This window comes from Orcinus orca, chromosome 8, assembly GCF_937001465.1.
Source record: "Orcinus orca chromosome 8, mOrcOrc1.1, whole genome shotgun sequence".
NCBI lineage: Eukaryota > Metazoa > Chordata > Mammalia > Artiodactyla > Delphinidae > Orcinus > Orcinus orca.
This window is the reverse complement of record NC_064566.1, coordinates 11,147,872-11,265,785: the sequence shown is the minus strand read 5'-3', so window position 1 is coordinate 11,265,785 and position 117,914 is coordinate 11,147,872. Positions and strand designations below refer to the sequence as shown.

The window sequence follows — 117,914 nt, the reverse complement described above, 5'->3', positions numbered from 1 at the left end:
TCCATCACAGCTCTCAGTTTGGTCCTTCAGGGTCCAGGTCTCAGGATTCCCATCAGGTCCCAGCAGACAGAAGTTGGGGAGGGTCTGGGTACTGTGCTTCATAAATCTTAGGCTCCTCTCATTCCCACAAAAATGCCAAAATTCATTCACCAAGGCAGCGAGTAACATCCAGGGATGAAAGTTTAAACATCTCTTATATAAATTCTCTTATATAAATTCACATATAAGAGATATCATATAATATTTGTCTTTGTCTGACTTACTTCACTTAGTATGATAATCTCTAGGTCCATCCGTGTTGCTGCAAATGGCATTATTTCATTCTTTTTTATGGCTGAGTAATATTCCATTGAATACATGTATAATACAGTGGGATGTATATGTGTGTGTGTGTGTGTGTGTGTGTGTGTGTGTGTGTGTGTGTATATATATATATATATATATATATATATCACATCTTCTTTATCCATTCATCTGTTCAGGGACATTTAGGTTGCTTCCATGTCTTGGCTGTTATAAATAGTGCAGAAATTATGTGTGTCATTTCTGGGTAGAAAGCCCTAAGAATCAATGCACAATATATCATCCTTTTGATTTTCCCTTCTGCCATGGTGGGCAGCTACATTTGAAATGGTTCCAGAATGGGGATACATGGGATAGAGCCTCCATCTGAATTGCAAAAGTGATCAAGAGTAAGAGAGAAATCATCTTTGTCTGTTTTTTTTTAAAATATATATTTATTTGGCTGTGCCGGGTCTTAGTTGCAGGATGCAGGATTTTTTAGTTGCGGCATGTGAACTCTTAGCTGCGGCATGCATGTGAAATCTAGTTCCCTGACCAAGGATCGAACCTGGGCCCCTGCATTGGGAGCGTGGAGTCTTAACCACTGGACCATCAGGGAAATCCCTCATCTTTGTCTTTTTAAGGCACTGAGATTTTGGAGTTGTCCCTGCAATATAATTCAGACTATCTTGATTAATATACCTTCCATAGTAACTTTCCACAGCCTCTCATTAACCATTAGCTTTAGCATAGTCTGACATCCTTGATATGACTTACAAGACTTTATATAATTTTTTCCTTCCTTAGCTAGTCAGCCTCATGTCTCACCATGTCCTTCTTCCTACCTGTGCTCCAGGTTATCCTGTACTTTCTGTTCAGTGCATATGTTAAGCTCTGTTTTACTTCAGGCCTAGAACACTGCTTGCTATTACCTTTGCTCAGAGCATTCTCTCCCCCATCTTTCTCTGCTTGGCTTGCTTCCACTCATCCTTCAAGTCTTTCCTAACACCACTTAGACTTAGGGACCAAAGTGGTATACAGCTCTCCTCCCTGTAATGCAGCTGCATTATTGTGACACAGCCTTTGCCTGTCTTGTTCAGTACTGTTTCCCCAGCATCTGAGCACATAGTAAGTGCTCAATAAATACTGCTTGAATGGATGAATAAGTGAAAAATATGATTCCTTCTTTTGGAATACTCTTCATCCCCTTTTGATCTGGTCAACTCTTAAATGTCCCCTCTTTTCTCAGCTTAGATACCATCTCCTTCAGAATCTTTGCTTTCATCATCTGAAAAATAATGCCTGTGAAATTTTAAAGTATCAAAGCTCTTCCAGGAATATAACACCCAATAAATATTGGGACTGCATGTCCCCTAGGAAATTTTTCATTTTTTTAAAGTACAAATCCGTAGGAAACCAGAAGGTACTTTACAGAAATGTTCTATTTTCCTAACCAGATTGGACAGTCACCTAAACTGTAAAGAAATGGCCGCATATGTTCATTAACCAACTCATGAGTCCTTGGGTTTGGAAGTGCTGGGAGGTGAATTCTTTAAATATAGCAGAGAGGAAGACAGTTCCTGCAGTAGCTCAGCATTCACAAAAATAAGATGGTCTGCATGCTTGCCCTTAACTGATTTGGTGAAGGCAACATTTTTTATAACCTCATCCAAGTTGGATTGTAAACCTACAGGAGAAGGAAAGAGAAGCAAGATTCTCAGGATAAGCCACTGTGTTGAAAGAGCAGTGAACTTTGGATCCCCAAAGGCTGACTTAAAGTCTTAATTCTTTAAGTCTTAGTTCACCCAGTAGCTGTGTGATATTGGAGGAGCTGCCTCACTTCCCTGATTCTCAGTTTCCACATATGTACAGTAGGGATGGACAATATCACCTCACCTGTCTACCTCACATGGATTTTGTGAGGATCAGATATTTTGAAAACTAATAGCAGCATGAGAGTCTCTGCTGCCAGCTCCCTTACTTTTCACTCTCACCCCGTCTCCCCACCTTGCTCCCTCAGGAATCTTGGGCACAAGTCTAAAAGAAATCATAAATCAGATAAATAGATAAATGGGTATAGATACAGGTATAATTTTACCTGAAAACTTCACATTCCTTGGAATGTCCTTCTCATCTACTATAAATTTGTGAATTCTAGCATTCTTTAATAATCTACCTCACTGGGACTTCAAGATTGATACCTTCATTGATTTCTGTTTATTTTGAATGCTGACATGTAACTATATTAAATATTAAAATGTTTAATATATTAATATTAATATATTAATTTAATGATTAATCTAATTATTGGATTATATATAATATATACAAGTTAAATATATATTAATTATTAAATTAATATATAATTATTAACTTATAATATATGTAAATATATTAAACACTCCAATTAAAAGGCAATCCCTACTTCTCTTGCAGGTGGCAGCTTAAAATAACTTTCCCAGGAAAGGATGTGCTGATCTCCAGCTGCTGGAGGAGATTAGGAGCCACTTGTACGTTCTCCTAGCTGCCTGTATGTATACTCCCATGCTCTTGTTACAATTATATAGTTATTTGTATAGTTATTTCCTTTTTCTTTTTATACTGAGATATAGTTGATGTACAATATTATATAAGCTACTGGTGTATAACATAGTGATTCACAGTTTTTAAAGGTTATATGCCATTTAGAGTAGTTATAATACATTGGCTATATTCCCTGCATTGTACAATATATGCTTGTAGCTTATTTTATACATAATAGTTTGTACCTCTTAATTCCTTTCCCCTGTTTTGCCCCTCTGCACTTCCTTTCCCCAGTGGTAGGTAACCACTAGTTTGTTCTCCATATCTGTGAGCCTGTTTCCTTTCTGTTATGTCCACTAGCTCCTTCTCGTTACCTGTGAGCCTGTTGCCTTTCTGTTATGTCCACTAGCTCCTTCTTGTTACCTGTGAGCCTGTTTCCTTTCTGTTATGTCCACTAGCTCCTTCTCGTTACCTGTGAGCCTGTTGCCTTTCTGTTATGCCCACTAGCTCCTTCTCGTTACCTGTGAGCCTGTTGCCTTTCTGTTATGTCCACTAGCTCCTTCTCGTTGCCTGTGAGCCTGTTGCCTTTCTGTTATGCCCACTAGCTCCTTCTCGTTGCCTGTGAGCCTGTTGCCTTTCTGTTATGCCCACTAGCTCCTTCTCGTTACCTGTGAGCCTGTTGCCTTTCTGTTATGCCCACTAGCTCCTTCTCGTTGCCTGTGAGCCTGTTGCCTTTCTGTTATGCCCACTAGCTCCTTCTCGTTGCCTGTGAGCCTGTTGCCTTTCTGTTATGCCCACTAGCTCCTTCTCGTTGCCTGTGAGCCTGTTGCCTTTCTGTTATGCCCACTAGCTCCTTCTCGTTGCCTGTGAGCCTGTTGCCTTTCTGTTATGCCCACTAGCTCCTTCTCGTTGCCTGTGAGCCTGTTGCCTTTCTGTTATGCCCACTAGCTCCTTCTCGTTGCCTGTGAGCCTGTTGCCTTTCTGTTATGCCCACTAGCTCCTTCTCGTTGCCTGTGAGCCTGTTGCCTTTCTGTTATGCCCACTAGCTCCTTCTCGTTGCCTGTGAGCCTGTTGCCTTTCTGTTATGCCCACTAGCTCCTTCTCGTTGCCTGTGAGCCTGTTGCCTTTCTGTTATGCCCACTAGCTCCTTCTCGTTGCCTGTGAGCCTGTTGCCTTTCTGTTATGCCCACTACTTTGCTGTATTTGTAGATCCCACGTATAAGTGAGATCCCACAGCATCTGCCTCTCTCTGTCTGTCTTATTTCACTTAGCATAATGCCCTCCAAGTCTGTCCATTGCAAACGGCAATATTTCATTCTTTCTTATGGCTGAGTAGTGTTTTATTGTATATACATCCCACATTTTCTTTATTCATGCATCTGTTGATGGACAAGTGTTGTTACTTCCTTATTATCCCTGTCCCCTTCTTTTCTTTTTAATTAATTAATTTATTTATTTATTTTTGGCTGCGTTGGGCCTTTGTTGCTGCACGCGGGCTTTCTCTAGTTGCGGTGAGCGGGGGCTACTCTTCGATGCGGTGCACGGGCTTCTCTTGTTGTGGAGCATGGGCTCTAGGCGCGTGGGCTCAGTAGTTGTGGCGCACAGGCTTAGATGCTCCGCGGCATGTCGGATCTTCCTGGATCAGGGCTCGAACCCGTGCCCCCTGCATTGGCAGGCGGCTTCTTAACCACCACCACCAGGGAAGCCCCTCCCTGTCCCCTCTGACTAGAGGACTCTGGAGGGTACAGCCTATCTGTGTCTTATCTCCGCCTACCTCCTTAGTGCTTGGCACAGAACCTGGCTATTAGTAGGCATTGAATGAGGAGCAAATGAGAACCAATGGTTCTGAAGTCTCCACCAGTGACCCCCTTAGTCCACAGAATACTGACTGTAGCTGATGTCCATATGTATGTTGTTTGGAAAATTCCGGGATATGATTTGTCACACTATTCAAATAAATACCATGTCAGCATATCCTCCCTAATGTCTGAGAGAATAATCAAAGCTAACTTTGGACGTAAGTTTGCACGCTTGTTTGATTTGAGGAGATAACCTGTAAAAATCACCTCTGCCATGAAATCTTATCTGGGAAAGACTGGAGTGTTTCAGGGTCAGATAAATGTGAGTCAGGCCAACCTCAGCTCTACTATTTGCTAGTCTTTGCTCATCCTTCCCAGGCCTCAGCCCCCCTATTCATAATCTTTGAATATTGGTGTCTCCTTCCAGGAATATTATGAGGTTAAGGTGAAAGGGCATGCATGAGTCATGGGATGCTGGCCCCCATAGACTGTATCACAATAGAGATTGAGCTTCATACTCGCCCATAGAAGCTCCCATCTTTACCTTCATGGACTCAGGGGTTTTTTTCCCCTCAGGGATTTCTCCAATGTTCTCAGCATCTGGATACCATCTAAGGCAAGCATTTTGGCTGAAACATTAATCTAGAGAAAGGACCAAGAAACATTAAGGAAATGAGAAGAGCTGGGAGAAGGGAGACTCAAAATCATCCCGTGTAATGGTCCAGGGCTCCAGCAACATCACTGAGTTCTCTGGGACCATTAAGATGGTCTCCAAATTGATAAGGAGGATTCCACTGGTGAAGTTTTCCACTTCTGTTGGTAATTGCACTACCCTTATTTCCACTAACTACTCATGCATTTGAAAAGATAGAATCTTCTTTTTACCGTGTTCCCCTTCATAGTCCCCAAATAAGCTATTCCGAGGGAATGTGACTGTTTTGGGGAGGAATTTGTAACTTTGCACATGCTTAGCAGATTGGGCAACATAAGGATCCTGAGATCCTTGAGAGAGAAGCATAAAGAGAGGAGGAGGAGATGAGGGACTAAGCATAAATTTGCACGTTTCTGAATTATGACTGCAACACCATGAGTCTGACCTATGCAAAGATTCACAGCATCACAGCCTCTGTAGAGATTGCATCCGCACCTCCCCCGCTCCACTTCTCCTGAAAATCTCAGGTTACCACACATGAAGACTCCCTTTTCTTTTGGCCAAGTATGATTTGGGTAAACTGCATAAGGCCTATGCGTCCAGCTTTCCAGCCTTTGTAGTTATTTTCCAGGTAAAAGGCATTTCGTTGGTGTACATTTAGCCTGCAGAATCTGGTGAGCTGAGTCTTGTTTAACACTGATGCAGAATAAATAAATGATGCTTTACTGCCAAGACCTGATTTTTGCAACCTGTTCTCTTGGAAAAATGTGCATTGAAAATTGAACCACAAACTCAGTAGGTCTGGGTTAGGGCTAATTGCTCCAGGTAGGAAATGCAGTCATTATGCTGTCACTGTAGTTGACCTGGCATGTCATTAGTGTGAGAATATGTTAAGGGGAACTCAAAATTGGAGTTGGGAAGCCATGAAGGGAGGGCTTTCATGCACATGCTACTCATTACAGCTTGCATAGTTCAGCAGGAAGAAGGAAGATTTCCTCTTACCCAGCAACGCAGGCTCCCCTGGTCTGCAACCAATGAGATCCTCCGCCACTTCGAACTCTCATTGTCCTCCAATGAATTTTTGTTTAGAACAACCCCTCCCAACTTTCTCCTTTCCTCTATAAAAGAATGCTCTCCTCTTTTATTCTCTGGACTTGTCTATGTTTTTTGTTTGTTTGTTTTTGCGGTACGCGGGCCTCTCACTGCTGCGGCCTCTCCCGTTGCGGAGCACAGGCTCTGGACGCGCAGGCTCATCGGCCACGGCTCACGGGCCCAGCCGCTCCGCAGCATGTGGGATCCTCCTGGACCGGGGCACGAACCCGTGTCCCCTGCATCACAGGTGGACTCTCAACCACTGTGCCACCAGGAAAGCCCCTGGACTTGTCTATGTTTTAACCATAGTTTGCTTGTCCTGAAATGCAATTCCTCTGCTATTCCCAAATAAACTTTTTGTTTTGTTTTGTTTTTGCTTACCTAAAATTGCCCTTTGCTCTGTTTTAGGCTGATATTTCCAAAAGAAGAGCAACTGAAAGGGCAAACTGACCTTGTCTAGTGAGCAAATAATAAAACAGTAATGCATAATGTATTGCAAAAATGTCATGACCAGGAGAAAACCTGACAGGGCCAGAAAACTAAAAAAAAAAAAAAAAAAGGCAGGTAAATTTAGAAGACTTCAACTGGACTCACGTCAGATTTTCCTCCAGGGCAGGAGTGGAGGAAATTCACATTCCTCCTGGTGACAAGCAGCTGATGTAAATAGTGATGCGGGTATGGCGGGCTGGCTTTCACTCAATGGCATTCGGGAGAGTATGTGACACACTCAAGGGGACAGCAACGTATTGAGCTCTGATTGTTGCCTTGTGGGCAGAAGGTCTCGTTTGGCCAGATCTGAGATTTCAAGAGAACTGTGAATGTGATTATCAAAATGAGCTTTTTTTTTTTTTTTTAATGTTAGCATCTGAACCAATTATTTCTTTTTTTTTTTATTTTTTATTTTTTATTTTTTTGCGGTACGCGGGCCTCTCACTGCTGTGGCCTCTCCCGTTGCGGAGCACAGGCTCCGGACGCGCAAGCTCAGCGGCCATGGCTCACGGGCCTAGCCGCTCCGTGGCATGTGGGATCTTCCCGGACTGGGGCACGAACCTGTGTCCCCTGCATCGGCAGGCGGACTCTCAACCACTGCGCCACCAGGGAAGCCCCCAATTATTTCTTGAATCGCCATATGTGCCTCAATCAGCAGACGTATCAGAGAGCTTTAGAGGATGAGCCTCCCTCCTCTCCACCACCCCGTCACTTGTTGCTAAGCACCTTCTCTTTGCACGTTTCTGCTGAGTGTGCTAGGTTACGGGTGGTGTGGGGCTGCAGGAAAGGAAGGAAGACCCACAGGGACGGGACACAGCTTGCTGACCTCAAGCAGCTCATGGCATAGTAGTGACATAAGATAAGGGCAACAACTTTAATAAAAGTGTAACAGGTGTAGAATAATATTCAGCCATAAAAAGAATGAAATTTTGCCATTTACAACAACATGGATGGACCTGGAGTGTATTATGCTTCGTGAAGTAAGTCAGATAGAGAAAGACAAATACTGTATGATATCACTTATATGTGGAACCAGAAAAATAAAGCAAAGGAACTGATATTACAAAACGGAAGCAGACTCCCAGATATAGAGAACAGACTGGTGGTTACCAGTGGGGAGAGGGAAAGCGGGAAGGGGCAAAAGAGAGGTAGGGGATGAAGAGGTACAAACTACTGTGTATAAAATAAATAAGCTGTGAGGATATACTGTACAGCCAAGGGAATGTAGCTCTTCTTTTGTAACAACTTTAAATGGAGTATAATCTGTAAAAAGTTGGGATCACTATGTTGTACACCTGAAACTAATACAATATTGTAGATCAACTGTACTGCAATAATTTTTTTTTCATTTGAAATAAATGTGAACATTAAAAAAAGTGTAACTGATGGAAAAATTTCCCTCTTAAACTACAATCGCTATCTAAAGAGGAGAAATTTTTAGGAGAAATTGCAATGTCTCTGCAAATCCTTTTTTTTTTTAAGCTGTGTATCCTAATAGCTGCTAGAAAGGCAAAATGATGGGACTTAACTTGAGTTAGTGACACACAAGAGCCAACTTCGTCTGCACAATAGAGAGAGAAGGACTTGGAGTTCTACTAGGTGATCCAGAAGGGTTAAAGTGTGGAAGAGAGATGAGATGGGAAAGAGGAATGCCGATGGGTGAAATGTACAGGTACTCAGGTTGTTAAAAACTTAGATAAGGAGGCTTCCCTGGTGGCGCAGTGGTTGAGAATCTGCCTGCTAATGCAGGGGACACGGGTTCGAGCCCTGGTCTGGGAGGATCCCACATGCCGCGGAGCAACTAGACCCGTGAGCCACAACTACTGAGCCTGCGCGTCTGGAGCCTGTGCTCCGCAACAAGAGAGGCCGCGATAGCGAGAGGCCCGCACACCACGGTAAAGAGTGGCCCCCGCTTGCCACAACTAAAGAAAGCCCTCGCACAGAAACGAAGACCCAACACAGCAAAAATAAATAAATTAATTTACTAAACTCCTACCGCCAACAACTTCTTAAAAAAAAAATTTTAGATAAGGGATGGCTCTTGGTCAACCACTTGATGTTTGCTTTGCTACCTCAAATATCAGGAAGTCTGCTATACACCAAAAGCTCTTGTGTCATTCTTAATTTTTAATGTATGAAAATCAAGCAAAGGGACTGAGTTCCCAAGAAGTGGTGCAGGACAGGGAGACTATGGTAGGGTAGTGAGAAAATGTATCATCTGGACTAATTCAGGGAAGCAGGAAGCAGAGCCAGAAGAGAAATGGGAATTTACATCCAATGGCTTTTCAGGCTCTACCGCTCCTAGAGATGGATAAGCAGGTTTGGACACAGGACATTTATCTCTCTGTGATTTTGTTTCTACAGGAAAATAATGATCAAGAAAATGAAAATAATACTGGTCAACATTTATTACGTAAAAATTATGCTCAAGGCCTATTCCAGGTGCTTTACGTGGATTATTTAATTTAATCTGAAAAATAACCATATGAGGGAGGGATTATTTTTTATTTTATTTATTTATTTATTTATTTATTTATTTATTTATTTATTTATTTATTTGCGTTACGCGGGCCTCTCACTATTGTGGTCTCTCCCCTTGCGGAGCACAGGCTCCGGACACGCAGGCTCAGCGGCCATGGCTCACGGGCCCAGCCGCTCCGCGGCATGTGGGATCTTCGCGGACCGGGGCACGAACCCGTGTACCCTGCATCGGCAGGCGGACTCTCAACCACTGCGCCACCAGGGAAGCCCGGGAGGGATTATTATGATCCCCATTTTACATAGTTGGAAGCTGAGCAACAGTTAGGTAGATGAGTTGCCCAAAATCACACAAGAATTTAGAGGCAGAAACAGATAATAAATTCTCAGTTCGTATAATTTGATTTACTTGTCCATGTCTGACTCTCTCAGATGTTTGGAGTGCTTAGACTTCTGAGAATTTCTGTCTTTCCCTCCTGAGTCCCTGGCCCCTCAGTGTTGCCAGTGAGACTTTCTAGTTATTGGAACAGATATTTCTTGTCCCATTTCTCCTTTTTCTTCCTTTTTTCCCTTTCTGTCTTTCTTCCTCTCTTCCTCCCTCCCCCCATCTCCCTTCCCTTCCTTCTTTCTTTCTTTCTCTCTCTTTCTTTCTTTCTTTCTTTCCTTTCTTTCTTTCTTTCTCTTTCTTTCTTTGTTTTTCCTTTTCCCTCTTTCTTTCTTCCTTCCTCCCTCCCTCCCCCTCCCTTCCTCTCTCCCTCTCTCTCTCCCTTTTTTACTTTCTTTCTTTCAACAATCCCTCGCACATCATGTTTATAATTGCTTCTTCCTTTTAAAAAACAAGTTCATTTTCATTTTACGTTTCACTCATTCCCTTACCCACAACTTTAAGTCTGAAACATAAAATGTTCAGACTCCAGGGCCCACCCTGTGAAATCCTCATCAGGAAGAGCTAAGATCCAGTCACTCCTAATGTTTTTCAAATCATGGACACAGAAAATTTATATTTGTTCTGCACAGTGGCGTGAAAAGTCTACCTATAGCCCAATCAAGGCATCATTTGAGAAGCTCTGACTTTAAATACCATGAGAAGCACCTCACTGTCATTCTCCTTTTTAGACTTTGTCTACCTTGCTTCCTTCTCCTTGCCACTGAAATCAATTGCCTTGAAGCAAGTTCTGTTAATTCCATCCTCTGCTTAACATTCGTCAATCCTCTGCATACTAAATTTCAAACATCTGAAGAGAGGGTTTAAAGGGCCTGTCTTACCCATCCAATGTTATCTCTAACTTCTCCTGCCGCTTCAGCTCCATTCTTCCACTGAAATCAGCCAGTCACTGTCCCTTCTGCCTGCCCCACACTTAAGTTCCTGATTCTGTGCTCCTGCTACTATCCTGTCTGGCCCTCTCTTCACACATCTCAGCACGTCTGCAAGACCTACTTGCCTATGAGGCCACTTATGCCGTGAGAGCTCCCTGAAATTTCCTCTCATCCCATGTGGAATTAGATACATATTATTATTATTAAGACAAGATAAAGTAGCTACAGACACTGAATTCTATTTTGGGCATTGTTTTGTGGAATTGCAGGAGGAGGATAATGGTAATTGGGATTGCCAAGGGGTCCCACTGAAAAATCCCCAATAAATGGCCAATTTGATATTGACAAAGAACTTACTGTTTTCAAGGGTTATAACTCAGAGGTCTCTTATGAGGCCTGAGAATTGTAAACGAATCATGTTTTTCATGAGCAAATTATTTTGAGGTGATGATTTAGATTGTTAACTGGAAAAAATTGAATATTCAGGTATAATTGATTATAAGGAAATTTTCCCTTTGATATCAAAACTGCTGGTGTTGGCTTTGCTGTTTGAAATGCCCACTGGTGAAGAAAAATCAGACTGTTAAAGCACTTGATTTAGTTGTTAGAGAGGTTATTTAAACTATGTAAATGTAGTTGATTCCTATAGCTGCCTTCAAATATTTATTGAAGGCCTATTGTGTACCTAAGTACTGGAAGTTATGACACTATTTTAGTAGCTCTCGTGGTCATAGTGTAACCGAGCAGGACCCTATGGGGCCTTCCCCCATATCCTCTGCTTTAGCTCCTCTCTGAAGTACCTAGATAACAGTATTTGATGCACATTTCCTGAGTTGTTTTACAGGTGTGAAAACCCCCCTCCAAATGGAAGATGTTAACTACGCGATGACCATGAACACCTAGGTCCAGGCCTCCTGGAGCCTAAAGACCGATAATGTTAACCCCTGTGACACCATCCTGTTCCCTCACTATCAGCCAGTCAGGGAACTGTGCACAAGCTCATCACACACCCTGTGACCACACCCTGCCCACTGCGCCTGGCTTTTTTTTTTTCTTTCTTTCTTTTTTGGCTACACCAGGCAGCTTGTGGGATCTTAGTTCCCTGATCAGGGATTGAACCCAGGCCCTCAACACTGAAAGTGCAGAATTCTAACCACTGGACCACCAGGGAGATCCCCCCTCACCTGGCTTTTAAAAATGCTTTGCCGAAACTTTTCGGGGAGCTCAGGGTTTTGGTTTGGTTGTTTTTGTGGTACGCGGGCCTCTCACTGTGTGGCCTCTCCCGTTGCGGAGCACAGGCTCCGGACGCGCAGGCTCAGCGGCCATGGCTCACGGGCCCAGCCGCTCCGCGGCATGTGGGATCTTCCCGGACCGGGGCATGAATCCGTGTCCCCTGCATCGGCAGGCGGACTCTCAACCACTGCGCCACCAGGGAAGCCCACAACCCAACATTTTTTCAACACATATATTGAACAGAGATAAAAAGAAAAAAAAAAAGAGTGGCCGATCTTGTTTGAATTTTTATTCAAACATATCAACAATAAAGACATGCTTGTAGGGAAATTGAATGCTGTCTAGATGTTCTACAACAGAAAGAAATTGTTAATTATTTTATCTATGTTAATTGCACTGAGTATATTTTTTAAAGTCATCTTTTAGAGATACATAATGAAATATTTCCAGGTAAAATATTAGGATATATGGAATTTGTTTAGAAATAATCCAGTAGTTGATGGTGTGTGTTGGGTGTGTAGGGGGTATACTACCTCATTTTCTTTTTTTAATTTTTTTTGAATTTTATTATTTTTTTTATACAGCAGGTTCTTATTAGTATCTATTTTACACATATTAGTGTATATATGTCAATCCCAATCTCCCAATTCATCCCCCCTACCCTTGCTTTCCCCCCTTCGTGTCCATACATTTGTTCTCTACGTCTGTGTCTCTATTTCTGGCTTGCAAACAGGTTCATCTGTACAATTTTTCTAGATTCTACATATATGCATTACAATATGATATTTGTTTTTCTCTTTCTGACTTACTTCACTCTGTATAACAGACTCTAGGTCCATCCACATCTCTACAAATGACCCAATTTCATTCCTTTTTATGGCTGAATAATATTCCACTGTATATATGTACCACATCTTTATCCATTCCTCTGTTGATGGACATTTAGGTTGCTTCCATGACCTGCCTATTGTAAATAGTGCTGCAGTGAACATTGGGGTGCATGTGTCTTTTTGAATTATGGTTTTTTCTGGGTATGTGCCCAGTAGTGGGATTGCTGGGTCATATGGTAATTCTATTTTTAGTTTTTTAAGGAACCTCCATACTGTTTTCCATAGTGGCTGCATCAGTTTACATTCCCACCAGCAGTGCAAAGAGGGTTCCCTTTTCTCCACACCCTCTCCAGCATTTGTTGTTTATGAATTTTCTGATGATGCCCATTCTACCAGTGTGAGGTGATACCTCATTGTTGTTTTGATTTTCATTTATCTCATAATTAGTGATGTTGAGCATCTTTTCATGGGCGTGTTGGCCATCTGTATCTCTTCTTTGGAGAAATATCTGTTTATGTCTTCTGCCCATTTTTTGATTGCATTGTTTACTTTTTTGATATTGAGCTCCATGAGCTGCTTGTATATTTTGGAGATTAATCATTTGTCCATTGATTCATTTGCAAATATTTTCTCCAATTCTGAGGGTTGTCTTTTTATCTTGTTTATAGTTTCCTTTGCTGTGCAAAAGCTTTTAAGTTTCATTAGGTCCCATTTGTTTATTTTTGTTTTTATTTCTGTTACTCTAGGAGGTGGGTCAAAAAAGATCTTGCTATGATTTATGTCATAGAGTGTTCTTCCTATGTTTTCCTCTAAGAGTTTTAGAGTATCCAGTCTTATGTTTAGATCTTTAAGCCATTTTGAGTTTATTTTTGTGTATGTGTTAGGGAGTGTTCTAATTTCATTCTTTTACTTGTAGTTGTCCAGTTTTCCCACCACCACTTATTGAAGAGACTGTCTTTTCTCCATTGTATATCCTTGCCTCCTTTGTCATAGATTAGTTGACAATAGGTGTGTGGGTATATCTCTGGGCTTTCTATCTTGTTCCATTGATTTATGTTTCTGTTTTTGTGCCAGTACCATATTCTCTTGATTACTGTAGCTTTGTAGTATAGTCTGAAGTCAGGGAGTTTGATTCCTCTAGCTCCGTTTTTTCCCCTCAAGTTTGCTTTGGCTATTCGGGGTCTTTTGTGACTCCATACAAATTTTAAGCTATTTTGTTCTAGTTCTGTAAAAAATGCCATTGGTAATTTGATAGGGATTGCATTGAATCTGTAGATTGCTTTGGGTAGTATAGGCATTTTCACAATATTGATTCTTCCAATCCAAGAACATGGTATATATCTCCATCTGTTTGTGTCATCTTTGACTCCTTTCATCAGTGTCTTATAGTTTTCTGAGTACAGGTCTTTTACCTCCTTAAGTATGTTTATTCCTAGGCATTTTATTCTTTTTGTTGCAATGGTGAATGGGATTGTTTCCTTAATTTCTCTTTCTGATCTTTCATCGTTAGTGTATAGGAATGCAAGAGATTTCTGTGCATTAATTTTGTATCCTGCAACTTTACCACATTCATTGATTAGCTCTAGTAGCTCTCTGGTGGAATCTTTAGGATTATCTATGTATAGTATCATGTCATTGGCAAACGGTGACAGTTTTACTTCTTCTTTTCCAATTTGTATTCCTTTTATTTCTTTTTCTTCTCTGATTGCCATGGCTAGGACTTCCAAAACTATGTTGAATAATAGTGGGGAGAGTGGACATCCTTGTTCCTGATCTTAGAGGAAATGCTTTCAGTTTTTCACCACTGAGAATGATGTTTGCTGTGGGTTTGTCATATATTGCCTTTATTATGTTGAGGTAGCTTCCGTCTATGCTCACTTTCTGGAGAGTCTTTTTTTTTTTTATCATAAATGGGTGTTGAATTTTGTCAAAAGCTTTTTCTGCATCTGTTGAGATGATCATATGGTTTTTTATTCTTCAGTTTGTTAATATAGAGTATCACATTGATTGATTTGCATATATTGAAGAATCCTTGCATCCCTGGGATAAATTCTGCTTGATCATGGTGTATGATCCTTTTAATGTGTTCTTGGATTTTGTTTGCTAGTAATTTGCTGAGGATTTTTGCTTCCATATTCATCAGTGATATTGGTCTGTAATTTTCTTTTTTGTAGTATCTTTGTCTGGTTTTGGTATCAGGGTGATGGTGGCCTCATAGAATGAGTTTGGGAGTGTTCCTTCTTCTGCAATTTTTTGGAAGAGTTTGAGAAGGATGGGTGTTAGCTCTTCTCTAAATGTTTGATAGAATTCACCTGTGAAGCCATCTGGTCCTGGACTTTTGTTTGTTGAAGATTTTTCATCACAGTTTCAATTTCATTACTTGTGATTAGTCTGTTCATATTTTCTATTTCTTCCTGGTTTAGTCTTGGAAGATTATAACTTTCTAAGAATTTGTCCATTTCTTGCAGGTTGTCCATTTTATTGGCATGGAGTTGCTTGTAGTAGTCTCTTAGGATGCTTTGTATTTCTGTGGTGTCCATTGTAACTTCTCCTTTTTCATTTCTAATTATATTGATTTGAATCCACTCCCTCTTTTTCTTGATGAGTCTGGCTAAAGGTTTGTCAATTTTGTTTATCTTCTCAAGGAACCAGCTTTTAGTTTTATTCATCTTTGCTATTGTTTTCTTTGTTTCTATATCATTTATTTCTGCTCTGATCTTTATGATTTCTTTCCTTCTGCTAACTTTGGGTTTTGTTTGTTCTTCTTTCTCTAGTTCCTTTAGGTGTAAGGTTAGATTGTTTATTTGTGATTTTTCTTGTTTCTTGAAGTAGGATTGTATTGCTATAAAACTCCCCTCTTAGAACTGCTTTTGCTGCATCCCATAGGTTTTGGGTCACAGTGTTTTTCTTGTCTTTTGTCTCTAGATACGTTTTGATTTCCTCTTTGATTTCTTCAGTGAACTCTTGGTTATTTAGTAACATATTGTTTAGCCTCCATGCTTTTGGGTTTTTTACGGTTTTTTTTCTCTGTAATTGATTTCTAATCTCATAGCATTGTGGTTGGAAAAGATGCTTTATATGATTTCAATTTTCTTAAATTTACTGAGGCTTGATTTGTGACCCAAGATGTGATCTATCCTGGAGAATGTTCCATGTGCACTTGAGAAGAAAATGTAATCTGCTCTTTTCTGATGGAATGTCTTATAAATACCAATTGAATCTATCTGGTCTAATGTGTCATTTAAAGCTTGTGTTTCCTTATTCATTGTCTGTCTGATGTGTCCATCGGTGTAAGTGAAGTATTAAAGTCCCCCACTATTATTGTATTACTGTCGTTTTGCTCTTTTATAGCTGGTAGCATTTGCCTTATGTATTGAGGTGCTCCTATGTTGGGTGCATATATATTTATAATTGTTATATCTTCTTCTTGATTGACCTCTTGATCATTATGTAGTGTCCTTCCTTGTCTCTTGTAACATTCTTCATTATAAAATCTATTTTATCTTATATGAGTATAGCTACTCCAGCTTTCTTTTGATTTCCATTTACATGGAATATCTTTTTCCATCCCCTCACTTTCAGTCTGTATGGGTCCCTAGGTCTGAAGTGGGTCTCTTGTAGACAGCATATATATGGGTCTTGTGTTTGTATCCATTCAGTGAGCCTGTATCTTTTGCTTAGAACATTTAGTCCATTCATGTTTAAGGTAATTATCGATATGTATGTTCCTGTTACCATTTTCTTAATTGTTTTGGGTTTGTTTTTGTATGTCCTTTTCTTCTCTTGTGTTTCCCACTTAGAGAAGTTCCCTTAGCATTTGTTGTAGAGCTGGTTTGGTGGTGCTGAATTCTCTTAGCTTTTGCTTGTCTGTAAAACTTTTGATTTCTCCATCAAATCTGAATGAGATCCTTGCCGGGTAGTGTAATCTTGGCTGTAGGTTCTTCCCTTTCATCACCTGAAATATATCGTGCCACTCCCTCCTTGCTTGTAGAGTTTCTGCTGAGAAATCAACTGTTAACCTTATGGGAGTTCCCTTGTATGTTATTTGTTGTTTTTCCCTTGTTGTTTTTAATAATTTTTCTTTGTCTTTAATTTTTGCCAATTTGATTACTATTTGTCTCAGCGTGTTTCTCCTTGGGTTTAATCCACCTGAGACTCTCTGCATTTCTTGGACTTGGGTGGCTATTTCCTTTCCCATGTTAGGGAAGTTTTCAACTCTAATCTCTTCAAATATTTTCTCAGGTCCTTTCTCTCTCTATTCTCCTTCTGGGACCCCTATAATGCAAATGTTGTTGCATTTAATGTTGTCCCAGAGGTTTCTTCGGGTGTCTTCATTTCTTTTCATTCTTTTTTCTTTATTCTGTTCCACGGTAGTGAATTCCACCATTCTGTCTTCCAGGTCACTTATCCATTTTTCTGCCTCAGTTATTCTGCTATTGATTCCTTCTAGTGTAGTTTTCATTTCAGTTATTGTATTGTTCATCTCTGTTTGTTTGTTCTTTAATTCTTCTAGATCTTTGTTAAACATTTCTTGCATCTTCTCGATCTTTGCCTCCATTCTTTTTCCAAGGCCTTGAATCATCTTCACTATCATTATTCTGAATTCTTTTTCTGGGAGGTTGCCTATCTCCACTTAATTTGGTTGTTTTCTGGGGTTTTGTCTTGTTCCTTCATCAGGTACATAGTCCTCTGCCTTTTCACTTTGTCTATCTTTCTGTGAATGTGGTTTTCATTCCACAGGCTGCAGTATTGTAGCTCTTGCTTCTGCTGTCTCCCCTCTGGTGGATGAGGCTCTCTTTAGTCTTCTTTAATCTGAAAGAGTTGTTTCGATTTTTTTCATTCCTGACGTTGGTATTTTTTGGAAAATACATGTATAGGCCAGTGTTTTTCAGAATATCCCCAATTTGGGTTTGAGTGGTTGTTTCCTCGTTAATTGATTAAGTTTATGCAAGATATACTACATGAATGAGACTGTGTTTTCCTCAGTATATCACATGAAGATACATGGTGTTGGTGGTAATTTTGATTGCTTGGATGAAGGTGTCCATCTAGATAGAATGTGTTTTCTAGCTCAAAGAGGGATGACAGTAGAATGACCTTGATGGACATTGCCTCAAGCTGATAAAACCATGTGAAATATGCAAAATTCTGTTCATTTTAAACATCCTTAGTAGTTGTATGGTCCTAAGAATATGAAAGAATGAAAGATTTTATTAGCTACAAAGCTCTGTTATATTTGCATTTCTTAAGAATCCATCAAATTCAAGGGGCTGTATATTTAAATTGAGAAATATATTTATGTATCTGAAATATTTAAAACCCAGTCAGTTGATCAGTCTAGATGGAGATGAAGAATTATATGAGTAGACAGAAGAACTGGATAACTCCATTCCTGGGGTGTAAGTTTAGTGACCACTCTCTTCTTGAAGTTATGATATTACTGATGTAATGTCTATATATCATAGTTATTGTGTCCCATTATGGTGACAAACACAATCCTGCCATTCTCCTGTCTGGCTGGTAGTCAAAGTTTCAATAACCCAAGGTGGTAAGATCTTCCTTAATAAGTATGCATCTTTCCACTCTTATAAGAATTAGAATTAATATACAGATGTTTAGTAGAATCAGATGCATAGTACTAATATTTTTAGCTAAGAAGGAAGCTCTGCATATTTAATATTTTATATACTTGTTACTTGTGAGAGAATTGGACCTATTAGAGTGATTGCCTTTTAAGTTTAACTAGAAATGTGCATCTTGGTAATTGATTTAGAGTTATGATTTTAAGTTAGACTATTACTAAATTCATGTAAACATTTGAAAAATCTAAGATAACCTTAGATTCACTAAATTTATTGTATTCATAAATTTTGAATATTAGATTTATGAGAATTATGCTATTTAGGATGGTTCTATTTGTTGCCAGACGATTGAAGTCTTTAAAAAGAAAACGGAATTTATAAAGACAGTTTAGGATGTTTTAAAGTATCTAATATATAAATAACTTTAGAAATGGATCTACATGTAACTTACAGGCTACTAAAAAGGAATTGTTAAAAATTGGAGCCATAACTGACTAGTAAACAGAATAATAAAATTCATGGAGTGAATTTAAAAGAGTAGATGAGAACCCCTTTGTTTTCATCATCTGGTGGCAGCTTTAGCCTAGAGGGGAAAGTAAACATGACCTGAAGGACTCAAAGAACTCTTTGGAACTGCAAAACAAATACCGTCAGGATTTGTGGTTTGGGCTGGCAGAGCTAACAGACTAATGTCTACCACAGCAGGCTTTTCCTTCTCTCCCCTCTCATGTACCTGTGAACCCTTTCAAATGTGTGTTATTAGCACTCCTCTCAGATAATTTCATTTGAAGTAAGCTAACTGATAAATGCAAAATCAACCTTTCTCTCCCCAGCTGCACATCAAGAGGTAGTAATCAATCCCCCTATAGCCTGAGGAGCATGACATTTATCCTCTCTCTTTCTCTGTCTGGTATGATGAGGTCTTTTTTCTCTATTGAGTGTCATGAGGTCTCCTCTCCCTACTCCAGGGTCACAAAGCCCCTCTTCCTTTGTGGATGTCAGGGCCATCCTGGGGGTGGTGCTTTAGCTGATACTCAAGTATAAAGGGCACAGCTGTTACTTTGATGTGTTAAGGAATTGGGCTGTGGTGGTCCCAAGTCTCAAACTGGTGTCATTCTCTTTCTTTCTTTTCTCCTTCAAGTAGGTGCTCTTCCTCTGACAGTGTTGGGACAGTCTTCCCAGGGAGACTCAGAGATGAATTCTCTGGTGGCCTCACCAGTGAGTCTCCCAGAAGGCTCTTAGTCACACCACAGAGGGAGCAAGGATCTCAAAGTAATGTGCTGCTGCTTGGTCTCCTCCCTCCACAGAGCCTCCCCTACCCCTGTCCCTGATAATCGATACTCCCTGTTCTGGATCTGAGTGCCCCCACTTCCTCCTTTCCCTATACTCATTTCCCTTCATGGACCACATAGATTAAGCTTCCACAACCACACAAGGAATCTCTTTATTACATGCAGACTGGAGGAGGGGGATTAAGGAAGCTCAGCTTTTAGAAATCCCAGCTAAAGAATATCACTTACCATCTGGTTCTACAAGGATCCAGTCATTAGCCACTGCAGTTGCTGACCTTCAACACACCCCCTGAAAATAATTCAGGGCAGAGGTCAGTAATGAGACACTTGTGCTCTGGCAAAACTGGCAGAACAGGTCTTCAGATAGTTAGATATTTTCAAGAGAAACTTTTATGAACCCCAATTCTTACGTCTTCCCATATTTAGAAAAGCACTAAAATGATTCATGGAGGTATCTGTTCCTTGTGACTAACAGTGACTTACCAAGAAGTGTGCTTATCCCACTACCGGGCATATACCCTGAGAAAACCATAATTCAAAAAGATACATGCACCCCAATGTTCATTGCAGCACTATTTACAATAGCCAGGACATGGAAGCAACCTAAATGTCCATCAAGGATGAATGGATAAAGAATATGTGGCACATATATACAATGGAATATTACTCAGCCATAAAAAGGAACAAAACTGAATTATTTGTAGTGAGGTGAATGGACCTAGAGTGTGTCATACAGAGTCAAGTAAGTCATGAGAAGAAAAATAAATACCGTATGCTAACACGTATATATGGAATTTAAAAAAGCAGTACTGATGAACCTAGTGGCAGGGCAGAAATAAACAAGCAGATGTAGAGAATGGACTTGAGGGCATGGTGGGGAAGGGGAAGCTGGGGATGAAGTGAGACAGTAGCATTGACATATATACACTACCAAATATAAAATGGATGGTTAATGGGAAGCTGCTGCATAGCACAAGATCAACTCAATGCTTTGTGATGACCTAGAGGGATGGATAGGGAGGGTGAGAGGGAAGCTCAAGAGGGAGGGGATAAGGGGATATATGTATACATATAGCCGATTCACTTTGTTGTATAGCAGAAACTAACACAACATTGTAAAGCATTTATACTCCAATAAAGATCTGAAAAAAAGAAAAAAAAAAGTCTGTTTGATTGCACATCCCCCTTCTCCAAAATTACATATATGCTGACCTCCCCCCTTACCTCTTTTTTTTAAACTTTTTATTTTATGTTGGAATACAGTTGATTAACAATGTTGTGTTATTTTCAGTTGTCAACACAGTGATTCAGTTATACATATACATGTATCTATTCTTTTTCAAATTCTTTTCCCAATTAGGTTGTTACATAATATTGAGCAGAGTTCCCTGTGCTATACAGTATGTCCTGGTTGGTTATACATTTTATTTTATTTTATTTTTTATAAGTATTATCAAATTTCCTTCTTATTCTTTTTTAATACATCTTTATTGGAGTATAATTGCTTCACAATATTGTGTTAGTTTCTGTTGCACAACAAAGCGAATCAACCATATGCATACACATGTCCCCGTGTCCCCTCCCTCTTCAGCCTCCCTCCCACCCTCCGTATCCCACCCCTCTAGGTCATTGCAAAGCACCGAGCTGATCTCCCTGTGCTATGCTGCTGCTTCCCACCAGCCAACTATTTTACATTCAGTAGTGTATATACGTCGATGCTACTCTCACTTCACCCCAGCTTTGCCCTCCCACCCCATGTCATCAAGACCATTCTCTATGTCTACCTCTTTATTCCTGCCCTGCAACTAGGTTCATCAATACCATTTTTTTTTTAGATTCCATAAATATGCGTTATCATATGGTATTTGTTTTTCTCTTTCTGACTTACTTCACTCTGTATGACAGACTCTAGGTCCATCCACCTCACTACAAATGACTCAATTTCATTTCTTTTTATGGCTGAGTAATATTCCATTGTATATATGTGCCACATCTTCTTTATCCATTCATCTGTCAATGGACATTTAGGTTGGTTCCATGTCCTAGCTATTGGAAAAGGTGCTGCAATGAACATTGGGGTGCATGTCTCTTTTTGAATTATGGTTTTCTCAGGGTATATGCCCAGTAATGGGATTGTTGGGTCATATGGTAGTTCTATTTTTAGTTTTTTAAGGAACCTTCATACTGTTTTCCATAGTGCTTGTACCAATTTACATTCCCACCAACAGTGTAGGAGGGTTCCCTTTTCACCACACCCTTTCCAGTAATTATTGTTTCTAGTTTTTTATAATGGCCATTCTGATTGGCATGTGGTGATACCTCATTGTTGTTTTAATTTGCATTTCTCTAATAATTAGTGATGTTGAACATCTTTTCATGTGCCTCTTGGCCATCTGTATGTCTTCCGTGGTGAAATGTCTATTTAGGTCTTCTGCCCATTTTTTAACTGGATTGTTCGTTTTTCTGATATTGAGCTCCATGAGTTGTTTGTATACTTTGGAGATTAATCCTTTGTTGTTTCATTTGCAAATATTTTCTCCCATTCTGAGGGTTGTCTTTTTGTCTTGTTTATGGTTTCCTTTGCTGTGCAAAAGCTTTTAAGTTTAATTAAGTTCCACTTGTTTATTTTTGTTTTTATTTCTGTTACTCTAGGATGTGAGTCAAAAAAGCTCTTGCTGTGGTTTATGTCAAAGAGTGTTTGTTTTTCCTATGTTTTCCTCTAAAAGTTTTATAGTGTCTGGTCTTAAATTTAAGTCTTTAATCCATTCTGAGTTTATTTTTGTGTATGATGTTAGGGAGTGTTCTAATTTCATTCTTTTACATGTAGCTGTCCAGTTTTCCCAGCACCACTTATTGAAGAGGCTGTTTTTTCTCCATTGTATGTTCTTGCCTCCTTTGTCATAAATTAGGTGCCCATATGTGCGTGGGTTTATCTCTGGGCATTCTATCCTGTACCATTGGCCTGTATTTCTGTTTTTGTGCCAGTACCATATTGTCTTGATTACTGTAGCTTTGTGGTATAGTCTGAAGTCAGGGAGCCTGATTTCTCCAACTCCGTTTTTCTTTCTCAAGATTGCTTTGGCTATTCGGGGTCTTTTGTGTTTCCATACGAATTATAAGATTTTTTGTTCTAATTCGAATACCATTGGTAGTTTGATAGGGATTGCACTGAGTCTGTAGATTGCTTTGGGCAGTATAGTCATTTTCACAATATTGATTCTTCCAATCCAACAACATTGTATATTTCTCCATCTGTTTATGTCATCTTTGATTTCTTTCATCAGTGTTTTATCGTTTTCTGAGTACAAGTCTTTCGCCTCCTTAAGCAGGTTTATTCCTAGATATTTTATCCTTTTTCTTGCAATGGTAAATGGGAGTGATTTCTTAATTTCTCTTTCTGATTTTTCGTTGTTGGTGTGTAGGAATGCCAGATATTTCTGTGCATTAATTTTGTATCCTGCAACCTTACCAAATTCATTGATTAGTTCTAGTAGTGTTCTGGTGGCATCTTTAGGATTTTCTATGTATAGTATCATGTCACTGACAAATAGTGCCAGTTTTACTTCTTCATTTCCAATTTTTATTACTTTTATTGCTTTTTCTTCTCTGATTGCCATGGCTAGGACTGATTATCCATTTTAAATATAGCAGTGTGTACATGTCAATCCCAAGCTCCCTAAACATCCCCTCTCCCACTCTTCCCCTCCCCCACCCCACCCCAGTAACCATAAATTCCTTCTCTAAATCTGTGAGTCTGTTTCTATTTTGTAAATAAGTTCATTTGTACCATTCTTTTCCCCCTTACCTCTTTGGAGGAGTTCCTCAGAGCTATCTGAGAAACTGTTTCCCAGGCTAGTCCTCAGTAAGCCCCCAGTAAATCTGAAACTCCCAGCTCTCACCTTGTGCAATTTCAGAGGACAGAAACAACGTTAGTATCTCTTTCCTGAAGTAGGAGTTGCAAAAGAAGATATTAATGCCCGTCAGTCTTTTTGTTTTAATTATCTCTGCTGCATTATACACACACACACACCATCTATATCTATAGATATAGAAATGTGTGGTATGTGTGTATAGTATATTTCATGTGATTATAATACAAGGCTTAAGAAGTGACCTGGGAAAGGAGGATATTCAAAGAGCTACTCAGAAGACATGTGACTCTATAGTCAATTAAAAACAACACATAGAAAGCCAGAGGGGAAAAGTCCTAGAACCCACAAATTATTACAATCCTTCTGGCAAATTGGAAAGGGTCAGTGAGCTAGTAGTTCCAGGAAGAACAATGCAGAAAAGTATGCAACTAAATATAAAGCATGACTAGGATGCTGGAAGTGTAGGAGCTGTACCAGCCAGACAGCTGGGGTGCCTGGCCTGTTTCCTACTGAGGAAACTAAGGGAATCCTGGGAGGTATTTGAGCACAGAGACTGAGGCTATCCTGTTCACTACCCATCACTGCTTCCTCAGAGCTCAGGACCCTTCATTACCATTGATTACATTTTATTCCCTCTCTCCTCTCTCCATCACCCATCAGCTCCTCCAGCCACGTGCTCCGTCCATTCAACACTGTCTTGTGTTCAGGTCTGCTTCACAGAGGCACAAAGTTCCACTGGTTCCAGTCACTGGACACAGAGATATTCTGCAGCTTGAAGTTCAGTTTTTGCATGATGTGATTGGCCCTATCTACATGGGAATACATGGGGAAGCCAAGTTTGTCTAGAGCCTGAACCTGGACATAGATGAGGTAGGTGATGAGGCCCTGGGCCCGGTACTCAGGTATGGTGCCTGCCATCCGCAGCTCTCCTGTCTGGTCCATTAGGGCCCAGGATACAGGGGTCCCCTCAGGCCCCAGCAGGCAGAAGGTGGGGAAGGTCCGGATACAGCGCTCGATGAACCGCTGGCTCCTCTCATTGCCACCAAAATGCCAGAATTTATTCACCAAGGCAGCGTGGGTAGGATCCAGGGATGAGAGTTTCAACACCTTTTGATGGCTATTGGGAACAAGCGGAAAGAATAGCTCATAATATTGAAACTGTATACAAGCCTGTTTATCCCTGTCCTTTGAAATAAAAACCTTTTGCTTTAGTCTCCCAGGCCTCCCTTGAGTGTCAAAAGGCTAACAGAGTTAATGATTAGAAAATGTGAAGAGCTAGAAACAGAAGAGCTGTTGGGCTGAGAAACTGGTAACAATTTAGACTATAAATCTGCCACATGGCAGAATCACTGAACTCACAGTTCTCTGCAAGATATTGATAAGGGCCTGACACACATTTCTAAGTTGTTTTTATAGGAAGCAGATCCCCACCAGATGAAAACTGCTCACCTCAAGAACATAGACCCTAGACTGGTTGAAACCAGGAGGTTGATGATGCTTGAAACTTCACCTTGATGCCAACCAGTCCAAGAATTGTGCACAAGCTGACCACAACCCTGCAGCAACCTCCCTCACACTGACTTTAAAACCCCTTCCCTGAAAGCCATTGGGGAGTTCGAGTCCTTTGAGCATGAGCTGCCCACTCTCCTTGCTTGGTGCCCTGCAATAAATGCTGTACTTTCCTTCACCACAACCTGGTGTCAGTAGATTGGCTTCACTGCAAGTGGACCCAAGTTTGGCTCGGTAACAATATCACATGTACTGTGGAGTATTTTATTTGTCCCCTGCCCCAATTGTTCTGAGAGGGGAATAGGAGCATATTTAAGCATAAGTGCTCTGTAGCCAGGCTGTCTGGATTCATAATCTGACTCCTTGGGTGATTTGGGGCTGATTACTTCATTTCCCACTTCCTCTATTTCTTCATCTAATAAATAAGGATGATAATCACACCTCCTTTCTAGAATCATTGTGAGGCTTAAATGAGTCAATGGATGTAGGGGCTTAGAACAAGCACCTGGCAGATAATAAATCCTCTACAGAAATTAGCTACAATTGTTTCATTTGGCCTCCGCTGCAACTTTCCAACCTAGATAGGGCGGGTGTTCTTATCCTTATTTTACACAGAAGGAAAACGTTGCAGAGATATAAACAAGTGCCCCAAAGCACATGCTAGCAAGCAGTGAAGCCAGAGCTTAAAATGTTGATGTCCGAAGGTCCTTGGCTACCATGTTGAACAAATGGGGAGGCTGAAGTCCAGAAAGGGGCAGTGACATGAAGTGCAGGCAGCCCCCAAGGCACAGAACGCTGAATCTGATGGCATCTGCAGGCTGTAAAGGGGCTTTGGGGGGTGTCCTGGAAAGAGCCCACGAGGTGAAACTAGGAGATCTAGACTCAAGCCCACTATGCCCTTAACCATCCATGGGACCTGAACAAGCTATTTCATCATCTGAGTCTGTTTTCTGTCAGGAAAATGGGGATAATATCTCCCATCCTGTTTATCCTACAGTGCAGACAAGGGGATCCAGAGAGGTTCTTTGATACAAAGTGAATAAAACTCTCCCAGCAGTACAGACGGAAGGCCATGGGACTGGGCATCTTTAGCTCAAATCTCCACCGTCAGTGTTCAGTTCTATTCAGTGTTAGACTGGACATCAATGGGGGAAAATATATTATTTGTTGAAATTCTCTTTATTGGAAAAATTTGTTTGTCAAGTGAATTTACTGAACACATTTATTAAATACCTACTATATACCAGGCACTGTTTTAGCTGTGGAAGATCTATCAGTGAACAAGACAGGGAAGGTACCTGCTCTCTCTCGTGGGTTTGCAACGTTGTTGGGGAGAGTTCAAACATCCAGTAAGTAAGATCGTTAACTAAATTACCTAATTTCAAATAATCATAAGTGCTACAAAGAAAATAAAAGTGGGTCATGTGTGGAAAATAACTGGGAAGTGATTTTAGGTGGAGTGGTCTAGCCTGGACTCTCTGGAAGGTGACATTTGAGCAGTTCTGAACAGCAAAAGAAGTCATGTGTGTCAGGATTGGGTAGGGTGGGGGCAGAGGGAAAAGCTGACTCAAAAGGCCTGAGCTTACAAACAACCCAATCAAAAAATGGGCAGAAGACCTAAATAGACATTTCTCCGAAGAAGACATACAGATGGCCAAGAGGCACATGAAAAGCTGCTCAACATCACTAAATATTAGAGAAATGCAAATCAAAACTACAATGAGGTATCACCTCACACCAGTTAGAATGGCATCATCAGAAAATCTACAAACAACAAATGCTGGAGAGGGTGTGGAGAAACGGGAACCCTCTTGCACTGTTGGTGGGAATGTAAATTGATGCAGCCACTATGGAAAACAGTATGGAGCTTCCTTAAAAAACTAAAAATAAAATTATCATATGACCCAGCAATCCCACTACTGGGCATATACCCAGAGAAAACCATAATTCAAAAAGACACATGCACCCCAATGTTCATTGCAGCACTATTTACAATAGCCAGGTTATGGAAGCAACCTAAATGCCCATCAACAGATGAATGGATAAAGAAGATGTGGTACATATATACAATAGAATATTAATCAGCCATAAAAAGGAACGAAAATGGGTCATTTGTAGAGATGTGGATGGACCTAGAGTCTGTCATATAGAGTGAAGTAAGTCAGAAAGAGAAAAACAAATATCGTATATTAATGCATATATGTGGAATCTAGAAAAATTGTACAGATGAACCTGTTTGCAAGGCAGAAATAGAGACACAGATGTACAGAACAAACATATGGACAGCAGTGGGGGAAAGGGGGATGCGGGGTGGGATGAAGTGGGAGATTGGGATTGACATATATACACTAATACATATAAGATAGATAACTAATAAGAACCTGCTGTATAAAAAATAAAATAAAATACAATTAAAAAAAAAAAAAGCCTGAGCTTACAATGATCGATGGCAGGAGGAAGACCAGTGTTGTTGGGGGCAGTAAGCAAGAGAGGAGATGAGGTCTAAAAAGTAGATGGGTGTTGGCTCTTATAGGGTCACGTTGGAGTTCCGAATTATTTCCAAGTGAGATGGGAAGTACTCGAGTCTTTTAAGCAGGGGAAGAACATGGTCTAATGTGCATTTTTTTAAAAAAAAGATTACTCTGGCTGCTTGGCAGAAAATGGATGGTTAGGAGACCAAAGCAAAAGCTGGAAGAGAAGGTAAGAGGTATAGTGGGTTGAATGGTGTGTCCACTCGAAAGGTGTGCCCACCTGGAACCGGAAAATGTGACCTTATTCAGAAAAAGCATCCTTGCAGGTGTAAGTACATTGAGGATCCCAACATGAAGTCATCCTGGATTATCTAGTGGGCCTTTAATCCAATCAAAAGTGTCCTTATAATAGATAGAAGAAAAGACACAGACACACACAGAGAAGCCCATGTGAAGGCAAATTCAGAAATGAGAGAGATGAAGCTGAGACAGGCTGGGACCTGGAACCCTTTGCTGCAGTGCTACAAGGCTTGCACCTGGACAAACTTCTCCTCGGGCAACAAAATACAAAGAAACTAAAAATAACTGTGTGCATGTGCACTTGGGGCAAATTATGGACAAAGGGACAAAAAGACCCAAAACGCCCAATTCCCACTTCTGAAGAGCCAGGAGCAAAAAACAGGGTGTCGGGAGCAAAAGCTGGGTACTGCGCATGCCCCCTGCACACAACACCACCAAAGGGGTGGGCAAAACACCTAAGCCACCCCTCTGGCCCGACCCCTGGACACACCCCTACCCTCACCCCATATAAGGAGCCAGCTCGACCCCCTGCTTCAGCCAGGGAACCTGTGGTTTGTTCTCTCTCCCCACTGCTGCAGCAGGGGCCCCAATCAAGCCTTACCTGAACTTCTTGTCTGGCCTCTAATCAGTTTCTATGGATTGGGGAAGGCCAAGAACCCTGGTTGATATCAAAGCCACAAGGCAAGGAATGCCTAGAGCCACCAGAACCTGGAAGAGGCAAGGAAGGATTCCCTCCTAGAGGCTTTGAAGGGAACAGAGGCTCGCCAACCCATGGACTTGGCACTTCTGGCCTCCAGAACTGTGAGAATAAATTTCTGCTGTTTAAAGGCGCTCCAGTTTGTTGTGCTTTTCTGCGACTGTCCTAGAATGTGCTGGCTAATTCAGTGGTGACAGATATGAGGCTTCTTCCTTTTTCGTTTTGTTTTGTTTTTCTTTTTTGCTGCACCGCGCAGCCTGCGGGCGGGATCTTAATTAGTTCCCAGACCAGAGGGATTGAACCTCTGCCCTTGGCAGGCAGTGAAAGTGCAAAGTCCTAACCACTGGACCACCAGGGAATTCCCCAGAGCAACTTCTTTCAGACTTACATGGAGTTGTATTTATCACCGTTGGGTGATACGTTTTTTGCATCCAGCAAGGAAGTAGCCAATTTCTTTGTTGTCTCAGAGACCATATAGAGAAAGCACTGTGTTCGCTTCACCTTGCCCAATTTAATAGCCGCAAGATTGTTTATCACATCATCCAGGCTGGACTGTGAACCTAGATGGAGGAAATGAATTATATGAGATATCACTGTTCCTTTAAGTGTCAGGAAAAAGCTGTCCAACGGCTGCAAAGTTTGCAGGTTTCGAATTATTAAAACTCGTGTCCCATCGTGAAAAGACTTCTATGGGATAATGGCAAATCACTCTCATATTTTAAAATAATTCAAAACTGGGATAATACTACAATTCCTGAATACATCACAGTACAGTTATGACCATCAAAGAAGATGAGGTATAAAGATAATAACCAAAATTGATTGAAAAATTCTATGCACTCAGTGTAGTAGATTGCTGCTACAGTGGTCTGAGTTTGTTCCTCTTTACTATCTTGATTTTTTTCTTCTTAACTGACTATGGGCTTGACTATGAAACTTGCTTTGGCCAATAGAAAAATAGCAAATATGAATCAGTAAAAAGCTTGAAAAGTGACTATGCATGATGGAGGTTTGCCTTTTCTCTCTGCTCTTGAGAACCTGTGACTTCTATACACTGCCCAAGCCACTTGATCAACACAGCCAGTAGCCAGCACAGACAAAGCCAGCATTAACAGCCAAACTTGAGATTATGGCTGACTTAGTCCTACCAGCTCACTGAAAACCCCCAGCTGACTGCAGCTACGTGGGTGAATCTAGGAGAGACCAGCAGAAGAATCACCCAGCTGAGTCTAGTCCAAATTGCTGACCCACAAAATCGTGAGCTAATAAATGACTGTGGTTTGCAGTCACTCTCTGGGGATGGTTTGAAAACCTAACTGATAAAATCAGCCATGATGCTGAGCACTTCTCATTCAAGATCTTATTCAATCTTTAAATGGCTTATGTTTTGGGTACTATTCTAATCCTCATTTTTTTTTTTTTTCAGTACACGGGCCTCTCACTGTTGTGGCCTCTCCCGTTGCGGAGCACAGGCTCCGGACGCGCAGGCTCAGCGGCCATGGCTCACAGGCCCAGCCGCTCCACGGCATGTGGGATCTTCCCGGACTGGGGCACGAACCAGTGTCCCCTGCATCGGCAGGCGGACTTTCAACCACTGCGCCACCAGGGAAGCCCTAATCCTTATTTTTATATATAAGGAAACTGATCCACAGAGAGTTTGTTCCTTGCCTTAGATCACATAACTACTAACAGGCCCAACAAGGTCACAATTTTAGGTAGTCTGACTCCAGAGAATACTTTTTTTTTTTTTTCTGGCCGCACAATAGCTTGGGAGATCTTTGTTGTGGAATCTTAGTTCCCCGACCAGGGATCGAACCTGGGCCAGGCCTCTGGCAGTGAGAGCACAGAGTCCTAACCACTGGACCGCCAGGGAATTCCCAAATACATTCTTAACTACTAAATTCCTCCTTCGTAAATAAGACAATGATAAAACGGAGATGAGACAGAAGGAAAGCTCTGCTCCCATATTCAATCTCCCTAATAGATCCTGGAATAAACCACGAATCCTTAGCTATTAAGAAATTATGTTATTCATGATTTCCTATGTAAACCCCATGTACTGCAGTCTTCAAGTTCTAATTCACTATTGTTGGAGGAGCTCATCAAGAAGACGTGCTACCTGTTGACTCATGAGCTGGACCCAGGCAATTGGAGGTTCCCCACTCCCTCCCCTCCTTGGAAGGTGCTTCCCACTTGCCTTCCCAGCTCCCAGAAGCTGCTCCAAGGACACAGCCTTGAGATTGAAATGTGGTGTTGAGATATCTGGATTGGGTACATGACTGAACCCAGTTAAGGCCACTATATAAATGTTTAAGATTTTGGCAGGTGGCTGAGGTGATATACTCATCCTGCAGTCTCCTGCAGGAAACAAGCCTGGAAGTTCCCCTGCTTATTAAACTTGCCACCTACCAATCGGAAGTGGTTTGCCCCTTTCTTAGGCCTCTCCTTGCCATACATGTACATGGGGGCTGGTTTCAGATTTCACCTGGGAAGCTCCCAAATAAGTTTGTGAACTAACAACTATGGAGGTAGTGGTGGCAGCTGAGAGAAAGAATGGACAGCAGGCTGAGTGTCTAGGACTTGGAGTAAAGATATAGAGGATGTAGGGCTGTAATTCGAAATGAAAAGTGACACTACAGATACAGACATGGGAGATCTCAGTAGCCAGCACACATCCCAGTTCCCTTACTTTGAATCTGCAAATGTTGCTTCCAGTTGATGACTTCTGGCAAACCAAGTAATTCCTGACATTTCTTAGGGTCCTTGGAGTAGACTTGGTAAGTATTGGTGTAGTGATCAAGGTCATCTGTCATCTCCTGTTTGGGTTGGGAAAAGTAGAATCAACCAAAATGCTTGTATTTAGTGATTGCCATATTCGTTTTCAGGGTTCCATTATCTTATGACACTTTTAAATACTAAAATATTAGCTTTTTCGTTGTATTGACTTTATTGAAGGATTATTTACATTATGAGATCAAGTCAAGGACTCCCTGATTCAATTAAAAATGAAAAATGTCCTGAACAAAACTACTCCTAACTCAGTTATTGCTTTAAATTTTCAAACCAAGCAAAAATGATCCATTTAAAATTATTTTTCTATCCCTCCATGAAACTCATTAAGAAGCTTGAAAAAGGGGCTTCGCTGGTGGCGGAGTGGTTGAGAGTCCGCCTGCCGATGCAGGGGACATGGGTTCGTGCCCCGGTCCGGGAGGATCCTGCGTGCCGTGCAGCGGCTGGGCCCGTGAGCCATGGCCGCTGGGCCTGCGCGTTCGGAGCCTGTGCTCCGCAACGGGAGAGGCCACAACAGTGAGAGGCGCGCGTACCGTAAAATAATAATAATAATAAAAAACTTCCAAGGGGGAAGAAAGTTTATTTAAAGAAATAATGGCTGAGGACTTCCCAAATCTTGAGAGAAATTTGGATACACAAGTTTATGAAGCTCGTAGGTCACCAGTCAACTTAAAGAGAACCTCTCTTAGACACATTATAATAAAACTGTCAAAACCCCCCAAAAGGCTATCAGCAGATTTCTCAGAGACCTTGCAAGCCATGAGAAGATGGGGGCAATATATTCAAAGTGCTGAAAGAAATAAACTGCCAACCAAAAATACTTTACCCAGCAAAGTTGTTCTTCAGAAAAGATAGCAAGATATCATTTTTAATATCTTGCTATCACTATTTGTTTGTGATATTTGTTTTTTTATTGGACATCTATTAACAAATTATTGTAGCTATAGATATTTTAATATTTTGTCCTTTAATCTTTATACTTGAGTTAAGTGGCTAAAAACCATATTACTATATGAGAGTATTCTGAATCTGACTATATGCTTACTTTTACCAGTATGCTGTATATTTTCATATGTTTTTGTTACTAATTAGCATCCTTTCCTTTCAGCTTGAAGAACTCCTTTTAGCTTTTCTTTTTTTTTTTTTAAGAAAGAATTGGAACATTTTTTTCGATGTTTCACTAACTTTCACGAACAAACAAAAACTGAGGAAGTTCATCACCAGAAGACCTGCCTTATAAGAAATACTGAAAGGGGAACAGTTCTCAGAGCTTTCTGAGATGCTCTTCCCAGGTTATAATCCTCAAATTTGGCTTGAATAAAGTGTTCTTAAAAAAAAAAAAAAAAAGACTCGACTTCCGGGAAGATGGCGGAAGAGTAAGACGCGGAGATCACCTTCCTCCCCACAGATACACCAGAAATACATCTACGCGTGGAACAACTCCTACGGAGCACCTACCGAACGCTGGCAGAAGACCTCAGACCTCCCAAAAGGCAAGGAGCCCCCCACGTACCTGGTTAGGGCAAAAGAAAAAACTAAACAGAGACAAAAGGATAGGGACGGGTCCTGCACCAGCGGGAGAGAGCTGTGAAGGAGGAAAAGTGTCCACACACTAGGAAGCCCCTTCGCGGGTGGAGACTTCGGGAGGCGGAGTGGGGGAGCTTGGGAGCCGCGGAGGAGAGCACAGCAACAGGGGTGCGGAGGGCAAAGCGGACAGATTCCAGCGCAGAGGATCGGGCCGACCGGAACTCACCAGCCGAGAGGCTTGTCTGCTCGCCCGCCGGGGCGGGCGGGACTGGGAGCTGAGGCTCCGGCTTTTGTCGGAGCGCCGGGAGAGGACTGAGGTTGGCGGCGTGAACACAGCCTGCAGGGCGTTAGTGCACCGCGGCTAGCCGGGAGAGAGTCCGGGGAAAAGTCTGGACCTGCCGAAGAGGCAAGAGACTTTTACGTCCCTCTTTGTTTCCTGGTGCGCGAGGAGAGGGGATTAAGAGCGCTGCTTAAAGGAGCTCCAGGGACGGGCGCGAGCCGCGGCTAAAAGTGCGGAGCCCAGAGACAGACATGAGACGCTAAGGCCGCTGCTGCCGCCACCAGGAGGCCTGCGCGCGAACACAGGTCACTAGCCACACGCCCTTCCGGGGAGCCTGTGCAGCCTGCCACTGCCAGGGTCCCGGGATCCAGGGACAACTCCCCCGGGGGAACGCACGGCACGCCTCAGGCTGCAACGTCACAACGGCCTCTGCCGCCGCAGGCCCGCCCCGCACTCCGTGACCCTCCCTACCCCCCGGCCTGAGTGAGCCAGAGCCTCCGAATCAGCGGCTCCTTTAACCCCGTCCTGTCTGAGCAAAGAACAGACGCCCTCCAGCGACCTACACGCACAGGCGGGGCCAAATCCAAAGCTGAGCCCCTGGGAACTGTGAGAACAAAGAAGAGAAAGGGAAATCTCTCCCAGCAGCCTCAGGAGCAGCGGATTAAAGCTCCACAATCAACTTGATATACCCTGCATCTGTGGAATACCTGAATAGACAAGGAATCATCCCAAATTAAGGAGCGGTGTGGATGAAAGGCTCTTGGTGCTGCAGTCAGGAGTCAGTGCTGTGCCTCTGAGGTGGGAGAGCCAACTTCAGGACACTGGTCCACAAGAGGCCTCCCAGCTGCACATAATATCAAACAGCAAAAATCTCCAAGAGATCTCCATCTCAACGCCAGCACCCAGCTTCACTCAACGACCAGCAAGCTACAGTGCTGGACATCCTATGCCAAACAACTAGCAAGACAGGAACACAACCCCACCCATTAGCAGAGGGGCTGCCCAAAATCATAATAAGTCTACAGACACCCCAAAACACACCACCAGACGTGGACCTGCCCACCAGAAAGACAAGATCCAGCCTCATCCACCAGAACACAGGCACTAGTACCCTCCACCAGGAAGCCTACACAACCCACTGAACCAACCTTAGCCACTGGGGACAGACACAAAAAACAACAGGAACTACAAACCTTCAGCCTGCAAAAAAGGAGACCCCAAACACAGTAAGATAAGCAAAATGAAGAGACAGAAAAACACACAGCAGATGAAGGAGCAAGATAAAAACCCACCAGACCTAACAAATGAAGAGGAAATAGGCAGTCTAACTGAAAAAGAATTCAGAATAATGATAGTAAGGTTGATCCGAAATCTTGGAGATAGAATGGACAGTAGAATGGACAAAATGCAAGAATCAGTTAACAAGGACCTAGAAGAACTAAAGATGAAACAAGCAACGATGAACAACACAATAAATGAAATTAAAAGTACTCTAGATGGGATCAATAGCAGAATAACTGAAGCAGAAGAACGGATAAGTGACCTGGAAGATAAAATAGTGGAAATAACTACTGCAGAGCAGAATAAAGAAAAAAGAATGAAAAGAACTGAGGACAGTCTCAGAGACCTCTGGGACAACATTAAACGCACCAACATTCGAATTATAGGGGTTCCAGAAGAAGAAGAGAAAAAGAAAGGGACTGAGAAAATATTTGAAGAGATTATAGTTGAAAACTTCCCTAATATGGGAAAGGAAATAGTTAATCAAGTCCAGGAAGCACAGAGAGTCCCATACAGGATAAATCCAAGGAGAAATATGCCAAGACACATATTAATCAAACTGTCAAAAATTAAATACAAAGAAAACATATTAAAAGCAGCAAGGGAAAAACAACAAATAACACACAAGGGAATCCCCATAAGGTTAACAGCTGATCTTTCAGCAGAAACTCTGCAAGGCAGAAGGGAGTGGCAGGACATATTGAAAGTGTTGAAGGAGAAAAACCTACAACCAAGATTACTCTACCCAGCAAGGATCTCATTCAGATTTGATGGAGAAATTAAAACCTTTACAGACAAGCAAAAGCTGAGAGAGTTCAGCACCACCAAACCAGCTCTACAACAACTGCTAAAGGAACTTCTCTAGGCAAGAAACACAAAAGAAGGAAAAGACCTACAATAACAAACCCAAAACAATTAAGAAAATGGGAATGGGAACACACATATTGATAATTACCTTAAATGTAAATGGACTAAATGCTCCCACCAAAAGACACAGATTGGCTGAATGGATACAAAAACAAGACCCATATATTTGCTGTCTACAAGAGACCTACTTCAGACCTAGAGACACATACAGACTGAAAGTAAGGGGATGGAAAAAGGTATTTCATGCAAATGGAAACCAAAAGAAAGCTGGAGTAGCAATTCTCATATCAGACAAAATAGACTTTAAAACAAAGACTATTAGAAGAGACAAAGAAGGACACTACGTAATGATCAAGGGATCGATCCAAGAGGAAGATATAACAATTGTCAATATTTATGCACCCAACATAGGTGCACCTCAATACATAAGGCAAATACTGACAACCATAAAAGGGGAAATCGACAGTAACACATTCATAGTAGGGGACTTTAACACCCCACTTTCACCAATGGACAGATCATCCAAAATGAAAATAAATAAGGAAACACAAACTTTAAATGATACATTAAACGAGATGGAGTTAATTGATATTTATAAGATATTCCATCCAAAAACAACAGAATACACATTTTTCTCAAGTGCTCATGGAACATTCTCCAGGATAGATCATATCTTGGGTCACAAATCAAGCCTTGGTAAATTTAAGAAAATTGAAATTGTATCAAGTATCTTTTCCGACCACAACGCTATGAGACTCGATATCAATTACAGGAGAAGATCTGTAAAAAATACAAACACATGGAGGCTAAACAATATACTACTTAATAACGAAGTGATCACTGAAGAAATCAAAGAGGAAATCAAAAAATACCTAGAAACAAATGACAATGGAGACACGACGACTCCAAATCTATGGGATGCAGCAAAAGCAGTTCTAAGGGGGAAGTTTATAGCAATACAAGCCCACCTTAAGAAGCAGGAAACATCTCGAATAAACAACCTAACCTTGCACCTAAAGCAATTAGAGAAAGAAGAACAAAAAAACCCCAAAGTTAACAGGAGGAAAGAAATCATAAAAATCAGATCAGAAATAAATGAAAAAGAAATGAAGGAAACGATAGCAAAGATCAATAAAACTAAAAGCTGGTTCTTTGAAAGGATAAACAAAATTGATAAACCATTAGCCAGACTCATCAAGAAAAAAAGGGAGAAGACTCAAATTAATAGAATTAGAAATGAAAAAGGAGAAGTAACAACTGACACTGCAGAAATACAAAAGATCATGAGAGATTACTACAAGCAACTCTATGCCAATAAAATGGACAACCTGGAAGAAATGGACAAATTCTTAGAAAGGCACAACCTTCCAAGACTGAATCAGGAAGAAAGAGAAAATATGAACAGACCAATCACAAGCACTGAAATTGAAACTGTGATTAAAAATCTTCCAACAAGCAAAAGCCCAGGACCAGATGGCTTCACAGGCGAATTCTATCAAACATTTAGAGAAGAGCTATCACCTATCCTTCTCAGACTCTTCCAAAATATAGCAGAGGGAGGAACACTCCCCAACTCATTCTACGAGGCCATCATCACCCTGATACCAAAACCAGACAAGGATGTCACAAAGAAAGAAAACTACAGGCCAATATCACTGATGAACATAGATGCAAAGATCCTCAACAAAATACTAGCAAACAGAATCCAACAGCACATTAAACGGATCATACACCATGATCAAGTGGGGTTTATTCCAGGAATGCAAGGATTCTTCAATATACGCAAATCAATCAACGTGATACACCATATTAACAAATTGAAGGAGAAAAACCATATGATCATCTCAATAGATGCAGAGAAAGCTTTTGACAAAATTCAACACCCATTTATGATAAAAACCCTGCAGAAAGTAGGCATAGAGGGAACTTTCCTCAACATAATAAAGGCCATATATGACAAACCCACAGCCAACATCGTCCTCAATGGTGAAAAACTGAAAGCATTTCCACTAAGATCAGGAACAAGACAAGGTTGCCCACTCTCACCACTCTTATTCAACATAGTTTTGGAAGTTTTAGCCACAGCAATCAGAGAAGAAAAGGAAATAAAAGGAATCCAAATCGGAAAAGAAGAAGTAAAGCTGTCACTGTTTGCAGATGACATGATACTATACATAGAGAATCCTAAAGATGCTACCAGAAAACTACTAGAGCTAATCAATGAATTTGGTAAAGTAGCAGGATACAAAATTAATGCACAGAAATCTCTGGCATTCCTATACCCTAAGGATGAAAAATCTGAAAGTGACATCAAGAAAACACTCCCATTTACCATGGCAACAAAAAGAATAAAATACCTAGGAATAAATCTACCTAAGGAGACAAAAGACCTGTATGCAGAAAATTATAAGGCACTGATGAAAGAAATTAAAGATGATACAAATAGATGGAGAGATATACCATGTTCTTGGATTGGAAGAATCAAAATTGTGAAAATGACTCTACTACCCAAAGCAATCTACAGATTCAATGCAATCCCTATGAAACTACCACTGGCCTTTTTCACAGAACTAGAACAAAAAATTTCACAATTTGTATGGAAACGCAAAAGACCCCGAATAGCCAAAGCAATCTTGAGAACGAAAAATGGAGCTGGAGGAATCAGGCTTCCTGACTTCAGACTATACTACAAAGCTACAGTAATCAAGACAGTATGGTACTGGCACAAAAAACAGAAATATAGATCAATGGAACAGGATAGAAAGCCCAGAGATAAACCCACACACATATGGTCACCTTATCTTTGACAAAGGAGGCAGGAATGTACAGTGGAGAAAGGACAGCCTATTCAATAAGTGGTGCTGGGAAAACTGGACAGCTACATGTAAAAGTATGAGATTAGATCACTCCCTAACACCATACACAAAAATAAGCTCAAAATGGATTAAAGACCTAAATGTAAGGCCAGAAACTATCAAACTCTTAGAGGAAGACATAGGCAGAACACTCTATGACATAAATCACAGCAAGGTCCTTTTTGACCCACCTCCTAGAGAAATGGAAATAAAAACAAAAGTAAACAAATGGGACCTAATGAAACTTAAAAGCTTTTGCGCAGCAAAGGAAACCATAAAGAAGACCAAAAGACAACCCTCAGAATGGGAGAAAATATTTGCAAATGAAGCAACTGACAAAGGATTAATCTCCAAAATTTATAAGCAGCTCATGCAGCTTAATAACAAAAAAACAAACAACCCAATCCAAAAATGGGCAGAAGACCTAAATAGACATTTCTCCAAAGAAGATATACAGACTGCCAACAAACACATGAAAGAATGCTCAACATCACTAATCATTAGAGAAATGCAAATCAAAACTACAATGAGATATCATCTCACACCAGTCAGAATGGCCATCATCAAAAAATCTAGAAACAATAAATGCTGGAGAGGGTGTGGAGAAAAGGGAACCCTCTTGCACTGTTGGTGGGAATGTAAATTGATACAGCCACTGTGGAGAACAGTATGGAGATTCCTTAAAAAGCTACAAATAGAACTACCATATGACCCAGCAATCCCACTACTGGGCATATACCCTGAGAAAACCATAATTCAAAAAGAGTCATGTACCAAAATGTTCATTGCAGCTCTATTTACAATAGCCCAGAGATGGAAACAACCTAAGTGTCCATCATCGGATGAATGGGTAAAGAAGATGTGGCACATATATACAATGGAATATTACTCAGCCATAAAAAGAGACGAAATTGAGCTATTTGTAATGAGGTGGATAGACCTAGAGTCTGTCATACAGAGTGAAGTAAGTCAGAAAGAGAGAGACAAATACCGTATGCTAAAACATATATATGGAATTTAAGAAAAAAAAAATGTCATGAAAAACCTACGGGTGAAACAGGAATAAAGACACAGACTTACTACAGAATGGACTTGAGGCTATGGGGAGGGGGAAGGGTAAATGGTGACAAAGCGATAAAGAGGCATGGACATATATACACTACCAAACGTAAGGTAGATAGCTAGTGGGAAGCAGCCGCATAGCACAGGGAGATCAGCTCGGTGCTTTGTGACCGCCTGGAGGGGTGGGATAGGGAGGGTGGGAGGGAGGGAGACGCAAGCGGGAAGAGATATGGGAACATATGTATATATATAACTGATTCATTTTGTTGTGAAGCTGAAACTAACATACCATTGTAAAGCAATTATACTCCAATAAAGATGTTTAAAAAGAAAAAAAAAAAAAAAAAAGAAATGACCAAAGGAGTTCTTCACACTGAAAGGAAAGGATGCTAATTAGTAACATAAAAACATATGAAAATATACAGCATACTGGTAAAAGTAAGCATATAGTCAGATTCAGAATATTCTCATATAGTAATGTTATGGTTTTTAGCCACTTAACTCTAGTATAAAGATTAAAGGACAAAATATTAAAATATCTATAGCTACAATAATTTGTTACTGGATATCCAATATAAAAAATATATAAATAGTGACATTTAAAAACATAAAATGGAGGGAGCAAAAGGATAGAGTTTTTGTATGCAATCAAAGTTAAATTGTTATCAGAGTAAAATAGACTGTTATATTTATAATATGTTTTACATAAGCCTCATGGTATCACAAAGCAAAAACCTACAGTAGATTTACAAAAGATAAGAGAAAAGAATCAAAGTTTACCGCCACAGAAAATCATCAGTTCACAAAGGAAAGTTGCAAGAGGAAGAAAGGAACAAGAGGACTACAAAACAGCAGAAAACAATAGGGTGGCATTAATAAGTTCTTACCTGTCAATAAGTACTCTAAGTGTAAATTGATTCAATTCTCCAATCAAAATATATAGAGTAGCTAGATGGATTAAAAAAAAAAAAAAGATCAACTCTGTGTTGCCTACGAGACTTTAAGCTTTAAGGAAACACATAGGCTCAAAGTGAAGGGATGAAAACGGCATACCATACAAATAGAAACCAAAAGAGAGCAGGAATAGCTACATTTGTATCAGACAATATAGACTTTAAGCCAAGAATGATAACAAGAGAAAAAAGAAGGCTATTACAGAACTTTTTTTTTTTTTTTCGGTACGCGGGCCTCTCACTGGTGTGGCCTCTCCCGTTGCGGAGCACAGGCTCCAGACACGCAGGCTCAGCGGCCATGGCTCACGGGCCCAGCCGCTCCGTGGCATGTGGGATCTTCCCGGACCGGGGCACGAACCCGTGTCCCCTGCATCGGCAGGCAGACTCTCAACCACTGCGCCACCAAGGAAGCCCTATTACAGAACTTTGATGAAAGAAATTGAAGAAGACATAAACAAATGGAAAGATATACATTTGGATTTATGGTTAATGAATTGGTTAAGGTTTCATGGATTGAAAGAATTAATTTTGTTAAAATAATCATATTACCCAAAGCCATCTGTAGATTCAATGCAACCTCTATCAAAATTCCAATAGCATTTTCACAGAAATAGAAAAAAAAATCCTAAAACTTATATGGAACCACAAAAGATTGACTAGACAAAGCAATCCTGAGAAATAAGAACAAATATGGAGGCTTCATACTTTCTGATTTCAAACTATACTACAAAGCTGTAGAAATCAAAGCAGTAAGGTATTGGCATGAAAATAGACACATAGACAAATGGAATGGAATTGAGAGCCCAGAAATAAGCTCTCACATATATGATCAACTAATATTTGACAAGGGAGCCAAGAACACTCAATCAGGAAAGAATAGTCTCTTTAATAAATGGTATTGGGAAAGCTTAATAAGCACTTGCAGAAGAACGAATCTTACACCACTCAAAAAGTTAACTCAAAATGGACTGAAGCCTTAAACATAAGTACTGAAACTTTAAAAACCTAGAAGAAAATATAGAGATAAAGCTCCTTGACATTGGTCTTAGCAATGATGTTTTGGATATGACACCAAAAGCACAAGTAAAGAAGGCAAAAAATCAACAATTGGGACTACATCAAACTAAAAAGCTTCTGCACAGCAAAAGAAAAAATCAACAAAATGAAGAGACACCTATCAAATGGGAGAAAATACTTTCAAATCACATATCAGACAAGGGGTTAGTACCCAAAACATATTTTAAAAACTCATACAATATAATATAAAAAACCCCAAACAATCCCATTAAAAATGGGCAGAAGAATTGACATACAAATGGCCAACAGATACATGAAAAAGTGCTTTACATTACTAATTATCAGGTAAATGCAAATCAAGACCACATACATACCAGAATGGTTATCATCAAAAGGACAAGAGATGGGCTTCCCTGGTGGCGCAGTGGTTAGGGGTCTGCCTGCTGGTGCGGGGGACATGGGTTCGAGCCCTGGTCTGGGAGGATCCCACATGCTGCAGAGCAACTGGGCCCGTGAGTCACAACTACTGAGCCTGCGCGGCTGGAGCCTGTGCTCCGCAACAAGAGAGGCCACTATAGTGAGAGGCCCGCACACCGCGATGAAGAGTGGCCCCCGCTTGCCACAACTAAAGAAAGCCCTCGCACGGAAACGAAGACCCAACACAGCCAAAAATAAACATACAAATAAATAAATTAATTTTTTTAAAAAAAGAAAAGGACAGAGATAACAAGTACTGGGGAAGCTCTGGAGAAAAGGGAGCCCTGTGCACTGTTGGTGGGAATGTAAATTGGTGTAGCCCTATGTAAACAGTATGGAGATTCCTCCAAAAATTGAAAATAGAACTGTCATATGAATCAGGAATCCCATTCTGGGTATATAGCCAAAGCAAATGAAAACAGGATCTCAAAGAGATACCTGCACTCCATGTTCATTGCAACATTATTCACAATAGCCAAAATATGGGGAAAAAAATGAATGGATAAAGAAAATGTAGCATATCTTTACAATGGAATTTCAGTCAGCCACAAGAAAGAAGCAACTCCTGCCATTTGTGCCAACATGGATAGACCTTGTAGGCGTTATGCTAAGTGAAATCAGACAGAGGAAGACAAATACTGTATGATCTTCTTTATGTGTGGAATCTTAAAAAGCTGAATCATAGATACAGAGAGTTGGATGGTGGTTACTAGAGGCTGGGGAGGCCTAGGTGGGGGAAACACGGAGATATCAAAAGGTACAAACTTCTAGTTTGTACCAGATAAATAAATTCTGAGGATCTAATATACAGTATGGGGATTATAGTTAACAAGGCTGTATTATATACAGTTGACCCTTGAACAATGCAGGGGTTATGGACCCCAACGCTCCATGCAATTGAAAATCTGCACATATAGCTTTACAGTCAGCCCTTGTATCTGCTGTTCTGCATCCACAGATTCAACCGTCCTCAGGTGGTGTCGTACTGTAGCATGTAATTATTGAAAAGAATCTGCATATAAGTGGACTCGTGCAGTTCAAGCCCATGTTGTTCAAGGGTCAACTGTACTTGAAAGTCTCCAAGAAAGTAGATCTTGAATGTTTTCACCAAAAAAAAAAGAAATGGTAATTATGTGACCTGATGGAGTGTTAGCTAAAGCTATGGTGGGAATCATTTAATGATATATGTGTATCAAATCTACACATTGTACATTTTATACTTACAAAATCTTATATGTCAATAATCGCTCGTAAAGCTGGACAACTCTTATTTTTAAGACTGTATTTTTGAAAGTAGCTCAGGTTTCTATCAATAATTAAAAGTCTTCATTTTCAGATTATTTAATTTGGTTATTTTGAATAATATTTCTTACCAATTTCACTTCTATATAAGTTCTATAAAATACACTTACATTAAAATTTTAGATTTTTACTTGATATTTTAAAATATCATTATATGTTTTATTTTTGAAATGTCTTAGCTATTCAATTTCACTAATTAAAAAATTATCATACACTATGTAAATGACAATTCCAACTATGTCATTTGCTCCTCAGTTTTCCTTAGTTCACTCATTATTTCAGACCTTATGCCTTGCAACTATTTCCTCTGCTTTGAGGGCAGTCCTTCCCTGCCACCATGTAAAAAATCTTATTTGCCTTCAACATCCAGTTTTGGTAAAATTTCTACTAAGAAGCATTTCTGATCCTCTCCCTGCAACCTCTACCACATATAGTCTTTTTCCTGCCCTGTTTTATTTGCTTTATTGATGACAGTAGGTTATAACACCCTGCAGTCTCTCAATGGGAAGACAGTATCACAATGAGAAGTTTTGAGTTAGCATGAATGAGTTGGTGTGGTTTCAAAACTGGTGTTTTTAAAAGGTAGGAAATATTTTTTTCCCCTTGGGTTAAGGGTTTAAAATGGGTTTCATTTATTACAATGCAGAATTCTAGCCTGGGAAATTCTCCTTTGATACCTTTAACAAAAGTGACCATCTACATAATCCTACATTACCACAACCTCCCACTGGTTGCCTCTTTTCCCACAACCTGTTCAAGAAATGACAAAGTGTGTTTGGTCTTAAGCAGCAGCAGGATGCTATCTGTGTTTTGATCCTGCCTGTTTCACACGACGCTGTAATTTACCTGTGTATTTATCTATAATCTCCTCCAGGCTGTGGGCTTTTTGAGGACAAGGACTTGTTAACCAACACCTCGATTCATTTCTATAATCCCAGGGTCTACCACATTGCCAGGTGCATGGTAAGCACATAGCAAATACGAACATACATGCATATTCATTCCACATCTGGCACCTTACCTGCTCCTGAGGGCGGATAACCACTGTATTAAAATCAGGCCACCTGTCCACCAGGGCCTGTAGCTTGAAAGGGTTTCCCTGGTTCATGTGGAAGGTGGTCCCATAAACCTGCAGTATCCGGACAAAGTGAGAGGGTCAGCTTATTAGGAAGAGATGGCAAAGTGCCTTGTTTGATCAGGACAAGGTTTATTTCTATGAAATAATGAAATTTTTTGATTGGAAGGCACCTAATGAGAATTTCTGCAGACCGTTTTTTAGGTTCTAATTTTTGCCCCAATAACTATATCTTTAAAAAATATTCATATAGGGCTTCCCTGGTGGCGCAGTGGTTGGGAGTCCACCTGCCGATGCAGGGGACACGGGTTCGTGCCCCGGTCCGGGAAGATCCCACATGCTGCGGAGCTGCTGGGCCCGTGAGCCATGGCCACTGAGCCTGCGCGTCCAGAGCCTGTGCTCCGCAACGGGAGCGGCCACAGCAGTGAGAGGCACGCGTACCACACACACACAAAAAAAAATACCAGGGCTTCCCTGGTGGCGCAGTGGTTGGGAGTCCGCCTGCCTATGTAGGGGACACGGGTTCTTGCCCCGGTCCGTGAAGATCCCAAGTGCCGCGCAGCGGCTGGGCCCGTGAGCCATGGCCGCTGGGCATGCGCGTCCGGAGCCTGTGCTCCGCAGCGGGAGGGGCCACAGCAGTGAGAGGCCCGCGTACCGCAAAAAAAAAATTATATATATATATATATATATATATATATTCATATAGAAAATATTCAGACCAATGAAACTTATGAATAAAAGTTATGAACTCTCCCATTGTAGAATTTAATAAAATCTTTAATAAATTTCCTTCTATTCATGTACACACACAACAAACTTCACAAAAAATGAAAAATATCAGATACACTCCACTCCAGGTGTTTCCAACTTTTCAGTGTAAACAATGACCCTTCAAAGAATATCTTTTTGCAGAAATCTTTGCATATGTACCTGATATTTGCTTAGGGGAGGTTTTTAGAAGGGAGATTGCTGGGCCTAAAGTTATCTACATGCTTAAGGCTTTTTAACATATATTTTTAAATTATCCTCTGGTAAAGGTAAATATTTCCTACCAATATGTGGAGGCTATAGTAATTAAAGGTCAGGGACAATTGTCTCTTTGGTCCTTTTATAGCAAATAAAAATAAAGCCAGATAGTCTACCCGTAGAAGAATGCTTAGCTTTCTCTTCCCCAGAGTAAAAGGATGGTTTACAAATGGTTAAGATTGAGAAAAGTGAATAGATTCAACTCACCCCAAATTATGCCAGGCCTTTCAAAGCATTAGCCTCACATAAGATGCATCCACAATTCACCCCACTGTAAATTTATGGTCTGATGTGTAATAACAGTGGCTAATATTTGCATATCTTCTCCGTGTGCAAGGCACAGTTCCACCTGCTCAACATAAAGTCTTCTCATCCTGACAATAACCCCAAGAGGTTAGAGCTCTCATTACTCCCTTCTTTTTATTTTGGCTGCGTGGCTTGTGGGATCTTAGTTCCCCCACCAGGGATCGAACCCAGGCCCTGGGCAGTGAAAGCACCAAGTCCTAACCGTGGGTCACCAGGGAAGTCCCTCATTACTCCCTTTTTGTATGAGAAAACAAAAGCATGTAAAAGTTAAGCGATGTGGTGTCGACATATAGCTTGACGGTGGAAGAGGCAGGCACAGACCCAGACAGGCTGGATGCTGAGTCTGCCCTTTTAGCCACAGAACCAATGCGATGTCACTGTCATCAACCTAACTCCCATGGTAGGATTAGGGTGCATGTTCTTGACAAAACTAATAATAGAAATTGAAATATGTAACTTTATCGACCAATGTCCAAGGCGTTATGCCCAGTGGATGAGCATAATGGTTAGTACTTGGCTTCAAGGGTTAACCTGCCTGGAATAAAACCCTGGCCACTTACTGTGTGAACTTGGTAAAGTGCAGAGACCTAGTGTCTCTGTGCCGGTAGAATACCACAACCAGGGTTCTGACATTGATACGGTCAAGATGTGGAACGGTTTCATCATCACGGGGATCACTCGTATTGCTCTTTAGAGTCACACCCATTACCCTCCACTGCTCACGTCCTCCTTCACCTCCAGCAACCATCAATCTCTTCTCCACTTCTATAATTTTGTTATTTCAAGAATTTTATATTAATGGACTCATGTAGCATGTCATCCCTTGGGATTGGCTTTTTTTTTACTCAGCATAATTTTCTGGAGCGTCGTCCAGATTGTGGCAGGTATCAATAGGTCATTTCTTCTTTGTCGTTTAGTAGCATTCCACAGTATGGATGTACCACCGTTCATTTAGCCATTCGCCTATGGAAGGACATCTGAGTTGTTTTGACTATTATGGATAAGGTTGTTATAGACATTCATGTGCATAGTTTTGTGTGAAAATAAACTTGTATTTGTCTGGGGCAAATGCGCAGGACTGTAATTGCTGGTTGTGTGCTGGTTGCAAGGTTAGTTAGAAACTTACAAATTGCTTTTCAAGCGTGGCTGTACCGTCTCACATTCCCACCAACAATACATGAGAGGTCCAGTTTCTCGTCATCCTTGACAGCATCTGAAGTGGAGGACCTATTTTGCTCAAAGCATACAGGTAGGCTCAGGTGAGTTGAAATTGGGTAAATGGATTATATTTCTGGCCTCCACAGTAACCAGTTGGGCAAGTTATTTAAGTTTCCTTCGTCAGATGCATCATCTACAACATAGGGAGAAGAGTGACACCCTCCTCATATGGGAGTTTTGAAGTTTATATGAGTTCACAGATAAAGCCCAGTGGCTGGGATGAATGTAAGGGCTGTAAGTGCTTTTTATTGCCACTAATGGACTGCGCTGGCGTTGTTCTGACCTCGAGGTCCCCATTGGTGCCGGTGCTGGGCAGTGGTTGCATGTGACTTGAGATTCTATCTTTAGGTGTAAAAGGAGCTTTTAAAAAGCAGTTTAGGGACTTCCCTGGCGGTCCAGTGGTTAGGACTCCACGCTTTCACTGCCAAGGGCTTGGGTTCAATCCTGGGTCGGGGAACTAAGATTCCACAAGATGCATGGCCAAAACATAAAACATGAAAGAAAAGCATTTTACTCGTTTCATCAATCCTCTGCATGTTAGAAATGAAAATGTAAGTGAAATGTGCATGAACCCAGCCAGTCCGTAACCGATATTCGCTGCAAGGAAAAACGAGTAGTGTGCGGCCATTTCTAGGTCTCCTCCGCGGACAGAGCATAATCTTCCGGATTTCAAAGACATAGGAGTTGACCGACTAAATGTTCCAAGAAGGCACATGGTGGTTAACCTTGCCTTGGGCACAAATGTGTAAAAATTAGTATGTACTTAGATCAACCTTTTAAAGAGAAATCAAGGAAATGTTTTTGAGTCTGCAGAGAGCGTTTTTTTGGCCACTTAAAAGTATCAGACGAGTCATATTACTGAGACCTGTTTCCTCTTCTGGGACATGAGAACAATAGACCTCCCTTGCCAAGAGGTGCTATGTGAGATGCAGCATGAGTGAGTTCCTGCCACAGAATGGGTGCTCAGTAAAAGCTCATTCTCTTTCTCACCTCTATTACAAGAAGACGCAACCATTTGGTTCCCTAAGAATGTCCCATGCTCACCTTTAAGGACTCAGGGAGGCTCTTCCTTAAGTATTTTTCTAGCATCTGCAGCATCTGTGGACCCTGTAAGTGGAGCATCTTCGCAGGTACCTTAGCCTAGAGAGAAGACCAAGAAACAGCCAGGAATGAGAAGATACTGAACCAATAGAAATAGATTGGCACACATTTACCTGAACCTTAGAAGATAACAGGTGAGATAAATTTGCCTAGAAAACTGCTTTGGGAGAGGGGGAGAAAGTATAGTCACCATAGATTTCTAGCCTTACTATGAAGGACAGGAGTTTAGAAGGGCATCATAAAAGTCCTGAAAGGGCCACCTCATAGAAGACACAAAGAAACAAGCACTGAAGATTCTATCCTAATACCTACGTCCAAGCCCTCCTTCAGTGCCTTTTATTGGTGTCACTGTCATTAAAGTCCTCACCAACTCCAAGGAAGGATGAGACGGGCAGAAAGTACAGGATTCTCTTTCTGATAATTTTCACTTCACTTTCTTATACTACCCTGAATTTTAGTCATTAAAGACACATATATTTTAACAAACATATTCTTTTTTTAAATTGAAGTATAGTTGATTTACAATGCTATGTTAATTTCTGCTGTACAGCAAAGTGATTCAGATATATATATATATATATTTAAAATATTCTTTTCCATTGTGGTTTATCATAGGATATTGAATATAGTTCCCTGTGCTATACAGTAGGACCTTGTTGTTTATCCATTCTGTATATAATAGTTTACATCTGCTAACCCCAACCTCCCACTCCATCCCTCCCTTTGCCCCGTCCCCCTTGGCAACCACAAGTCTGTTCTCTATGTCTGTGAGTCTGTTTCTGTTTCATAAATAGGTTCATTTGTGTCATATTTTAGATTCCACATAGAAGTGATATCATATGGTATTTGTCTTTCTCTTTCTGACTTACTTCACTTAGTATAATAATCTCTATTTACACCTATGTTGCTGTGAATGGCATTATTTCATTCTTTTTTATGGCTGAGTAATATCCCATTGTATATATACCACATCTTCTTTATCCATTCATCTGTTGATGGACATTTAGGTTGTTTCCCTGCCTTGGCTATTGTGAATAGTGCTGCTATGAACATAGGGCTGCCTGTATCTTTTTGAATTAGAGCTTTCTCTGGATATATGCCCAGGAGTGGGATTGTTGGATCATATGGTAATTCTATTTTTAGTTTTCTAAGGAACCTCCATACTGTTTTCCATAGTGGCTGTACCAACTTACATTCCCACCAACAGTGTACAAGGGTTGCCTTTTCTCCACATTCTCTCCAGCATTTGTTATTTGTAAAGTTTTTAATGGTGGCCATTCTGACTGGTGTGAGGTGATATCTCATTGTAGTTTTGATTTGCATTTCTCTAATGATTAGTGATGTTGAGCATCTTTTCATGTGCCTGTTGACCATTTGTATTTCTTCTTTGGAGAATCGTCTATTTAGGTTTTCTGCCCATTTTTCGATTGGGTTTTTTTTTTGGTTGTTGTTGTTATAGAGTTGTATGAGCTGTTTGTATATTTTGGAAATTAAACCCCGTCGGTCACATCGAACAAACAGATTCTTTAAATATGCAAGTGCATCTTTGTCCATGATTATCCCAATGTCACCATTAACAAGCTATGTAATCTTCAAAAAGTTACTTGACTTCCTTGTTCCTTGGTTTCCTCATTAATAAATCCTCTGGAAGGAGATCCTATCTTAGAAAATTGCTATGAGAATTAAATGAATGAATACATATTAAGTGCATAGAAAAATTTCCAGCATATATTAACTCAAAATGTTATTATTTTTATTATTGTTATTATTAATATTGTCCCTGGCCGTTAACTACACAGTAATTCAAATCAGTCCATTGGGTTGTTCTTCTGTATTGAAGGAATGGGATGTAACTTAAACACAGACCACGATACGAACATCTTCAGTTAGAATAGTGCCCTGGGAAGAATCATAGACGTGAGGATTAAATGAAGTAATCCACGCACTGGCACCAAATGAATGAAAAAGTGCATGTAAAACTCTTAGCAGAGTGCCTAGCAGAGAATAATATTAATACGTCATTATTATTATCATTCCCTGAAGGAAGCAGGAAAAATGTAGATGGATGTACTTAGTCCTTTTGTGCTGAGGCACTTCACCTTTCCAGATCTCTGTCCAGCATGTTCTTGGCTTTCTTCTTTTTAGGAACATATGCCCTTTGGCATGGTCAGTTAAGATACAGACTTGTAGAGATGGAACCAGTGTTGCTTACTTTCAATGGGAAAATGCTTATGGTTCCAAAGATCTCATTTACCTTTTGGAACCTGCTGTGTGAACAGATTTGAGATTGCTTGAATGAGTGAATATTCTTGACTTTTCCATGTGTATATCCTGCCCCACACTCCCAGGTGCTCTCCAGTTCTTTGGGGACCAACAGGCCATTTTGTTCCCTATGTTCACTTATTGGTTTGACGAGAGGAGAGTCTTTGACAGCATTACTATAGCTGTGGTTATATCTTTTAAAAATACATTTATTGTTGAATAATTTAAATGGGCATAATTAAAAGCATATGTAGGGTACAATTCTATGGGTTTGACACATGTGTATGCCTATGAAACCATCACCACCTTTCATCCCCTGTGTTTCTTGATTTCTCTTTGTAGTCACTTGCTCCCCAGTGCTAGCCTACTGAGGAACTGATCAGCTATCACTATGGATTAGTTTGCCTTATATTGAATATAATGTAATCATACTATGTACTTTTCATGTGGTATAATGATGTTAAGATTAAAACAATTTGATCACGTAACAGTTGTTTGTTAATTTTTATTTCTGAGTATTATTTCATTGTAGAAATATACTACAATTTATTTATCCATCCATCTGTTGATAGGTGTTTGGGTTGTTTCTTTTCTTTCCTTTTTTTTTTTTTTTTTTTACGGTATGCGGGCCTCTCACTGTTGTGGCCTCTCCCGTTGCGGAGCACAGGCTCCGGACGCGCAGGCTCAGTGGCCATGGCTCACGGGCCCAGCCGCTCTGCGGCATGTGGGATCCTCACGGACCGGGGCACGAACCGGTGTCCCCTGCATCGGCAGGCGGACTCTCAACCACTGCGCCACCAGGGAAGCCCTCTTTTCTTTCCTTTTTTTGGATATAATAAGTAGAACTACAATGGATATTCATATAAAATCTTTGTAGTGGTTATATGTTTTCACTTATCTCAGGTAGAAACCTAGGAGTGGAATAGCTGGATTGAATGGAAAGTATATGTTTAACTATATAAGAAACGGCTAAACAGTGTTTTCTAAGTAGTTGTTTCATTTTACATTCCTACCAGCAAACCATGAGAGTTCCAATTACTCCACACTTCAACAATGCTTTGGACTGTTGGTCTTTTTATCTTTTAATTTATTATTATTTTTTAAAAGTTTATTTTATATTGGAATGTATTTGACTTACAGTGTTGTATTGCTTTCAGGTGTACAGCAAACTGACTCAGTTATACATATACATATATTTATTCTTATTCAGATTCTTTTCCCATATAAATTATTACAGAATATTGAGTAGAGTTCCCTTTGCTATACAGTAGGTCCTTGTTGATTATCTGTTTTATACATAGTAGTGTGTATCTGCTAATCCCAAACTTCTAATTTATCCCTCCACCCACACCTTTCCCCTTCGGTAACCATAAATTTGTTTTCTAAGTCTGTGAGTCTGTTTCTGTTTTGTAAATAAGTTCTTTTGTATCATTTTCGGACTGCTGGTCTCTTAAATTTTAGCTAAACTATGGATGTGAAGAGTTATCTCATTGTGGTTTTAATTTACCTTTTCATGATGACACTTTACTGGTAATTCATGTTCTTTTTAAAAACTTCTTGATCAGTTTAGAGCAGGGTTCCTTACATTTAGCACTACTTCTATTGCAGCCCAGACAATTCTTCGCTGTGGGAAGCAATTCTGTGTACTGTAGAACATACAGTAATGTCCCTGGCCTCTACCCACTAGCCATCAGTAGTAACACCTCCACTCTCAATTGTGAAAAACAAAAATGTCTCCAGACATTGGCTCCATCTCCTTGAGAGCCTCAGGATAGTGGAAGTCTAACATTCCGAGAGGCAAATGTGACCTTTTATCCAGAAGCATCTTGTAAGAGGTAAAATGAAGCAGAAGAGGCAAAATGAGCTTGATGCCAAATTTCTGGGGTTGTAACATTGTTATAATACCTGCAAATCACATAATGTGAGACTGCTCTGCATATAGGCATGCACACATACACACAGTGGAAAGTACCACCACCGCCACCAACAAACATATTGTCCAGTTAATAGGATAGACTGAAACCTGAAGAGTCTCTAGAACACTGTACAGTCAGGGTGAGCTTTTAGCTTTGGCAAAGGGCAAAGTCCACAGTTCAGACCCAGCCTTTGCCTTATTGGAAATGTTTGTAAAATGTTGAACAATTCTAACAGAGAAAACGAGTTCTAAAGAATAGTTTTATAAAACAACATTAACAAATAGGAACAAACAAGACACAATCTTGATGTCTAGCACTAGGATAAGATTACATAAATTATGATCTCTTAGTATGCTGCAACTCTAGGAACCATTAACATAGTAACTGACACACACACACACATATACACAGGAGAATACTAAAATAAAAGGAGAAAATGTAGAACATAAAACAGTACGTAATTCCTGATTATAATACGTAAATCTTTGCTTACACATATTCTATATGCAACATATACGAGAATTTTAAGGATGTAGAAAGATAAATTTAGAAGGGAAAATAAAATATTGAAAGACATTTTATGGGGGCTTCCCTGGTGGTGCACTGGTTAAGAATCCACCTGCCAATGCAGGGGACATGGGTTCGAGCCCTGGTCCAGTAAGATCCCACATGCCGCAAAGCAACTAAGCCCGTGAGCCACAACTACTGAGCCTGCGCTCTGGAGCCCGCAAGCCACAACTACTGACGCCTGTGAGCCTAGAGCCCGTGCTCCGCAACAAGAGAAGCCACCGCAATAAGAAGCTCGGGCACTGCAACGGAGAATAGCCCCTGCTGGCCACAGCTAGAGAAAGCCTGCGCGCAGCAACGAAGACCCAACAGAGCCAAAAATAAATTTAAAAATAAAAAGACATTTTATGGCCGTAGCATTATTGATAAAGTCTTTTAAATTAACTTTCTTCTTCACATGATTTGAATTACCTGTAAATCTGGCCTGCATTCTAGTCCACATTCCTCTGCATATTTCCTCTTTGACTTTGAACAGACGACTTCACTTTCCTGGTTAACCTTTATCTAAAGAAAAAGCTACCTCCTTTAGAAAGTTTCCTAAAGGACTAAATAGAACGATGTTTGCTTAGTATCTCGGCACATTAGGTGCTAGATAAATGTTACTTGGATCAGCATTCTTCCTTGCAAATGTTATTACTTTTCCACTCACCCACCAGCTTCCCAAATCCCTCCATATCATTTATCTGCTTAGAACGAAACCTGGTTTAATCCTTCCAAGAATTTTTTTCCACAGTACACCTGCTGTATGCAGAGTACCTGCAATGCATTATTTCTCAAATTGGATAGACTCCCTTTTCTTCAACCTAAGTGTCAATAAATAAGCTTGGCCCTTCATTTGGAAACCAGCAGGAGCGTTTGATTTTTACCACCTTGTCGTGAGAGGAAAATGAGGAGGCAGGTGTCACAAAGCAGCGATTCTCTCCAATGAGAGGAGTCCTCACCTCGTCTCCACGAAGAAAGGTCCCCAGGAACAAATGAGAAGCAGCAGACTTTTCCAGAATATGAACTTCCCTTTACCCTGGCAAGTACAGCCAGGAACTGCAAAGTGTGTTTAGGTAATTTTTCTACAGAAATAGCTAAATTGAAGCTGTTGAAGTAGACCTTGTCTATTTAAAAGCAGCGAGGAGAAACTTCAACTGTTAGCTGGTGTGGAATCCAGTGGCACCTGGTCCCTCCCTCTGGGTCACATGTTCTGCTGCCTCTGCAAATTTGGGAGTCTGATTGTAACTAAGGGTTTGTATTCTCATCCTACCATTTACCAGCTGTGTGTCTTTGACCAAGTCGTCTAATCTCTCTGTGCCTCTGTTTCCTCATCTATAGGTGAGGTAAATAATACTACCTACTCTCACTAGGTTGTGGGTTTTTTTTTTCCAATTTTCTTATAAATTTTATTTTGTTATTTATTTATTTACTTTATTTTTTATTGGAGTATAGTTGATTTACAATGTTGTGTTAGTTTCAGGTGTACAGCAAAGTGAATAGGTTTTCATATATATATACTTACTCTTTTATAGATTCTTTTCCCATATAGGTCATTACGGAGTACTGAGCAGAGTTCCCTGTGCTATACAGCAGGTCCTTATTAGTTATCTATCTTATATAAAATAGTGTGTGTATGTCAATCCTAATCTCCCAATTTATCCCTCCCTAGGTTTTTGTTTTTTTAAGTTAAATGGGCTAACATTTGTGAAATGCTTAGGTAAGTGCCTGACAAATATAAAATGTATATTAATGTCTCTTAAATGAAACAAAGCAAAACAAAATTACCGTCATGTAGGGTAAGCTGCATATGTAAATATCTCTCAAAATATTTAGTGAAATACTTTTTCCCTGTGGTTATGGACCCAGCCCCTTTTGATATGATCATTCTATTGTGACACAATGAAGAGAAGAATGTCAGAAACAGGTGACATGTTGTCCTACTACACCATCCTACACAGTTATACACAGTGTGAGATTTTCCTAGAAGCTTCCTCACCAAATTCCTCATTTATGTTGACTCAAGGCGGCCGTTCCTAACTAGCTCATTATATATAAGCGAAGATGCACACGTCACAATGTTAGATAAGGTTTTGCCTTAATTTGGGATTCCTGGTATTCAAGGAAAACAAATTCATGTTAAAACATTGTCTGTAGTCAGATAGCATACAGAATGTATCTTGCAAACGGAGATAGAGGTATGGGGGCAAATTACTTTTACAGTGTCAGGGAACTAACTTAGGAAAAGAAACAGTTTCCTGTTGTAAAAGCATAGAAAGCCAGGGAGACTTTTATTTATCTTACACATAGATTGTTCCAGCTTTCCTTTGGTGTTAATCCACTGTGTTTGCAATGGCACAGATTCTTACCAGTCAGCCAAAGAAAACTCAAGACTGTTCCATTATCCTTAACTCTGTGGGCTAAAGAACATCAACTAGTTTGAGATGGCTGCATAGATTGAAGTGTGTTCTTTATTATGATAGTCATTATGAAGGACAGTCACAGATGACCACTTGCAGCTAGAGGTGTCCCATCAGCTAACAGGTATAACTCCAGGTGTACTTGACAGTTCCAGGCTCTTTGAAAGGACCCATAGTACACTGGGGGAGTCGGGGAGGAAATACACTGGGATGGTCTTAACTAAGATTCCCACAGTCCTGGCTTAGAAGAGAAGAACCTGATTCCCTCATAGGATAAGAAGCCAGGAGCCTCTCCTAAGGTGGGGTTACATTTATTATTTCTGTAGGTGTTCCATATCTGGGTTATATCATGAAGAACACTTCCTGCTCCTCAGGAATATTTGTATGTCTGTCTTTACAGCACAAGCAATTTTCTTTTCATAGTATTGTCCAAAAAGTGTATCATCATTGATAAAATTAATGTAATACAGTTTAGTACAATCCTCATTTTTTTTTATGTCTAAGAAATTTTAACCTTTTATCATTTCATTAGGAATAACTCAAGGTTTCAAATGTCTGAGTGTTTGGAACTTAATTTGTAGTATTACTGCAAAGGAAATACCTCTGAACATTGATAAAGGGCTAGTCTGACTGAGGGTTGGAGTGATTCAAATGATTAGGTTGAATGACAGTATTTTATAATCTTGATCAAGTTTGGTCGATTCTTATCAACAAGACTTTCCAAAAGTATTTTTCCAGCAAACATTCCATGAATGTTTATTCATAGTATCTTACTAATATTCCTAAAGGCTAGTAGTTGATCAGAGTATCATTTTTTTAAAACATTCTGAAATCATATTTTTATTGGTTTTAACAAGATTTATAACCTACTCAAAAATGCAATAGAGTGGGCACCATAAAACAAATTTTTTAAAAAATTATTCATTTATTTTTGGCTGCATTGGGTCTTCGTTGCTGCGTGTGGGCTTTCTCTATTTGTGGCGAGCGAGGGCTACTCTTTGTTGTGGTGCACGGGCTTCTCATTGCGGTGGCTTCTCTTGTTGTGGAGCATGGGCTCTAGGTGCGTGGACTTCAGTAGTTGTGACACATGGGCTCAGTAGGTGTGGCTCACAGGCTCTAGAGCGCAGGCTCAGTAGTTGTTGCGCACGGGCTTAGTTGCTCTGCGGCATGTGGGATCTTCCCGGACCAGGCCTCAAACCCGTGTACCCTGCATTAGCAGGTAGATTCTTATCCAGTGTGCCACCAGGGAAGTCCCACAAAACAAATTTGTTTGAAAGCACTAGCACCAGCACATGAATAGTCATGACATTCAGTGGCATGTCCCTTGTTTTTTTTTTTAAACATAGATTTAATTAATTTATTTATTTTTTGGCTGTGTTGGGTCTCCGTTGCTGTGTGTGGGCTTTCTCTAGTTGCGGCGAGCGGGGGCTACTCTTCCTTGTGGTGCGCGGGCTTCTCATTGCGGTGGCTTCTCTTGTTGCGGAGCACAGGCTCTAGGCAGGCGGGCTTCATTAGTTGCGGCACGTGGGCTCCATAGTTGTGGCTTGCAGGCTCTAGAGCGCAGGCTCAGTAGTTGTGGCCCGCGGGCTTAGTTGCTCCGCAGCACGTGAGGTCTTCCTGGACCAGGGATCGAACCAGTGTCCCCTGCACTGGCAGGCAGATTCTTAACCACTGCACCACCAGGGAAGTCCGGCACGTCCCTTGTTGAAATATAGTTTTTATAATCTGCACTGGTGGATGCTTTACAAACAGGGTAAGCTGCGTGTAGAATAAAATAAAGAGATTTTTAAAGTAGAGATTAAAGACATTAGAGATTAAAGATGAGAAATTATTTTAATGAAACTTTCTTTTGTTGTCAACTTAAAGAATCTCTGCACATGGTGGCACCTTAAAAAAAATCTACAAATAATGGACATATATGATACTCTGAATATCATTCTTCAAAATCACATATAAAAGCATCAGTTGAATATATATCCATTATTTGTGGATTTTTTTTAAGGTGCCACTATGTGTAGAGATTCTTTTTTTTTTTTTTTTTTTTTTGCGGTACACGGGCCTCTCACTGTTGTGGCCTCTCCCATTGCAGAGCACTGGCTCCGGATGTGCAGGCTCAGCGGCCATGGCTCACGGGTCCAGCCGCTCCGCGGCATGTGGGATCTTCCCGGACCCGGGCACGAACCCGTGTCCGCTGCATCGGCAGGCGGACTCTCAACCACTGCGCCACCAGGGAAGCCCTAGAGATTCTTTAAGTTGACTGAACCAGCAATAACTTGGAAGAAGTAAATTATAGAGTCAGGGTGGGATTGTCCTTATAACCTAAACAAGTTATTATTTGCAGTGAAGGGAAACATATATACAATGGAATATTACTCAGCCATAAAAAGAAACGAAATTGAGTTATTTGTAGTGAGGTGGATGGACCTAGAGTCTGTCATACAGAGTGAAGTAAGGTAGAAAGAGAAAAACAAATACTGTATGCTAACACATATATATGGAATCTGAAAATTAAAAAAACAAATGGTTCTGAAAAACCTAGAGGCAGGACAGGAATAAAGATGCAGACATAGAAAACGGACTTGAGGACATGGGGAGGGGGAAGGGAAAGCTGGGACGAAGTGAGAGAGTAGCATGGACATATATACGCTACCAAATGTAAAATAGATAGCTAGTGGGAAGCAGCCATGTAGCACAGGGTGATCAGCTCGGTGCTTTGTGACCACCTAGAGGGGTGGGATAGGGAGGGTGGGAGGGAGGGAGACACAAGAGGGAGGGGATATGGGGATATATGTATACGTATAGCTGATTCACTTTGTTATACAGCAGAAACTAACACAACATTGTAAAGCAATTATATTCCAATAAAGTTATTAAAAAAAAAAAAAGAATACCTACAAAGTCCCTTCCAGGGAGGCTCCAAGGAGGTCTTTCTCAGATTTCTTTTCCAGAATCACCTGCTTTTAGATCATGTAAGGATTGATCATGTAATTGATGAGGAAAGGCAGCCTGCTCCTATTGAAGGTAGCATTGAATGTACTAAACTAGTCTTTTTCAATATTTGCCTAGATCAGATTGTAAAATATTGGAATTTAGTATTGACGGAGCTATTTCCTGTGACATGGGCCAGCCAATGAGCTGATCATACCCATATAGGATGGGACATAATGGGATAGTACTCAGCAATAAAATGAATGAAATACCAACACACACAACATGGCTTAAGTCTCATAGACGTTTGGTGAATAGAAAATCCAGGCATAAAAGAGTACTCAATATATGATGCTAATTTTACAGAGTTCAAGAACCTGAAAAATTAATCACTAAAGAGATCTTAACCAGCCCTTGCCTCTGGTAGGGCTGTAGATTGGCAAAGGGTATGAAAGAATTTTTAGACGTGACAAAATTGCTCTATTTTTTGAAAAGAATGCAGGTTTCCTGAGCGTAAGTAAGCTTGTTTCAACCCCACAGAACTACTCTCTCTCTCATTTTCAAAGAGAGAGAGAGATTCTCTGTGTATTAAACCTGTTGCGTTGCTGTATGTCCAAACACTTCTTTAATTTGTCCTTTTAATTAGATACTATTTTGCCTGTCTCTATGATTGTAGGTTTAAGACCTTTCCAGAGAAATTTGATGGCATCACTTCTCTGTTTGCTAAGTATCTGGGGCTGTCAAGGAGAAGTCTGAAGTCAGTAAGATTCTTATTCTTCTTATCAAAACCCCTCAGTTTATCCCCTCTCTCTGGAACCTTGTATGATCTTGTCTTCATCTTTGGTGCTCAGAAATTTTTTTGGCGGTACGTGGGCCTCTCACTGCTGTGGCCTCTCCCGTTGCGGAGCACAGGCTCCGGACGCGCAGGCTCAGCGGCCGTGGCTCACGGGCCCAGCCGCTCCGCGGCATGTGGGATCTTCCCAGACCGGGGCACAAACCCGCGTCCCCTGCATGGGCAGAAGGACTCCCAACCACTGCGCCACCAGGAGAGCCCTGGTGCTCAGAAATTTTACAGTAATATATCTAATGAGTTCTTTTCACACTGAGTCTTAAGTAAGTTATTTCAATCTTAAATCATTCCTCGCTTTTGGAAAATCTGCTTCTTCTGGTGCTCCTGCCACCTCTTCTTTTTCTTCCTTTTACATTATTTTCATCATTCCATTTGCTCTGTTCTCATTTTTTGGAATGCCATTTAGATGAGTCTTTAAACTTGGCAATGTCGTTCAGTTCCCTTATATCTTCTTTCATATTTTCCATCCCATTATCATTCTATGTGATATTCTGAGATATACCTTCTACCAGAACTTCTTAGCTTTCTAATTATCTTTCCACCGTGTCCATTTTGCTACTCAGTCCATCCGTTGAGATTTTTATTCAAAGTTCCAGTATTTAATTTCCGAAATCTCTTGTTGATTCCTTTTTAAGAATGTAACATAAAATATCCACAACTATACTTTTCTAAAGTCTCCTAATTGCTCTATTTCTCTTTCAGCAAGTGTGAATTCATCCACAGGTCAAGTTTGATGCCTTTCTTTCCTTGTCAATTCTTTGGTCATTCCTGGTTTTCTTTTTATCTTTGAGTTTGAGGGTTCCTAGTCACAATTTTAAAAGAGCTACTGCTCCACGTCCCTGGTATTTTGGAGGATGGGCCTGGAACTTTACAAGTTGTGGCGGTAATTTGCCCTCTTTGTGTGAGGCCCACCCCTCTTCCAAGGGTCAGAGCTCTCTGTAGCTTCCAGTCCCCAAAGCCCCTCCCCTACCCCCCACTGCCTTCTCCTCTGGTAACGCTCACATTTGCAAAATGCTTAGCAAAAATCAGGATGGAATCAAAGGCCAACAGCCACGCTTGCATAATCTAGCTCTGACCAATAACAGGCCTGAGTTAGGTTTATCCTAGTTTGTTCTTCTGTTGACTGGGGGCCGATCTGCCTTGCATGGTCTTCTAGTTGACATTTCACACATGTATTATAGGTGCCAGTTTCTTACACTTTTATTTCACCATAGTCTTACTCCTTTTCATTCTCCAGCTTATAGGAATTACCCAGCACACCTGGAGCATCAATAAATTCTTTTTTCTCTTCCCTGACTCTTATTGATGTTAATTCAATCACTTGATGAGAATTCAGCAAATGATAACTGGGCTCCATCTGCAATCTTGAGCCAATTCTCTAACTTGCATTTATGCAATCCTTTTCATATCTAGTTTTACAAGTGCATGTATTTTTATCTGCATTTTAAAAAAATGGGAAAACAAAATCTACAGTGTTGATGGGATTTGCCCAGTATCATACACTGAGTGGCTGAACCATACTCGTAATTCAGATACATTCCTGACCCCAATCCCATGTTTTTACCCCATTACCCAGGGTACTAGATTTAGGCATATTAAAGCAATAGTCTGTAACTATACAACATGTAGCAGTTGTAAAGCACTTTCACATGCATTGTGTTATCTTTTCCTCATGAAAGCCCTTGATATAGCATTATTATTTATCCTAGACAGGAAATCTTGCAATTAAATAAGAAAGTTACCAAGACAATTGAGCAATGACACTCGGGGTCTGGAGACTTCAAGTCTCTAGACAGGCACGGGCATAAACCTTGGGGTATCCCAGATATTTCTTTGCCACCTACCTCAAACAATAAGGCAATCAACACGTTAAAAGGATATCCAAATAAACCCACCAAAGGCTGGGAAGTCTTGTTTCCCATAAAATATCTTCTCTTCATCTTTAAGGACACTGGATTGCTCCTTTTCATTCCTTTTTTTTTTCTTTTTTTCTGTTCAGCAGCAGTAATTTCCACTACTCTGTCTTCCAGCTCACTGATCCATTCTTCTACCTCATTTAGTCTACTACTGATTCCTTCCAGTGTATTTTTCATTTCAGTTATTATATTCTTCATCTCTCTTTGGTTGTTCTTTATATTTTCTAACTCTTTGTTAAAATTTTCTACAGTAAGTCCCCTACGTATGAACTTTCAAGTTTCGAACTTTCAAAAGATGCAAACATATGGTCCCATGTCTAATCACGTAAGTTAGGTCACATGTCTGGCGTACATTGTCACGTGTGTGCATCCTCTACAAGTGGCTGTGCTTTTGTGTACTGTACAGGACTGTATAGAGTACAGTAGTACAGTATCTTTTTTCAAGCCCAGGATGTCTGGAAGCAAGTATAAAAGCAGCGGTGACGTAGCCCGTACTGCTAAGAAGCGCCCAGTGATAACGATGGAAACAAAAGTGAAAACAATTGAGAGACTGGAGTGAGGGGAAAAGACACCTCGCCCTTCATCTCCTATTTCTGATGACCCTTCAGCTCTACCATCTCCTCCCTCCTCTCCCTCCTCCAGTCAGTAACTCTTCTTGCCTCTTCCCTCAATGCCAGCCCCTGCATGCCAGCTCTTGTACTGTACTATTGAACTTTTCAAGGTACTGCACTGTGAGATTAAAAATGTTTTCTTTATTTTTGTGTCTGTTTGTTTTTTATGTATTATTTGTGTGAAAAGTATCATAAACCTATTACAGTCCAGTACTATATAGCTGATTGTGTTGGCTGGGTGCCTAGGCTCACTTTGTTGGACTTAACGAACAAATTGGACTTACAAACACACTCTTGGAATGGAATTCGTTCATAGGTAGGGGACTTACTATAACGTCTTGCTCTGTGTATCCACTATCCTCCCAAGTTCCTTGATCATCTTCGTGATCACTACTCCGAACTCTTTCTCAGGTAGGTTGCCTATCTCCACTTCACTTAGTTCTTCTGGGGTTTTATCTTGTTCCTTCACCTGAAACATATTCCTCTGCTGCCTCATTGTCTCTAAGTTGCTATTTGTATTTTTATGTATGTGGTAGGTTAGTTACATTTCTTGGCCTTGGAGAAGTGGCCCTCTGTAGGAGGCGTCCTACGTGTCCCAGCAGTGCACTCCCCTCTCGACGCCCAAGCTATGTGCTCTAGGCGGTCCCCCTAAGAACGCTACGTGGGTTTCTCTGTTGGGCTGGGCTAAGTGTGTGGGCAGTCAGGTAGGCCCCCAGCTGGTCGGTTGCCAGGCCCTGCCTTGTGTGGACGTAGCTGGCTGCTATATAGTGGGGTCTGGTCCTGAGGTGACTAGTTGCAGAATCCTAGGGGGTCCCTGGAGCTAGTGCTGGCTCACTGGTGGGCGGAGTCAGGGTCCCAAAGACTCTGGGATTGTTGCCCACCCACCGCCTGGTTAAGTCAGATCTTGGGGTTAGTGCCAGACTACTGGTAGGCATAGCTGGTTCCTAGAGTCTGGCTCTGGAATCCCAGAGCTCATTTAATATTATTGGTGGGGGGTGGTTCTTGACTCAGTTGGGTATGGGGTCCAGGGTGTCCTAAAGGTTGCGTTGGCCAGCTAGTGGGCTGGGCCAGGGCCCAGCCAGTGCCAGTGTGGGATCTGGCCTGCAGTGTGGGATTGTAGTTTTCTAGCTTCTTGTGTCTGCCCTCTGGTGGGCGAGGCTGGTCTAGAGGCCTGGTCTGGCTTCCTGGTGGGAAGGGCCGGTCCACTGGTGGGCAGAGCTGGGTCTTGGCCCTCTGGTGGGCTAGGCCGTGTCTAGAGGCAAGCCCAGAGGTGGCTGTGGGCTCTTTAGTCTTTAGGCAGCCTGTCTGCAGATGGGGGTGGATGTGTTCCTGCCTAGTTAGTTGTTTGGCCTGAGGTGTTCCAGCACTGGAGCCTACAGGCTGTTGGGGGGCCAGGTCTTGGAGCTAATGAGGCAAGATGTTAGCTATCAACAACGTCCCGCTACATGCTGCCACCAGTGTGTTTTCCTTTACCAAAGCCTGAATTCCTTCTCCCTGTTTCAGAACCACAAAGCCTCTCTCTCCCTGACGACTACAGGGAATTCTTGGAGGGGAGTATCAACTTGTACTCATACAGAAAGGAAAGTAGTATGGCAACAGAATTTTCATCTATAGTCTAGGGAATAAGATATATTCTATTATTTCACTAAACCAGTGGTTCTCAAAGCATGGTCCCTGGGCCAGCAGCATCAACATCACCTGGAAACTTGCTAGACATGTGAATTCTGGAACTCTCCCCAAGATCTACTGAATCAGAAAATCTAGGGGTGAGGCCCTGCAACCTGTTTGAACAAGCCTGCTAAGTGATTCTGATGCAGGCTCAACTTTGAGAACCACTAAACTAAATGTCAACCAGAGGTGACTTTGCCTCCAGGGGACATTTACTAATATCTGGAGACATTTTTAGTTGTCATAATTGGGATGGAGGGTGCTAATGACATCTAGTGGGTAGAGGTGAGGGATTTTGCTAAACATTCTACAAATGCACAGGACGGACCTACAGCAAAGAATTGTCCAGTCTAAAATGTCTGTTGCGCCAAAGTCGAGAAACCTGCTCTAAACTGAGCCTTCACTCTCTCAACTGGCGAAGAAATTAAACCTCAGTTGTGTGTGTGTGTGTGTGTGTGTGTATGTGTGAGTGTGGTTGTGTGTGTGCGTGTGTGGGTGTGTGTGTGTACGCGTGCGTGTGTGTGCGTGCGCGCGTGCATGTATATTTGTGGGAGTCTTCATCCCCAATTCCACAGCTTAATTTCAGGCTTAGGTGGACCAGAGGGAACGAGTTCTTAATCCAGGTGATCACCTTCATTCAGGTGCTCTGTTTGCTGCCCGGTACCGGTGTTTAGTGCCGTTTCTCTCGAAGGGCTGGGGCAGGAAACTCTCCCACCTAACCTGTCCCAACCAGGAAGAATATCTTTCCACACCAGCAACCAGATTCTCCCATGAGACAATGGTCTGAACCGCACAGAATTCTGGCATCTTGAAGTAATATGCCAAGGTCAAGCGGAACAGTAGGCATCCATGCTATAACCCCCACCCCCTCAACTTCCATCTCTTCTCAATAAATCCCCACCTTCCTGGGGCTGGGTGTTCCCACTTTCCTCTCCCCGTTAACTCACACCATGTTTCCTCATCACGAACCACTTAGCTTCAGCTTATACAATCAAACACAAAATCTCTTTATTGTTTGAGGGTTTCAGGCGACTTTAGGAAGCTCAGCTTTTAGGAACAATATTGAATCATTTTCCCCAGAGTGGAAGGGTTGGGGGGGGAGGGGACAGGCTAACATAAGTTAGTCTTTTTCTTTTTTCTTTTTTTTTTGCGATACGTGGCCCTCTCACTGCTATGGCCTCTCCCGCTGCAGAGCACAAGCTCCAGACGCGCAGGCTCAGCGGCCATGGCTCACAGGCCCAGCCGCTCCATGGCATGTGGGATCTTCCTGGACCGGGGCACGAACCCGTGTGCCCTGCATCGGCAGGTGGACTCTCAACCACTGGGCCACCAGGGAAGCCCTAGTCTTTTTCTTAATAACTCTCCCTGCTATATCATGCATAACATATTTAACATAATATACCATATATATTTGTATATAACATATTTAATATACCTATAAAGCAGCAATCAGAGGAGAGGATAATGTCTACAGACCTAAAGAGTAGAGTCCACTTGCTCCTCACTAAGGGAAAAGCCATAGAAAGAGAGGAATAAGTTGTAATGCCCAGGAAGTGTTAGCCCTCCCTGGAAAAACTGGCAAGGGTCTACCAGCCCATGCCCTAAGAGTCCCAGGGGAAGCCATTTGGGACAACATGTAGCAGATGAAGAAGCATGGCGGAGCTACTGGAAGCATGGGGACCAGAAGTATGAAACCACTGCAGGAGGACCGGATGCTGCTTATGCTGAGATATCTAAGGCAAGCCCATCGACGGTGGTGGTCCTGTCGACCATTCACACTGCTGCCCCAGGACCCACACGATGTCCACTCCTTTACCTACGATTACAGTTACAATTGGTTCTTTCCCTCCACCCACCCGTCGGCTCCTCCAGCTGCATCCTCAGGCCCATCCCGTACTGTCTTGGATTCAGGGCTGCTTCACAGAGGCACACAGTTCCACTGGTTCCAGTCACAGGGCACAGGGATATGATTCAGACTGCGACTCATTTTCTGCATAATTTTGTTATTCTTGTCTACATGAGAATACACGGGGAAGCCACGTTTGATCAGAGCCTGGGTCTGGTAATAGATGACGTAGGTGACGAGACCATGGCCCCGGTACTCAGGCAGGGTGCCCCCCATCCGCATCTCTCCTGTCTGGTCCATCAGGGACCAGGACACAGGGGTCCCCTCGGGCCCCAGCAGGCAGAAGTTGGGGAAGGTCTGGATACAGCGCTCGATGAACCGCTGGCTCCACTCATTGCCACCGAAATGCCAGAATTTATTCACCACGGCAGCGTGGGTAGGATCCAACGATGAGAGTTTAAACATCTCTTGGTCACTATGGATGTTCCAAGAGAAAAGCAAAGTCCATGAGTTTAGAGGTTTATATTTGTTCTTACCTCTAGTATCTTGAGAGACAGAGTAGGCAGAGGAAATAGCGAACGCAAAGTCTGGAGTATAAGTGAGCTTGTAGTGACAGAGGGACAGAAAGAAGGCCGATGTTGTCGGACTGAGTGAGCTAGAAGGACAAGACAGGTCAAAGAAGTTGACATAGGCCTGATGTACTCCAGGTGAGAAAAGAAATGGTGGGGTATTTTAAGCAGGGGAGAAACACGGTTTGAATTACGTTTTTAAAAAAGATTCTTCTGGCCGCTTTGAAGAAGATCGATTGTGGGCAGACAGAGTAAAAGCAGAAAGAGAAGTTGGGAGGCTGCTCTGGTAGTGAGAGGCGTAAGCAGCGTAGGGTAGCTTTTATCAAACTCACATGGCCTTGGGTTTGCCATGGCTAAGTGATAAGTTCTTTACATCCAGCAGGGAAGGAGCCAGTTCCCTTATTGCCTCAATCGCCACATAGAGAATGTTTTGTGATCGCTTGACTTTGAAGGATTTAGTGGCTGCAAGACTTTGTATTACTTCATTCAGGCTGGACTGTGAACCTGGATGGGATTATAAGGAGAAATGCAATGATTTATGTCCATTCTAGGGAGAAGCTCTCCAGTGGAGTAGGAAGTGTCTGAGGATTTCTAGTCAGAGAATTTTGGTGATGGGCTTGGTGCTGCTACTGTATGACTGGGCTCATGTAATCAGGATTTGAGCAATTTTCCTTGTTTTGGAAAAGCAAAAGCATGCCTAGAAATTCATTCAGCCATGGTCATGCCATTAGAGGCAATACCAGGACTGGAACTAAGTTTTGTGGGCTACATAATCATGCAGTTTTTTTGTTTGTTTGTTTGTTTTTTGTGGTACACGGGCCTCTCACTGTTGTGGCCTCTCCCGTTGCGGAGCACAGGCTCCGGACGCGCAGGCTCAGCAGCCATGGCTCACGGGCACAGCCGCTCCGCGGCATGTGGGATCTTCCCGGAACAGGGCACGAACCCATGTCCCCTGCATCGGCAGGTGGACTCTCAACCACTGCGCCACCAGGGAAGCCCAATCATGCAGTTTTGATGATCAAAGAAGGTGAGTTATAATAATTATAGTTGCCGGGACTTCCCTGCAATTATAGTTGCCGGGACTTTTCAACACTGCTGTGTTTTAGGTACCATCATTTATTTTTTTAGTAAATTCATTCATTTATTTATTTATTTTTGGCTGCGTTGGGTCTTCATTGCTGCGCACGGGCTTTCTCTAGTTGTGGCGTGTGAGGGTTACTCTTTGTTGCGGAGTACAGGCCTTAGAGCACGTGGGCTTTGGTAGTTGTGGCCCACAGGCTCAGTAGTTTTGGCATGCGGGCTCAGTAGTTGTGGCTCACGGGCTTAGCTGCTCCATGGCATGTGGGATCTTCCTGGACCAGGGCTCAAACCCGTGTCCCCTGCATCGGCAGGCGGATGCTTCACCACTGCACCACCCGGGAAGTCCTAGGTACAATTATTACCCTCACTTTTATATATGAAAGTCAGGATCTCAGATAGGACAAGTCCCTGGCGAGGATCACATGGCAAAGTAACAGGCAAATGCCATCCTAGGTAGTCTGACTCTGGAGACCACGCTCATAACCATATAAGTTGCTCTTTATGACTTAGGAGGTGTTCTGTGACATGAGTTGTCATTCCAATTCTAGGAATGAAAGTCCCTGGGGAAAGCTCTGCTCTGATACCCAACCACCCTAAGGCATGCTGGATATGTCCACAAAATATGCCATAAATCCTTAGCTCTCAGGGGATTACATTACAGTCCTCTATATGAAGCCCATTAGGTATAAGCTTTGAGGGTGTTTTTCCCCCTTTACAGGTATAGTTGCAGCTGAGTAAAAAAAACTGACAGCAGGCTGAGGGTCTGGGGCTTGGAGAAAGGAGATATATGTCATAGGAGAAATTGTTCAGGATGGAGATGTGGTTCAGCACAGATTCCATTCCTTTTATACTTACTTTGGATCTGCAAATGCTGTTTCCAGTTGATGACTTCTGGTAAGCTGAGGAATTCCTGACAATTTTTGAGGTCTTTGGAGTAGATATGGTAAGTATTGGTGTAGTGATCAAGGTCATCTGTCATGTCCTGTTATCATTGAGAAAAGGGGGGCAAAACAAATGTCTTATTTTTCATGATTGTAATACTTTTTTCTAAATTCTACTATACTGTGGTATTTTTAAGTACTAAAATATTGGTGTTTGTATTGGTGCTTTAGAAATTTTTCTGAATCATTTAAATCATGAGATCAAGATGGGAGATTCAGGTGTTCAAATTATGATGAAAAACTACAGAACAATACTATTCTCTACCCATATATTGTATTAAAATTTCAACTCAAGCAAAGACACAACTATTTAGAAAGGATTCTTCTATATTTTCATCTTCCTCAACAGGAAGAAGAGAAAAGCAATTGACAAGGAAAAGCTTCTGTTGCAAGAATAAATGTTTCTATATTTCAAACACTTGCAGAATACAGAAGCTATGAAGATGACAGTATTAAATTTGGTTATTGACATTTCTGGATTGACATTTCCATCTATACTAAATGAAGACAAAGAAGATGAAAACCAATTAGAAATGCTTTCATAAAATAATACAAGAGTTGAACAAATTGTAATTACAGAAAAACAAAGAAACCACTTATTTAGAAAGATCCCCTCAAATTATTAAATAAGAGATGTGATTATTTGGAAGAAGAAACAGGAAAATATTATCTTGAGTGCAGAATTCGAAACCTTTTCAAAAATAGTTGGAATTGTTGCACAAAAATACACTCACAAGTCAGCAATGATACCACTAACACATTTTGTTTCTTAAGATCCCATTTAAGATAAAAGGTCAAATAATTTTATTGCAGTTCAGTTTTTATTATTAATATAAATTTCTTCATTTTATATACTGTTTAATTCCATGGATTTTAAATAACTTATTATTTGTAGGAAAGATATATTTGTATTTTTATAAAGTTATAATTTTACTGGATGTTTTAAAATAAACTTAGGCTTTTTTGTCTTTGAAATGTATTAACTATTTAGTTTCACTAATTTCTAAATGTTTCCCCAAAATGTATATGGAAATTCTAATATTATAAAAAAAATTTTTATAATCAGCCAACGAACTGTCCTGTTTCATACCTTCCTATCTTTGTCCTTGTTACTTTCTCTGGTTAGACTGTCCTCCTTTCTTTGTCAGCCTAACAAAGATATATTTATCTACAAAACCCAGTTCAGATGAAACATCCACTAAGAAGTATATCTAATCTGATCCTGTAACCTCCATCTCCAAACTCCATAGTTTAATCAGCTTTTGCCTGTGCTATCTCCGTATATTGTACATTTTCTGTTTTTGAACATTTTACACTAAGTTGTAATTTATTTACTTACCTGTATTCTCCTCCAGGCTGTGGGGTTCTTAAAGGCAAGGACTTGTTCACTATCACTGCAATTCATTTCTGTAGCCCCAGGGTCTACCACATTGCCGGGCACACGGTAGGCACATAGCAAATACAAACATAGATGCAAATTCATTCCACATCTGGCACCTTACCTGCTCCTGAGGGCGGATAACCACTGTTTTAAAATCAGGCCACCTGTCCACCAGGGCCTTTAGCTTGAAAGGGTTCCCCTGGTTCATGTGGAAGACGGTCCCATAAACCTGCAGTATCCGGACAAAGTGAGAGGGTCAGCTTATTAGGAAGGGATGGCAAAGTGCCTTGTTTGACCAGGACAGGTTTATGTCTATGAAATTGTGAAATTTTACAGCGGTAAAGGGACAAATAGGGTATCTGTGTCTAAAATCTCCACACGCTACTTTCTTTTTTTAACCTCAGATGAGAGCTTTTTCTTCCCATCTAATATAAATCAAACATGTATATGGTAAAATATTGGGACAAATAAAGTTAATGATCATAAGAACACCATTCTTTTTTTTGTAGGATTTAATATTATCTTTTCCCAGACTTTCTTCTATTCACACTCGTAGAGATACACAATTTTACAAATGTAAAATGATCTGATACATGGTATTTTTCACCACTGAATAAATTGTGGGTGTATCTCTATGTTCATAAATACAAAATTTTTCAATTATGTTCTAATGATAGGATTCCATTATATGGTTGTATCATGGTTCATTTGTGCATTTGTCTACTGAGGGTCATTTCAGCTGTTTCCAAATTTTCATTTTAACAACTAATTCTTTGCAGAGCATGCTTGCACAGAAATCTTTGCATGGACACCTGATATTTTCTTAGATTATCCATCAGGTAACTGCTGGTTCAAAGGATATGGACATGTTTAAAACTTTTTAACATGTATGTCCACAGTACCCTCTGGAAAGGTAATTTCCTCCCACAATAAGCAAAGGCTAAAGCAAAATGCTCAAGAGAATGGGCTGCGGAAGCCCACAGTCTCCGTCCAGTCTTGAGTCCCCAGCCCCGCCTTTTTGCATAGGTTGTTGAGAGAGAGGGGAAAAGCAGGGAGAGAATGAATGAGATAGCCTGTGGACATTAAGTGTCCTGGTGCTTTGGGGGTGGGGGAATGCAGCGGTGGATACCACCATGGGCCACATGACTATTGTGAACATGAAGCCTCTGCAGATACCAGCATGGAAACGTGCCAATGACCAAAGGTCAAAAAACAATGTACGCAGTTTAATGGTTTCTACCATGGGTAGATGATGACCAAAGACTGTACCAACATCCTTCCCTCCTACCACCCTCCACCCGACGTGAACTATTGATGTTACACTATGGAGAAAGAGAAGGGGAAAAAAATCTAAGTTGCCTGAGCTTATCTGAAATCATTGTTTTCAGCCATGAATGGAGGCTTGATATAGAAATTCCGTATAGTTTGGCAAAATATAGATGTTTCTTTTTATGCCTTTGCATTTGAGGGGGTGTAAAATTGCTTTAGATTAATACATTATCCATTACAGGATCTGAAAATATGTGTAGCTCTTCCTCTTTCTTATTCCCCGGGCTGAATTAATTAAAACTCTTTTTTTTTTTTTTTTTTTCTGCTGAACTCAGAACATAGTGAGCCAGGCAGCTACTCTACATGGACTCAGCTGGAGTTGACACATGCAATAAAATGTACTTAATATCAAACACTTAGAAGAACAGATGGACGTTTTGTCAACGAGACTCAAGCAAGTATTGAGTTCTAGGTTATACCTCCATTAAAGGTACCTGGCAAACAGCTATTCTAGATTTCAACTAGGGTAAGAATGTATATCTTTCATATACAACCAATGCTGTTTCTTCATGAAAGTTGTGGACCCAAGAGGGCCGCCTTATCTTACCACAGAGGTGCTCCAAGTAAGGACACTTGGGAACCACCAAGAGTTTCCTCAAGATGTTTGGGGTCCACTTAACCCAAGGACCAAAGAGAAATTTAAATCACAAAATTCTATACTACAGAGCATGGAAGAAAAACTTTTAGGTTGAAGAATTTTCAAAAATAGCTACTTACCATAAAAATATCTTAGGCAAGCATTCATAACATGTATAACTGATGTAACCTCTAAGAAAAATTGACTGTCTCTTCGAGAGGTTGCCTGGATCTTAAGGATTATCAAGTGAAAGTAGTTAAATATTAGGTAACAGAGATTAATATTAGTGAGATCCACCAAAGTGGGTGACATTTTAGTATTAAATTAGTTGATTTGAAAGCATTTGGGGCAGTAATTAAAGAACAGGGCGAGTTGTTTCATTAGTCTATTTCTAATAAATGAAAATGAAGCCATATGATCTACAAATAAAATAATGCTAACATTTTTCTCCTTTATACAGAAAGATGGAGTAACATATCTATTAGGGAGTGAGGCAGGTGAATGCATTTATCTTATCTAAAATGTATGCATCTTATAGGAGTGTCTTATAAAACAGTAGAAATCTAGTTCTCTTTCTACAAAAAACTTTCAGGGAAACAAGTTGTTCTCCAAATACACACACACACACACACACACACACACACACACACACACATTCACACACACACGGTTGTACTTAAATTCCACTGAAATGGGCCCCGTCCCTTTGGTTGCTAAAGAAAAACACATGTGAGGACCCCAGCCCATCATTAGAGTTGCTCTCGAACAGTTCTGGATGTGGGCATCTATGTATATGTTCTATTTAATCCTGAGATTTCTGATCAATTGTACTTGGTTAACAGAGGTCCTCAGAGTCAGCCACAAAATAGCTTGATATGCCGTAAGTTCGGAGCAATTGGAAAATCTAAGTGAAATAGAAATTGACTTATCATTAATTTTAAAGAAGGCTCATGACGGTTAACCTCTCACCTGGCAAGTGTTCTTTTAAGGAGAACAAATTTAAAAATTAACATGTAGTCTCAGCTAACTTTGTAGGAGAACTCTGGGCAAGTTTCCAATGCTATTATGGAACGTTTCTTGGAAAGGAGCAAGGGAATACTTTTTGAGTCAGCTTGGAGCAAAAAGCAATGCTAGGTCTCAGGCATTCCTACGTCTATACCATAGCACTGCAGCTCACTATTTGTGGGGTATTGGGCGAAGCACTTCACTGAGCCTCCACCTTCACATCAGTGACATGGACATAACAGCAAATATCTTGTAGAGAGGTTATGCAAATTAAATGAGAGAAAATATGCACCAGTGCCTGGCACAGAATAGGTGCTCAATAAAGATTAGTCTCTTGGGCTTCCCTGGTGGCGCAGTGGTTGAGAGTCCGCCTGCCGATGCAGGGGACGCAGGTTCGCACACCAGTCCGGGAAGATCCCACATGCCGCGGAGCAGCTGGGCCCGTGAGCCATGGCCGCTGAGCCTGCACGTCCAGAGCCTGTGCTCCGCGGTGGGAGAGGCCACAGCAGTGAGAGGCCCGCATACCGCAATAAATAAATAAATAAATATTAGTCTCTCTTTCCCTTCATCACAGGAACTTTCTATTCCTACTCCCCTCAGAATTTTCCATTGTCACCTTTAAGGATGTAGGAAGGCTCTTCCTCAAGGATTTCTCCAGCATCTGCAGCATCTGGGCACCTTGCAATGGGAACATCGTGCAAGACAGTCTGTTCTGGAGAGACAACCAGGAAACAGCCTGGAATGAGAAGAGCAGGAGGAGATTCAGAAACAAAAGCCGCAAGTTCTCTGCTAATTGCCGGAGCCCTCTTCGGTCTCTCTTTATTGGCGTCCTCTTCACTAAAGTCATCAGCCATTCCAAGGAAGGATGAGACTGGCAGAAAGTGCAGAGCCTGCCTTCTGAATTTTTCAGCTCACCTTCTTAAAACTTTGATGAATTCTAGTCATTAACTTCACTTTACATTAACAAGCACATTCTAAAGTATATATAACATTTTTTTTTGAAATTTAGTTGCTATCAGTGATTTTTCTGACTCTACCAGTAATAAGCTGTGCAACCTTGGAAAGTTACTTAGCTTCTCTGTACCTTGGTTTCTTCAAAGTAGATGGGATAATAGTGTTACCTGACTCATAGAATTGTTGTGAGGATTAAATGAGCTAATCTTACCTTGGTTTCTTCAAAGTAGATGGGATAATAGTGTTACCTGACTCATAGAATTGTTGTGAGGATTAAATGAGCTAATACGTTAAAAGAGTAAGTAAGTGCTTAAAGAGTATCTGTCACATAGTAAACACTGAACATATGTTATGTTATTACTACTACCACTCCTCTTCCTTACTGTCTTTTCTTTCCCCTCCTCTTCTCCCCCCCTTCCTTCTCCCCACTTGAGTTAAAGTGCTGTATACTGCATGAATTTTTTTTTTTTCTTTTTTGGCGGTACGCGGGCCTCTCACTGTCGTGGCCTCTCCCGTTGCGGAGCACAGGCTCCGGACGCGCAGGCTCAGCGGCCATGGCTCACGGGCCCAGCCGCTCCGCGGCATGTGGGATCTTCCCGGACCGGGGCACGAACCCGTGTACCCCGCATCGGCAGGCGGACTCTCAACCACTGCGCCACTAGGGAAGCCCCCAAGTTACTTTTTAATGAAGGCGCCGAAGAGGTATTCTGAGAAGATGTTGTATTAAAACCCACCATGCCTGAGATGACATGCTCCAGGCCAGAACTGGGTAAATTTGTGCTTTTAGAATAGCAAGGGCACTTCTGTTTTTGGCCAAGGTGGAATACAATAAGTCCCTTATATACGAAATTTCAAGTTTTGAACTTTAAGAGATGCAAACATGCATCGCTCATCCAACCTATGGATCAAGGAGTTATAATGACTTTTGTTTTTTAATATTTATTTATTGGTTGCGCTGGGTCTTAGTTGCGGCACGCGGGATCTTCATTGCGGCATGTGGGATCTAGTTCCCTGACCAGGGATCGAAACTGGGCCCCCTGCATTAGGATGCAGAGTCTTAACCACTGGACCACCTGGGAAGTCTCAATTATAGTGACTTTGAAGAAATATTATTTATTTCACACTTTTCGCCTGGCAGTAAAGGCGAGTGATGAATCAGGAACAATCTTGCAACAATTTTGGAAGGATGATAACATCCACAAAGCCATAAAAAACATTGACTTTGCTTGTCGTGAGGTTACAGCCGTCACCATGAATGGGGTTGGGAAGAACCTTTACCTGCAGTTTTTGTGCACGACTTTTGTGGATTTGAGAAGGTGGATGAGGAGTCCAAAGAGGTCTCCAGCAACTTAGTGACCCTCAGCGAGAAGCTGGAGCTAGATCTGCAATAAGACGACTTCACTGAATTCCGTGCTGTGCCACATAAGGAGCTGACTGATGAAGACCTGACGGAACTGGTGGCCCAGAGAAAGGATGAAGAGACACAAGAGGAAGAAGAAGTAACTGGAGAACTGAAGAGATTCACAACGTAGGAAACGGCAAGGGGATTTTCTTTATTTGAGGGGGCACTGCTAGTTTTTGAGGCACGGGTCCCGAACGTAGAACGGTACACGAAAGTTGCAGCAGCCGTTCAGAATGCAATCCAGTGCTACCGTGTCATCTGTGATAAGAAAAAAAAGAGCTACTACCCAGACATCACCGGATTGTTTATTCAAGAGAGTAGATAGAATTGAATCCGGAGGATCTTAAGACTGTAAAAAGTATAGCATTCCTGAAGGCCAATCTTATCTTTTATCTAGAGGCAACTCACAAGGAGTATAAGATGCAACATAAAGATGAATGTCAAATCTGTGGGGTGGGACTTCCCTGGTGGCCCAGTGGTTGAGAGTCCACCTGCCGATGCAGGGCACACTGGTTCGTGCCCCGGTCTGGGAAGATCTCACATGGCGCGGAGCGGCTGGGCCCATGAGCCATGGCCGCTGAGCCTGCACGTCCAGAGCCTGTGCTCTGCAACGGAAGAGGCCACAACAGTGAGAGGCCCGCTTACCGCAAAAAAAAAAAAAAAATTTGTGGGGTGAAGTCAGAACGGCCATCGTTAAAACGTCTACAAATAATAAATGTTGGAGAGGGTGTGGAGAAAAGGGAACCATCCTACACTGTTGGTAAACTGGTGCAGCCACTATGGAAAACAGTATGGAGGTTCCCCAAAAAACTAAAAATAGAGTTGTCATATGATCCAGCAATCCCACTCCTGGGCACATACCCAGACAAAATTGTAATTTGAAAAGATACATGCACCCCTATGTTCATAGCAGCACTATTTAAAATAGCCAAAATATGGAAACAACCTAAATGTCCATCGACAGATGAATGGATAAAGAAGATGTGACATATAGATATACATACATATATACATATATATATATACATATATATATATATATTATACAAAGGAATATTACTCAGTCATAAAAAAGAATGAAATAATACCATTTGCAGCAACATGGATGGACGTAGAAATTATCATACTAAGTGAAGTAAGTCAGAAAGAGACAAATGCCATATGATATTGCCCACGTGTGCAATCTGAAATACGACACAAATGAACATATCTACGAAAGAGAAACAGACTCACAGACACAGAGAACAGATTTGTGGTTGCCAAGGCAGGAGGGGGGTAGTGGAGGGATAGAATGCAAGTTTGGAATTAGCAGATGCAAACTATTATATATAGGATGGATAAACAACAAGGTCTTACTGTATAGCACACAGAACTGTATTCAATATCCTGTGATAAACCATAATGGAAAAGAATATGAAAAGGAATATATATATATTTATAAAACATATATATATGTATATATGACTGGATCGTTTTGCTGTACAGTAGAAATTAACACAACATTGTAAATCAACTATACTTCAACAAAATTAAAATATCTGTGGGGTGTAATATTGCCATATTTCCTGAAAAGTATAGGGTTTGGAACCACCCTCCAAGGATGCACACACCAACCAACAACCAATCCTGGTGTCTCATAAATAAGGTAGAATGAAAACAACTGAGACTGTGATTCTCCAGGGCATTGGACACACTCACTGTGAGCTGGCAGAACTGGGCAACAGGCAGTGTCCTTGGGAGTGAAATTCAGAACTTTGGACCTAGTTATTCCCAGAAGAAGAAATTAATCCAAAGAAAACAATTCAAAAGAAGAAAAAAGCTCCCAGCAGAATCTGATAAAGCTACACAAAGATAAGCAAGGACTGAACAAAATCTCAGTGTTCAACAATAGGGAAAGGAAATATAAACTATGGTGCGACTCCATGATATTAGCATAATTCCTATACATATGGACACACGGGAAAGGGTTGAAATAAAATGAGAAAATGTAGGGCCTAAAACAGTTCACATACCACATACATAAGCATACATTTATAAGAGGACACAGACAAATAAAAAGATAGATTGTGGTAGTAGCAATATAGGTGAAAGCTTTCAAGTAAGTTTGTTTATTATACGATTTAAACAAACAATAGGTCTGGTCTGTATTCTTGTCCTTACTCAGCTACTCATTTCCTCTCTGACTTTACGTACAGCAACCTTCATGGAGACAAAAAACTGCCTACTTTAAAATATAACCAGGAGGATTCAGCAGGGTGCCGTTCAGAGTGTTTTCACGCATTAAGTGCTCCATTCAGAACCCCCACTGCCAGAAAATGCCCAGATCTTTCCTCATTCCTGTATTAGTTCAGATCCAAAAACTGCAAGAATTTTTCATAGTACCTAACGAGTTGCCTTTTACAGAACAGGTGCCAGATACACGTTTCTTACGTTGAAGTTATTCCTTTTCCTTAGGTGTATTTGTCATCGTATTCTGAACAGAACAAAATACGAGCATTTTGATTTGTCTCATGTTAAGTGGAGAGGATGTCATAAAGCAATGATTATCTTTTTTTTTTTTTTTTGGCATGAGTTCTCACCTGGAAAGCTGTCTTCACACCAAGCTTTGCAGGAACAAATGAAGGGGAGCGACCTTTAGATCATGAAATTTCCCTCTGGTGTAGACAGTTAAGCAGGTCTTGCAGAGTGCTTTTAGGTACGTTTTCTTCACCAATTGCCGAGCCGAGGCTTGTCATGTGGACCTTGCACTAGGCAAAAAGTTGGGTGTTAGCTCTCGTGAAATCTCTCCCTTGCTCTCTGGGTCTCATGTTGAGGGAGCTGGTTCTGCAAGGTTGGGAGGCTGCCAGTGCGCCATCTGAGCTTCTCTTTCTGAAACGCCGGGCTGCTCTTTGGCCCGCAGTCCCTGTCATTACTCTGATAACCAAGCTATGTGAAGCCAACGAGCCAGATACTGGAAGGGTCACGCTGTACAGGCAACACCTTTCTCCTCCCCTTCCCATTCTCAAGTACCTGCAATAAGAGAAAGATATTAGGAAAGATATGGTTCAGGTCTGGTTTGCAGAATCTGACTTTTCTTCCTTCACGTATGCAATACAGACAATTGCACAGGCTGACTAAAGCTCCTAGGACCCTCGCTTTTTTAGGATAATCTGTGTCCTCTCCCCTGCCCGTTCTGAGGCTCCAGTTAAACATCCCCACAATGATTCAACTCGGGCACTTCTTAGTCTCACTTTTTTTTTTTTTTTTTTGCGGTACGCGGGCCTCTCACTGTCGCGGCCTCTCCCGTCGCAGAGCACAGGCTCCGGACGTGCAGGCTCAGCGGCCATGGCTCACGGGCCCAGCCGCTCCGCGGCATGTGGGATCTTCCCGGACCGGGGCACGAACCCGTGTCCCCTGCATCGGCAGGCGGACTCTCAACCACTGCGCCACCAGGGAAGCCCTTAGTCTCACTTTTATAGAGAAGGAAACTGAGGCTCAGTGTGGCTGAACTGGATAGAATTTAAACCCAGAGCCTTTCACTCCAAAGTGCCCAGTACCCCACATGAACACTTGTTCTACCATTCTCAGAAGAGAAAGGAGGGTTCATAGAAAAGAGAGCCCACTCTGTGAAATGACCAGGGACAGAAGGTTGACACTATCTGGGTTCTCGACCTCATCATTCTTGTCCTTGTTCAGCAGGTTAGTGGAGGGAAGGAGTCACTCTAATCAGAGGAGCAGGGACAGGGTTGCCTAGTGTCCAGAAAGTTGAAAAACCTTGTGTGCTCCTTCAGTCCATAAACCAGCACAGCACAAGTTTACACATGTTCACTTCTGTCCTCCTAGAATGTTAATTTTCCATCTTGTCTCCTGGAGTTGAAGTTGTTATAATTATTCATTACTGTTTCTCCAAGGCTAAAGGCCATTGAAACTGTTCTGTCTCAGAATGGCCATCATCAAAAAGTCTATGATAAATGTTGGAGAGGGTGTGCAGAAAAAGGAAACTTCCTACAATGTTCGTGGGAATGTAAACTGGTACAGCCACTATGGAGAACAGTATGGAGGGTCCTTAAAAAAAACAAAAATAGAGTTACCATATGATCCTACAATCTCACTCCCTGGTATATATCTGGAAAAGACAAAAACTGTAATTTGAAAAGATACATGCACCCCAATGTTCATAGCAGCACTATTTACAGTAGGCAAGACATGGAAGCAACCTAAGTGTCCATCGACAGATGAATGGATGAAGAAGATGTGGTATGTATATACAAACATATACATATATGTATGTATATATAAAATAATATTCATAAAAAAGAATGAAATAATGCCATTTACAGCAACATGGATGGATCTAGAGATTATCATACTAAGTGAAGTAAGCCAGACAGAGAAAGACAAATATCAAATGATATTGCTTATATGTAGAATCTGAAAAAAACAAAGATACAAATGAACTTATTTACAAAACAAAACAAAAATAGACCCACAGACATAGAAAACAAACTTATGGTTAACGAAGGGGAAAGTGGGTGGGGTGGGGAAGGGGTCAGCCTAGTGGACACCTTGGCCCCAGTAGAGTCCATATCCCACAAAGACTATCTACAACGCAAGAGTAGGGTCCTTCTCTCTCCCACCTGAACCCAGACCCCTGGTCCTCTGTCTCTTTCAGCCCTTGCACTCACTCACTCAGTCAGAAGATTCAAGAGTCTCTATTACCCTTTAACCTTAAACTACTCTCTTAACCTCTCTGGAATGTTTTCCCAGCTGGAAAAAAATAGTGTTGTCATGTCAGGTAACCAAGGGTTTTCTCTGCTCTTCTGTTACCAACCCTCTCCAGCGGGTCCCCAAGAAGGATTCTCCTGCGTGGCATCGCTCCCACCAATAAAATGAGAACTAGTTCAGCTTAGAAGCAGAGGAAAGCTTTATTCTTCCATCAGGGAATGGAGAGGTGCAAGTTCTGGCTCTAGAGCACACGCTGTCCCTGACAGGTGGTGGGCAGGGCTGCTTTAAAGGGTTCTCTCCTTGGCAGGACGGGTGCGGAGCTCTCTGGGGTCTGGGGCAGGCGTATTGCTCAGGGTTCCAGACGGCAGTGTCGGGTGCAGGGTCTGTGCGCACGGCCCTCTGCTGCTGCCACCATCTTGCATCTTGGCGTTGTGGGCAGTGCTTCTGCACAAGGCCCTCAGAGCTGAAGCGTCCGTGCAGCCATTTACACCGGGAACTCTTGTCTGAAGCACCGGGTGTGAGGCCTCTGCACGAGACACCCTGTGAGCAAATGAAACCAGATGAAGCACAAAAGAAAAGAGAAAGGTTAGCCTTTATTTTATTACCCAGATTCTGTTTGTATTCCCCGGGAACTGGTTTTGATTTTTTTTTTAATTTTTATTTTATATTGGAGCATAGTTGATTCACAATGCTGTGTTAGTTTCAGGTGTGCAGCAAAGAATTTTCACTTATACACATACCCGTATCTACTCTTTTTCAAATTCCTTTCCCATATAGGTTATTACAGAATATTGAGTAGCGTTCCCTGTGCTATACAGTAGGTCCTTGTTGGTTATCTATTTTAAATATAGCAGAAGGGTGGGAGGGGGCAGGGATAGATTGGGAGTTTAGGATGGACATGTACACACTCCCCGGGAATTGTTAATGGAATTTACCGGTGACACTTCCTTGACTCTGTGGTTATTACCTTTGCTGTGTTACACAGGATAGCAGACATAAATCTTCTCACACACTTTGGGGTCAGGTACAAGGGAAAAGGTTCAGGAGCACTGGCGTCAGTTTTCGTGGAAGTGTTTCTCTGGGTGCTGGGTTAGGGCTGCCAATGACGACAGAAGCAGCACAACAGAGGGGCTCAGATGAGTAAGATGGGGCCGAACTAACAGGGTTGAGATCCTGACTGCACCTCTTACCTACTGTGACCTTGGACTGATTAGTTGATCTTTCCATGTCTCTGTGTCTGTATCTACAATAAGGAGTAAATAATAGTACTCTTATCTAATAGGGGAATTCAGGCAAGTGGGTTTCCCTGTCTCTACTGATCCCTAATGAGTTCCAGGAAATATATGATCTTGTAGTTTATCCAGCCTTTTCTCATCATTAGTGTGGGAACAAAGCTTTCTCCGCTTTCTAAATCCTAGGTAGAAGCAGAAATAAGATCATATCTTTTCTTAATTTAGATATGCATAGTTATTATTGCTTAGACAATAATAACTTAAGTTCCTGGTACATGGTAAGCATATAGAAATGTTATATTAACTAAATGAAAAATTATCTAATACAATGCAATATGCATCTGCTAATGTGCATAAAAATGTTTAGTGGTTGGGGCTTCCCTGGTGGCGCAGTGGTTGAGAGTCCACCTGCCGATGCAGTGGACGCGGGTTCGTGCCCCGGTCCGGGAAGATCCCACATGCCGCGGAGCAGCTGGGCCCGTGAGCCATGGCCGCTGAGCCTGCGCGTCCGGAGCCTGTGCTCCGCAACGGGAGAGGCCACAACAGTGAGAGGCCCGCGTACCGAAAAAAAAAAAATTTAGTGGCAATAATTCTTTCCTTAGGGCCTTAGGTCCAGTCATACTCATGAGGCCAGTGGAGTTCATGAATGTCTGATAATTTAGCTAATTCTGGTTCTAATATTCAAAATTCTGAACAAAATAAGGCTAGATCCCCAGTGACATGTGAGATTGTATCAAATTATCTAACAGATGTATAATTGCAGTCCCAGAAGGAGAAAAAAAGAGAGGAACTAAACATTTTTTAATGGCCCCCAAGTTGCAAATTTGGTTTAAAATATCTACCTACACAACCAAGGATCTCAATAAACCCTAAGCATGATAAACACAGAGTAAAACAAGCCTAGAAATATAATAATTAAATTTCTGAAAGGCAAAGGTAAAAGGAAAGTCATAAAAGCAGTCAGAGTCAGTAACATGGCATAATAGGAAACCCCACACTCCCCAAAGCCTAGGCACACCAATTTTAAAATAAGACACAGCTCAACTCCCCTTGTGAGAAATCCAGAGACCACTTGAGAGGCTCCTGCACACCAGGTGGGCATGAAACCAGCAGTACTGAAGCCACTAGGGAAATATGTGGTACCTTCTTACCGTACTCCCCCAAGCCCTGCAGCACAGCACTTCACGCTGGGAGGAAGACCCCAACTCCCAGCTTGTCCCAGGGAAGATGAGAGGACTGGACCGGACATGCAATGGTCTGACTTTTCAGGAGCAGCCTGAGGGACTTACTTTTCCATCTTGCCTGAGTCTGAGTATTGAGAGGAAAGAGCCCCATGTTGGGAACCACTGAGAACAAAGGTGATGGTTTGAACTAGTGCACGCTCATTGGTAATAGCCCCTCCCCCGCAGCTTAATGCAGAGTGAGCAAAGGCAAAACCCCCCAATTCCAGCTTTTCCCAAAAGCAAAAACTAAAAATTGTTCACGAGGATGTAGAGAAATTCAGCCCCTTGTGCACTGTTGGTAGCAATGTAAAATGGTGCAGACGCTGTGAAAAACAGTATAACAGTTCCTCCAAAAATTAAAACTAGAACTACCATGTGATCCGGCAATTCCACTTGTGGGTATATAGACAAAGGAGTTGAACTCAGGGTCTTGAATAGCTATCTGCACACCCATGTTCATTGTAACATTATTTACAGTAGCCAAGATGTGGAAGCAACCTAAGTGTCCGTGGACAGACCAATGGCTAAAGAAAATGTGGTACATACATAGAATGGAATATCATTCAGCCTTAAAAAGGACGGAAATGCTGCAATATACGACAACATGCATGAAACTTGAGGACTTTATGCTAAGTGAAATAAGCCAGTTACAGAAGGACAGATAGTGCACGATTCCACTTACATGAGGATCTAAAGTAATGGTGCGCATGCAAGCAAGAAGTGGAGTGGTAGCCACCAGGAGCTGGGGAGGGGGAAAGATGATGAGTTGCTTATCAATGAGTATAAAGTATCCATTTTGCAAGATGAAAAAGCTCTAGAGGTCTGCTGTGCTCATAGAGAACAATACTGTGCTGTACACAGTTAAGATCTCATATTTTTCAACCACAATAAAATACATAAAATTAAAAAGGGGGGGGGGACAAAGCAGGCAGAGACATAAAAGACACACGTCCTTCAGGGAATAATAAGAATTGCAGTTGACTTCTCGTCACTACAAAGTTCGAGTGCACTGGAACAGTATCGCAGAAAGTGCTTCAGGAAAAAGAGTGATAAAATTCTACATCCCAGTGTAAATACCCTTCAAAATTTAAATAAAATAAAGCCCTTTTCAGGTAAAAAATAAGCAGCTAATATAATTTATTACTAGAATCTCTGCTGTTTTATGTTGTCAGTATTCAGAATATTCCAGTGATGCAATGTTGATTGCAGATGTCATACAGAAGCGCTGTCTTAGACCAACAGAATTTCAGGTCATCTCCCGAAATAAGGAAGGGCTTCTTCCTTGATGTATCAGCTTGGAGAATTCTTATTTTTTTTCTACCACTGGTACATCCTCAGTGTCTTTCTTCTCTGATAATCATACCTATGATTACACTAATTCATTAGAGATGTGAGAATTTTGTTGTTTCATGGCTTTATTGAGATGTGAGAATTTTTTTAAATTCCTGTGTCTTGGAGGAAAAAAATATATATACATAAATATATAGATGCATACCACTAGAGACTAGTACCTAATGCACTATTCTATTCTCAAATTCCTTTTTGAGGAAGACAAAAAATTCATTATCTTAAAAATATATTTGATGACAATGCAACATTTTTTCAGTTTCCTTTCTGAACTCTTCGAAGGGTGGATTGTACTACAAGAGAAAGTTGAGAGTAAAGTCATCTTCCTGAACATTTTCGAAGCTTTAGTTTTCTGAAACCGCACAGCACACTAGTGCATAACATACAATGTTAGTTGGAGGGTTTTCAGTATGTAAAGTCCTTTATTAAATTGTATAAAATGTCCTACAGCTTGGTATGAGAATAATGGCTGATATTAATTGTAAAACTCCTCTTTACACACGAAAGAACATTACATTTGAAGTATCCCTTTCTACCTAGAGTAGTCTTGTCTTGATACAAGTAATTCATATTCATCCTGCACCTTGAAACAAGTTGATAACATGCCAATTTTTTTATCTTGTCAATTTAGAAAAAAAAGTCATATTCAATATTTACAGATTTAACCTAGTTCACAGAATGTACAAATGTTATGTGTGATAAAATCCCACAAATTCGATCCAATTTTATAGATTTTTCCTGATTTACCTCAAATTCAAAGTATCTCTGCCACATACGTTTGAACAGTTATTGTTAAATAACAATTTTCTTTTTGCATGTGTGTTGTTTCCGGAAAACAAGATGTTAAATTGTCCTGCTATTGTGATATGACAAGCTATAGTACTTAAGTTGTCTTACTCTGCATTCCATGTACACGTTCTAAGTAGAGATAGATATGATGGTGCTAGAAAGAAGAATAATGGCACCAGTAGAGCAGTGGGTTGCATTTATTCCTTATTGATTCCTTATTACTAGCCATATGTATTAGAAGAAAATTGTGAACCAGTAAAATAAACCAGACAGAAACAGAAATCCTGCATGATATCACTTACACGTGGGATCTTCAAAAATAAAAAGTTGAACTCACAGAATAGAATGGTGGTTGCCGCGGTTGGAATGTGGAGGAAGTAGGAAGGTCTGCTGGACCCAAAGGGAAATTCATGAGTGATTTGGGAGAAGGGATTCTGGTGGTTCTGTTGACCACTCACGCTGCTTCCCCAGAGCCCAAACAACACACACTGCTTTACTGCTGATTACAGTTTATTCTTTCTTTCTGTCCCCCCCACCCCCCCGCCAGCATCTCTTGCCATGTGACCAGCCCACCCAGCACTGTCTTGGGTTCGTGGCTGCTTCACAGAGGCACACAGTTCCACTGGTTCCAATCACAGGGCATGGGGACGTGTTGCAGATTGTGACTAATTTTCTGTACGATTTTGTTGGCTCTGTCTGTATGGTTATATACGGGGAAGCCGAGTTTGTCCAGAGCATGGCTGTGGACAAACAACATATGGGAGACGAGACCCTGGCCCCGGTACTCAGGCAGGGTGGCCCCCATCCGCACCTCTCCTGTCTGGTCCATCAGGGACCAGGACACAGGGGTCCCCTCAGGCCCCAGCAGGCAGAAGGTGGGGAAGGTCCGGATACAGCGTTCGATGAATCTCTGGCTCCTCTCATTGCCACCGAAATGCCAGAATTTATTCACCATGGCAGCGTGGGTAGGATCCAGGGATGAGAGTTTAAACATCTCTTGGTTACTATTGAGAAGAAGGAAAAAGAACAGTCCATAAATCACACACACTGTGGAGTATCATATTTGTTTGCCCCCAAATTGTCTTCAGACAATGCAAATGAGAGCACAGGTAAAGGTACAGATTCTGCAACCAGACCGCCGGGATTCATAACCTGGCTAGTTGTGTGATCTCGAGCAGGCAATGTAACGTCTCTCTGCCTCCATTTCTTCTTTATAAAGCAGGGATATTAATAGTACCTTCCAAAAATACTGATATAAGAGCAATTACATCATGAGTACCTAGGACTTGTGCCCATAAACAATAAGAAGTACATAAAAATTAAGTATTGGTCCTTTCAGCAATGCAGTGACTCTCCCCTTAATATGAGGGAATTGATATCACCCCCATTTTACAGATAAGAAAAATAGTAAACAGAAAATAGGCAAGTGCCCCAAAGCGCATGCTAGCAAGCTGTATATAAAGCCAGAGCTTAGAATCACGGAATCTTAGAATGTTGGCATCAGAGGGTCCTTGGCCACTGTGGGAACTGAATGAAGTCCAGAGAGGGGGAGTGATGTGGCATGCAGGCGGCCCCCGAAGTACAGAACACTGAATCTGAAGGCATCTGCAGGCTGTAAAGAGGCTTCGGTGGGGGGGGGGGGGTCCTAGAAAGAGCCCACCATGTGGAACTAGGAGATCTAGACTCAAGCCCATTATGCGCTTAACCATCCATGGGACCTGAACAAGCTGTTTCATTATCTGAGCCTATTTTCCGTCAGGAAACTAGGGATAATATCTCCTACCTTGTCTATCTCATGGGGTGGACAGGAGAATCAAATGAGATTATAGATGTGCAGGTGCTTTTCAGGTATCACATGTGATACAATGTGAATAAAGCTTTTCCAGGTACATTAACACACAGAGGGTCATATGATTGGGCATCTCCAGCTCAAATCTCCACCATCAGTGTTCCGTTCTATTCAGTGTTAGACTGGACATCAATGGGGGAAAATATATAATTTGTTTAACTTCTCTTTACTGGAAAACTTTTGCTCTGTGAAGTGAACTCATTAAATGCGTATTTTTCAAGCATCTGCTATGTGTTCAGTCTGGTATTGAGGATCTATCAGTGAACAACATAAAGAAGGTCACTGCACTTGTGGAGTTTGAAACGTTGTAGGGGAGAGGGTCAAGGAACAAACAGGTCAGTACATACACAAACAGGCTGATTTCAGATAATGATAAATGCAATAAAGAATAAAAATTGGGTTTTGCAGTTGAAGACTTATGGGAGGCGGTGGTTTTAGACAAGGTTCTCTGAGAAGACCCCTCTGAGGAAATGACATTTGAGAGTATGAATGGCAGAAAGAGGCAAATATATGAAGATCACAGGGAAGGACACTGTAGGCAGACAAAGTGCAAATGCATGTGTGAATGTATGAGATCGAGCTGCAGAAAGATGGCCAGAGCTGCTGGTGGGAGTCAGCTAGAGGGACAGAATGAAGTCCAAAAGGTGATGGGTTCCAGGTCTTACGGGACCTTGAAAGTCCATAAAGGAGTTTGGTTTTATTAAAAGTATGCTGAGGGCTTCCCTGGTGGCGCAGTGGTTGAGAGTCCGCCTGCCGATGCAGGGGACACGGGTTCGTGCCCCGGTCCGGGAAGGTCCCGCGTGCCCCGGAGCGGCTGGACCCGTGAGCCATGGCCGCTGAGCCTGCGCGTCCGGAGTCTGTGCTCCATAACGGGAGAGGCCACAGCAGTGAGAAGCCCGCGTACCACAAAAAAAAAAAAAAAAAAAAAAGTATGCTGAGAAACCTCAATGGCTTCTTGGCAGGTGAATGGACATAATCCACATTCCCTACTAAAAGCGATCACCCTGGAAATGGACTGTAGGGAGACAAGAGGGAATATAAGGGGAGAAGTTGGGAGGCTACTTCAATAGTGAAAGATGTGAATAGTGCAGAGCGTCTTTTTTCAAACTCACATGGCTTTGGGTCTGCCATGTCCAGCAGGTAAGTTCTTTGTCTCCGGCAGGGAAGGAAGAAGTTTCCTCGCTGTCTCAGACATCACATAGAGAATGCATTGCGTTTGCTTGACCTGAACGGATTTAGTGGTTGCAAGATTCCGTATCACCTCATCCAGACTGGACTGTGAACCTAGAGAGGGATAAAGTTAGGAGAGAAGCAATTGTCCATTCAGATGCTTCACGAAGCTTCCCAACAGAAGCTATGCAGGACTTAAAGTCAGACGATGTTGCCTCTGCTGTTGCAAGTGACCACGTGACCATGGCCATGTAGCTACCTAAGCATGTTTTCTCTTCTGCAATACAGAGATAATACTAGAAATCCTGACTATAGTACTGTGAAATCAAGGAGAATTGGTATTTAGAAAACAGTAGGCAACCTTGCATGTTCACATACTACATGCCCAGGTATTGGTCTGATACCACATTTAATCCTTACATTAACCTTATGTTTTAGGTACTTTAATTATCTTCATTTTTTATATGTGAGGGAACTGAATAATAGTTAAGTTACATCACTTGCACAAGATCACAAAGCAAGTCACAGGCAGAGCAAGGATATCACCCAAGGGAGTCTGACTCCAACAATGACAGGTGTTCTTGTGACTGGGGTAGTGCTCTGTGGCACAAGGACTTATCATTCTAATTCTAGGAATGGAAGGCCAGAGGGGGAGCTCTGCTCTCACATCCAATCACCCTAAGGGATCCTGAATATGACTGAAAAATATATCATGAATCCTCCGGTAACGAGAACTTGCATCACTCACATGTTCTTAAAGGAACCTTAGAGTTTGTAATGCTTGAATTCAACTCCACTGAAGAGGTGGTGGCAGCTGATACAGAGAATGAACATCAAGCTGAGTGTCTGGAGTTTGGTAAAAAGAAATAAAGGTTGTAGGGGGATGTACTCAGGATAAAAAGTGACCCTACGGGTACATAGATATGAGCAGTCCTAGCAGCCAGCACATATCCCAGATCCCTTACATACTTTGGATCTGCAAATGTTGTTTCCAGTTGATGACGTCTGATGTGCTAAGGGATTCTTGACAGTTCTTGAGGTCCTTAGAATAGATTTGGTAGCTGTTGGTGTAGTGATCAAAGTCATCTGCCATATCCTGTTTGGTTGGGTAATATAAATAAATCAAATTGACTCTACCCAGTGATTGGAATACTTGTGCTTGGTATTTATTATACAGTGATGTTTTACAAACCTAAATATTGATATTCTTCTTGATGTACTATCATCATTCCTGAATCATTTACATCATAAGACTAAGTAAAGGATTTAATGAATTATTCCACTTATGAGTAAGAAAAACTTGATGAACTAGGTATTTATATGTTACATTACAATTTCAAATCAGCCAAACACGTACCAGTTTACAAAGCATTCTTCAGTAATTCTGTAATCCTCAGGAGAAGGAAGGAATTTTTGTCAAAGACAAGTTTCCATTGCAAGAGTAAATGTTACTCTGTTTCAAAGAGTCTCAGAACAAATGGATTATGAAAACAATATTGAAATTGACACAGGTAACTTTGTATTAGAATTCTTACATGTGATAAAGCTATACAGAGTGAAGACACGTGATGTCTTTAAAATGTAACCCACAATGCACTATTGTTTACAAAATAATTCATATTCCCAACAAAACGGAAATGCGAAATTTGCTCAATAAGATCTGCTCAAAATTAACAAATAAAGGGTGAGATTTATTTTGAAGGCAAAGGAAGGAGAGCACAACTACCCAACAAGGGTAGAATAGCTGGAAGGTGTTGCACAGAAATGCCCTCAGCATTAATACCACCAACAATCTCTGTTTTAAAGTTGCATAAAAAAGCGAATATTATTCCATTTTTAGATTTCAATAATTAAATTATCTTTATTTTTGTATTCTGTTTAATTTGCTTTTTTAAAGTCACTATACATTTAAATTTTACTTGTAAATAATTTATATCAAAATACTATGAGATGAATTTTTATTTTATATTTGCAATAGGCTTGCAACATATTTATATTTGAAACAGATTAACCACTTAGTTTGAGTGATTTTTAAAAGTCTGGTACTGAAAATATATTCCCAGATACAAGCATTGTAATTTATTCTTTATATTTCCTTGACATTATTCATGTTTAACTTCACATATTTTGGGGTGTTATTTTCTCTACTTAGAATGCAATCTCTGCTCTTGTCAACCTGTCAAAAACCTATTATTCTTCAAAATTCAGTTTTGATGAAATGTCTGTTATGAAGGCTCTCTGATCCTCTCCCTGCATCCCCTGACATCTACAGTTTTAATCATCTCTTGGTCAGTGCTACTTCTGTATCTCGTATGTTTTTGTACATTTTCAAAGCATGTTGTAATTTATCTGCTTGTCTTTGTTTCCTTCCAGGCCGTGAAGTTCTTGAGGACAGGGACTTGTTCACTATCACTGCAATTCATTTTGGTATCCCCAGGGTCTACCACATTGCAAGGTACATGGTAGGTTCATAGTGAATACAAACATAGATGCAAATTCATTCCACATCTAGCACCTTACCTGCTCCTGAGGGCGGATAACCACTGTATTAAAATCAGGCCACCTGTCCACCAGGGCCTTTAGCTTGAATGGGTTTCCCTGATTCATGTGGAAGACGGTCCCATAAACCTGCAGTATCCGGACAAAGTGAGAGGGTCAGCTTATTAGGAAGGGTTGGCAAAGTGCCTTGCGTTTGATCAGTTCAAAGTTTGTTTCTATGAAATGAGGGTAAGTACCTAATAGGGCATTCAGTTCAATCTTCAGGTTCTACTAGGTTCTAGATTTTGGGGTCAAACAATGAGAATATTATATGAATATTTTTTTAAATCCAGATAAATAAAATGAATAAATCAAAAATCATCTACTATCACATTGCAGAATTTAGTGTTCTCTTTCCATTTGATTCTGTTTATTTACACATTGTTTTTAAACATGAAATTACCTAATACATATTAATTTAACATCTATTCCCCCCCCCATACGTACACATACACACTATACTATGAGCATATTTCCATGTCAGTAAACACAAATCTACATAGTCATTTTTTTTTTTTTTTTTGCTGTACACGGGCCTCTCACTGCCATGACCTCTCCCGTTGCAGAGCACAGGCTCCAGACGCGCAGGCTCAGCGGCCATGGCTCACGGGCCCAGCAGCTCCGCGGCATGTGGGATCTTCCTGGACCGGGGCACGAACCCACGTCCCCTGCATCAGCAGGCAGACTCCCAACCACTGCGCCACCAGGGAAGCCCCAAAGGACTTTTGAGTTAGACTTTTGAGTTCATGTCGAGCACTTTGTGTAGTTCCTGACATTTGGTAAGTGTTCTAGAAGTGTTGGCTATAAATTTTTATCATATTTTATTTAATCCTCCCAACAGCTCTGCAAGGTAATCATAACCCTCTTTAAGGTTGAGGAATGTCTACCGAGAGTATTTACTTTCCAGTTTTACTCATTTTACATGCAAGAGCACTGAGACTTAGAGATGTTTACTTTTTGCAGTGTTACCCAGAAACCAATGCATTTGTGGGGTCAGAGCAGTCTGACTCCTGACCTTGTTCCTCTCGACAGTTCCCTACCCTACCTCAGTCAGAAGGATCAGTGTCTCTGGGCTACACTCAGCACTCATGGCTGAGTCTACACACGCTCCCTATACAAGGTGTCAGAGCACCAGAAAAAGGTAAAACAAGGTGTAATATGATGCTATTCCTTCCAGGTTTCCCATCAGCAGGGTCAGTGTAATTGACTATACTGAATTATACATCATATTCATGCTGCCCTGAGAAGTCCAGAGCTGTGATTCAGCAACAAAAGAAAATGAGATTTATTTTAGAGACAAGCCTTGTAAATGAACAGTTTATACCTAAGGTTTTTTTTTGTTGTTGTTTCTTGGTTTTTTTTTGGGGGGGGGAGGTTGCTTATGAAGGTATTGAGTTTTAATTTTTAATTCCAATTGTTCATTGCTAGCACATAGAAAAACAATTTTTGTATTATGTATATTCACCTTAAAGCCTTTGCTTAACTCAGTTATATATCTAGGAGCTTTTTAGGGTGGCTTTTTGGTAGGTTCCTTAGGATTTTTTACATTTTGCAATCATACCATCTGTGAATAAACACTAATTTATTTCTTTCCAATACGTATGTCTTTTATTTCTTTTTCCTGCCTTATTGTACTGGCTAGGATATCCAGTACCATGTTGAATAGAAGTGTGAGAATGAATATCCTTGCCTTGTTACCGATCTTAGGAGGAACAGTCACTCTTTCACTATTTAGTATGATGATAGATGTAGATTTTTCCAGTATGCTTTTTATCAGGTTGAAGAAATTCCTTCTATTCCTAGTTTGCTGAGAGTTTTATTTCTATGAGGAATATTACATTTTGTCAAATATTTTTTTCTGCATCTATTGAGAGAAGATCATATGGCTTTTCTTTTTCAGTCTGTTGATACGGTGAATTACATTGATTGATTTTTGAATGTTGAACCTGCCTTGCATTTCCAAGATAAACTCCCCTTGGTTATGATGTATTATCCTTTCGATATATTGATGGATTTGACTTGATAGTATTTTGTTGAGGGTAGTCTCTGTTCACGAGGGATATTGTTCTGTAGTTTTCTTTTCTTGTAATACCCACTTCTGATTTTGGTATCAGGGTAATTCTGGGCTCATAAAATGATGTGAGAAGTGTTTTCTCCTCTGCTCTATTCTGCAAGAGTTTGTGTAGAAGGGGTATTATTTTTTCCTTACATGTGTAGTAAAAATTGCCACTGACACCATCTGGACATGGAGTTTTCTTTGTTGGAATGTTTTAAATTACAAAATCAATTTCTCCAATAGATATAGGACAATATAGTTTGCATTTTTCTTCTTCAGTGACCTTTGGTAATTTGTGCTTTTCACAGAACATACATTGTGAAATTTATGAGCTCAGCATTGAAAACAGTGTATCCTAATATCTTTATAATGTCTATTGTGTTTGTAGTAATGCTCCCTGTTCTATTCCTGATATTTATAATTTGTGTCTTCTATTTCTTGGTCAGTTTGGTTAGAACTTTACCAACATTATTGATTTTTTTCACTGAACCAGAGTCTAGATTTATTGATTTTCTTAATTGTTTTTCTCTTCTCAAATTTACTGATTTCAGCTCTTATCTTTCATAATTTTCTTAATTGTGTTTTCTTTGAGGTTAATTTACTTTTTTTTCTAGTTTTTAAGGTAGAAACTTAAAGCATTGATTTGAGACCATTATTCTTTTTTATTATAAGCGCTTAATGCTATCTATTTCCCAGTTATCACTGCTTTAGTTGCATCCCAAAACTTTTCAAAAGTTGTATTTTTATTTTCGTTCAACTAAAATATTTTCTAATTTTACTTGTGATTTTTAAGCATGATTTATTTAGAAGTATATAATTTCTAGAAATTCAGGTATTTCCCAGACACCTTTCAGGTTTTTTTAATTTTGAGTTTAATTCTATATTGTTCAAGGACATGCTTGGTATGATTTCAATTCTTCTAAACTTTTTAAAATTATGGTCTACTTTGGTAAATGTTCCATGTGCACTTGAAAATAATATGTACTCTGCTGTGGTTGTGGAAAGTATTCTATAAATGCCAGTTACTTCAGGCTGGTTCATTGTATTTCATATGTAATAAGTTCACATATATTTATAGGTTTTCTGTCTATTCTACAAATTGCTGAGAGAGGAATGTTGAAGTCTTTATACCTGTGTGTTTCCCTATGTCTTCTTTCAGTTCTATCAGTTTTTGTCTCAGGTACTTTGAGCCTTTGTTGTTGGGTGTATACATTTCAGCCTTTCTTATGTCTCCTTGATGAATTAATGCCTTTATCATAATGCAGTGGCACTCTTTAACAATAGCCTAGTCCCTTTGCAACATATATTATTGGAAGAAAAAACACTTCTCTGTGGTATAAGATCACTTCTTAAACACAATTTCTGTCTCACCCCAGGTTAAACATAATAATCCTTTGGGGTTTGACAAAACAGAAATTGACCAGTTATTAATTACAAAGGAGAATCACAATGGTTAACTTTTCATCAGGCACTTGATTGTTTGGGAAGAATAAATTACACATTAACTTTGCCAGTTCTGGACAAACTTCCAGTGTTATATAACATAAGAGTTGAAAGGGCACAAGGGAAAGTTTTTGGGTCATCACACAGCAAAGAACATAGTGGATTCCAATCATAGCATTGCCACTCACTATTGCTGTGATCTTGGTCAAGTCATATAACTGAGCCTCCGTTTCCTCTTTGGTTCTACAGACATGATGTACCTGCCTTGCAGAGAGATGATGTGAACTAAATGAGATGCAAGATGAGTGAGTGTCTGGCACAGAGTAGGTGCTCAGTGAATGCTTGTTCTCTTTCCCACCTTTTTCTGAGGCTGTTGCTAGTCCTTTTTTCCCTAAGAATGTTCCACTCTCACCTTTAAGGACTCAGGGAGGCTCTTCCTCAAGGATTTCTCTAACATCTGCAGCAGTTGCGGGCCTTGTAAGTGGAACATCTTGGCAGGTACCTTAATCTAAAGAGAGGATCGAAAACCAAGGGATGAGAAGTGCTGCAAGACAGACAAAGACACCTAAGCCCTGTTATCCTGGAAAACAGCAATTGCTAAAGAAACTTCTCCAACCCGTTTGTGTTTTTGAAATGTCTTCCTGCAAAGCACTGTCCTTTCTTCCGTTTGGCGTAGTAAGACTCACCATGTCCCCCTGTTACCTATGACAAGGCCAGCTACTAAGCCTTCAAATTCCCAATCTTCAACAAATGAACAGCTCAAACAACTCAACATCAACCCCACCCCCAAACAACCCAATTAAAAAATGGGCAGAAAAACTGGGTTCTTTGCAACCCTGTTTACTCTTCCTTCATAAATGGTTAGCTTGACCGTTCATCCCCACTGAACCATCAGAACAAAGTGTTCTGATGTCTTAACAAAAGTTATGGGCTTGAGCACACATTAATCAACCTTCTCTCCTCCACACAGGGCTCTGCACTGTGACCTACGCTCAGCCAGAGCCGCCACTGGCATTCAGAATGATCCCCCATGAACCTTGCTTACTCCTTTCCATAAAAGAATAACCATTTCCTGCCTGACCTTTCAGGTGTTTGCAGATGTTATGGTCTAAGAGTTCTCCTGTTGATATAATACCCTCTTTCTGTTACAGCACTCCTTTTCCGCACTCTTGAAATAATCCTTTCAAATAAAGGCTCTCCTTACCAAAGTCTGGCCTTGATTTTTATTCAACGGTATCTTAGTATGGCTTCATTACCATTAAAATAGACTTTTGTGACTAGCCTGGAAACCTAAGTATTGATTTATTCATCCATGCAGTCTTTCACTTATGCAATCGCTCAATAAATATTTATTGAGAACTCACTGTCATCTCAACACCTGTGGTGAGTGTCACCTCAGCTAGGCTGAACTACATTTCTCAGAATTCCCTTCTCTGCACATTTCCAGTTAGGGTGGGCCACAGAGAGATTCCTAAGGAGCACCTGGAGGGCAGAGTCGAAGCAGCAGGCGTTTGGCAGCTAAACTCACGACCCAAGGTAGGGGCTGGGTTGGCAAGTGCCTCACTCTCCCCAGATCTGCTTTCAGCTTGTCTGTCACCTGGGCCAGGTGTGGGTGTTTAGCTCCTTACCAAAGGAACCTGGCTTCTGCGGGACACCCATTCTACCAAGGTCAGGGTCAGTAGGACCGACAAAGTTTCTCCGGCCCCGTGAGCCCCAGCTTATACTGTGGGTTTCAGCTTGTTCTTTTTCCCTCTCACGTTCCTTTCCCAGCTACCTTCCCTGTGTACTTCAGTCTTCAGCACCAGGTGGGAAGAAACAGCCTTACAGAAACTGCTGAACTAGTCCACACAATTGCATACAGTCGATTCCCTGTAACAAATCTACTTTTCGGCTTGGACCCTGACTGATACACTTAATTTTGATCAACTAACTCTCTGAGCAACTGTGAGCTTAGATTTCCTGTTGTTTAAGCACTCATAATCTAATAAGGAAAATAAAACACGTACACAACAAACATATGCCCCATAGAAAGAGCTAACTTATCCCATAAATATGCAATCACAATGCTATAGAATTCATGACATTTTGAAGCAGCCATTTTGATATGCTTTAAAATATAAATTATTCTCATTTTTATTACCAAATGATATTGAAAACGAATTCAATCACCCTATCCCCAATCCTCACCTCTTCTTGAGCCTTAGCCCATCCCTAAACCTAAGAGTCTGATGTGTATAGTGTATATTACTATGTAATATAAAGCAGCATTTCTGCATTTTGACTCACTGTAGGAAATTAGGATGATCAGAAGAATTGGATCATAACATGCTGACTAAAAATGTAGACAGAAGACTGTGGCAAATCAAATGTTCTGCCTAAGGCCTACGAGATTCACAAAAGACAGAGAATACTTCTCAGTGGAAGCTTATAGCGTTCTTAAAGGAGATTGCACTAGAACTGGCCATTGAAGAGAGGATGGTGTTAGATGTCAGCTGCTATATCCCTGGGAATGACTGGCTAACTCTTCCTGACAAGAACTATGGAGAAAGTTCTTGTTAGACTCAAAATGGCATTAAATTTGGAATATGCAGAACCCTGTAGATATTAGGAGAAAGTCATTGTTGTTTAAACTCATTTATTTACCTAAGTTCCTGACTGTTCTTTTAAAGGTCATCCCCGGTCTGTTTTTGGTATCCATGAATTTAGCTCATCAATGCTAGGAAACTGACCTCAGCTGGCTTCTTCTCTACTTACTTTGTCTTCCCAGCTCTCTGGTCACTGTGTTCAGGGCCTGCTCCTCTTCAGCTCAACCCTTTGGGAACACTGGTCCTTTGGGATGAGCAGGTAGAATCTGTACTTGGAGAAATGGAACTAGTATTAGTTTGCGTCTATTGGCAGTCATGCTCCAGTTACCAAAGACTTCTTTTCATGTTTTGATCCTGCTGTTTTAACATGTTGGAGAATCTTGGACAAATTAATGTTTTGATTTTGCATATGTGTTCCCTTTTACCTGGACTTTTTGTCAGTTATCTGGGGAGAAAAAAATAGTCCCTTCATTTAACCGGGAGGTCCCTTCATGATTTGAGGGGAGGAGAGTCTAGACCAGAACCACTAAGGAGGTGGTTATCTCTCTTTTTTCCCCGCCTTTATTGAGATATGATTGACATATAATGTTGTGTAAGTTTAAGGTGTACAATGTGATGAGTTGATACATAGGTACATTGCAAAATGATCACCACAATAAGGTTAGTTATCACCTCCATCACATCACATATTTCTTTTTGCATTGTTGTGAGAGCATTTAAGATCTACTCCTTAGCAACTCTCAAGTACATAATACAGCACTGTTAATTATAGTCACCATGCTACACACCAGATCTCCAGCAATTATCTCATAAATGGACGTTTGTACCCTTTGACCAACATCTTTGCATCTCCTCCAACCCCTGGTCGCTCGCAACCACTATTCTTCTCTGTTTCTATCAGTTTGGTTTTTTTCAGATTCCACATGTAACTGAGATCATAGCGTATTTGTCTTACTCTATCCGACTGTTTTCACTTAGCATAATGCTCTCAAGTTATCCATGTCACAAATGGCAGAATTTTCTTCTTTCTCATGACTGAATAATATTCCAATGTATAGATATACCACAACTTATTTATCCATTCATCCATCTATGGACACTTAGACTGTCTCCATGTCTTGGCTCTTGTGAATAATCCTGCAGTGAACATGGGGGTGCAGGTGTCTCCTCAAGATAGTGATTTAATTTCCTTCAGCTATGTACCCAGAAGTGGGGTTACTGGATCATACGGTAGTTCTATTTACAATTTTCATAGGAACCTCCATGCTGTTTCCATAGTGGCTGCACCAACTCATAATCCCACCAACAGTACATTAGGGTTCCCTGTTCTCCACATCTTTGACAACACTTATCTCTTGTCTGCTTGATAATAGCCATTTAAACAGGTGTGAGGTATTATTGTGATTTTGTTTTGAGCATCTTTTCATGTACCTATTGCCCATTTGTATGTCTTCTTTGGAAAAATATCTTTTCAGGGCTTCTTTGCTCATTTTTAAACAGGATTAAATATATATACAATATATATTTTTTGCTCTTGACTTGTATGAGTTCTTTACATATTTTGGATATTAACCCCTTATTGGTTTGCAAATATTTTCTCCCATTCCATAGGTTGTTCATTTTGTTGACTGTTTTTTTTCTCTCCATAAGCATTTTTTTTTTTTTTGCGGTACACGGGCCTCTCACTGCTGTGGCCTCTCCCGTTGCAGAGCACAGGCTCCGGATGCACAGGCTCAGTGCCCATGGCTCACGGGCCTAGCTGCTCCGCGGCATGTGGGATCTTCCCGGAACGGGGCACGAACCTGTGTCCCCTGCATCAGCAGGTGGACTCTCAACCACCAGGGAAGCCCTCCATAAGCTTTTTAGTTTGATATAGTCCCACTTTATTTTTTGCTTTCGTTGCTTGTGCTTCTGTTGTCATATCCAAAAACTCATTGCCAAGACCAAGGTCAAGTTTTTTCCCCCATGTTTTCTTCTAGGAGTTTTACGAATTCAAGTCTTAATACATTTAAGTCTTTAACCCATTTTAAGTTAATTTTTAAAGTGTTGTTTGTATCTTGACTGTAGCTGCTGTGGGCAGTCACTGGGACTGGTAAGACTTACTTAAGTCCTGTAAATGAGGTTTTTTTTTTTTACTATCAAGGTAAAGTCTATTAGTCTCCTCTGTCGTCCTTCTATTCCCCAGAAGACCACAGAATATTTCTTTAACTCAGTATCTGATTTAACAACTCCTGCCTTTCTTCATTTTATTTATGCTCTACTTCCAGAAGACCTTCTAAATCCAGCTTTTGCTCCCGTTTCAAAGTCTTACTCAAATTTCAGGTTTTCCCCTATTGACTCCCTCTATTTCCTCAATCCAAACAATACAAATCACTCTCTTTTCTGCACTCCCCTAAGGTTATGTACATATTTCAATCACACAACTTGTTACAGTAAATTGCATTTTGTCTTCTAGATTATCAGTCCTCTGGGCAGGGCCTCAAATGATTTATTTTATTATTCTCAATGTTTATTACACACAGTAAGGACTCGATGTCTGTTTAGTGATTGAATGTACTATGTATTTGTATCAACATAATCGATTTAGTCACTCTGCTTACCAAGGGGGAAAAGACTCCTTCATTCATTCAACAAGTACTTGCAGAAGGCCAACTATGTTCTGGGCATGGGAATTTCTACCAGTTGCTCCTCTGAAAAAAGGCTCAGACCAGAATAGAAGTACCTGTGCCGTATCTTGGAAAGTATCAAGACAGTAGTAGACATGTATCATTTCTAAAGACTAATCAGACATTAGCGAGGAGCATTTCACAAAAAGATTACATGAAAATATGAAAAATTCAATTTGATGCCAGTTTACTGGGGATATTAAAGTATCAACAAGTACATTTGGGAGAACTTTCTGTACGTGTGTGCACACACACACTGAAAACACAAATATGGTGTTCAGTAAACGCAGTTGACTAAAACTGAGGAGATTCATTTTAGTGGGTTGCCAGCATTGATAGTGGGCAAAGTCCTATAGAGCACACTTTGAAACCTTTGACAAAGCCATTCCAGAACTGGGAATTTATTCAAAGAAAACAATTCAAATGAAGAAAAATACTCTGAAAAAGTTTGTAAAGCAATACAATATTAAGTAACAGGGAAGTATTGGACACAATCTCAGTGTCTCTCTATAATTTACATAAACTATGATCTATCATTATTTTACTACTCTAAAACCCATTAACATAAAATTTATGATATATATGTTGTCATATGAGAGAGTCTTAAAGATGAACATGAAAAGGATTAAAATGACAGTGCAAAACTTCTAACTAGCTATAAAGTATTTTTCTGTTCATATTTACATAAATCATGTAAAGATAAAAAATTAGAAGGAAACACCAAAAATAGGGGCATTACAGCTGAGATTTTTAAAATTACATTCTTTTTTATGGTTTTAAATTCATATTTAATATCATCTGTATTGTAATTCTTTTACTAGAATCTACCTTGTCTCTTTGACACTTTAAGCAGGGCACTTAATTTCCCTGGGCATCATTTATCCAAGGGGGAAAAAAGTCTGACTATGTAACTTAGTACATTACTAGAGGATTAAATAAGATCATATTTGCATAGTATGTCAACAATCTCTGTTATATACTGAGACCTGAACCAGCCTATTCCTTCCCAGATGCTATTACATTTTCTATCACCCATCTACCAATGGCAAGCTCCCAAATTGCTCCAGATTTATCAATTCAGAATAAAAGCCTGTCTTTATCCAGTGAAAAACTTCTCACAGAATTAGGATACTGCGGTACACACAGTAGATGCCTGATACGGGTTTCTCAAAGGGAATAGCTTCCGTTTCATCTGGCATAATTCTCAACACAGATGAGAAATTCTTATCCACATCCAACAGTAGCATTTTTATTCATTCCACTTCAGTGCGGAAACAGAAGGAGATGAGGAGTCTCAGAGCAATGATCCTTTGTTCTCACCTGCAAAGCTGTCTTCTCATTCAGTCTCTGCAGAGGTCCTCAGAGAAAAAAAGAGGCGGCCGATTTTTCTAGAAGATGAAATATGTCTTCTGGGTATAGTGGTCTTGAAAAGTGTACTTTAACCTGTTTGATCCAAAAACTGCTGAGCTGAGGTTCGTAATAGAATTCATGCACCAAGCTGCATGCCTGGCAGTGGAGTGCGAGATGGACTCCCTCCCTCCGGGTCCCATGTTCAGGGACATGGCTCTGTAACGTTGAGACCTTGGCAGAGTGCCTCCTGAGGCTCTTTTTCCAGAAGGCTGAGCTGCTTTCTGGTCCTAAAGGTCCTGTCAACACTCAGCAACTCTGATCTATGAAACCAGCTGGCTAAGAACTGGGAGGCAGGTGGATCACTACAAGAAATACCTATTTCCTTCTCTCCCCTTTCATAAATACCTGCAGCAAAAGCAAGGAACAACTATTGTTTAGATTTGATGTATAAATCAGAGCTCTATTTTTTTTTACCATAAGTAAAGAAATTACTTGGAAAGACTAAAGGGTTTAGAATTCTCCCCCTTAGAATAAGCTCAGTAAACCTCAAACAGAATAAACAGAAGGAACACCACACCCGGGCATATATTTAAACTACTGAGAACCCCATTTAAAGAGATAACCTTAAAAGTAGCCAGAGAAAAAACATTTTCTACATAAGGGAATAAAAATACAAATAATGGCTGACTTTCAGAAGTTATAGAGTAAGGTCTAGAAGATAATGTTACCATGTCCAAGCTCGTACTGCTCACAGCACGATAGGGCAATAAATGGAGAGACAAGTTGTTGGGGCAAGGAATAGTAACTTTATTTGGAAAGCCAACAAACCAAAAATTAGTGGACTTGTGTCCCAAAGAACCATCTTGCCTGAGTTAGAATTCAGGCTTCTTTTATACTAAAAGGAGAGGGACTAAAGCCAAACATTTCCTGGTTCCAGTCAGTCTCTGGAGAGGATGTGTTCATTTCTTCCTTCCTGCAGTCATTCACAGGTGGGTCTGGTCAGGATGTTTCCTGTGAGCTAAACAAAGGTATTTTAGCTTAATGTTCATTACCTGAGAGGCAGGGTTCCTAGAGATGGGCCATGATGTATAATTTAAGCTTATAGGCAACATCTCTTTTGTGATTAACTTATAATAGAATACAAAGTTTGTTCCTTATCACAGTTCCCCACTGTCAGTGTCCATATTCCACAATCTTGTGGGGAAAGGGATGAAGACCACTCTGGCTACTTTCTGCTGAATGGGGGTGATGAATCTTCCTTAGAATCTTTAGTCAGTAATAAAATCCTCTTTCCTTTTTTATCTACAACTATTTGAATCTGATGAAACCTCTTAGCATTTTGTTGTCTAATTTGTAATTGAACTTGGAGTTTTTGTTCCAGTTCCCAATACATATACTAAATTCCTATGCTATTTATTTGGACAAAAATAAACAAATAGGTTGATGCTTCTCCAGCTACAATGAAATTACCATTTACTTCCGTTGGATAGGCAGACCTCATGAACAGAGTTTAGTGCTCAATATTCTACCCTATTTGGCAACTGCTAGTTCTTTTAGAGCATTTCTGGATTCTCCCACCGAGGCAGACACCTGGAATGGCCTTTCAGACAATATTTCAAAGGGGCTTAATTTAAGCCTGCTTCTGGGAGCCACTGATCCATAGCAGGGCAGCTGACAAGGCTGTATCCCAAGTTAAATTAATATTCATTTTCTCAGTTTTTCCTGTTGATTGCGGTCTCCAGGATGAATGTTGTTCCAATGCCTTAATCCAAATCAGGGGACAATTTCCTTCAGGAGGGCTTTAACCAATTACAAAGTACTGATTTTTTATTTATGTGTGTGTTTTTCTAAAGTGCTGATTTTAAAAACTACTACACACAAAACAAGTGGTCCACAAAGCATGCTCCTTTCCTTTTGCAAGTTTTATCATGCATTGTGAATCATTCACCAGTCTTTTACTATTAAATTTTAATGGCTAATTGAGGCAAACAGTTCTGAGACCGTTCTTCCACCACTGATTAAGACTGGGGTGGCAGATACTGGGCTGCCCTCTGAGCTTTCGGGGCAGACTTGGTGACCTTGCCAACTCCAGCTGCCTTCTTGTCCACTGCTTTGATGATAGCCACAGCAACCATCTGTCTCATGTCACAAACACCAAAATGACCAGAGGAGGATAGAGAAGGTCTCAACACACATGGGCCTGCCAATCACCATATCAACGATAGCAGCGTCACCAGATTTCAAGAATTTGGGGCTATCTTCCAGCTTTTTCGCAGAACGATGATCAACCTTCTCCTTCAGCTCAGCAAACTTGCAAGCAATGTGAGCTGTGTGACGATCCAGCACAGGTGAATATCCAGCACTGGTATGGTTCAAGAAAATCACTTGAGCTGGAAGCCACCTGCTTCCATCAGTGGGTCATTTTTGCTGTCACCAACAACATTGCCATGATGAACATCTTTGACAGACACGTTCTTGACGGCGAAGCCCACACTGTCACCAGGAAGGGCTTTACTCAAAGCTTCATGGTGCATTTCAACAGACTTTACTTTAGTTGGAATGTTGACTGGAGCAAAGGTGACCACCATGACAGGTTGGAGAACACCAGTCTCCCCTCGACCCAGAGGGACAGTACCAGTACTGATTTTGTAGATGTCCAGGAGGGGCAGACACAAGGACTTGTCAGTTGGATGAATTGGTGGCAGGATGCAATCCAGAGCTTCAAGCAGCGTGATGCTACTGGCATTGCCATCTCCAGGGCTGACTGTCCACCCCTTGAACCAAGGCATGCTAGCACTTGGCTCCAGCATGTTTTCACTGTTCCAGCCAGAAATTGGTACAAAAGCTACTATGTCAGGGTTGTAGCCAGTTTTCTTAATGTAGGTGCTGACTTACTTAGCAACCTCCTCATAGCTCTTCTGGCTGTAGGGTGGCTCAGTGGAATCTGTTGTTTTAGTTCCAACAACTAGCTGTTTCACGCCCAGAGTATAAGCCAGAAGGGCATGCTCATGGGTCTGCCCATTCTTGGAGATAACTGCTTCAAATTCACCAACACCAGCAGCAACAATCAGGATAGCATAGTCAGCCTGGGTCAGCATGTTTTTGATAAAGTCTCTGTGTCCTGGAGCATCAGTGATGGTCACATAGTACTTGCTGGTCTCGAATTTCCACAGGGAGATATCAATGGTGATACCACACTCACGTTCAGCTTTCAGTTTGTTCAAGACCCAGGCATCCTCTTCAGAGACTTTCCGTCCAGGTGGGATATGCTTCCACCCATCCTGAAAAAGTATCCACAAATACTGGCAGGTATCTGAAATTTCCTGCAGCTCAAGGCATTTGAGTCCAGTCCTCAGTGGCACGGGTTCCTATGTTGGGTCCTCATCTGGGGACGTCCAACAGCAGTCTTTGGGTTTATTTTTAGCACAAATCATGCAGTTCTGATTGACTCACTGGATGGTGTTGTGTAGGTAAGGCCCCATTATATACTTTTGAATCCGTTGTAATTTGGCATCTCCCCCGTAATGGGCACTATTTTGAATGTGCTACAGCACAGTGTCCAAGAGTGCCTCAGGGATCAAAACAGCTGTGCACTACATTTCCAGCCAGATGAGGTGTGATCCAAGTGAAACCCCACTCTTTGGCCCTCTCTGTCCTTTTCTGAATACACTGGTTTGTATTTTGACAAGTCAATCTGTGGGAGAAGTGATCCTCTTGCCTAGAGTGTATTGTTTTAGATTAGGTGTCCCAGCATCCCTTTTTAATGGTTTTCATACTGGCCACGTGTTTTCGGCCTTCCCTGGGGTGCTGACAGCACACACTTCTGGTCTTATCTTTTTGTAGACCTGGGGTCAGGGGGTGGGGGGAGAGCTCCGTCTCCTTTCCTGGGATTTTCATGAGCGCCATCTGTAGGCTTAAAGTGTGGTCTAGTGAGACTCTGATGTCAAGCTGTTCTGGTGAAAAACTTCAGGGTGAGGTCTACCAGAAAGTTCATCAGCTCATTCCCCACTGTCAATTTCACTGGGGGCTCCTGTGGGGAATTAGATGCCTCAAGTCCAAGGGAGCCTCTGGGCTTCTTCATTCATCACTGTGTTCCTCTCTTTCTACCATATGAGAAGCTCTCATCTTTTATCATCTTTCTTCTGTTTTCCAATGGTCTTCCTTACAGTAAGTGCATTATTCCTTCCCCAATAGTGGCTTACCTCTCTTTGCGTTACTTGCCTTTTAGGTATTCAATGCCGCTGCCAGGAAAGTGGCGTTCTGTTGTTCCCTGTTGCACACTTTAAAAGCAACACCTATCAGTTGAGAAGGGTTCATTCTAAATGCACCATCTAATCTTTGCAACCTTCTCTTCATATCTTAGGTACTTAGCTCAAAAAAAGGTCAAATTTACCATTCTAATATTTTCAGGGGCTTTGGGGTCTGTATTAGTATGGCATCTGTAGTCCTGATAAATCCTTTCCAAAAGTTCAGAGAAGTCTTCCTTTGTTTTGCTGAATTTCTTGAACATTGTTTAAACTCATTTGCTTTGGTTTCCATTTTCAAAGCCCTGCCAAGATGCACTAATAAATAATGCTCTAATAAGTGCATTCTTCCTTTATCATGGTCCCAGTTTGGTTCAGCTGTGGGTCCTGCCAAATGGGCTTCGGGTATAGAAGATCCTCCCTGTAAGAAGGGTTGTGATCTTTCCAGTTAAAGAAGTCTGAGAAACCCAACTGTCTGGTCAGTTGCATTTAGCCCCCTACGTGTGATAACAGCAATGGAAATTGCCCTGCCCTGGGAGTGGCTCCTGGCCCAAACTGGCTGCCCTGCTGGGTCTTAGAAGATGATACCAGACCAAGTCCCTGTGCCCCAGAAACTAACATAGGATTTTCTAATTGATCCCTAGAAGGAGGGGAAGTCCTGGGCCCCAGTGTCAGGAATTGGGGCTGGATAGGAACGGAAGGTGGTGGAAGGGGTGGATGTATTGGCAGAACAGGCAGAGCGGCTGGGACAGCTAGCTCAGTTGGAGGAGTTAAGATTTTAAGATTTGAAGGAACATATCCTCACTCTTTTTCTCTTCCTTTTCTTATTTTCCCTGATACAATAGCACAAATGCTTACACAGAAAGGATTTCATCATTCTTCCCTGCTTCTTCACAAAATAGCTATAGAATCATTCAAAAAGCCACTGTAAAACCATAAATAGGATTTGATCATCTCTAACCATTAAAAGGATGACTTTTTGCCTTGGCATCAAGCAACTGGGCTGAATTCTGGGCTGGGGCTTTTGGTGATTTTAGAAACCAGGTTGAACCTTTCTCTTCTCCCGGGGAATGTCCCACAGACAGGTATTTTTTTCCCCTTTCTATTCCTTTCCTCCATTTGACACCAGTAAAAGTTTTAAATATCACAAAATTGATTTGGCTGTAAATGGAGAAACAGTGCCAAACAAAATGAAACGAAAAACCCCAAAAGACAAAGAGAAAATCCTAGATAAACCCCCAAGTTTGGTCTTGGGGTTTTACATATACCAACAACACAGGAGACCACAAGCTATGTCATTAACACAGCAAGGCTGACAGTACATGGTACACAGGGTCCCAAGATTACCCTGCCTAAACCCCTTGTGGAGATCCTAACGGGTACTGTGGCCACACATCGTTACTATAAAATATCATTTTCCTCTCAGTCATGGGTTCATGGCTGTAATCAGATCACTTATCCAAAATGTGCCTCAGAGGATTTTCTTTATAGATAGAAAGTGGATAAAAATCCACTTTTAAAGACAGAAATTCGGGCTCCCCTGGTGGCGCAGTGGTTGAGAGTCCGCCTGCCGATGCAGGGGACACGGGTTCATGCCCCGGTCCGGGAAGATCCCACATGCCGTGGAGCGGCTGGGCCCGTGAGCCATGGCCGCTGAGCCTGCACGTCTGGAGCCTGTGCTCCACGGAGGGAGGGGCCACAACAGAGAGAGGCCCACGTACTGCAAAAAAAAAAAAAAAAAGACAGAAATTCAAGACAAACAAAACACAAATGGCACACACAAATGCTAGCATCCAAAGAAACAGACAAACCGGTTCACAAACTGGGTAAAAGTCCAACAACTCTTTTCTCTCTCCAGTAGGGCCTCCCTCTCAAATACAAAATAAATTAGCTTATTCCAGAGAAAAAGCCCCAAATAGAGTTTCCAGCTATCCACACCAGAGCGACTTACCCTACTGTATGGAGCCCGTCATCTCCCAGATGTCAATTCCTTGCTCCAACTGCCGAGCGCTGCTTTGGGGAATTTTGAAGGGCAGATCCTCAGGACAAGTGGTCTCAGCAGCTGCTAGGGCCTTACCAGAAAAGTCCCCCAATGGGGGTGGGGGGGTGGGGCATGGTGTGTGGGGCAGCTGGCCACAAGCAGCAAGGCCCCTGGCTGGCTCCCCCAAATTTGTTACCAAGTCCAAGCTTGCACTGTTTACGGCACAATAGGCCAATAAACGGAGAGACAAGTCGGTGGGGCAAGGAACAGCAGCTATTCAGAAAGCCAGCAGACCAAAAAGGTGGTGGACTCGTGTCCCAAAGAACCATCTTGCCTGAGTTAGAATTCAAGTTTCTTTTATCCTAAAAGGGGAGGGAGTAAAGTCATACACTTCCTGGTTCCCATCAGCCTCTGGAGGGGATGTGTTCATTTCTTCCTCCCTGCAGTCATTCACAGGTGGGCCTGGTCAGGATGTTTCTTGTGAGCTTAACAAAGGTATTTTAGCTTAATGTTCATTACCTGAGAAGCAGGGTTCCCAGAGATAGGCCATTATGTGTAACTTAAGCTTATAGGCAACATCCCTTTAGTGATTAACTTGTAATAGAATACAAAGATTCTTTCCTATTACAATAAAATAACATTTTAAAAATGCTGGAAGAGAAATGACTCTCAACCTAAAATTCCGTATCAAGCAAAATATCCTTTCGAAATGGAGGCAAAATATAAACATTTTCAGATAAACAAGACACATCTGCCCTACAAGAAAAAAAAGTCTGTAGGCCAAAAGGGAATTAAAGTCAATGACATTTTTGGAACTGCAGTTAGAAAGGGAGACCATTGAAAATATTAAGTGGTTTAAACCTATGTTTCTTTTCTTAAATTCCTTCAAAACAATTGACTATTTTAAATCCAACTATAATAACTGGATACCACAGAGTTATAGCAAATGTAGCAGAAAGTTATTTAACGATAGCACAAAGGGGGGAGGCAAATGAAATTATGTTGTTATTACATTGTATGTGAAATGGAGTCATATTAATTCAAGATAAAATATGATAATTTAAGAATTCATATTCGTAATTATTAGGGAACCACTGGTCTGAGCCATCAGAGCGTAACGTTCTCCTGGGAAGTGTAAGTCTGGTTGGAACTTCTCTCTGTGTATCTCTTGCATGTTAACAAGACCCTGTACTGGCAGCCAAGTCAATCATAAAGAGAACCAACCTTATAAGGAAACCAATGGTGATCACAGAAGGAAAAAGGACCTGGTTCCTTGAGGACATCAAGGGCTTGCTGATAGGCACCAACCTCAAGCCTGGTCCACATTTGGACTCTCAATTTGATGAGATACCAAATTTCCTTATTACTACAGCCATTTTGAATCAGGGCTTTTTTTTTTTTTTTTCTTACTTTAAGCCAAAAGCACCCAAACTAATATACCATGTGACTATATCATGGAATCATTTAAATTGTGTTTATCAAAAGACTTTAATAGTGTGGGAGGGCTTCCCTGGTGGTGCAGAGGTTAAGAATCTGCCTGCCAACGCAGGGGACAAGGGTTTGTGCCCTGGTCCGGGAAGAACCCACATGCCGCGGAGCAACTAAGCCCACGAGCCACACCTACTGAACCCATGTGCCACAACTACTGAAGCCCACGCACCTAGAGCCCGTGCTCCACAACAAGAGAAGCCACCGCAGTGAGAAGCCCGTGCACCGCAATAAAGAGTAGCCCCCACTCGCCACAACTAGAGAAAGCCCAGGTGCAGCAACAAAGACCCAACACAACCAAAAATAAATAAAAATTTTAAAAAATAATAAATTAATTAAGTTAAAAAATAGTATGGGAAATATTTATGTCATAACAGTAAGTATAAAAACATTGAATACAAAATGTTAATGCTTTTCCTTCAAGCGTTAGCTACCAAGGGATCTAATATTATTTCATAAGCTTCTAATATACACCAGACACTGTGCATGTTAGGATGTATTCTTTTTTTACTTTATCTTCACAACTACTCTATGAAGTTTCATTCATTCATTTATTATTTATTTATTCATTATTTACATTCATTCATTATTCATCCGTCAAGTGGGTATTGACTGATAAGCCCCTAGCTAGGGACTACCATTTCAATATGTTCTTTGACTTCATGGAATCTACTTTCCAGTGTCGAGGAGGAGGCATGCATCTTACAAATAACTGTACAAATATTTATCTGCATTTGGGATGAGTTATGTGAAGGAGATATACAGAGTTTTAAGAGAACATGCATCAGAAGAAATGGATCTAGCTAGGGTATTAGTGGTGGATGAGTCATGGAAAATTTCCCTTTGGGAGTCATTCTTAAGTTCATAACTGAATGCTGCAGGAATGGAGGTGTAGTGAGGTGTTTTCAGGGATGGGGTAGGTGTGGAAAACCTGAGGAAATTAGACTGGATAGCTTCTGAGGTCTGTTGAGTTCAAACGTCTAAAGATGTCTTAATAACTTCTAAGCTTTGACCTTCACATAATAAGTCTCATTAACTTATCAGACAAAAGAAAGGGGCAGGTATGACAGAAGATGTGTGACAAATATCCCTTGACTCCAGCAGGCTAGGATGATTTGGGGTCACTGATGGGGCTAAGCTGAGTAGGAGTACATTGCCACTGACGCCGGCCGCAGGAAGCAACTCGGAAACCTGAGTGTTTGTTGATTTTTCAGGGTTTGTTCATTTTGCTCTGCCACGTGTCCATAAAATGAAATGCCTTTGCTCAGCGAAGGATTTCGCCATGTGTCCTGTGACCTGCTCTTGCGAAACCATAGTGGTGGAGATCAGGATGGGTAAAAGACATTCTCACTTCTCAGGGCTGCTCCGTCACACTCCAGAAAATGGAGTGGGCACAGTAGGTCAGTAAATGCTGGAGGCAGCTTTGGACATGACTCAGAGTCCATCATTCAGACCTAATTTCCAGTTACTGTTCACCAGCCCTTCATGGGAGACCTCTAGCAAAGACGTTTTGAAACCCATATTTTCTCTGCAAAGAAAACTTCCCAACCAAGAACCATATGATATAGAGATGAAGAATTTTTTGATTCTAGATCATTCTGCCATATATCTTGCACAGGTTTTCTCTCATATCTTAGCTCAGTCATCCTATACCCAAATTCAACCACAGTCCCTCAAATCATATCCCAAAGTAGCCACTCATAGGTGTGACACCCCAAACCAATCTATCCCAAGATGTCCCTCCTCTCCAACACACCCCAAGCAACTCTACCCTCTGCTATTTTAACACCTTGGGCTACCGAGCAAGATAGTTCAGTAGACAGAAGTGCCCAAAATCTATTCTCACCCTTCTTCTCCATCATTTGGACTGGATGCCTTAGACAAGGTTCCAATCTGATTTTTATTTTTTTTGAATCCCTGAGTTGGTTTGGATCTCACCCCAAAAGAGGTAGGTTTCTTGTAGAGTCCATTTGTATTAACTTTGAAGCTACACTCCTTATCACCTGATCCAAACTCCCCTGACAACCCTGACAGATAAAAATAAATAACAACATGGAATATTTGTAGAAAGTTCATGTTCTAGGCACTGTAAGAAGCATGTCTCATGCATTATCTGTTTTAGTCATCATTATAATTCTGTAAAGAAAGTTCCATTATTGTCCATTTTAAGATGTGATAACTCAGGCTTAAAGAAGAACCAGAATTCTAAACAAAGGCTACCTGATTCTAAAACCTGGCTGTTAACCCTTGCTTCTATAACCCTCAAAAAGAGAAGAAATGCAACCTAGGCATTAACTTAAGGCCCTTCTCTGTTGCCCACCCCACATACCCCTGCAACTATTTCACGGGCCAAGAGTTTAATTTTAGCAGATCTGGAAACTTTAAACAATAAAGTCCAGCCCAGTTCAGCCAGTTTACCATAACTGCTTACCACTGCCTACTCCTTCCTCAAACATACATCTGTTTTGTCCTTCCTTTTTCCTTGTTTTAATACTTAAAGACAAAGTTAAGTATGCGTATACTTACTTACACATCCTTAAGGTGGAAAGGTGTTCAGTGAACTGAGAAAGGACAGGTACCTGGCAAAATTTCAAAATACTTTATTTTTCTTTGTTATTTACCCTTTCAATGCTATTCTCCTAAGTCATCTTTTGGGAAACAATCCTTTCCCTTTCTTCTACTACTTTCTCAGAAATATTTCTGTGTCCTCTGATTATCACATCATGGTCCACCGTGTCCATATTCCAAACATTTCCTAGTTCCCCCAATCCCTCTTTTGCGCTAGGCACTGGGGGTGCAGACTAATTACGTTACACTATTATAACAGACTGATAATACAACTGCTTGTATCCCATTAGTTGGCCCATGCACACACACCCATTCCTTCTGTTTTCACCAGCTGACACTTCTAACTATGGCTTTAAATGCCCTTTCAAGTAGATTTTGTTTGTTCAGTCTTTTTACTCGACTTCTATTATTAGAAAGAAAGATTATCTGACACAATAAACTCTGGGCATCTGTCCATTTTAATTTTCTTCCTTAGCTCCTATTATCTGTCATTCTGTGCTTTTGGATTTTGGGTCCTACCTAGCCAGCTTGCAAAATAGAATTAGTAAGGAAGAGAAGACAGCTAGTATGATTTCTTAGGGGGCCTCAACTTCTTCCATCTTGTAGCATACACTTTGTTTAAAGCTTGGCTTATAAATGCTCAATCTGTGTACCCTGAGATAATACTTATTATTTTCATGTGAACAAATGAACATTTATGCTAAATTATTGTGAAATTTATTGAGCAATACACATACTTTAAGATGTGTGTCATATTCTTTTGTTGCAGACTTATTTTCAACACGAAACTCCACATAATGTCAGTTGGATTTATACAATACCATTATAACTTGAATTTTTTGTGATTTCTGGTTTTCTACTTCTGTGTTTGAGAACTGTTCATCTGTTTGTCTGTTCATCATGGCTGACCTACAGGGACCCTGGGGGAGGCGAGGGTTGTGCGTCCACATGGGGGGCACTGGAAACTTGTCTCTAAGTCTTAATTCTGGTCCCTGCTTGTGCTCATCAACTACCTATTGGGTAAGATTTGTATCTCTAGCTTTGTGCTGACACTCATCACTTTTGCCTGTGGATAAATGTTGCTTAGGAGAAACAGAGATGTGAGGATGGAGGAGAGACAGGGATTGACTAGATATCCTAGGCCATCTCCCACCCAACTTCCATCATGCCCAAACTTCAAGGTTTTTTTACAGTTCCTATCTTCACAGCAGTCTGCTCCCATAAGTGTTTCAATTTGGTGTTCATCTGTCTGCTCAAAATTTCAGGCTCCATGACAGTACCTTATTGGGGCAGATTTATTCTGTTTTTGTTTCTTTTTATTTTTTCCATTATTTCATATAGTTATTGGTTTGAAGAAGACAGACACGTGTTTGGTTCACCCTCTCCACCTAACTTTCTCCCTTTCCACTCTTTCTCCCAGACTGGTCCCACCCTCCACATCATATCAGTTCCTTCATATTTGCCTTATACTGTTGCCCTTGCAGTCAGATGAACCTGGGCCAATCCTACTTTACCGTGGATACAAACTCCCCTGAAACAGTACCTGAGTCTTGGGTTTTACATATGAATCTTCCCATGACCCAGTGAACAGTCTTTTCTTTTACCTTCAGGGAAAGCCTCAGCTCAGGAGTATGGGAAGCACTAAAGTTGATCCCAGTGGACTGTCTCTGCTGTGCTCTTTTAGAGTCCTTTGAACAGGGAGAGGGAGTAGGTTACTAGGGACCTTCCCACCTCCCTTCCTTACCCTGAAGAAGCACCTGTTCTCACAAAGAAAAATTAGGGACAGTCCAACAGAAGCTCTTGGCAACCAAGCCTTGCCTTGTCACCATGGGAATAGTAGCCTGTGCGAGATATTTTTAAAAATTGAATGATGATGCCCAGGAGTAATAATAAAAATATTTTAAAATGGTAAGGGCACCAACTTTTTAGAAGAGTCTGTCTTCCCAAGGACCTACTCCGGGACCTGGAGATCATGGTACCTCACTAGCAGCCTAACGGCTACCTACCTGTCCCTATATGAACACATACACACACACACACACACACACACACACCTCTGCTAGCCTCTTTGGCTCCTGATCTCATCTAAACTTAGTCCAAATCTTTAGCTTTCTGTGTCCCAAACTCATGTATTATAGAGGCTTGTGAATCCCTTTTTGAGCATACTCACTGACCACCTAAAAAACTATTCATGAGAAATATATCTAAGGTAAAATTTTCATTTCCTGCCAGATCAGCCAGTCTTCTTATGCATGAACACTGAACTGCTCAGCTTCTGTGAAATATGTTGAAAAGGAGTTATTATGCTTGCATAGTCATCAGTTATCCCAGGAAAGGTAGTGTCTTGAGAATGGGGTGAAAATTAATTTATTTCCCCTGTATATGCTTTTTCTCTTTTGAAGATTGTACCCTGTGTCTATTCAAAAGATAAGGGCTGTTTTTTACTGGGGATATTGCCTCTACTATGGAATCTTATGAATTCACTTATCCATCATATTCCCTTATTAGCTTTTTATTTAATCAATAGTATTTTTCTTCCTTTGTCTTAGATTAATAGACCATGAGTGTGTGGGTTTATTTCTGGACTCTCTATTCCATTTCATTAATCTATATGTCTATTTTTTTGTGCCAGTACCATACTGTTTTGATTACTGTAGGCTTGTAGTATAGTCTGAAGTCAGAGAGTGTGATACTTCCAGTTTTGTTCTTTTTTTTCTCAAGATTTTCTTGGTGATTCCAGGTCTTTTGTGGTTCCATATAAATTTTAGGATTATTTGTTCTGGTTTTGGGAAAAATGTCCTGGGTATTTTCATAGGGGTTGCATTTTAAATCTGTAGATTGCTTTGGGTAGTATGGACATTTTAACAATATTAATTCTTCCAATCCAAGAATACATGATAGATTTCCATATCTTCATATCATCTTCAGTGTCCTTCATAAATGTTTTATAGTTTTCAGAGTATAAGTCTTTCAGCTCCTTGGTTAAGTTTATTCTTAGGTATTTTAGTTTTTTGGATGCAATTTTAAATGGGATTGTTTTATTGTTTTCCCTTTCTCATGGTTCATTATTAGTGTATAGAAAAGCAACAGATATTACCTCCACTAAGGAATCTTATGATTTGCTTATTCATCACATTCTCTTATTAGCTTTTTATTCAGTCAATAGTATTTTTCCTAGTGCTCAGAGCTGAACAAAAATTCGCTTCTATTATAGATGGGCAAAGTACCAGTTATTCTCCCTCTGCTTCCACTTGCATCCCAATAAGATGACATCTCTCCAAAAGATTCATTTCCCCTATTTATCTCCCTCCCCACATCCAGAAGAGTATGACGCGTGAGACAAAATGCACTACTCCTCTACCTGTGGTCCCCCTGAGCCAAACCCTGAATGTTTCAGCTCCAGATATTATAGAATTTCCCTTGCAGTGAGTCACTTCCACTTAAAGAATGCTTTTTTAAAACTTTTATTACACATTCCCAGAGTGTCTATCACTGTCCGTTTAGATTTAACTATATAGATAAAATTTGCCAGACTCTTTTGCTCACCACTGTTTGCTCTCCTTTTTTTCTGCTCCTAACTGAGGTCTCTGCTCCTATTTATTTGATGTTTGGTTAGAATTCTTACTCTAGTATTTTCTATGTATGAGTATGTTAGTGATATAATTTCTGAAGTCTTCCAAATCCACAATATCTTTCTTTGACCCTGTGACCCCATTGGTTTTAGAATAACCAATTTTTTTTTTCCATTCTAAACGAAAGGAAATTGAGGCTCAAAAAAGAAGGTAACCTGTTCAGGTCACATAGCTAGTAAGAAGCGGGTGACTAGTAATTGGGGGGGGGGCTCAGATAGGGAGTATCAATCAAAATCATAGGATAAAATAGAGTTTAACCCAACTTCAAGTTTATAAAATGGTGTAAGAGTGCAAAGAGCTGGCCAGAGGTGAGGCTGGCATGGGTGTGCACCTTGTCAGTACAGGGAACCTAGTGCATGTCGGTGCACTCCACTTTATACCGTGCTGTCCTCCCTGGGTCTTCAGGGGTGTGTGACTGCTTCTCATCCTTGGTGCAGCTGGGACCCAATGATTATAAATCATAATAAAAATCTCTACACTTTGTGTAGGTTTCTCACCATGTTCTCCTTACATTACACAGAAACAGGCAACCATGCAGGATTCCTCATTTCTCATTAGTTCAGGACACAGTTTGGGTAAGAAGCTCAATCCAAGATCAACTCCTAGGTGTCCTTGGCTCCTGTGTATGGGATGGAAGTCAGATAGTGTGGGAATAGGGTGTTCAACCATCCCCTTTACTCTTTTCTTCAGGGGCAAATCCAGTTACAGAGATGAGGTCTTCTGGCTCCTAGGCCAGAACACTTTCTACAACCACAAACGTCTTAAGTGAGAAGATGCTGAGAGAAACAAACAGCAGAGTCTTTGTGTATCAGACCTTTACCTTTGCTACCTGTGGGGGGTGAGGACTGAAAATGTGCAATTCCTCACTAAAAATCAGAGAGAAGAAGGGGAGACTATAGATAACTGGGGGAGAGGGAAGGGCTGGGTGATACTGGCCCTGAGCATTGCAAGAATGCAGCAATCAGGAGAGGCGTGAATAAACAGTCCCCATATTCCCTCTACTCCTACCCCAGCCCAGGGGGGTTTCAGGATGCACTGGGTAAGGCTTTCTCCCTCTATCCCCAACCTTCTGGCTTTGTTGCTTTTGTCTCAAAGCCCCCAGTGTTCAGGACTCCTTCCTGACCCTCTTGAAGCTTTCATTATTTTTTTTTAATTTTATTGAAGTATAGTTGATTTACAATGTTGTGTTAATTTCCACTGTACGGCAAAGTGACTCAGTTATACATATATATATTCTTTTTCATATTCTTATTCATTATGGTTTATCACAGGATATTGAATATAGTTCCCTGTGCTATACAGTAGGACCCTGTTGTTCTTTGAAGCTTACATTCTAGTGCAAGGAGACAAAAACTAAACTAACAAAAAATAATGATATTTACTATACAGTGAAATGTAGTATATGAAATATTGGGATAAGGGGACAGAAGATGACAGAGGAGGAGAGGGAGTGGTCAGGGAAGGCCTCTCTGGAAACCTGGCATTTAACAGAGATCTAAAGAAAGAAGGGAGAGAGTCAGGCATGTACCAGGCCTGGGGGTTCCGGATCACAGAAGCTCTCCAGGAAGCGCCCAAGATGCTCCACTGGAGTGAATGAAAAAAATGCTTACACCTCCATTTATAATTTTACCCCCAAAATAAGAAATTAAGTGAGCTAACATTTAATGTATCAATTACAAAAGAATATATACATATATAACATAAATAATATATATGGAGTGGATGCTCAGTTAGTTAAAAGTTGTGGGGGTGGGAAATTAAAAGTTCAGAGATTACTCCTGCCTAAGGCCTCCTGAAAGGCAAGGGTAGATTTTATCCATGTCTTTGTCTTCAGACACCATCATATTATCTGGAACAAAATAGGTATCACTATTCCGTGTATATATTTTTTTTAACTCTCCTGTATATATCTTTTTATCTCCTCTACTTCATAGCAGAGTTCTTTTTTTTTTTTCTTTTTTGTTTTTTTTTTTTTTTTTTTTGTATTTTTAATAGCAACTAGGCCTATGCCTTGCGTGTGGGTCCCTAATAAATGAATAGATGGTCGGAAGGGTGAATCTATGTGGGGAGAGGTGATTTACCGGAACTGTATGCACTGAAACGCTGCAAAGGCAGCCTTGGCACAATAAAAAGCCCTTGGGCGTTGGCGGCTGACAGGAGTCAAGATCATCCAAGGACTGCCCACGGACAATTTATTCACCTTGTTCCCTCATCTGTGAAACAGGAAATGGATTAAAGACAAAGATGATGAAATGAGACAATCCTGTGGCAAACACCAAAACACAATGCCTGGCATTTAGGGGATGGTTCCCACCTTTCATCCCTCACTCTGCTCCCCTCATCCCCACCCGCCAAGCAGCCCGCTCTGCACCGTCAGTGCGGGAAACAGCCGCTAAGACAAGGACAGGTAGCGGAGGAATCAGACTCCCTGACTTCAGACTATACTACAAAGCGACAGTAATGCCTTTTACCAAAACTACAAGGACCCAGAGTGATGGAGACACAAGTTTGCCAGAGACTGGTAAGATGTGCCTCAGTGAACTGAGAGGAAGATAAGTTGGGGCGGGGGGAAGGTTGAGCCCCCATGAGCTATTGCAACCTTGGACTAACAGGGGTACACTCAGGGACCACGTGACGCACCAGGCGGCTCCTCCACCTCTCCGTTCCCTGCCACAATTGCAGCCCCCTAAAGCGGTGGGAAGCTCTTGGGGGCCAGAGCGCGGAAGTTGGGCAAACCACACCATGCTGCCATTGGCCGTCATGACTGTCAATTCTCACCCACCTCCGCTTTCCTCCGCCTCCTTCCCCCTCCCCCGTTCCCCAGGCTGATCCTCTGGCGCCATCTGCAGGCCTCACGCGGAACTCCATCCGCCCTGAAGAAGCTTTTGCCCGCAGCGAGTACTAGCTGCTCTAGGGCTGGGCGAGGTTCTTTCCGGCTCTGCTGGTGTGCCCGGGCGGACCTGGAAAGGGGCTGTCGGCGCTGATCTGTCCCAGGAGCAGTGAGGGAGGGTCACAAAGGGATAGGTTGGGGCATCGGGGAGCGGGACTGGAGTGGAGCAGCCCCGGGAAGTGCTGAGATGGGCTGGGGTAGTGAAAGCTGATTAGAACAATAGCGGAGAAGCAATGTCGGGGCGGGGGGGGGGGGCGGAGGGGAGGGGAGTCACGTGCCAACTGCTTGGTGGGTCATCCAGGCTCTGCTAAGAGCTGTGTGTCTTGAGGTCAATTGCTTGATGTCTCTGTGGAGACAGTTTCCTTTGAAATGGGGATGACTGTAGCTGCCTCCTATGGCTGTTATAAGGATAAAATTAGTTAATATTTGTAAAGTCCTTAGAGTAGTTTTGTTCAATGAAGAAAGATGGTCACCAGCACCATTGGCATCAGCTCTTGAGAAATGCACCTGGCCACACTCTAGCCTTACGGAATCAGGATCTCACAGGAGCTCAGGAATGTGTTTCAGCAAGCTCCCCAGAGGATCCTGATGCAGCGTAAACTTTGCGAAGCACTGGTCTGAGTTTCTCAGGCAGATCTGTTGATGCCTCTACTTGTTAAAAGATGCAGGTTACGGAGACTCACCCCAGACCTATTGAACTTACACTGGGATTGAGTCCCAGAATCTGTGGTTTTTAAATGCTACTCAAGTGATGAGTTTGAACAGGAATGGATGGAGAATCACAAATGGGCAATCACTTTAATTTACAAATAGGGAAATAAGAACACCCACCCCCACACCAAGAGGCAAGGGAGTTTGCCTAAGGTCTCCCCACAGGGTCCTAAGAAGCTGTGAGGCTCTAAGGTTAAACTCCTCCTGGACACCCCTACACCCACTGCAACTAGACCCGTAGCCTCCAACAAACTATCCTGTTTCGTAACCTGTGAAATGCGGGCAAAAGTCACACCTAGATCAAGGGGTGACTGTGAAGGTCAAATGCGACCCAGATAAGTCCCCACTGGGGATATAGATTGGACTGAAGTGTCCAATACAGTATTGGAGTATAATTGCTTTACAATGGTGTGTTAGTTTCTGCTTTATATCACAGTGGATCAGTTATACATATACATATGTTCCCATATCTCTTCCCTCTTGCATCTCCCTCCCTCCCACCCTCCCTATCCCACCCCTCTAGGTGGTCACAGAGCACTGAGCTGATCTCCCTGTGCTGTGCGGCTGCTTCCCACTAGCTATCTACCTTACGTTTGGTAGTGTATATATGTCCATGCCTCTCTCTCACTTCGTCACAGCTCACACTTCCCCCTCCCCATATCCTCAAGTCCATTCTCTAGTAGGTCTGTGTCTTTATTCCCGTCTTACCCCTAAGTTCTTCATGACATTTTTTTTTCTTAAATTCCATATATATGTGTTAGCATATGGTATTTGTCTTTCTCTTTCTGACTTACTTCACTCTGTACGACAGACCCTTGTATTTCTTTTACTGGAGAGAGAAAAATTCTGGCTTGCTGGCGGCCTCCTTCTTGGAGCCTCTGGTGTCCCGGGAGGGAGGGCTTTACCCTTCCATGAGTGCACTGTCTTCCTAGGATAGGAGGGACCAGGGGTCTCTGTAGACAGTTTAGCTGCTAGGCCTTCAGGGCTGACCCTATGTGGCTTCTGGAAATTTAGAGACCCCACTCCTGTCCTCTTTTAAAAAGGAGGACAACTTCTAAGCCAAAGGGAGGTGAGCCCACTGTGAACCTATAGGAGAGGAGGAATAGACCATCCCTTCTGTGCTTTTGCGTATCTCAGGGCCAGTTCTGGAAGAGGATATCCAGGCCTTCATCCCCAGCTCCTCCCCAGAGGCCAGCGCTCTAGCCCTCCATGCTGCTTTTGCCTTTGTGCATCCGATGACAGTTCCCTTCATCCCTCACCTATCAAGTGCAAATCTACATCCCTTTCTCCCTCTTCCGCCACCCGCATAGTGTCCTCAGGTAGAGGCAATAGTCTCTTCTCTTTTCCCAGAACATGTTGTTTGCAACTAAATACAGAAATCAGCCCTCTCTGTTAGGATTTTTTGAGTGTTGGTGGGGGGGAGAGACATCTGTCAGGATTCATGGAATAGTCACTATTCCAAAGCACTGGCCTTGCCCCCTGACTCTCTCAGGCTTGGCTTTAGTATTTGATGAATTCCCATCTCTCCAGAACATGTGAGTGGTCTTTACCTCATTATGGGATTGACGACAGTTAAATAACCCAACCACCTGCGACGTGGCCAGACGTATTCTTGTCACATTTATAATGAAATGCAGACTACTTATTACATACGGCCAACAAGGTGCTGAGTCCAAGGGACTGTGCAGTGTG

General features: G+C 41.3%; 3 protein-coding genes and 1 pseudogene across 4 annotated transcripts; all 4 read right to left on the bottom strand.

The window, feature by feature from the left end:
- Nucleotides 1-24,155: 24,155 nt before the first annotated feature.
- LOC101286759 (glycine N-acyltransferase) lies at nt 24,156-53,421 on the bottom strand. The gene is made up of 6 exons (XM_004264156.3): nt 53,170-53,421; nt 47,499-47,594; nt 43,851-43,958; nt 31,108-31,234; nt 28,807-28,978; nt 24,156-24,558 (listed from the first exon to the last, which is right to left on the bottom strand). The coding sequence occupies exons 2-6, from the start codon at nt 47,574-47,576 to the stop codon at nt 24,156-24,158; spliced, it is 888 nt and encodes a 295-aa protein (XP_004264204.1). The 5' UTR covers nt 47,577-47,594; nt 53,170-53,421.
- A 10,487-nt stretch (nt 53,422-63,908) lies between these two features.
- Nucleotides 63,909-76,498, bottom strand: LOC101287020 (glycine N-acyltransferase-like). 2 transcript variants are annotated; one of them, XM_004264157.3, is made up of 6 exons: nt 76,336-76,498; nt 72,017-72,136; nt 68,611-68,718; nt 67,023-67,149; nt 65,420-65,591; nt 63,909-64,993 (listed from the first exon to the last, which is right to left on the bottom strand). In XM_004264157.3, exons 2-6 carry the CDS (start codon nt 72,092-72,094, stop codon nt 64,591-64,593), a joined length of 888 nt encoding a protein of 295 aa, XP_004264205.1. In that variant the 5' UTR covers nt 72,095-72,136; nt 76,336-76,498; the 3' UTR covers nt 63,909-64,590. The 2 variants fall into 2 exon arrangements, with proteins under 2 accessions (XP_004264205.1, XP_049569723.1); XM_049713766.1 differs by lacking the exon at nt 76,336-76,498 and adding an exon at nt 73,633-73,776.
- Nucleotides 76,499-83,598: 7,100 nt separating this feature from the next.
- On the bottom strand, nt 83,599-98,910 carry LOC101287278 (glycine N-phenylacetyltransferase). The gene is made up of 7 exons (XM_033413398.2): nt 98,679-98,910; nt 94,862-94,958; nt 92,520-92,615; nt 88,591-88,698; nt 87,040-87,166; nt 86,013-86,184; nt 83,599-84,055 (listed from the first exon to the last, which is right to left on the bottom strand). Exons 3-7 carry the CDS (start codon nt 92,595-92,597, stop codon nt 83,653-83,655), a joined length of 888 nt encoding a protein of 295 aa, XP_033269289.2. The 5' UTR covers nt 92,598-92,615; nt 94,862-94,958; nt 98,679-98,910; the 3' UTR covers nt 83,599-83,652.
- Nucleotides 98,911-100,653: 1,743 nt separating this feature from the next.
- Nucleotides 100,654-117,530, bottom strand: LOC101287514 (elongation factor 1-alpha 1-like; annotated as a pseudogene).
- Between the last annotated feature and the right edge of the window lie 384 nt (nt 117,531-117,914).

What these genes read in the sequence shown, in the direction of transcription:
- LOC101286759 (XM_004264156.3), bottom strand. Translation starts at nt 47,576, where the DNA reads ATGCTCCACTTACAGGGTCCACAGATGCTGCAGATGCTAGAAAAATAC. An exon ending in TTATCCGCCCTCAGGAGCAG is followed by an intron (nt 31,235 to 43,850) that starts GTAAGGTGCCAG and finishes CAACCCAAACAG; the next exon opens with GAGATGACAGATGACCTTGA. An exon ending in GCAACATTTGCAGATTCAAA is followed by an intron (nt 28,979 to 31,107) that starts GTAAGGGAACTG and finishes TCCTCCATCTAG; the next exon opens with GTTCACAGTCCAGCCTGGAT.
- LOC101287020 (XM_004264157.3), bottom strand. Translation starts at nt 72,094, where the DNA reads ATGTTCCCATTGCAAGGTGCCCAGATGCTGCAGATGCTGGAGAAATCC. An exon ending in TTATCCGCCCTCAGGAGCAG is followed by an intron (nt 67,150 to 68,610) that starts GTAAGGTGCCAG and finishes CAATGATAACAG; the next exon opens with GACATGACAGATGACCTTGA. An exon ending in ACAGCATTTGCAGATCCAAA is followed by an intron (nt 65,592 to 67,022) that starts GTAAGTATAAAA and finishes AATCCCATCCAG; the next exon opens with GTTCACAGTCCAGCCTGAAT.
- LOC101287278 (XM_033413398.2), bottom strand. Translation starts at nt 92,597, where the DNA reads ATGTTCCACTTACAAGGCCCGCAACTGCTGCAGATGTTAGAGAAATCC. An exon ending in GCCTCCCTGAGTCCTTAAAG is followed by an intron (nt 88,699 to 92,519) that starts GTGAGAGTGGAA and finishes CGGATACTGCAG; the next exon opens with GTTTATGGGACCGTCTTCCA. An exon ending in CATGGCAGACCCAAAGCCAT is followed by an intron (nt 84,056 to 86,012) that starts GTGAGTTTGAAA and finishes TCTTCTCAATAG; the next exon opens with TAACCAAGAGATGTTTAAAC.